Genomic DNA, 142,132 nt, shown 5'->3' with positions numbered 1-142,132 from the left:
TGTAATATATCCCCTTTTTGTCATCTTTTTTTCAAGCTGACGTCTTTTTAACCTCTCCTCACATGAAAGCTGTTCCAGATCCCAATAATTTTTGTTTCCCTTCTCTGTACTTTTTCCAGTTCTGATGTATCTTTTTTTGAGATGGGATGACTAGAACTGAACACAGTATTCAAGGTGTGGGCGTACCATGGATTTATATAGTGGCATTATAATAATTTCTGTCTTATCTATCCCTTTCCTACTAGTTCCTAGTTTTTGTTAGTTTTTTTTACTGCTGTTGCACACTGAGCAGATGCTTTCTGAGACTCCAAAGTCTCTTTCTTGAATGCTAAAAACTAATTTAGACCCCATCATTTTATATGTAGAGTTGGGATTAAGTCTTCCAGTGTGCGTTATTTTGCATTTATCAACACTGAATTTCATCTTTCATTTTGTTGCCCGGTCACCTGGTCTGTAACTCTTCACTGTCAGCTTTGGACTTAACAGTCTTGAATAATGTAGTACTGTCTACAAATTTTGCCACATCAGCTTTCACTCCCTTTTCCAGATCATTTATGAATATGTTGAATAGCACTGGTCCCAGTATAGATCCTTAGGGGACACCACTATTTACCACTTTCCATTGTGAAAACTGACCATTTATTCCCACCCTTTGTTTCCTATCTTTTACCCAGTTACTGATCTATGAGAGGACCTACCCTCTTATCCCATGGCAGCTTACTTTCCTTAATAGCCTTTGGTGAGGCACCCTTTCTGAAAGTCCAAGTACACTATATCTACTGACTTACCCTTGTCCACATGCTTGTTGACACCCTCAAAGAATTTCAATAGATTGGCGAGGCATGATTTTCCTTTACAAAAGTTGTGTTGACTCCCCCCAACTCATAGTGTTAATCTATGTGTCTGTTAATTCTTTTCTTTACTATAGTTTCAACCAATTTGCCTGGTACTCAGGTTAGACTTACCAGATTGTAATTTCCAGGATCACCTATGGAGCCATTTAAAAATAAATCAGTGTTACATTAGCCATCCTCTAGTTATCTGGTACAGAGTATGAAAAGTATACCACAGTTAGAAGTTCTGCAGTTTCATATTTGAGTTCCTTCAGAACTCTTGGGTGAATAGCATCTGGTCCTGGTAACTTATTGCTGTTTAATTTAGCAGTTTGTTCCAAAACCTCCTCTATTGACACCTCAATCTGGGACAGTTCCTCAGATTGTCACCTAAAGAGAATAGCTCAAGCGTGGGGGAATCTCTCACATCCTCTGCAGCAAAGAGCGATGCAAGATTGCAAGACCGATGCAAGGATTGTAAGAATGGAGGAAATATTAGCAAATTTAGAGGGGCTTTTTTTGGAGTTTTGTAGCAGGATGAATCCATTAAATAATTAGGAATCCATTTCATTGATCCCTACAGTTCTTGTAAATGGATAGTTGATTGTTTACATTGTAACATGTCTTTTCTTCTTGGTCTTCTCTCTCTCATGATTGTTTTGCATATAATTGGTTACATCTATTCCATCATTCTGAACTTGTTTAGCAACTTGCATTTGAGAATCTTAAGGTACTTTCCAAACATTAACGAATGAACCCTCACAACACTCTTTTGAGTCTAATTTATGGGAATTGTGGGTGACCAATATATCTGAAAAATTAAGCCATAAATGACTCACCCAAGGTCACACAGAGAAGGTCTTCACTGCAGTGTTAACTTGGGTGATCAGCACCAGGGTTAGCCTACTTTAGGTCTGATCCTCCACACTGCAAAGCCGCGCCCAAGTTACTGTGTCCTTATTGCTGCTGCACACACCAATGTGAGTCGCTAGGACTTATGGGCACACATCCCATGAGTCTTTGTTCTGCAGTAAGCTGAGCTGTTCTGATTCTTTCCCAGTGAATTGTGGGAAAACTCGTGGGTCCTTCACTCAGGTTTTAGCAGCCATCCCAGACAAGCCATCTAGCCCAGAATAAAAGCGCTACTAAACTCAGCTAAGAAAATTGCGTGTATTGGCAAGAGCAATAGTTAGCGGGAACACCACATAAGAGCCAGAGTTAACTCTGGAGTGAAGACAAACCCGCAGTGCTGGAAACAGAGCCCTAGACTCCTGATCCCCTTTGCTTTAATAGCTAGGTTATATTCCTTCTTGAAAACATTTAGCTTGTTAGAAAAATGGGTCCTTTCCTAGAAGTTGAACCTTTGTTTTTTCTCCACGGAGCTGTGAGTCTGTGTGGTGCTAGAATGCCACAGCATTCTTAGAAGGTGCTGACACTCCATGAGAGCCTTCAAAGGTGACAAACATTGTACAGAGCAGCTTTGAGTTGCCTTTTGGCTCACATAACTGGCACACTGCACAGCAATAAAGCAGATGATTTTTGATGCAATACTATTCTTTGTTCATCCACTGCAAAATTTCACTTACGAAAAACCCCCTAGGCTTTCACCAGGGTACAGGACGTGTTAACCAATGTGTTCTCCTGCTCATTGTACAATTTCCTGATGGGTTGCTCTCTCTGACACAGTTTCTCTTGTGCTTGTTCCTTTCCTTTTGCACTCTTCTCAAAGCAATAGAGGAGATTCCCTAGAAAATCTGGGGGGAGCAAACTACTTGGGCTAATCCTTGGATTAGGTAGCTTTTTTTCCCTAGTGTTTTGGTAATATTTTGGGCAGTGGCATAGTTGACTGTGAACGTGTCCAGGAATCAAATCTTAATTAGCTATTTGGACCCTTCACAGGTGTCATGGATCCACAGGATCTGTGCTACACCCCATTTTTTAAACAATCTCTTGGAGGAACCCCTTTAGTGTGCCAGACCGCCCCCACGGGTCTCAGTCTCCCTTCTGGGTTGGCTATGCAGCCTCACTGACTCCTAGACTGAACTACTGGGCTCCAGCACCTCCTGCTTCACTCCGAGTGCTCTACTTGGGGAGTCCAACTGAGAGAGACTCCTAGGAAAGACTTGACCGCTCTTCAGAGATGAATGCACCCCAGGCAGCATTTACAGTGACACCCCGAACAGTGTTTTCGGGTTTATTAGTCAAGTGGAACACTGCATTGGAAGTCTTTAGATTAGCACTGAGAAATAAAGGGTAAAGCACAGTCCTTTCTGGTCAAACCACAGTTCCCCAGCCAAGCTGTAGTGAGCTCCATTTTCAGGCCCTCTCTCTCTCTGACTTCATTCCTTAGGCCAGAGCTACACTACAGAGTTAGGTCGATGCAAGGCAGCTTATATTGCCCTAACTCTGTAAGCTTCTACACTAAAATGTTGCTCCCACCGATGTAACTCGCCACTACACCGACTTAATACCTCCACCTCTGCGAGAGGCGTAGCGCTTAGTTCGAAGGTGTTAGGTCGGCGTAGTGTCAGTGTGGACACTGTGTTACTTATTTCAGAGTAACAGCCGTGTTAGTCTGTATTCGCAAAAAGAAAAGGAACCCTACAGCTCACTTCACGAAAGCTCATGCTCAAATAAATTGGTTAGTCTCTAAGGTGCCACAAGTACTCCTTTTCTTTTTGCGTTACTTATGTTAACTGTAGTGGCCTCTAGGTGGTGTCCCACAATGCCTTATTTTGAACTCCACTGCCTGGCCAGGTACACAGGTTTACACCCCTCTCAAAACCCCATGAATTTTTGAAATTCCGTTTCCTGTTTGCTCAGCACGGAGAGCTCACTTCGCAACTGCCCAGCCGACCATGCCAGCTACATGCTGCAGAGGTGCTCCTGCCTGGAGTAAGCAGGAGGTGTTGGATTTCCTGGGTCTGTGTGGAGAAGAGGCTTAATTTTATACTGTAGATGATCCAGCATAGAAATGTCAATATCTACAAGCAGATCACTTGGGGCATGGAGGAAAAGGGCTGCAAGAGGGACCTGCAGCAGTGCTCCATGAAAGCCAAGGAGCTGCAGCAGGCATACCAGAAGGCCAGGGAACATAACAGTCATTCTGATGGGAGCTGCAGACATGCTGATTTTACAAAGAGCTGCATGCCATCCTCGGCATAGACCCCAGCACCATCCCAAGGGCCCTGTGGATACTTTGGGGGAGCAGGCGGTCACAGGCCCCAGCTGTTAACAGTGAAAAGGAGGAGTGTGGAGGACAGGTGACAAGGGTATCCTGTGGTGCAGCAAGCCAGGACCTGTTTTTGACTCCTGTATTTGCTTCCAGTGAAGGCTGCGTATATTTATTCTTTGTTTTTCTGTTGTATCAATTTCAATGCGTTTGTGCACTCTGAGCTATTTTGATAAGCACATTTAAAAAAGAACGAATAAAAATAGACTCATTGAAGTGAAAAGGATTTGGGAATCATTGTCATAGCATAGGGAAGCAATTAATTTTAATAAGGACAGCTAGTGTTTGTTAAGACACCTATGATAGTGCGTACCAGGTATTTGATGCTTCCTGCCAGAAGCCCCATCATATTGCCCATCATATTGGCACACTCCACCCTAAGAAAGTGTCCTCATGGCCCAGGGCAGCCTGGGGGGTTAGCAGGAGGCCTGGCATTGGCAGCAGCGAGCAACCCGGCCCCAGCCCACCCCTGCTCCGCCCCCTCCCCATCCCCATTCCACCCCTTCCCGCAAGCTCCTACCCCCGTCTTGCCTCTTTCCGGCTTCCGTCCCCTCCCCCGAATGATGCTGGGAGCCGGCAGGGCGGAGCAGGGTGGGATGGGGCTGGGTTGCTTGCTGCTGCTGGCACCAGACCCCCCAGACCGCCCTGGACCCCATGGCTCCCTGACGTGCAGGGCCCCCCAAAGTGTGGTAAGCCCACACATTGGTGGAGCTGGGCCCACTTTCCTAAATATTGGTGGAGCATGGGCACTACAGGCCCGTATAACTCAGCCTGAAACCACAGCCCTGAGAGGGTATAAAACTCTTTCGTTTATCTTAATTTTGAAACCTGCTGTTTTGGGAGACCCCAGTGAAGTGTTGCATGTATCAACCCTAACTGCTGCCACCCCATCACAGTGGTTAAAAGCCACCCACAGCTCCCACAACAAAGCCCTCTGCTTGGGTCGGTGAGGGCTGACTCTGGTGTGGATTCCTATCTGCCTAGCGCAGTAGTGCTCCACAGTGGGCCCTCCATCAGTCCACAGATAGCTCTTGTGGCAGGATCCCCTGCAAACTACCACAAACTACTACACTGTGCATTGGGCTCTAGATTATTTTAATCTGGACCTGGAGGCAAAGACAAACTGTGTTCAGCACCACGGTTCCTGAAACAGTGCTACACATGGCTTGTCTTGCTGTATTTAGTGCAGCTGCAACCATTGCTGATTCTGCACTTGTTAGCAATAGGTAAGTCTCATAATGAAGGCAAGGATTCGCTGCCTTGTTTTGGAGTCCACTAATAAATCAGTGGTAATTCAGGGAGAAAATTTGAAGTTAATGGGAATTTATGAGCTGAGAGCTTGCAGTCTTTTACCATGTAATATGGGGAGTTAAAGAAACAGGCCCAATATACCTAATTTCTTCTGTACTTTATAGTTCTGATACAGTCATTTAAAAAATTACTTTTGTATTGCCCCCCTCATCACTTTTATTGACACTTTTATAAAGATTGTAACAGCAATACATTCATGTCTTCTATATACCACTAAAATGTTCACATTTCACAGATTTTAAGGCCAGAAGGGACCAGTGTGGTGTTATAGTCTGGCCTGCTGCATAACACAGGCCATAGGACTTCCCAGTCCAATGGCTGTGGTTAATCTATAGCATATCTTTTAGATAATGATCCAGTCTTGAATCCACCACAGCCCTTAAGTTGTTCCAGTGGTTAATTACTCTCTCTCTAAGAATCTATGCTTTAATTCTCATTTGAGTTTGTCTAGCTTCAGCTTCCAACATGAGAGCTTTTTATACCTTTGTCTGATAGATTAAAAAGCCTACTATTAGCAAATTTTTGTTCCCCATGTAGGTAGTTATAGACTGATGAAGTCACCCTGTCTTGAGTATCTTACTGTAGTGCTTGTTTTTCAATCCTTTCATCATTCTTGTGGCTCTTCTTTGAACCCTCGCCAATTTATCAGGTTTTAGGGTGAAACCCCCTCCTTCATGAGGGACATTACAACTGCTCATGATACCCTGGGACCAAACCTGAATACTGTAGGCTATGGTGAAGGAGCTTCCAAATCAGCTCGTCCTCTTCTCACAGTACCTCTTCCACAGTTGCTCCTCTTAACCATGTCAGATCTGTCTGTGAGGTGGAGTGCTACCAGCCAGTTACTAGATGCATTCCCAATAAGCAACATACCCCTAACTGGCATAGTAGCTTTATCTTTACACTGTTTTAAAAAGGACACACATACAAAACACCAAATCAAGTTTTATCTTCTTCAGAAACAGCCTGAAAACAGGAGAAAGATTGTTAGCAGGTTAGCAAAATATATTAAGCAGTTGAAAGGTTCAAAAATATACTAAAGCAATTCTTACGCTACTTCCGACACCCTGATAAAACGACATGCTAAACTATTTACTCTATATGTATACATTCAACCTGCTCCCCACCCCATTTTAATCAGTAGCTGCCTCTTCTGTGGGATGGTGAAACTTGGCTCTTCAGGTTGATAGTTCCAGAATGGGTATGTGATGAGGATAATGCCCTGCCCACCAGGGTATGGTGTCACTCAGCGTTCTGCACAGTGCAGCAGTGTCCAGCCCCACTTTTTTTTCTTTTCTGTGCAAGCCCCAAATCTCCCCCTACATCAGAGACTCTGGTTCAAAAGATCATGAAATGTTGTTCCCCAGTAGGCTTGAGTGAAGGCAGAAGACCCACCTCTCAATCGGGTGAATGAACTGACCAAGTACTCACCTGCCCTGCCAAGGGTTGACTGAACAGGAGAGGGAAAAAAAGTCCTCCTCTGAGTTCCAGGCTCCTCTGTCTTCTGCGAGGTGGGGCCGCCATTGTGCGGGGCTATGCACAGCTCACACAGGTCTTTGCCTCAGGACTGTACCGGACCAGACAAACCTCCCTGCCTTCTGCATGGACTGCTGGGAACTCCCCCAGGCCAGTGCTAGTTACAGCTCCCTGCACAGCTGGTCTCAGGGCAGTATGTGGGGTGGGTTGTTATTGGGCTCTCACAGTTAATTCCCTCTCCCTGCTGGTTCTTTCACCTTTATTACAGTGGGGTTTCAGCTTTCCTCGCTGACCCTCCCCTTCACTCCGCTCTGTTCTAATTTTCATTGTGTCTTCCAGCAGCTCTCTCCCCCGACCCCCCAGCCTCTCACACTGTCTTTCTGCTCCTGAGTTCCCAGCACAACTCCCTCACACCCTGCCCACTGGTGCTTCTCTCTCTCTCTCCTACTCCCAGCACACATGGAGGTTGGGACCTGAGCTGGGGCATTCTGATTGGCCTCGCTGCCTGGTCAATCAGGCTGACTTGAAGTGCTGGCTACTGTTGACTGGCCCTGGTCTGGAGTGCTCTGATTGGCTGGAGGCCCTGTCAGCCCCAGGATCCTGACTCCTCTTTGGGCCTTCCCCTTTCTCCTCTTATGGGGAGAAGAAGGCCAACCAAAAAAATCCATGAAGTTTTAATAAGGGGGCAAAGAGCCCCCTTACACTAAGTTAATTTGACAACATTATTTTCCATAAACCCATGGTGACTGGCATTAATTATATTACGCTGCTTTAAGTCTTAATTTATCAACTTCTTTTCAGCTATTTCATTATTTTGCTTGGGGCAGCTGACAAGCCTATAATTACCTGGGTCATCTTGTTTACCCTCTTTAAAATACTGGGGTCATCTTGTTTACCCCCTTTAAAATACGGGCACATCATTAGGTTTCTTCCAGGCCTCTGTAACCTGCCCAGCATTTCAAAACTGCGTAAAAAATCAACATTAATGGTCCAAAGAGCTTCTCAGCCAGGTCTATTAAAACACTTTGATGAAAGTTACCCAGCCTGCTGATTTAAAAATGTCTAACTATAGTAGTGGCTGTTTAACATTAGCCTTAGTTACTCTTGGACTAGAAAGTATTTTAGCATCATCATATGATATGAATACATCATCTGGCTTTTCTCCAAATACAGAACAGAATTATTTATTGGACACTTCTGCTTCCTCTGCATTATTATTGACACTGCTACCATGTCCATCTAGTAATGGATTAATATCATTGTCAGGATTTCTTTTGTTCCAGATATATTAATAATAATCCTTTTCATTGTCCTTAACTCTGCTGACCATAGATTTCTCCTTGAGGACTTTTGTTTCCCTTATCAATGTTTTACAATTCCTATATTAATTTCCATCAAATATCCTTTTTTACTCATTTGTTATATAATTATTTTGTTAATTATTTTTACATTAATTCCCCCTCTTTAGCTAGGCTGTTTTTTAACAGGCATAGTCTTTCTTGATAGTATCTTCTTAGACATCTAGTAAACTGTTTTTAAACCGTTCTCAATTATCAGTCACATTTTTCTGTTTGGATTTTTCTTCCCAGTTGATTTGACTTATAATTGTTTTCAGCTTTGTAAAATTGACCCTTTAAAGCACCAAGTATATATTTATTATTATTTGGGGGTTCATTCTCTTTGCACCTAAAAAATATAATCAAGCCATGATTACTTATGTCTATAAAAACACTAATTTTTAGTTCTGTGATCAAGTCCTCTTTATCTGTCAGATGAGGTCTCATATAGAATTCACCTGTATTGGATCTAGCACTTTTTCAGTTAGGAAATTCTGATCTATAATTTTTAGAAATTCCAAGGATGTTTTAGTATTGGCTAAATAAGAACACCAGTATATATCACTCAGATTGAAATATCCCATGATAGCACAGTTTTTCTCCTACACATTATAGAAAAGTACTTAAGGAGCGGGTCATCCTGTTCCTTAGTGTGACTTGATGCTCTGTAGGAGACACCAATTGGTTTGCCGTGTGCTTTATAAGTTAGAACATTGATCCATAAACATTCAAGATCATTTGCTTCAAAGTTGTCAGTGACTTGGAAACAGGTAATGTCATTTTTATAAAGAGTCATTCCCTTTTCCCACTTGATCTTTAACAATCATGCAGATTTTCCCACCAGGTTTCAGTAGTACCAACTAGGTCAAATTTATTCTTATAAATAAGCAAACCCAGTTCTTCTTGCTTTTTAGGCTCCTAGCATTGGGGTATAGTCAATTAAAGTATTTATCTTCATGTCTCTTGATGCCCTAAGTAATTTTGTTCTAGACCTTTTGATTTTGTGCTAAATGAGTGCTCCATTGTTCCTCCTTTTTATTTTCCTCTGTTGCTATTTAAGGCTATCCTGACTACTCTAGCCAGACTGTTCCTTAGAAGATTGGTTCTCTTTCTACAGAGATGGAGGCTGTCCAAACTCAACAGCCCTCTTTCCCCATAGAAGGTAGATCAATATTCTGTAAAACCAAAATTTTATACCATTAAACTAGCTAGTGGTTAACATATAGAATCTTCTGCTTTTCATCTTCCTTGGCTTGTGGGACAGTAAAGATCTCTGAGAAGATCACTTGGACATTCCTTTCTTTCAGCACCCTTCCAATTTCTCTGAATAGTCTATAATCTCTCAGGTGTATATGAAGGAATGTTGGTGCTGATATGAACCTACTGACTTTAGAAGCCTATCTAATCTTGCATTCACATCTCATGTCTTGGCTATGGGAAAACAGCAAACCATCCTGTTACCCACCTGTCTCTTGCAGAACATTTTTCTGTTCTCTTAGCACTGAATGTCCAACTAGCTTTGTTGGCTGTTTGGACATCTCTTTGTGGACATTCTTGATAGTCTTGGTGGATTGGGCTGAACAGCCTTCCTCAGGTATGTCCCTTATAGCTCTTATTCCATTGCCAGCTGGAGCTTCAGGTATATTTTCTGTATGTTTCACACTGAGACCTGATAGTGACTGGATACTTCTAGCTGCTTGGCGTTCCCCATGGCCCTCTTCTCTCTGGGGGTCACAGCCTGTCCATCTTCATCTGCCTTCAGCTGTGCAGAATGCTGCCTCATACTCTTGTTTCTGGTGGTTATGAACTGCCAAGCCTCCTCTCTCATTTCCACGGTTTCCATTTTCTGGTTTCTTGGTCACCAATTCCTTTCTTTCTTGAATCTGGGGTGGTGATGTTTCCTGAATCTGATTGTCCAAATACTCTTCAGCCTCTCTAATGCTCTGTTAATGTCTGTACTTGCCCTTGAAAACCACAAATCTTTTCTTCCAAAATAGCTGCCAACTTGGACTTCATACAGAGGAAGTCTCTTCTGGCTTCAGGCAGGAATGAAAACATGTCACGTCGGTAGTAGGTCACAGCCACTGTTCCGTTGTTGGCCATCGCGGTATTGAGCATAGAACCTCACCTAGAAAGAGAGCCTCTCACACTCCCTCTTTAAAAATCCTTCAAAATTCCCCTGTGTGCTGCTCCTATTCACCTGCATCTTTACACAGAAATGTATATGACACAGATTAGAACTGAGACTTGAGTGTGTGTTTCTTTAAAGTCTATACTTTCATTTCATTAGTTTTCACTTGTCAAAAGGTACTCTAAAACGGTGATTCAGAACCTTCGAGTAGTTTGTATGAAATAAATACAGCTACCTACTGGGACTTGGCTAGTAATTTTTTCATCTCTATATTTGTAAAAATAAATTCACCTCATAAAATTGTGACTCACAAAAATAAAAAAATTAAGAGAAATGGAAAGATGTACAGCTTGTATTAAGTTGACTGAGCCTTTTCAAATTGTTGGTATTATCTTTATAATAGCATTTATATTTACAGTAACTGTAAACTATATTGCCTTAATTGTGCGGTATCCTCTTCTCATATTCTATATATCATACTCTGGCTGCTATTGCTTATGAAAATAACTAGTACTGTCAACAATTATATTTACCTTTAATTAAAAAATCAGTGACCAAAAGCTGGGTTTTTTTCCAGCTGTTCTTTCTTCAAAGCCTTTTGAAATACTTTGTTTTGTTTAAGCCATCTGCTAAAACTTGTTTATTTTCAAAAAATCAATTTTGTTATTATTGTTCCAATCCACGTAATTACATGCTCTCTACTTAATTTACTATCTCCCTGTAGTTTCAACTGGATATAGTATTCTTCCTTTCATGTATTGTGTTTGCTGTATGCTACAAAAGTACTGTTGTGTTTTAACACAAAGATGCTTGCATTTCAGTGATGGCTAAATAGAGTGACCATATTTCCCATAGGGAAAATGGGACATCGCATGGGGCTAGCCCAAGCCACTTGCCCAAGCCCTTCCCTCCCCTTTGCATGGGGCTGGCCAGAGCCCATCCCCCCATCCCTGCCTGGGGCTGGCATCGCTGGTCATCCGAGCCCAGTCTGCCCCCAGCACAGGACTGGGGCTGGTGTTGCTGCTCGCTTGAGCCCTGCCTCCCCCCCTCCCCACACAGGGCTGGCATCGTTGCTCACCCCCCACATGTTCCTCTGCACCCCACTTTTGCTTAAAAAAAAAGTCAGGATGGCTGGGGCAGTGCTTAAAATTGTTGACAATATAAGTTATTTTCATAAGCAGTAAAAGTCAGTGTACGATTTATGGAATATAAAAGGATACCACACAATTGAGGCAATATAGGTTATGAGTTACTGTAAATATAAATGCTATTACAAAGATAATACTGACTATTTATTTTTATCACATGGATCTCAGTGCAGTCATTCCTGAATTATTCAGCATTTCTTGAGAAAGCTGATTCAACTTAATACAGGCTGTCCATCTTATGGTTTTACCCACAGGGAAGTGGGGGAGGCAAATGCGAGAAATTGTTCAGTTTCCTTTCAAAATTTGGGAAGCACTCAAATACTGTGATGATGAGAGCCATACTAGTTGCTAAAAGTTAGATAAATAGTCTCTTTGGTTTAGCGCACAAGAACTGAGTTAACACTTTGCAGAGGTGAAAGTAAGCCGGTACGCCCCAGTACGGCGTATCGGTAAGAGCCGGTGCACCGTACCGGGACCGGCTTTCCCAGATGGCAATTTAAAGCCCTGGGGTAGTGGCGGTGGGGCTCTGGTGGGGATGTAAAGGGCCCCGGAGCTCCAGACCCTGCTACCACCCCGGGCCTTTAAATCCCCGCCTGAGCCCTGCTGCCCAAGCCCTGGGGTAGCGGCGGCAGGGCTCCGGAGTGGATTTAAAGGGCAGGGGTGGTAGTGGTGGCTGGAGCCCTGGGCCCTTTAAATTGCCCCCCAGCCCTGGGGTTCCCAGCCGCCTCTGCAGCTGGTAGCTAGGGGGTGATTTAAAGGGCCCTGGGGTCCGAGCCGCCACTACCGCAGCTGGAGCCCTGGCCCTTTAAATCTTGATTTAAAGGGCCTGGGGATTTAAGGCCCTGCCTCTTCTAGTTAAGGCCATGCCTCTTTCGCTTGAGGCCACGCCCCCTGCTCAGGACTCCGGCGTACCGGTAAGTCCTTTAACTTACTTTCACCCCGACACCTTGTCATCTTTACTACAAGACAATCTGGGCTTTATGTTGCACAAAGAAGAGCACAAAATGCCTAGCCCTAAATCACACTGGTCCACATTGCCACCCTATTTCTCAAATTCAGTGCTTTGGATTATCTTCTCCCTTAAAAACTAAAAACAACCACCACCAACCCTCTTTTTTATTCATTATTTCTTCATTGTATCAATCCAAGGCTGGATTGGAAAGGACATGGTCAGCTGCTAGCTGCATGGATGTAACACGGGAGGACAGAACACAGAACTGTCTACATCAAAACCACAAGCTTCTATCAGTGGAATTTACATAGGCAAACTAAGACCTGGTCTATACAAGGAAAATGATCCAATGCTTCTCGCTTGCCCCAAGTCCCTCAACTCATATTGAAAACAGAGTAAGGTTTAGTGTAGGTGGGACAACCCTATTTGTTACAAAAAGTGTGATAGACATCATGTCACTAAGGCCTTTCTATTTTAGCTAATTTTAGTAAAGTTTCCCACTAATTAGTTATATTGTTGGTCACTCTATGGCAGACAAAGTTCCTGTTTCTCTTTACTTCTACTGTGGTGGTTCTGTCTTAATAGCCGCAGGCCCTGGATTTTTGAACTGTTGCCTTTGCATCACTCAGTCTGGTGACTCTTGGGACTGGGATATTTTTCTTTTCCAGCTACTGTCAACTTAATCAACCTGGAGGACCTGAGCAATTGTTTTCACAGACCTATTCCTGAAACATGGAGTCTTATATAGAGGTGCTGATATGTACTGTGCCTATCCTGAAAAACTGTGGAAGATGGTGTCAGGGTTCCTTCCCCACTCTGGACTCTAGGGTACAGGTGTGGGGACCCACATGAAAGACCCTCTAAGCTTATTCTTACCAGCTTAGGTTAAAACTTCCCCAAGGTACAAACTTTGCCTTGTCCTTGAATAGTATGCTACCACCACCAAGCCTTTTAAACAAAGAACAAGGAAAGAGACCACTTGGAGACGTCTTCCCCCAAAATATCCCCCCAAGCCCTACACACCCCCTTTCCTCGGGAGGCTTGAGAATAATATCCCAACCAATTGGTTCCAAAATCATCAAAGACCCAAACCCCTGGATCTTGGAACAATGGAAAAATCTGTCAGGTTCTTAAAAGAAGGATTTTATTAAAAAAAAAAACAACAAAAAACAAAGGTAAAAATCATCTCTGCAAAATCAGGATGGAAAATACTTTACAGGGTATTCAGATTCAAAATCACAGAGGATCCCCCTCTGGGCAAAACCTTAAAGTTACAGAAAACAGGACTAAACCTCCCTCTTAACCCAGGGAAAATTTACATAAAACAAAAGATAAACTAATTCGTCTTGCCTGGCTTACCTATACTGGTTGCAATATTGGAGACTTGGATTAGGATGGGTTGGAGAAGATGGATTTCTGTCTGCCCTCTCTCAGGCCCAAGAGAGAACAACCCCGTAAACAAAGAGCACAAACAAAAACCTTCCCCCACGCCTAAGATTTGAAAGTATCTTGTCCCCTTTTTGGTCCTTTGGGTCAGGTGCCAGCTGGGTTATCTTAGCTTCTTAACCCTTTACAGATAACAGGATGTTGCCTCTGGCCAGGAGGGATTTCATAGCACTGTATACAGAAAGGTGGTTACCCTTCCCTTTATATTTATGACAGATGGTGACAAGGGTTTATATCAAAATTGGTATCTACTGCAGCAGATAGAAAAGGGAAAGTGGGATAATGTCATTCTTCTCTCCCCATAGCCACTCCAGAAGGAAAGAAGGGATAGGAGCGGAGAATGTAAAAGATTATTATGAAAGATGAGGGAAAGTCTGCATGCTGTGAGTTGTGAAACAGTTGTGTTGACTAAGATGTGACCATGTGTAGCCAGTTTCCAGCCAGCCAGCAGCTTTTTGACTCCCAGAGGAACAAAAGGGTAGTAGAACTTGGCTGATATGCACTTCTCTGTTCTGCACTGTGATGGGGTGTCCACTGCACACAAGAGTGACAGGGGTTAAGGTGTCCAGACAGGCTAATTAACTCCACAGGGCACACCTGGAAGAGGAGCCAGGGAGCAGGGAGTGAAAGCAGGCTCAGCTGGGCAGGAAGAGGCAGGGCCTATATAATGCAAGCTAGCTGGCAACAGAGGAGGGCAGCTGGAAAAGACTGTAGACAAATTGCAGTCACTACCTGAGTGGATAGAGTTTGTAGGCTAGCAAACCCAGAGAGGGGGGGAGCTAGATACATGGGAAGTGGTCCAGGGAATAGCAGCAACGGAGTTAAAGGAAGCAGGATGGTGCTGATATTTGCAGGTCCCTGGATTGGGATCTGGAGTAGTGGGCGGGCCTGGGTCCCCCTCACAGGCAGAATGGCCAAAGCCCTGGGAAGGGGCTTGAACTCAGTGAGAACTGAGCCCAGAAAGAGGGCTGAAGATAGGCCCTGTTGGACATTTTACCCCAGAAGGGGAAACACTGAGTGACCTAGCTGGAGGGCTGAGTCACGAAGGAGCCACTGAGGGTCTTGGGACAAGAAAAGCTGCAGACCAGATACAGAATGATGGTGTGCAAACTGCAGCCAGGGTTGTTGGCTTTGAGCTAATCCCCAGAGTGATCAGGAGGAGGTGCCATGCTATGGGTTGTGAACCAGCGGTGAGTGGTACACCCCATTACATGCACACTTTATAATTCACCCAGAAAAGGCAAAGATTTAAAGCAGCAATGTAGTGGTGCCACCCATTACTGAGCCATCACTACTTTAACAAAATATACTACACATCTTAACCAAGAACATCTCATCATTCATCTCCCTCTATTCATGATCACATGGAACAATGCTTCTCCCCAGTCAAGACCACACGCTATCTGTGGCAATTACAGCAACTGCTGAGGTTGCAAAGCAATACCAGGCAAGTATTTATGTATTTATAGCCTTCTTTAGTTCAATACATCTAATCACACTATCTACTTCTGCTTTTTATTTCATCTCTCCTTCCCATCTGTTCAGTTTCTGTTAGAGTTGATTAGCCTCTTTTCTCCCAGCCCTCTGTGGACCACTAGTGATGTAGTACTCCTCACTAATACACTGTAAATAATTAAAACTAAACTAGGGTTGCCAAAATCAATAAACAAAGAACATTTTGTGGTGCTTTGATTTACTTTGTGTGTATTTACTTAGTATCTTGCCAAATTCATTAATTCACAATGGCTTTCCCAGTCAAGGACATTCTGCTCTGTATTTGATCACATGAGGATGTCTCAGCAAAATGGATTGCATTTGACAGTTGAATGGTATAATACAAAGAAATGTCCATCTGAATGGAGTTGATTCATTCAGCACTAGTTTCCGAGCCAGTGGGGAAGCCATGGAACAGAGAGGCAGGAGAAATGGATTCAGTCTGTGACTGCCACTTAGTCAATAGTTGCTCAACCTCCCTGGTGCCGGCGCTTAAGTTTCTCCATCTGTAAACTGGGGATAGTGATACTTTTCCTACTTAGTAAGCACTTGAAGAGCCTCATACGTAAAGAACTGCACAAATGCTACATAGCACTCGATGCTTTTGTTGTTTCTTGGTTGATTGTGATGTTTTAGTGAAGGAAAAAAATCATTCTTAATGTAACTGTCATGGTGATTGAAAGAGGCATAACACTGCACACTGACTAGAGGGGGGAAAACAGAAATCTTTGCGGAGAAGTGAGGCGAGAGAGAGACATTGGGAATAAGTAAACCTTTATTCTTGTATCGGAACCAGAAATTGTACAGCTGTGTTCTGGCATAGAGCGAGGAGTAATGGTCTCAAATTGCAGGGGGAAGGTTTAGGTTGGATATTAGGCAAAACTTTTTCACTAGGAGGGTGGTGAAGCACTGGAATGCGTTACCTAGGGAAGTGGTGGAATCTCTTTCCTTAGAAGTTTTTAAGGTCAGGCTTGACAAAGCCCTGGCTGGGATGATTTAGTTGGGGATTGGTCCTGCTTTGAGCAGGAGGTTGGACGAGATGACCTCCTGAGGTCCCTTCCAACCCTGATATTCTATGATTCTATTCTATGATATTGGTTTCTGTGAAATACATTTCATATATAACCAAACCACAAAACTACACAAGCTTCCTTAAATATGGTCTATGAGTGTGAATCAGGATTGCATCAATTTCTCTTTTTAGAGGGTGGTATCGGTAACAGCTCATCACAAAATGGCATAGTTTTCAGAGCACCAGGCTGCCAAAACCATTGGTTTATCTTTCATTTCCTCCTGAGCTATATTAAACAGGACTTTTAGCCTTTATAGACATCATATTTGAACACAGTGCCTCATGATGAGAGCATGAGTTTTGTCAATCATTCTCCATTGACTTTTAGGGGAAAAAAAGAACGACGAAAGGAGGCAAAGAGTATTAGAGCATAGTCCACCTTTTGCCAGTGCACCACATAGGTTCTCTATCTAGGTGCTATTAAAATGATATAACAATTTTAGACTAGCTCCAAGTTTGGGTTTATATTTTATGACCATCTTCCCTCGCAAATACCAATGGTAAGAGTCTCTTCTTGGAATATTATAGGAGGATTTCACCCAGTTCAGAATGGGGCTGATTGAACCTGATGGTTTTCTTGAAAATGTATGAAAGTAGCATATACTTTTTGGGGTGCCCCCATTCCTTGGGCAGCAGTGTTCACTGAACAGAATGAATGTGTCTACGCCATTCGGCAGGCTTGCACCCTTACATTGAAAACCACTATCTTTTCCTATTGAGCTTGTTCTTTCAACACTTGGTGAAAACTGGGTAAAATCCTCCTATTGGATTTCAAGAAGAGACTCCAACCTGTATTGTTTGTGAGGGAAGATGGTCATATAATATAAACCCAAACTTTGACCTACATTAAAATTAGATCATTTTTAATAGCACTTAGATAGAGGACCTATGTGCTGCACTGGCAAAGGATGGACTATGATCTAATACTCTTCTCTTCCTTTCATAATTCTGTGATTTATGGGGTCAGATTCTCTGCTTTAAACAGTGGTGCAAAGGGGCCATAAAGCCAATGGATATGTCCCCCGAATGGATCAGGAAGCCTTTACTGGCTCCTTTGCCATGTTCAGGCTTAATAAATCTAGACAATAACCTACATTTTGTAGAGTGCCCTTTATGATTGTGTGGAGTGCTTTTAGTCATTTGTTTTTATTGTAAGTTGAATTAATGCTGGTGAGAGGTGTCTAGTTGTGAGGCCTGCAGACTTAAGTCCTCTCTCTATCCACAGAAGCAGTTTTCCCCAGTGATTAAAGCCAGCCAGTGGAGGAAAGATTTCACCAAGGATGTTTTTCCTACTCTGTTTACAAAATAGCAGGGTGACCATAATATCAGTCAAATGCCTAGTTCTTAAGCAATACTTTAAGGTTCTGCTTGTGAAAATGTACAATACACTGAGAACAGCTAAACAAAATGGTCACAGTTTATATTCAGGTTCAATTTATAACTGATTTATAAAGGGTTAATAAATGATTGTTGTCTTAAATAGTTAATTGTGATATGATTTTTATTCATTATTTGTCTTGTGGCATCCTAGGCACCCAACAGAACCTTATTGACAAGACCTGACCTATTTGGAGGGCCTAGAACAATATCAACATAGCTTATAATCCTCTATAACATCTGCTGCTGATATGCTTATTACATGTCTGGAACATGCTTATGAAATCCATTCATCATTTGTTAATCCTTTATATATCATTTATAAATAGAACTTTAGCATAAAGTGTGACAAACAAAATCCACTGTCAATGTTGTGGAATAAATAAGCAAAGAAAAAAAGACCCATTTTTGATTCACAAATTTCAAGCAGCACAAATAGCAGAAAAACTCAGAGCCTGAAGTAATGTCCATTAGGGTTCCGTAACAAAACTTATTGAAGATAAAGAAGCAAAGATCATCAACTCTTTGGTTGTTAAATACATTGTGTATTTTTGTGGTGAATTAGGAAGTAAAACTGTCAGCTGAACTCACCATCAACAGGACATAAGTAAATTATTGTTCGTCACAAAAAGGGAAACGTAGTAACATATTTAGCAGCAGTCATTTCCCCTGTTGGGAAATCTCCCCCCTTTTCCCCTGCCCCCTTTTCTCTCATTCTCACTCTTTGGAATGGGAAAGGTGCGTCCAAAAAAGTTGTTGGTTCTGACACACAGCTGATTGCACAATGTGAAAACATTTCCGTTGTGTGTTGAGTTGCATATAAAGCCATCTATTAGGACCCTTCCAATGCTACATGAAAGCCTTGCCTAGAGTTCCACAGGAGAAGCCACTGGGCAAAAGAATGCAGAATCAGAGGTAAGTAAATGGGAGGGAAATGTCATCTGGGAAAAATAAGTTGTCTACTGGTTTGTGGAGACTGCTGGTCAGCACAATAGAGGGAACTTAAATAGGTGAACAAAGCAGCAAAATATTTTCATCATGCAAATAATCAAAAGGACAGAGAGAGAGAACTTTGCTGTAGGATGTCATGTGTATCTTAGGAACTGTTAATTCAACAATTCCCTCGCCCCTTCCAAAAAAGCAGGGGAGATGTTAAGAGAAGTTTGCAATAATAGAGTATTTCTTAATGGAATTTTGTTTTGGTCAACCCTGTGAAGAAGGCAAATAGCCCTAACTTCAAAATGCACGGTTATAGTCAAACCAGCAGTCGTTAGCTAAACTGAGCTAGTAGAAAGGAGAAAGTCTGAATAAACAGATTGGTAACATAAGTAGAAGAAGCCTATTTATGTCTGTGTGTGAATATGATGTGTGTGCCAGGAAAAGTATGTCTTTTTTTTTTCTTTTGGAGAGAATTCAAGGTGATTCTCCTTGGTATCCGGGCACTAACACTGTTAGGTAACCTTAAGTGTATGTGTGTGTAACAGATATCTATGTATATAGCATGTGTGTGTCTGTGTAACACGTTTCTATTTAAACACAATGTGTGAATGGATGTGAATTGTATACTATATGTGTATTATGTGTCTGTTCTATATTGTGTGTGCACAGTGCTAATCAAGAAGAACCCTACTGAAATCAGTGGAGTTTAAAACTGGTGTGAGATAAGAAACACTCCTGTAGCATTAGCATATATGCACAGAGAGATACACCTTTCCCTTGCTAAGTCAGCATGTCTGGTGGCTAGTGAATGATTGGCAGTGGAGCATAGCCATTCTATTTTAAATTCCTTCTCCTATCTCTGCCTCAGATTTTAAAATAGTTTCTACTTGTGGGAGTGGAACTTTGTATGTGGGTTTTGCTCATAATTACTTGTATGTACCAATGATCATTTTCATGCTGAAAACCCATTGGCACACAAATTGAACACCTAATAACTTGGGTGTGCATGTGATTTGGCGGCCAAGATGTACACCCCAAATTAAGACTAGGATGAAGCCCCCTAAAAGTGTTGAGTCATCATTTTCATGCTTGCTGTTATGAGGGATTGTTCCACCAGAGCTGTAGGGGCTGCAGATTCTGTGGCAGGTTGTATGGGTCTTATGAAATGAAAAGAATGACAAAGCTGATGTATCTATGTGATATTTCATCCAGACTCTATCATGCCACAAGTCAGAAGAGGGAAGTAGTGAGGGCAAAAAAACTAACTTGTTTTAAGATTGAGCTTGATAAGTTTATGGAAGGGATGGTATGATGAGATTGCCTGCAATGGCATATGGCCCAAATATGCCTGCTGTGACTGCTATTAGCAAATCTCTCCAACAGCCAGAGATGGGACACTAGATATGGAGGGCTCTGAGTTACTACTGAGAATTTGTTCCCAGGTGTCTGTCTAGTGGGTCTTGCCCACATGCCTGAGGTGTAACTGATTATCATATTTGGGATCAGGAAGGCGTTTTCCTCCGGTCACATTGGCAAAGACCCTGAGGATTTTTCATCTTCCTCTGCAGTGAGGGGCATGGGTCACTTGCTGATTTGAACTAGAGTTAACTATTACAGGAGTTGGTGGGTGAGATTCTATGGCCTGCCATGTGCAGTAGGTCAAACTAGATGATCATGATGGTCCCTTCTGACCTTAAAGTCTGTGAGTCTAAGACCTGCTGTCACTGGACTATTGCTTGGGTGGACTCTCTGAAACGCTGGAAGGGATGGACTAAAGTGTGTCCTGGTTGGAGGGGCAAGTTGCAGGAAGAGAGACCACCGCAGAGATGGAGCCACTGTTGGCCACAAGGAGCTGCAGCTGCGGTGAGTGAACCCCTTCCTAGGTCCTGACACTGATAATAGTAGGTTGTATGGGAGCAATAACAAGTCAAGCAAGTCTGTATTTGCATGGATGTGGGGCGCAGGCTGCAGAACTCTGTTAGCATTGTAACAAAGCTCATTCACCATATGGGATTTCTCTGGTGACAAATGGGTCTAAGTGCGTGCACAATTTTCATATCAAGTGTGCTGGCCAACCAATTGGATTTGAAGCTTTACAGTCTGAATATTTGTCTCCTCAGACTTCCATTTGGCTGATTTTGTTTATCTACTGTAGTGACTGCTAGGGAGATGCAATTGTTTTCCACGTTCTTACAGTATATGCAGCATTTGACTTTTCCTGTTTCATAGTGAAGGGACAATTCAACTTTTTTTTTTTTTTAGTTGAACCAGTGCAGGTTAGATGTTTCTGTTTGCTAAGGGTGGACTGGATCAAAGCTAGCCAGGTCCCAGATGTACCAAAAGTTTAAGCACGCAGACCTTTCTTCTAATCTCTCAAGAAAGTCTGTTATTTATACTTCACTTTCCCCTAAGAGACTTTTCCTCTTTGCCTGTGTGGTAACACTAAACTTTTTCTAAATGTATTTTTGACAACTACTCCCTCCTGCCCTTTGTCTGGTGCCAGTGATATCCTTGATAATTCATGAGTTGTATGCACTCATGCAAGTTACGTGTGTAAATCATACATAGTTGCATGTCTTGCATTGGCCATGCTGCAGGTCTTCTATTGCAGGGTAGATTTACCCTAACACTCCCTCTTGAGAGGCCATTTTCATCTCTACAGTGTGTTGAGACCAGCTAGCACTTTTCTATGCAGAGAGGCTTCTTCCAAACAGTTAGACCTAGCAAATTAACAGGAGATGTTTTCCCATTCAAAAGATTTGGAATAGCTCTCTCCACTGGCATCCCAATAATCTCAATTCATGCAAAGTGGTTTGGTTTTTAGTGTTTACCCTCTCCTCTCTGCAGCAGTATTACTTTTAATCAGGATTTTTGTTTTGTCTTTCTTTCTGTTAACAATCTCTTATGAGAGTTTACAGTGATGGGAGTTATACAAGATAAACACAGCCATCATCCACCTGCACAACATGGTCCTGTCAACTCTCCCATTGGTGTTAATTATAGAATCATAGAAGCATAGGAGATTAGGGTTGGAAGAGACCTCAACACGGTCCTATCAACTCTCCCATTGGTGTTAATTATAGAATCATAGGAGATTAGGGTTGGAAGAGACCTCAGGAGGTCATCTAGTCCAACCCCCTGCTCAAAGCAGGACCAACCCCATCTAAATCATCCCAGCCAGGGCTTTGTCAAGCTGGGCCTTAAAAACTTCTAAGGATGGAGATTCCACCACCTCCCTAGGTAACCCATTCCCGTGCTGCACCACCCTCCTAGTGAAATAGTGTTTCACTAATATCCAACCTAGACCTCCCCCACTGCAACTTGAGACCATTGCTCCTTGTTCTGTCATCTGCCACCACTGAGAACTGCCTAGTTTCAGCCTCTTTGGAACCCCCCTTCAGGCAGTTGAAGGCTGCTATCAAATCCCTCCTCACTCTTCTCTTCTCCAGACTAAATAACCCCAGTTCCCTCAGCCTCTCCTCATAAGTTATGTGCACCAGCCCTCTAATCATTTTCCTTGCCCTCCGCTAGACTCTCTCCAATTTTTCCACATCCCTTCTGTAGTGGGGGGCCCAAAATTGGACACAGTACTCCAGATGTGGCCTCACCAGTGCCGAACAGAGGGGAATAATCACTTCCCCTGATCTGCTGGCAATGCTCCTACTAATGCAGCCGCATATGCTGTTAGCCTTGTTGGCAACAAGGGCACACTGTTGACTCATATCCAGCTTCTCATCCACTGTAATCCCCAAATCTTTTTCTGCAGAACTGCCACTTAGCCAGTTGGTCCCCAGCCTGTAGCAGTGCATTAGCTAGGAAGCCATGCATCATCGTCGTCCCCTTGCAGGGATGACAGAGGCTCACGAAGCATCAGTTCCTGCCAGTATTTGCTCAGATATCTCTTTCCCTACTTCGTCCCATGGGAGCCAATGAACTATATGTCAGTTTCAGAGTAACAGCCCTGTTAGTCTGTATTCGCAAAAAGAAAAGGAGTACTTGTGGCACCTTAGAGACTAACCAGTTTATTTGAGCATAAGCTTTCGTGAGCTACAGCTCACTTCATCGGATGCATACTGTGGAAACTGCAGAAGACATTATATACACAGAGACCATGAAACAATACCTCCTCCCACCTCACTCTCCTGCTGGTAATAGCCCATCCAAAGTGACCACTCTCTTTACAATGTGTATGATAATCAAGGTGGGCCATTTCCAGCACAAATCCAGGTTTTCTCACCCCCCCACCCCCCCACCCCAAACTCACTCTCCTGCTGGTAATAGCTCATCCAAACTGACCACTCTCCTCACAATGTGTATGATTATCAAGGTGGGCCATTTCCAGCATAAATCCAAGTTTAACCAGAATGTCTGGGGGGGGGGGGGTAGGAAAAAACAAGGGGAAATAGGCTACCTTGCATAATGACTTAGCCACTCCCAGTCTTTATTTAAGCCTGAATTAATAGTATCCAATTTGGAAATTAATTCCAATTCAGCAATTTCTCGCTGGAGTCTGGATTTGAAGTTTTTTTGTTGTAAGATAGCGACCTTCATGTCTGAAATTGCGTGACCAGAGAGATTGAAGTGTTCTCCGATTGGTTTATGAATGTTATAATTCTTGACATCTGATTTGTGTCCATTTATTCTTTTACGTAGAGGCTGTCCAGAAAGCTTATGCTCAAATAAATTGGTTAGTCTCTCAGGTGCCACAAATACTCCTTTCCTTTATATGTCAGTTGAGTCTCCTGAAGCTCATAGCTTAAAACAAGCTTATTTTGGAGCTTCTGCAGTTTCAGATGCTCTTCAGGATAGTTTGTGTAACTGGGATAGGGCCTTTATTTCTGCTCGTCAATTGATATAGCCAGAGATATTTGAGAACCAGTCTGAATCCATCCTGGAGGTCAGGATTCAACCCCAACTGAAGTGTACCCTGCTACTGGTCCAGATTCCAAAAGAAACTGAATACAAAGAAAAGCTGCTGAGTTGTTGCTCTCGTTAGTCCGCACAATCCAATGACCACTATCTTCAAAACTGTATTGGAACAGACTTTATGTAGGCTGGGCACTACAAGGGGGCAAAGAGTGATAGGGCAAGAGCAGTTAGCTGTTAAAATATATTATACGATGTGAGGTGATGCACATTATCTTATGTATCGTTATACATGTGATCTTCTCACCTGCAGGCTTCAAGACGCTGTTCCCCATTTTTCTCTTTCCTGTTTCCTCTGGAAGAAGATGGCTGGGCTCCTGTTTGTTATCTGTACATACATAGTGGATGCCTCTGCCTTCAGAATCCAGCATGTGGAAAGCACAGGTAACGGCAAAGCTCATATCAAGGATTTGAGCTACAGCATTTGTTTTCCTACCTTTATTTATTTATTTTTTTAAAAGTGAGACACTAACGAAACAATTTCTCTGGTTTACGTAGAAAATTGCCAGGGTCACACCACGTATTTCAAACGCTACTTTGCACTGAAAGGAGAACCTGTGATCCTGAAATGCCCTTCCTTCAAATACAAACACTTGGACTTTTCCAGCCATCTGTGTAATCTGACATGGTCTAAAAATGATTCAAAAATGATGACCTCAGGAGGAGATGAGGAACCAAGAATCTGGACACAAGATGATGCTCTTTGGTTTTTACCAGCATCGTTAGAGGACTCTGGACAATATGTCTGCACTCGAAGGTAGGCATTTAAATAAAAATCCAGTCCACTAAACTATTTGACTGTGCCTAAAAGATCTTATTGGCTTCATCCAAAGCTCAGTGAAGTCCATGAAAAACACCCACTCTCTTTGGATCCCTGTAGTAAAGTTCATGAAGTAAATATATATTTGTAATCTTGATTATACCATAGAGAGGGCTTCAGAATTATTTCCCCTATTTTTTTCTGCTCTGTTTTACATTTAAAAGAGTAAGTCTTGATCTTGATTTTGCAGGAAGACCCTTTATAGGACTGGACTGCTAGAGTAAAATAATTATGTCAAACTAGGCTGAAACTTGAACTGTGACTTTTCCAACCTTCAGGGAAGACCAAAGCACAAAGGGACTTGGGCAGCTAACTGCCTCTCCCCCGCCTCCGGTCTTCTCACAAGAGGCACCCTACCTCCAAGAAATGGATCCCACATGAGAATCCCAAGCAGAGATAGGTGCCTCCCTCCAGGCCAGATTTAGGCACTGAACTCCCTGAGAGGGGTGGAGCTTAGGATGCACACCTCTCCTTGGCATCTCCCATTGGCTATCTTTAGGCAGAGAGTTGCCTAGCATGCTGGTGTATTCTTGGGCACCTGTCTCCCTGCATTCATTGTACAGGAAGCCTGAGAGCTGAACTCAGGTTTTTGAATCCAAGTGATTTCTAGGCACCTAAAAGTTAGGGGTGGTGACACTGAATGTGCCAATGCCTAAATCCCTTTGTGAATCTAGCCGCTTGTCACAGTCACACTTGGAAGGTTTACAAATTTGAAAGAAACTTTCAGGTTCAAGGAAGGATCCAGAATCTGGTGGTGCTGCTTGAATGTCTGGAGCAGAGAAGAGGGATAATGACATCACAATAGGCTGAATCTTGATTCTTTCTGACTCTTAAAGGCTATACCTGCCACCATCCTGACCCAGTTCTCCTGTCTCCCTCCACTACAAAGCTAGCACTGAGATTTCTGAGATTTATAAAGTAAGAAACAGACAGAATTTAAAAATGTAAATATTTGAAGCTGCCTTTATAAAGGAGCACTAACGCACAAACAAGGAAATCTAATTTTCCTCTTGCAAATCACCGTTAAGGAATTTACCATACTTTTCAGTACACTGTGAAATGAGGGCATTGGCAAACTATTACAGTTCTCCACCTCCGCCTGATTAGCAATTATTTTACTACTGACTGGCAATTTCATACTGATTAGCAATGATTATGTGCAACACTATAATGACGTTATAACAATATTAACAGCAACAGACAGCAGTGGGTGAACGCAAGAGCCTGCACATTGCAAAAGAACAGGTCCCAGTCTTGCAAGCATATGCAGACCATTTTTATCAATGCATAAAGTTAAAGCAAATTCATTTAAATGTTTGCAGGATTGGGGTCTCAGAGGTAAACTTGTTGGGGTTGTGAACTTGCTTTGCAATACCTGACAGGTATTTTATGATGAAGCAATTCTGCTTAAAACAACAACAGGTAAATAGCTCTTTTGTTCAGTCTTCTGGGTTGGAAGCAAACCGCCACTATGCAATTATTACAGAGGATGTAAGACTGGGAACTAAAGTGAACAATTCCATCAGAGGATGGACAGAGAGAATCCCTATCAATCTATCCAGTAGATATAGTCTGTCTGGAAAATCCTGCTTTGAAACTTACATAAACAAAAGCCCTATTGGGTCAAATGGGAAGGAGATACTAAATATTGTAAACACATCAAAGCAGAGAAGGTGTCCTTTTTTCTAGGTTTTGTAAAGTGCTATGAACACCTGTCACTCTATAAATGCCTGTCAATAATAAAACAGCAGCAGCCATATTTTTAAGAAGTGCTCTGACTCAGCTTTCATATTCGTTGCTTAGATTGCCACTGACAGGCTCCAACACCTGCACTGTAGAATTAAGATCTTATTGAAGCGAATGGGTGCAGAAGCACACAGTTCACAACAGAGCTGCTGCTGTTCAGCAGGGTACATTCTTTCTTTTTTCCCTGAAAGGCCAGGCAAGCAGGAAAGATTTCCTCAGGGAATGCAACAAACTCAGTGTTCCAAAGGAAAAGCTTGAACTTTAAAATCAACAACCCACCACCAAAAAGTTTTCATTCTTCCAAAAATAACACGGGTGACTTCCCAGAATCCCTGCTCGTGACCTAGTATTGACTCACACTTGACTTACCAGAAACCGACTACTGAGAGAAAGCAAGGTACAAAGAGGTTAACTGACCCGTCCAAGGTCACCGGGTAGAGATTAGAACCTACCAGCCCCCTACTTTAAGCACTGACAATGCTGCCTTTGTGCTGACTGAGGTATTCCAGATATAATCTGAATCTGTTGATGGCAAGAAAGACATAAAATGTTCAGACTATCCCTGCAGTCACTGTGCCACCAAAATTTAATACAATCTGTCTGGCCACAGTGGAAAGGTGAAGTCTGACCTTGGAGTACCGGCTGAATGACTTCTGGTCATTATGAAGAGAAATGAGACTCTGCTCTATATTTTAACAGAATTATTTATAACATTAGCTGCCATGCTCCTTCAGTCTTTAGGACTAAAGTGGCCTCTCTCACCTCAGAATTGAGTCATGGCAGCAGGACAGTATGAGGAGGCTTGTACTGCTCATGCTGTGTTGGTTCGGTTGGTAAGCAGTGGACTTTGGTGTCTAGGGCTCTCAATCAAGCATCTTGCACAAGCATTAAATGCATGCCATCCCGCCCCTTTCTGTGTGGGTGCACACCTGTTAACATCTATCCTTCATATGCTTGCAGGAATTCCTCTTACTGTGCTATTGTCTCCATTCACCTAACAGTTATTGAGAAAACTGCTGTTCATGAGATTTCCTATCATCAAATTCTCTTCACGTTTACTTCTGGAAAACTTGTTTGCCCTGATCTGGGGGATTTCATACAAAAGGAAACAGACTTGGAGCTAAAATGGTACAAGGTAGAGCTTTCACCTCTTCTAAAGAATCAGAGTCATAGAGTTTAATGCCAAAAGGGATCACTCGATCATATAGTCTGGCCTGTGTGTCTCAGGCCACCACCGCCACCACTCGGCACCTGCACAATAAACCCAACAACTGAAATTAGACTAAAGTATTACAGGCCACAGGAGACTAGATGATAACGTGCCACAGGCAGAGAATAGGTGGGAACAAGGTGCACCCAATGCCCAAGACTCCTGCAGTGGCAGAGAATTGATCAAGTGAGAGAGATCTAGATAATCCGGCAAGTGACCCATGCCTTTTGCTGCTGAGGAAGGCAAAAAGCTCAAGGTCCCTACTAATCTGACCTGGGGAAAAATTTCTTCCTCGTTCAGCATAGGGTGATCAGGTAGACGCTGAGCATGTGAGCACGAACCAGTCAGCCAAGCACCCGAGAGACAGAATACTTGGTACCTCCTCAGAGCATCAATCCACCCTGTCCAGTGTGCCAGCTTTGGCCCCCTCTCAGGCTTCAGAAAAGGAGACAGAAAAAAATAATAATCCCAGAATACATGGCGGGGCGGGGGGATCCCTTTCTGACCCCTGCAGGTGACTGACTGAAGCCCTGAATGGTGAACTTTTAGGAACATCAAACATGAACTAGAAGCTGAGCTGTTTCAGAGTTTGCCTAACCCAGGCACTAACTCACCTTCTCTCTGTCTTCTTTTATGTGAGAAGTTCCTGTGACTTGCTCGTTGCATGTTGGGACTGTGCAAAATGCATTACTGATTTACCATGCTCTTGTTTGAATGTATCACAAATCAATAGCGATAATCATTTCGTCCAGAAGTCTCTTCTGTACAGTTTGAAATTCCACAGTACCTAGTTGTACAGCAAATAAAGAGCATAGGTCATTAGGCTGGTTTACAAGGCATCCTTTTTACTGGGGTTGAAATCATGCTAGCAAAGTTTCCCTGTTCAGCTTTCACCTGAGAAACATGCTGTAGTTTATTTGCCTAGGTAACATAAAGTTCAGCTCTACAGCTTGATTAATAACATGGCTGTCAGCAGGGCCGGCTCCAGCGTTTTTGCCGCCCCAAGTGGCAAAAAAAACAAACAAAAAAAGCCTTGCCACCGAACACGGAGGCGGAGTGATGGTGTGGCCGCCGAATTGATGCTGGCGACCGAAGAAGAGTCAAAGAATTCCCGCCACCGCTGAGGGCGGATTGCCGCCCCAGAGCCCGATGTCCTGCTGCCCCTTTACATTTGCCGCCCCAGGCACCTGCTTGGTTTGCTGGTGCCTGGAGCCAGCCCTGGCTGTCAGGAAAAAACAGGCCTGTCCACAGTGGGAAAGAACACACTTGTTGCTAGCAAAGCTCAACAGAGTATTGGTGATAACAGCTTGGCAACATGTCACATCTTGCGAGACTTGGCACGGGAAAATAATATGGTGCCATGGGAAGATATATGATTGCTAAGATGTTCTTGTATCTCATACAAGATCATTCCTATTCTGGAAAGAAGCTCATTATATATTCTCTTTAGCCAACATGCATAATTTAAGATGACAGCATTTGAAAATACATGTTAATAATAACAATGTATCACACTTCACATAGGGCCTCACATTGGTGGATTGCAAAGTGTTTTACAATTATTGATGAATTCAGCCTTGCAATGCTCACCCTTAAAGTAGCACAAGTGCTATTCTGTCTATTTTACAGGTAGGGAAATAAAGGTGCTTAGATACCGTAATCATAAATGTGATATAAAATCTTAGATAAGAGAATAAGTAATTTCCCCAAGGGTTACACAGAAAATCAAATCCAGGTCTCTTCACTCCCTGGCCTATTTTAACCATTTGGTGGTTGTTATTTCTTTAGGATTCTGTACCTTTGGATGAAGACAATAAAAAATTCAAAAGCTTGAAAGGCACACATTATCTCTACATCAGCTTTGTGTCATCAAAAGATTCTGGCTATTACACCTGTGAAATGTCTTTTACCTCTGGAGGCACACTGTATAACATCACCAGAACTATCCAGCTACAGACTTTGGGTAAATACTTCCCACTTGAGATGGTACAGTACTTAACAAACCATTTGGCCGGAATGGTCTTTGTCACTGCAATGTACAGACGGGAACTCACGTTAAGTCTCTCACTGTTGCTGCTGGTTAGCTGCCAGGGAAACTGGGATATTAGAACAGCATGCATGCTGCTTAATTTTAATAATGGTCCAAAACAGTTTCACAGAAAACCCCCAGGCACTGCTCAGCTCAGTGCTTTGTTTGGCTAACAGTTGAGCCAGCATTGACATTAAGCACCACATTTCTGGGCAATAGAACATATGTTGAAAGTGCCTGTAGTCATTAAACTGAATAATTTGTCACAAAAGTCAATGCAAATGTCTTCAGAGGGCTTAGGAAATATAATATTTAGTTTAACTAATAGGGAATGGTGGGAAAAGACATTCATTTCACTTTCTCTTTTGTAAAATGATACAAATTGCTTTGCCTGCTGCACTAAGAAACGCACATGATGGCTGTCTGTACACAACACAAACAACAGAGGGCAGGAGTGTTACATGTACGTTGTTCAGAATATGCGAAGATCTATAAACATGACTGTGTATTTATTCTATTGACCCTGCAAATGGCGCAAATCCTTCAACCCTTCCTTGCTTGAGTAGTGCCTGTCAGATTGCAGTCTGCAATTTAATCTCTCATACCAGACTGCAGAATGGTCTGGGTAATCTGCATAGAAGTAGTTATTCGATAAATGCCTTCTTATTGTAGTATTCAGCTAGCCTGTGGACAGAGACGATGCAGTGTGTGGTGCATATAACCACAATGTTAAAAGGGACAAGCAGAACAAGTTGTGCAGAAGAATCATAGAATCATAGAATATCAGGGTTGGAAGGGACCTCAGGAGCTCATCTAGTCCAACCCCCTGCTCAAAAGCAGGACCCACCCCCAATTAAATCATCCCAGCCAGGGCTTTCTCAAGCCTGACCTTAAAAACTTCTAAGGAAGGAGATTCCACCACCTCCCTAGGCAACGCATTCCAGTGTTTCACCACCCTCCTAGTGAAAAAGTTTTTCCTAATATCCAACCTAAACCTCCCCCACTGCAACTTGAGACCATTACTCCTTGTCCTGTCCTCTTCCACCACTGGTCTAGAATAGACCTAGAACCATCCTCTCTGGAACCACCTCTCAGGTAGTTGAAAGCCGCTATCAAATCTCCCTCATTCTTCTCTTCCGCAGACTAAACAATCCCAGTTCCCTCAGCCTCTCCTCAGAAGTCATGTGTTCCAGACCCCTACTCATTTTTGTTGCCCTTCGCTGGACTCTTTCCAATTTATCCACATCCTTCTTGTAGTGTGGGGCCCAAAACTGGACACAGTACTCCAGATGAGGCCTCACCAATGTCGAATAGAGGGGGACGATCACGTTCCTCGATCTGCTCGCTATGCCCCTACTTATACATCCCAAAATGCCATTGGCCTTCTTGGCAACAAGGGCACACTTCTGACTCATATCCAGCTTCTCGTCCACTGTCACCCCTAGGTCCATTTCCGCAGAGCTGCTGCCTAGTCATTGGTCCCTAGTCTGTAGCTGTGCATTGGGTTCTTCCGTCCTAAATGCAGGACCCTGCACTTATCCTTATTGAACGTCATCAGATTTCTTTTGGCCCAATCCTCCAATTTGTCTAGGTCCCTCTGTATCCTATCCCTGCCCTCCAGCGTATCTACCACTCCTCCCAGTTTAGTATCATCCGCAAATTTGCTGAGAGTGCAATCCACACCATCCTCCAGATCAAGAAACAGTGTATTAATGAAAATGGTGCCTCAGGGCTGCCAGAATACTACTACCTAATAGCAGGAGCAAAGTTTAAAAGAGAAGTATGCTGCTAAGGGTTTCATTTGGATGCAGGGGCTCATTCTTGACTTCTTGACTCCTCAAACACTTACATCCTCTGCTCACAACTCATGCATTTTTCACTCTGTGTTCTTCTGAGTTTGGGAGTAGATGTGCTGGGAACTTGAGACTTACTGCTCCATAGAAAGGACTGTATGTCTGGTGCCTAATCTTGCAGGTATTCCCCACTTGCTCACATCTACCTTTAAGCTCCCCACCGTGTGCCACTACTTTTGGGATCAAGACCTGAGTCTAAGCACATCTATAACAATGTTCCCTAACCTGTGTCCCTTCCCTTGAAACCACAATTCTGCTTGTGAAGGTATCACAAAATGCTTTACAGCAGAATAAAAGTAATAAAAATGGCAAACTTCTATTTGTGTTCTTGTAAGTCTATTAAATTGTCTATTGCACTCACCATGATTATTGTTCTCTCAATCCTGGCAGACCAAGAAAAGAGATTCAGTCCAGTGATTGTATATCCAGATCAGAAGACTACATTAGCTGCTCTTGGTAAGGCCAATAACTATTCACTTGTTTCCAAAAGCAAGAGAATATAGGGTGTATTCAGCTCCACTGACTTTGATTTATACCATCTGAGGATCTGCCCTGTGGTGATTTTCATTTGTTCTCTTTAAAAGTATCACAGATTGTTTTCCAGTAGCCATTACTAAAGAAAAATGACAGTATGTTTTAATAGTAAAGCAATTTCAGGATCCTTAGAGGTTTCAGAGTAGCAGCCGTGTTAGTCTGTATTCGCAAAAAGGATAGAGCGGGGGGGGCATATATCACATCAGCCACACTAACAGAGGCTAGTTCACCTGCACATCTACCAATGTGATTATGCCATCATGTGCCAGCAGTGCCTCTCTGCCAAGTACATTGGTCAAACTGGACAGTTTCTACGTAAAAGAATAAATGGACACAAATCAGACGTCAAGAACTATAACATTCAAAAACCAGTCGGAGAACACTTCAACATCTCTGGTCACTCGATGACAGACCGAAAAGTTGCAATTCTTCAACAAAAAAACTTCAAAAACAGACTCCAACGAGAGACTGCTGAATTGGAATTAATTTGCAAACTGGATACAATTAATTTAGGCTTGAATAGTGACTGGGAGTGGATGGGTCATTACACAAAGTAAAACTATTTCCCCATGTTTATTTCCCCACCCCCCAGTGTTCCTCAGACGTTCTTGTCAACTGCTGGAAATGGCCCACCTTGATTATCACTACAAAAGGTTTTCTCCCCCCCCCCCCGCTCTCCTGCTGGTAATAGCTCATCTTAAGTGACCACTCTCGTTACAGTGTGTATGGTAACACCCATTATTTCATGTTCTCTATGTATATAACTCTCCCCACTGTATTTTCCACTGAATGCATCCAATGAAGTGGGCTGTAGCCCATGAAAGTTTATGCTCAAATAAATTTCTTAGTCTCTAAAGTGCCACAAATCTTCCTTTTCTTTTTGAGGATCCTTAGAGTGGATTAGCTTATCCTTTGCATCAGTAACTTTCCCTGCTCTAAGAAAAGGAGTACTTGTGGCACCTTAAGGACTAACGAATTTATTTGAGCATAAGCTTTCATGAGCTACAGCTCACTTCATCAGATGCATTCAGTGCATTCTGTAAAAAGGATCTCGGGTATGTGGTAGTTTTGACGAGCCCACGTGGTTTTTTGGGGGGAAGAAATGATTTCCTTGCCCATGATGTTTGAACTGTAACTTCTCAGCCACTCTGGTCACTAATTACAGAGCAGATTGGTATGGTCTCAGTGTCATTTCCTCATAGATTATTTTATGACATAAACTTTAAGCCCCCTTTCCTCTTACCCCCCCCCCCACCAAATCCAGCATATATTTTAATAGGCTATTTTACTTTATATTGTACATGAAGTTGTGCTCTATGAGTTTGATTATTCACTGCCTTGCACCTTCTATTACCTAAAACTAATAGCAAATAGAAATTCTTCCCTTGTCTACCTCAGGGTTTGCATTTTACACTAACTTTGCACTCACTCCACACAAGTATAAATGATTAAACTAGGTGTTTTATTGGGCTCTTTATTTTTAATATAAAGTAGGTGCATCCTGGTGAAGATACATTGTGCTAAGTCCATATTACAATTATTCTTGCAAAGGTTCTAATTTTTGCACTGTGGTGTTTGCCTATTTTTGGAGGCCCCTTTTTGTATTTGAGGTCTGGTTTTAACAGGCTTGCCTTGAGCAGACAGTCCAGCTGTGAATGACATTACACTGCTGGCTAGTCAGGTTTTTCTTGAACTGTAAATTGTTCCCTTGACGCACAGTAACTGCAGTGTCTCAAAGCTTCATGCCAGTGGCATGTGGACTTATCTTCTGAGTAATGTGGTTAGAGCAAATGTTACCAACTAATGTTTGGAAAAAAATATATAATCAGTTAGTCTCTAAATAATGGGGATAGCTGCCGAGAAGCAGAGGATGGACAAAAATTCTCTACGTACAAGGTCAGAAGAGAAACCCATGCTCAGTGTATGTAGGGAGTTTACCAACTCTTTCAGTGGGAGTTTACAGTATGTGAAACAGTACTTGCTAATACATCTGTGAATGTTTTCTTTTTCTTATTTCTTTTTAAACAGGCTCCAGACTGATCCTTCCATGTAAAGTATTTATTGGATCGAGTAAACATTTTCACACGGTCGTGGGGTGGCTAGCAAATGACACTTACGTTGATATAACTTACAAACAGGGCAGAGTTACAGAGGGAGAGCGTCTGTAAGTATTAAGGAAATGTCACGCTCTTTGTTTCTTTGTTTGTCTCTCAGAAACATTACAGGGACATAACCATGCTACTGAACGTCAGGGAGTAAAGTGGGAAACGTTCTGCTGAAAATGGTAGAGCTGGAAGAAAAAAAAAAAAAGGAAACAAACAAGCAAATTAAACTGAACCAAAAACGCCCCAACTATTGGTTTCTGAATAAAATCAATGAGTTTATTTAATGTCATCATTTAAGCCCTGCTCTTACACAAGCAAGCGAGGACTCTTATGCCGCAAATAGTCCAATTGATTCCCAATGAAACTATTCACATCTATTGAATTATTCACCTGCACAAATGATCAGGCCTTTATAGCAATGGCCGTGCGACAGAAAATGCGCTGAGGGAGAGGTACAATTTCTATTGGCTTTAAAAGAAAATTGCAGCGATGGTGTCTCATTAATATTGTAGAAGTTTGAGATAATCACAGCGAGAAAAGGAGTCATTCTAACTGGGGGTGAAGTTCATTGCTGTGGCCAGGGCCAGCACAAGGCCTATACACCTCTTAAATCCTTCTCAAGGCCTCAGAATAGACACTGTAAGTGAGATTTTAGTGGTGAATTTCTGCACAGGGGTGAATTTCTTTGAGGGACGGGGTATATGCAGTCTGGCCTGGCAGTCACAGCTGGACTGGTGTTCACAAGTTGATAGCAAGTGGGGATCAGAGTAATTGCTAGAACTGAGATTGATAGGCAAGAGTTGGGGTCAGAGACAGAAGATCAGAGGTGGTTATCGGGCTGGAATCAGGTGGCAGGAATCAGGAAAGCAAGGTGTGGTCAGGAGTCACAGCAGGCCAGAAGTCTGTGTGTTTGCCCAGACAACTTCCCAGGGCACCCAGGGTTAAATAGGGAGCATGGGCCAACCAGAAGGCTGAAGGGAGCTGTCGCTCTGGTCCCTTGGGGCAGTACTTCCTGTGGCACCTAATCTCCACAGAGCTCCTTGGGTGGGGTTCTGCATGGCCTCCTGGTGGTGATGTGGGACTCTCAGCTGTCCTAGCCTCTACAGATTTGGGTTCTAGTCCCATGGATCCTATAATTTCCTTAGACAATCAAAATTCATACCAGAAGCCTCCAGCCCTGCAGAATGACTCCAGCTCTGCTGCACAGAGGGAAGGCACCAGTGGAGTGGGTGCAGCAGTAGGGCTATAACCCTCCAGTGCACAACCCATTTATGATTGTTTAATCATTTGCCATCAGCTCAAAAGTTCAAGCATAAAAAGAACCCTGAAGAAAATGTTTAATTCGAGATATTCCTTTCCCTCTCCATTTAAGCCATTATTAAAGCAGGCTGGAACTGTTTTGATAGTCTTTTCCACTCAGCTCTCAATATGGGCACAAGCCTAATCCCCTTACATGTGAGCAGTCCTTACTCGGGTGAGTGGTTTCAAACGGCATTCTAACTTGAGTAAGCATGAACAGGATTGGGCCCTCCTTGGTCATTATCCCAGGTGACATCAAGAACTAGTCTCAGAAAGGCTGTCTGTGATGTCAAATGAGAAGGTGACCCTGCAGAGGAAAATCAGTTGAGCATGTGTCTGTTTTGCTGCTTTTATGATGCACAAAGAAGATCTGAAAGGCTTTAAAAATAAATTCGGCTTGCATTTTGTTGAATAAGAAATTTGGATCTTGTCTACCCTGTTTTTCCTCGAAGACTATGAATGAAAAAATAGAGAACACTGAAAAATCAGGCCATTAAATAACTAGACTAATCAAAATGGATGCCATGAATGCACTGGGATGTGAACAGGGTGGTTTAGAATGTATCCCATAGTGATTTTGGAAATAAATCAATATTCAATAGATTTTAGTGTTAGAAACTGGTAACTGAACCGATCAAAATCACCAAAATTATTATAGTCTGGAAAAGTCAGGTATAAAAAAAATGACAAATGCATTGTTTTTGTTCCAGGGAAATTGTAGAAAATGACGAGAACTACATTGAGGTGCCACTGATTTTTGATCCAGTCGGAGAAATGGATTTTTATACAGATTTTAAGTGTGAAGCCCAGAATAATCATGGACGCCAAGTGCTGCCAACACGGGTCAGACAAGGAGGTATTTATCTTAACTGCATGCTAGTGGGAAAAGCACACTGTATTTGTTACTGGCCGTGAAATCCAGCTAAGCCACGTTTGAATAGCTAGGGCTGTGTTTGAATTATTGTTTGGCACATAATGGCTTCTTCATTTACCTGCCTACTCACTGTTCAGGACAGTACTTTGGGGTATTTCTAGCATGAAAGGCACTGTCCACTGTCTCTATAGAAACTGCCTGTATCTGACTTCAGTGACATTCTGCCCAGGTTTAAGGGCTTCATGTGAGGGATCCTGTTGCTGGAGGGGCCTAGGTTTTTAAAGGTAATGGGTGACATTTTGGCCTCAATGAAGTCAATGACAAACTCCCATTGACTTCAAAGAGCCAGGATTTCACCCAGCTCCTCAGGTGAGACCAACAAATAAGGGAAATGGTGAGAACAAGGATACCCTTAATGTCCCAGTTTGTCACACACGGGCGGGCTCCGAAATAGCAAAAGGTGAAAATTACAACTGGCTTAGATATTTTGGTTCACGTTTGTGTGGAGACTGGCCCTTAGTTTAGTGCAACTGTGTTATAATGTAAAAGACCACTGGACACATGGATTGAGAAACAGCTGTGAAAACAGTATGAAATAATACTGATTTTTCTTTGCATGATGTTGGTGAGTGACTAAAGCTTGCTCACTTGGCACTGGAAAGACACAGTAACATTTACTGCCTTCATCATAGTCACAATTCACTCATGTCAACTGTGTGATTTGGGCTGTTTTGTTATATTGCTCACAGCTTCCCTGAGTTGTTTAGGGAGCTAGATATTACTCAGGTGAAGGAAATGACATGGATGGAGGTGGATCTTCTGCTAGTTTTTGGTTCTGATGTGAAAGATAAAGCATAATCCAAAATGAGCTGCATTATACTTTTTCCACAGGAAAATATTTACTCTTGGAAATCAGTCCAATTTACTTTAATAAAAATTTCAGCTTTAGTTTGTTTTGTTCATAGTAATTTAAGGTTCTGATCCTGCAGTCTTCATTCTACACTATTCTTCTCACCCATGGGGTTAACCCCATTAAAACCAATGGGATTATTCATGTGAGAAAGGGCTGTAGGATCAGACACCGATTTTTCTGGGGAGGCTTTTCTGAATTTAGGTAATTGTCTTTTTAAAATATACATAATGTTTTTCTCTGGATTTTTACAGCATCCAGTTTGCTCTGGCATACTGCAGCAATTCCAGTAGCCCTGACCTGCCTGATTTTGGGGGGATTATGCATGCACAAATGCTGGAAGCGGAGAGCTGGTAACGGATATGCTATAGCCAAGTTGTAACTGGGAAAACCTGTGTTACTCTTCAGCCATCAACCGAAACGTTTTCATCCAGCCTATACTTTAAATGAAACAAGGCAAAATATCTCAGGCCAGCCACATTATTTTCTAGGAGGGTGGATATTAGATACTTTCTCTTATCTAAAGTTGTTTGACTGGGTTAATCTGTAAATACGGTGTTTTTTGTATAAACAACTATGTACAGAAAAAAGGTGGGCCATTATTCTGCAATTGGAGAGATTTTTGCAGTGTCATGAATGTGTCTGCGTATCTCTGGTGTGTCTCCTGGTTATGTGGCAGAGGAAAGGAGTTGTCCCTAGTCCTTGTAACTACTATAATCTTATCACTCAGAAAATAATTTTTAAAAGAGTGACTTAAGCATGCTCCTTCCCCGAAGAACAATTCCAGTGGGGGCAAAGGTATTGTTTGTTTGCACTGCCTATCCTTATCTTTTCTCAGACTGAAAAAGAACCAGGCTCCTTTCCACTGGCAAATAGAGTCATCATGACAAGAGGAATTATTTTCTTGCCTGCTTACTGTGCTTTTCCACAGAAATCTCAAGTTTTGTTGGATCGTGTTCTACTTAGGATATTATTCACTAACATATGCTTTCCAAAAGAAACAAACAGCTCTACATCAGTATAATACAGTAAATATAACGGAGAATTCCATTTTATTTAGTCAGCAGAAGCCTGGTAGTTAGAGATTCATAGGCAAATATAACATGGTTTTTACTTTTGCTATTAAAACAATCCGGAGGGACACTACTGTAGTCTTGGAACTGTAAATGCATTTTCCATAAATCATTTGACTAATCCTCGCTTTGGTTCCTGGAAGTGATTTGACAACCCACCAGTAAAAATACCATAAGCTTGTCTCAGAGCCTCTACTTATTTTACGTACCACTGTTACATATAGTGGGCCTGATTCATCAGTACAATTACTTCCCTAAAATCAATGAAATTACACAAGTATAAAACTGCTGTGAGATCAGAATCAGGCTCAATGTGTTGTACTTTAAAATTGAAATATACAAAGAGTCAAAACAAATACATAAGGAACAAATCACAGCCCCGTTGGACCAATTAGATTAATCTAATGCTACTCCATTGCTGACAAACATTGAATAAATATGCTATGTCTTGGACTGGTAGAATCTCGGTGATTAAAATGAACATAGTATCTAGATTATTCTTTCTCTTGCAAGCAATAATATATGTGAAAGTAGAGGAACAGTTACATGACATGCAGTGGCTATTATCTCCATGTGCATAGGAAAGGAGGAGAACTAAAGTTAAGGCTTCAGATTTGTATAGGTTCCCAAAATTAGCAGGCGTCACAATCCCCCATATAAAATTATATGTTCAGATATTTCAGCTGAGAGGAATTCTAAACTGGTTGGGACAGAGTCAAGACAAGCATTGATTCCACATAAAGGAATCATGATACACTGAGAAAGGCCAGGGAGTATAGTTCCATGCATTTCAAGAACATAGAAACTACACTGTTAACAATGATCCATTTACACTATAAACGTCCCTAGATATCTGGGACAAAACTTCAAACAAGCTACTTAATTTCTACAACCCATTGTAGGTAGCTCAGAGTTTAACCCAAAAAATGTATTGGGGTGTGACAGGGCAAAATCCCTCTACTATTCAGACACCTTCCCTTGTTAAACAGCTGTAGTTTATTTACATTGCTCTTCCCACCACCTTTTCTAATCAGAAACCATATTATTTATGCTATCAGTTCTTCCCGGGTCCTCCACCAAGGAGGGAGAAGATCTCTCTACCCAACAATCATCCTGACTCTGCAGTGAAGGAGCTGACCCTGAGGAGCCAAACAGCTTGGCTAACTTTTTTTCCCCCTATATAGCCTTACATTTCCTTGTTCCACTTGTGGCTGGAAACGAATGTGCCAAAACACCACAAGAGAGGCTGGTTTTGCAGTATTGCCTACTCTCCCCCACAAGAAGCAGTGTGAAATTTCCAGCTTAGTTTTGCAGATCAGATAAACATGTCCAGTGTTTCATGTGTATACTTTAACTGAGGCTTTGTATATTTTGCGGTTACCCACCATTAGTCTCAATGCACCCCAACCTTGAATTATGGGAAAAACTAAACTTTAGACTGCTTTATATTCAGACCTGAAGAGGAATAAACTACAAAGAGAGGCATTTTTACATCAGAGGCTCACATTTGAATGTTCTCCCTTCCACGCTCTTGCCACTTTCCAGACCATATGGTTGCTATGGAAGAGGGGTGGGCAACTTTTTGGCCCAAGGGCCACATTGGGGTTGTGAAACTGTATGGAGGGCCAGGTAGGGAAAGCTGTACCACCCCAAACAGCCTGGCCCCTGCCCCTCCCACTTTCCACCCCCTGACTGCCCCCCTCAGAACCCCTGACCCATCCAACCCCCCCTGCACCTTGTCCCCTGACCACCCCCTCCCAGGACCCCCCCATCCAACCCCCCTGTCCCCTGACTACCCTGACCCCTAGCCACACCCCTGACAGGCCCCCCAGGACTCCCAAACCATCTAACCCCCCACTCCTTGTCCCCTGACCACCCCCTCCTGGGACCCCAGTCCCTAACTGTCCCCTCCCAGGACCCCAGTCCCTATCCAACCCCTCCTTCTCCCTGTCCCCCCTTTCCCAGGACCCCCCACCACCCTGGGAACCCATCCCCTATCCAACCCCTCCTGCTCCCTGTCTCCTGACCGCTGCGCCCCCCCAAACCCCTGCCCCATCCAACTGCTCCCTGTCTCCTGACTGCCTCCTGGGACCTCCTGCCCCTTATCCAACCCCTCCTCCCCCCTCTCCCTTACCATGCTGCTCAGAGCGGCAGGACAGGCTTATTGGAAAGCCTGGGGGGTGGGCAGGTGCAAGCCGCACTACCCACTCGGTGGCATGGCTGTTGGGGAGGGGGAACAGCGGGGGAGTGGCCGCGGGCTAGCCTCCCCAGCCGGGAGCTCAGGGGCCGGGTAGGACAGTCCCGTGGGCTGGATCTGGCCCACCTCTGCTCTAGAACCATAACTTGGAATTTCTTTTATTTGGTCTGAGGAAGTGAGCTGTAGCTCATGAAAGCTTATGCTCTAATAAATTGGTTAGTCTCTAAGGTGCCACAAGTACTCCTTTTCTTTTTGTGAATACAGACTAACACGGCTGTTACTCTGAAACCTTTTATTTGTATGTATTCAGAAAGTAATGAAGAAAAAATGGCTCTACCTTATTGAAGAGATCTGCTGCTTCTGTGTCATCCTGTAGCACTGGGCCAACATAGTTCACCTATCTGTGACACTTCAGCTCACTGAGATGCAAAATAGTGATTTTACTTGTCTGGCATAACTCAGTGCTAAGTTTCCAAAACACTGAGTGTGAAGGACTCTGACTGGAGTGTGCTGCAGTTACAGGCCAAAGCAGTTTTAAGTCTGTGCTAAGCTGTGCCCTAGGGCAAACCAGCCCATGCAGCCCTTGGGATCTGAGAGTGTGGGTGGAAATGTGGCAGAAAGCCACTCCTTCCCCAGGTGTGCTGTTTCAGCACACCTGAAGATTTGGCTTGATATAGGTGTTGCACTCTTAAAAAAAAAAAAAAAAAAGCACACCTCTGCAAATATATCGGAGAAGGTCAGACTGTGACAGGCTATTGGCTTTTTAAAAATATTTAAATTGCTTTACTCTCTCCCACTCGGTTTAAGCTTTAATGACCATAGAATCTAAACACAATTCTATGCATTAATAAGTAACCTCCTTTGTAAACTGAACACCAAAGAACATAACTATCTCAAAAGTGAGAAGCACCCTTTTTATACACATGCAGAATAACTTACTGGGAAGCATTCCTTGAGCTTCACTTATAAATATGCTTTTAAATTTAATAGAAATGCAAGACTCAAGCTATGTAATTTGCAACTGATGTGCCTTTCTACTGTTTTTCTAGTCCATGGTACTTTCATCATATATAATGTTTCATTTAACCTGTGAGTGGGCCTATTCTGCCTTGGATAGAGTCCTCTGGCACTTACATTCAGCTGAGTTGGAGATGTGGTGATAGAGGAGTAACCCTGGTGGTTGGTTTGGCTTCTGCAGATTAGTTATATAGGTCTGCAATGCTGGGAATGGGTGACTGAGAGGGGGAAGAGCTGATATGTATTAATTTATGTGCAAAAAAAGTCTTAAATGACTTGGAACCCTCAAGCTGTGCAAATAGCTAACTGAAGCAATGGTGTGATTTACTGTGCCTCCACCCCATCTTTCCATTATGACTATTATTTTTATTATTTATTTGTGTTACTGTAGCCTGTAGGAGCCCTAGTCCTCGCCGGGGATCCCGTTGTGCTAGGTGCTGTACAAACACAGAGCAAAAAGACAGTTCTTGACCCAAAGAGCTGACAGTCTATGTTTATGTTTTGCCTTAACCTGTGGTAACTTGTCTTTAACTAGATTGGAAGCATTTTGGGAAAGCGGCTGCATTTTCCTACAGCTCCTAACACAATGGGGCCTCATCTTGCATGGAATCTTTGGGCGCTACAGCCATCTCTTTTAGTACGGTGTAACCCATTGCCAGTATATATTGTGATTATTTCCATTCAGAACCTTGGGCCAGAGCCTGAACTGGTGTCCATTGTCACAGCTCCATTGGCTTCAATCGAACTATGACAATTTACACCTGTTGAGGATCTGGCCCCCTGCTCTTTAGTGTATCTATAATACCATGATAACTTTCCTGTCACATAGCAGGTTATCTGTTCACTAATATCACATGCCCAATGAAGTACCGGATGCTCAGCTAAGGTTTGGCTTTCACAGGGCCAAATTGTACAAGCCTCTCTCAGCCGGCACACCAATTGATTGAATTGGGAAGTTGGTCTGAGTGAGAAGGGATAGCAGGGTCTGTTTCACACTCAGTAAACGTTGCCATTTCATTGATTTTACATGACAAATTGGAGGCAACTGTAAGTTTTATCCTCCCTTTTTTTAAACACAGTTTTGGCACATGAGGCTCAGTGTTCCCGGCTGCAGGCTGTTTTGTTAGACATACACTGAAAATGAGCTAGGCTGTTAAATGGTTGATGCGCTACAATGCGAGTACTACACTATGCCGCTGTGAATCAAATCTGGGTTGTAAACATTGTTAAGGAATTTATCATCATCCCTCTTTCCTCAGTTAAACTTCCAGTGTCCTTATTTTCAGCCCTTTCCTGAGCGAAGAGATTTGGCTGATCAAAAGATGTAAATATTGAACACAATTGCTGGCTATGCCTGCTAAGCTGCAAAGCTTTGTAATCCTGTCCCAAGCCCTAATGCATTCTAGCTGATGAACAGAGCTGCCAGTTGCCTCGACAATAGTCTGTATTGGAGTCTGGATCTTGCCCTGGGGTGTGTGTTCCAACTCTAATTACACTACATTGTAACAGACAAGTATCTGTCGTTATGACCCCAGTGTCTTATGTTAAGCAGGATGGAGGAGGATCTTCTCATACTGGTATTTCCTTTCCCACACTGCTTTATGAATACCACTCTTGCTTTGTTTGTTTAGTTGCTTAACACACTTTCCTATGTACAGAGGGCTAGAATTGTGGCTTCTAGCTGCAGTCCCAGACTGGGGGCATTGTGGAGCAATGCTGCCCCAGAAGGAGCACCAGTAGGCTTTGGGACTCAGGCAAGAAAAAGTCCTCTTGGAGACTAGAAGTGAGCAGAGGGAGTGTACACACTGCTACGCCCCAGAAAGAACATTCACCTGCCAGGCAGCTCAGTAGTGATGACGTGCTAAAAGCACAGCAGTGGTATGGCACAGTAGAGTCCAATGTACATCAGAAGAAAATTGTTATAGAACAACGATGGTGCCCAGTTGCTGAAACATAATCCATAGAGGTGTGCAGGCTGGGAACAGGCAGGGCAAACTCTTTGCAATGGCAGGCTGCGCTGATACCTGCCACTTGGCATGGGCCACATTCAACAAAAGTGGGTAAAACCGAAATAGATTGTGGCTTGGTCTACACTAGAGTTAGGTCAACATAAGGCAGCTTACGTTGACCTAATTATGTCAATGTGCACATTACAGTCTTGCTCCCACCAATGTAAGTGCCCTACAACACTGATGTCATAAAGCCATCTCCAGAAGAAGCATAGGGCTTATGTTGGTGTAGTTAGGGTGACACAGTGTCCCCACAGATGCTGGTTACTTACATGGGCTGCTAGCTGTCATTCTTGTCAATTTCACAGCTCTATGCTGGAGAAGTGAAATTGAGAAGAAAGCTTCCTGCTCCCAACCAGCTTGTGCCCACTCCACTCCCTGCAGGGAGCCCGGCTGCCCCTGGACTGCTCCCTGCTGCTGCCTGGGCTCCCCACGCCCTGCTCTAAGCCAGACTGTGCCCACCAGGCTCCCTGCTACCAGCTGGGCTGCTGCTTGGAGGCTTCCGGCTCCCTGCTCCATGCGGGGAGCCCTGGTGCTGCCCTGCTGCCCCCCAGGTTCTTGGCTCCCCACTATGGAAGCCAAGGTGCCTCCCAGGCTTTTGGCTCCCCACTACAATCGGGCACCCGACAGCAAGGAGGGAGCCCAAGGTGCAGCCTGGGTGGGATTGGGGAGCAGGGAGCCTGGTGGGCACAGCCTGGGTGGGATTGGGGAGCAGGGAGCCTGGTGGGCACAGCCTGGCTGCCTGGTAGCCTCCATCTCCTCACTCTCTCGGGGGAGCCCAGTGGCTGTACTGAGGCTTGCTGCTCCTTGCTGGGAGCCTGGAAGCTGTCCAGACTCACAGCTGGGGTTCCGGCTGCGGTGGGGAGCCGAGAGCTGGGAGGGGTGGGCAGCCGGGCTACCAGTGACGGGGAGCCAAGAGCCAGGGGAGGGGGCAGCTGGGCTCTTGGTGGAGAGCTGCATGTGGAGCTGAGAGCCCGGGCTCTCACCCCCACCCCTACTGCCCCTCTTAAGTCAGTGGAAGTGCTCCTGGTGAAGACGCACACCGTTGACAGAAGGAAGGTAGTGTGGACATGAATTACTGCGAATTACTTACCTTTCTAGCGTAGACATGCCCAAAGATAAACCAATTGGTAATATATTCATGCTTTGACTATTTGAAGTTTCCTTTCTTTGACTTGCCAGGTTGGGGTATCTATTCTCCAGCTGTAAGTAAGCATTTTTCAGTGCCATTTCCCCTCACCTGGACACGTAGTAGCTTATGCCTATCCACACCTCTAAAACTGACCAAGTAGTTCTATGCTTGTACATGAGGTTTTTCTGGATTGCTGCACCTGTGCCTGGACTCCAGGGGTGTGATCTGTAGCATGCACCAGTGTGTTGAGCTCGAACTCCACTGTATTGACTATACAGGGTGTGTTGCACTCTACAAATCTCACCTCTACTATGTAGACTCTGGGGTCATGCAGACAAGCCCAAAGGTTCTTGGGAAGTCCATGGGCCAGATGAAACTGTTGTGTGGGCTGTGTCCGGCCCATGGGTTTTACCTTTGACATCTCTGCATTTATAAAAACACTCTGCAAAATTATTGCTGCTCTGTAGAGCTGGCTTTCTACTTCAATTAGAAAAATAGAATGTTGATTTATGGGAATGAAAAGCTACTTTTTCCTAAACCACTGATCTAATCTTTCAGTCTTCCTGTTATTTAATAAAGGCAAGGTCCAGATATGTGGCAATCTGATGTTACGTGTGCGCATCAGTCAACAAATCTGTAACTTAATTTTCCTGTTGTGAGCATTTAACTTTGACATCGATTGTTTTTTCTACCAGATAAGAAAACACTGTTGTGAATTGGGTTAGGGTGAAACATTGTTATGGGTTGGGTTAATACACTGTTGAGGCTGCTAGTAGATTCACAACTCATAATCGTAAACGTAAGCCCCACCTAAGATAAACATGTGAGAATCTGCCCAGGAGCTTTTGGACTGCTTATTGTTTTGGGTAGGTGTGCGTGGGAGTGTGAGAGAACACACAGATCCTGAGGTCACAGACAGGAACAGAGAGAGAGAGAGGCAGACAGAGTAAGAGAGGCAAGAAAAGGCAAGCAGGGGGCCTATTAAGCACAGAGTGACGCTGGAAAAAGCTAGAGAGCGCGCTTTTGGGTCTGGTGTTGGCTAAAGAAGTTTGGGGCTGTAAGCTAAACACCTGCTCCATTTGTTCTTGGTTCCTTCTGCATTCAGAGACATAGGACTTTGTACCTTCTTTGTGAATAAACAAAACAGCTTCAAAGAAATATCTGATTTTCACCAATTTCTACTTCCCAATGGAACATTCCCAGAGCCTCAGACTTTGACTAGCTGCTTGGCTCAAAAGGGCAAAAATATATTTAATTCTCCTTGGGCAAAAATTAAAAACAAAACCAAAAAAGCTGATGGATTAGTTTTAGAGGAATTTTAATCTCCTTCACTCTCAAAAAAAGAAAGCAACGAAAGGAATGCAGTAACACTGTGATGAAGTGTTCATGTTGCATCTTGTTTGCACAGACAAAGTATAATTTACATAGAATAAGTTTGGTTCTAGTTCTTTCTGGGCAAATGTCCCAGACATTCAGTTTCAGCAGTTACATATCTGTGCCCTCTTAGCTTTCACCTGTAGTGTGTTTTTATAAAAGCATTCGCGAGGATGCAGAAATTGGACCGGATATGGAAGGGGGTTGCTGCAGAAGGTACTATATGTTCACTCCCTTCAGCCTTAGACCCTTGGGGAATGTTTAATGATAGTGGGATGAGTGGGAAGGACAAAATCGTGGTTCCATGTGAAAGGTAAGTAAGAAGGGCATGTTGTGTTTAATGGACGTACACATATAGGGTACATGGTGTCAGTCATGAGGGCCCACAGCTGTGCCGGCCCAGTCATCAGGCAGCCAATGAGTGCAACTGGGCCACAGCAGAACCATCTGATTGGCTAAGGCAAAGCAGCTCTTAAGCCCAGAAGCTGCAGAAGATCAGTGACTACTCAACACATATGTCTGTGGATACTTTGCTTTCCTGTACTTGCCTAATTCCGAGCCCTGCTCTTGCACTGCTCCACTCTAGATACTGCCCTGCACCCAGCCTTGCTCCAGCCTAGACCTTGTCCTACACTTGGCCTTGTTCCAGTCCTGTCCCAGCCTTGCTCCTGCCTCAGAATGAGCCCTGCTCCTGTATTCCCTGACTCCAGGTATTCTGCTTCTGACCCATGGTTATTTGAGTCCTGGCTCCAACTCTCTCTTGACCCTTGGCTTTAGCATTTGGACTCTGGCTTTGGTTCTGACCTTTGGCTCCCATCCTGGCTCTGACTGCTTTCACCTTGGTCATTAGCATTTGGTCTCAGACTACTAGGCCTGACTCCTGCTCTAACCATTAGGACCAACTGCCTATGACCCAGTCTCCTGGGACATGGATATTGGAGATTTTTGAGATCCTGAACACAATGAGGGGGAGATCCAGGCCTCCATGGCCCCTGTCCAGAGCTGGGTGGCATAACTGTGGAACAGTTATGATGGAGGGGCAGCCAGGTCAAATTTGAATGAGTAGCAGTATGACCTGGTGCTTGGGATTGGGGGGGAACTTTTCTGCAGTTCTTCTGGCACCCCTGATAGGGTAGGACAATTGCACCAACTTGTTTCCCTGGGTCTCTCAACCCTCCCCTTTACAGGGTGGATATACCTACCAGCCAACCTTTGCAAACAAAAACCAGGTAGTCTATTTTACATAAATTTGCATAAATTCAAACATGCTGCCCATTTGTCCTCATAATGCTCACATCAGACATCTCAACTAGCATTCATTCCACAACTGCTTTCGCTACATCCTATCTTCCACCCACACATTCATTTACACACACATTCCCAAGACACAACTTGCTCCACCATGTACCTCCATGTATTCCAGCCTCCCCTAACCACATATTCAATGCCCATCCTGAATCGAAATAGCCTCTCACCCTGTGCACCCAGTCACACACTCCACACCTACATGAGGAGGCAGAAGGCACTAGGTGGCCCGTGGTACATGGGTGGGGGCAGAGGGCACATAGGGATGATGGGGATGAATATGGGGATACTGGGGTGTGGGGGGGGGTGCTGAAGTCAGAGGTGCATGTGGGTGCAGGGCACATGAGCAGAGAGAGCAGGGAGCAGCTGCTCCCCAGTAGAGTCTGAGATCTAAGGGCTGAAGCTTCACTCCTCTCAGCTCTCTGTTTACACAGCTGGGGGAGGTGGGGCAATGCTCCGGCCTGCTACACAGGCTGATGGATTGATCTGTCCATCAGCCCGTATAGAAGCTCTGTTTGGCTCTCCTACTGAAGGAGATGGGTACATGGGAAAGCCAGTCAATCAGAAAGGAATTCTCTGTAGGCTAGGATTTTTCCCTCCTCATCTCTGCAAGGGTCTGAAAACATGTAGTCGACTGGGGAGAACCTGTAGAGTAGCAAGTCTGGATTCAACAATCCAGGTTTTTCCAGACCGAAAGAAGGGTGAATGCACCAGAGCCCATACTTCTGTTATCTTGTAGACCCTTCTGGGTAGGGTGCCTACATGAGCCTCTTCAGAGGTGAGATGATCAGTGTGGATTTCCTGACACTCAACCCTTTCCTTAAAACATTGTATTTGGCAGTGGGGACAGAGCATTAGAGAACAATGATTTTAAAACAGCAAAATATTTAGTCTCCTTTAGCCTTAAACTTCATTACAAGTTAGACAGGCTTCCAACTTAACTTACAGCAGAGCAGGGATGAACCAACTCACAGTTCCTTGGAAAGCAAAGATCGTCCTGTGACCCATCCTGATCACAGCTGACAACATGCCCTGATGTCTTCCCACTGGTCTCTGCATGAGAATCTGTCTCAGTCTTAAGTAGAAGAGAGGCTCTGCTGTTCTAGTGGTAATGCATTACCATATTGCTCAATAGTTGCCTTTGTTCCAGGTCTGGGCATGAACTCTCCTGGCGCCACAGACTGGTTTCTAGGTTGTTTTTCCCCCCCCTGGCAGGCTGGAGCATTCAAGTGATGTCTAGCCAGGAGTATACCCTAGTCTTGGCTGCACAATTGTTTGGGCAGTTGGACTCAGTCAGTCTTAATGGATTGTAATCAGTGGTTTGACGACTGTCTCCTTTGTGGGTGCGGGTATTGAAACTGTCTGAGCAGATAGGACCTTTTGTAAGTATGACACACACAAGCTTAGAAATCAAGGAGATACATAATATTTTGGATACAGGTAAAAATATACAATTATCACAGGGCTTAATTTGTTGACTCAGGTCTTATCCCCGGCACCTCTTCTGTCTGTTGTGCAAGGCGTGACCTCATGTTGTATCATGCATGCAAGATGTGGAAGATGACATTGCTTAGAACAAAATAGAGTCCTTCGTGTGGCATGACCTTGCATGTATGGTGTGTGCAAGGTCATGCTAGGTGGAGGATACCATTTTGAGCCTGGCATCTCTCTGTTTCCAGATTAAGCCCTGAGTTAACATAATCTTTGAGTTAACACAATCCGATGAAGTGAGCTGTAGCTCACGAAAGCTTATGCTCAAATAAATTGGTTAGTCTCTAAGGTGCCACAAGTCCTCCTTTTCTTTTTATAATCTATATCGTCACAATGTGTCATAAACGTAAGCACTCAGCCCATCCAAGACATCCAAAAATGTGTGGCACTAGCCTTTAAAATACGTGCCCGAGATCATAAATGATACACACAACAACAAAAACCTAGGAACCTTAAAAAATAAATAAATAAACAGGAAACTTAAAATGACACAGAGTAAATGCTTCTAATATGAAGTTATCTAGGACTGTACATTCAAGATCTTGCATTTCTGTGGTGCCAATAATTAATACTAATAAACAGTGAGACCACCAAGTTCATGGGGGCGAGAATTAAAGTTGTGTTAAAAAAAATTACCAACTTGATGAAGCACCGTATGTCCTCACGTCCTTACCAACAGAATTGCTGCTGTTTACACCAAGTCTGAATTTGATCACTTAAGACTGTATCAGTCTCAGCACAAGAGTTGTTTACATTTTAGTTGAAGGAAGCATTACTTTTTTTTAAAATCACCAAAATAATTTTCTGTTACATGTGGCTTTTTAAATGCAATTTAGAGATTTTTTTTTTACTTCCCTGCACACACACCAACTATAATTCAATCTGTTTAATGAAAAAAAAATCACTGATCTCTGCTTAAATGTCAATATCTGCACAGGGGAATTTTGCTAATTCCCAGTATCAGTGAAACATTCATTTTTAAATTCAAACCATCACGGTTAAAAGGAAGATGGTTGTGGAACTATTATCCTCTCAAATTGCCTTCAAGGTGATGGATGATACTCTTTTAGACTTTTTGGACACGTTTCTCAAAGGTCTTTAGGTGCCTCACCCCTAGCTTTGAGGATCGGGGCCTTTGTGATTTACTTGATATAGTCTAGCCCAAAAGTTTAACTCAACACTTAATGTTCAGTTAATTGTTTCAATTTTATGCAGTTCATACACATTCTATACAGCTGTCTATGCCTCCTGGACAGCTTTTTTTGTAGTTGTCAGCCCTTCCTACGATTTAAAACTAAGGTTTCAAACCCTGAGCTGTATCAAATAGTCTCTGTGTTCTGCTTTGAAGACGGGTTACTTTTAGTGAATTATTTTGGAAAAGACAAAGAAAAAAAACCTTAGAACAACTCTCCAGGTATTCAGAACCCATTATTTTTCACAGTAGTCATTATACTAACATAGGATATTAACAACTAGAGATCTGCTTGGTAATAAATACACCCAATTGTGTGCCACCAAAGGAGTTTCTATGTTACACAAAGATACTTTGGGTGAAATTCTGGTTTTGGTGAAGTAAATGGCAAAACTCTGGTTGGCTTACCTCCAGAGCGATCAGTCCAGTGGGGAGGGTCAATTTATCGCATCTAGTGTAGAAGTGATAAATTGACCGCCAAGCACTCTCCTGTTGACTCCAATACTCCACCGGAGCAAGAAGCGTATGCGGAGTCGACGGGGGAGTGGCAGCAGTCGACCTACCGCAATGAAGACACCGCGGTAAGCAGCTCTAAGTATGTTGACTTCAGTTACTCTATTTTCATAGCTGAAGTTGTGTAACTTAAACTGACTTAGCTTGGCCCCCCCGCCCAGTGTAGACCAGGCCTCAGAAATCTCGAGTCTCATTCCAGGTTCTGCAGAGGAGTGTGTTTTAGTGGCCTGTTCCTCTAAGCTTCACCCCTTCCGCTTCATCCCTGCCAACCTGTCCCTGTCCCTGTCCCAACCTGGTCTCTTCCCCACCCCAGCTCCTTGTCCCAGTCCTGTTCTCTTTGATTATCCACTCCCACTCCTCAGGTTCTCTCTGATACATTCTTATCTCTCTCCCCTGTTCTCAGGCTATTGATTGCCTGCAATTTGGCTAGAAAAATATTGTGTGAAATCATGTCATGCTCACACACAGCATCGTCGTGCTGCTTGCTTAGCTCTACTGAAGAAGAGAATGGTTTCCTTGAACTTCTGCCAACTGATGACAACCTAATCTGGAATCAAGCTTGTTGATTACAGTAAAAGCATCACATGATTTCCAGGATTTACAAACAGAGACATCGCCTCTCTACATTTTTCGAATGAACTAGTTTGCTAGAAAAGTGTAATTGAATTTCAAAGGTCAATCAGTTCCTAAAGTATTTTGCTCTGTAGTCATTAGGTGATAAACATATTGCATCTTAACTTACCTGATTCATTTTTGATATTCAGCGGCAAGATTCTGCCCCATGCGCAGCTCTCTTTCAGGAAACATTTGAGCCTCAGATATGTCTGTGTAATGAAGCTGCATCCTTTCCCCCTGCTATATAGTTTGGCTTCTTGAACTCTGAGACTGTAACACAGCTCCCAGTGGGCCAAACCAGTTTCCTCTCAGTGGGTGAAAACCTCTTTCTCTAAAAGTCTGAGACCAGTGAGTCATGACATTTTGTGACAACACCCTTGATTACAGTTCCTTGCTAACACCCAAAATAGGATCCGTTCCAATTCCTATTGAAGTGAATGAAATGGCTTCTGAAGAGAGAGAGACCCTCAGTAAATTTGTCATTTCATAGAAAAATGGAAAGGATTGTCCCAGTGGAAGGAGAAATGGGAGATGACTAGTAATGTGGGCTGGGTAGAGAACATGGTAACAGGGAGGAGGCAGGCGAGATGTGAGGAGATTGTTTTTTTTCTCCCTCACCTGTTGTTTCTGCAGTGGGTGAGAATAGACCAAGAGTCAAGGAAAATATAAGAAAAGCAAGAAGGGCTTCTGAGGTGACCTTAGAGATACATTCTTTGTAAGGTGCTACCCCCAAAATATGAACTTCCTATAGTAAATGCACATGGTCCCCAAAAGGTGAAATCTCTACTGGATGGGGAGGGCCTCAAGATACTTCAGTGTAAGTGGCTACATGGTCCATATGACTGCCAACTTATGTGTGAGTGTCCAGCGTGTATTGGGGAGGGTGGAGGCATATAAGTAGCCTTCATCTAGAGCTGAGAAAATAATTGATTTTTTAGTTCAGCCACTTCACCCTCCATAAGGCTTCTTTAAAATACAGCCAGCTCTCATGGACTCCTTGCCCCCTTATATTAGCCTCCTAAGGGAGCCTGCCCATCAGTTTCCTAAGGGAGTCTAAGTCTGCTTTTCTGAAGTCCAGGTCTGTATTTTGCTACTCTCCTTTCTTCCTTTTTTCAGGATCCTGAACTTAACCATCTCATGGTCACTGCTGCCTAGGTTGCCACCCACTTCTACTTCCCCTACCAATTCTTCCCTGTTTGTAAGTAGCAGGTCAAGAGGAGCAAGGGCCCTAGTCAGTTGTACCAGGAATTTGTCCCCAACACTCTCCAAAAACTTCCTGGATTGTCTATGCTCTGCTGTATTGCTCTCCCAGCAGAGGTCAGGGTGACTGAAGTCCCGCATTAGAACCAAGGCCTCTGATCTGGAGACTTCAGTTAGTTGTCCGAAGAAAGCTTCGTCTACCTCATCATTCTGATCTGGTGGTCTATAGCACATGCCCCCCACGACATCACCCTTGTTGCTCTCCCCTCTAAACTTACCCAAAGACTCTCAACAGGCTTTTCTCCAGTTTCAAACTGGAGCTCTGAGCCATCATACCACTCTCTTACATACAATGCAACTCCTCCACCTTTCCTCCCGTACCTGTCCTTCCTGAAGAGTTTATACCCATCTATGACAGTGCTCCAATCATATGAAGTGCCCCACCAAGTTTCTGTTATTCCAATCACATCATAGTTCCTTGATTGTGCCAGGACTTCCAATTCTTCCTGCTTGTTTCCCAGGCTTCTTGCGTTCGTGTATATGCACCTAAGATAACTAGCCGATTGCCCTACTTTCTCAGTATGAATCAGGAGGCTTCCTATCTTGTACCCTCCCCCTTGTGTTTCCTCTGGTATCCCAATCCCCCACTTACCTCTAGGCTTTGGTCACCATCCCCTGGTGAACCTAGTTTAAAGCCCTCCTCACTAGGTTAGCAAGCCTGCCTGCGAAGATGCTCTTCCCTCTCTTCATTAGGTGGATCCCATCTCTTCCTAGGAATCCTTCTTCCTGGAAGAACATCCCATGGTCAAAAAATCCAAAGCCCTCCTCCGACACCACCTGTGCAACCATGCATTCACCTCCACAATTCGACGGTCCCTACCTGGGCCTTTTCCTTCAACAGGAAGGATGGACAAGAACACGACATGCACCTCAAACTCCTTTATCCTTCTTCCCAGAGCCACGTAGTCTGCAGTAATCCACTCAAGGTCATTCTTGGCAGTGTCACTGGTGCCCACGTGGAGAAGTAGGAAGGGGTAGTGGTCCAAGGTCTTGATCAGCCTCGGCAAACACTCAGTCACATTTTGGATTCTAGCTCCAGGCAAGCAATTGTTTTCCTGTTCACAAATATGTGTCAGTTAGAGTAATATGTTCCACATGTTCTGCGAGTAATGCTTTCTACCATCTCTGGTTGCCTAGACAGATGATCGTGCCGGATGATGACCTTGCCTCACTTATTCACACTTGTGTCACCTCTCAGCTGGACTACAGCCATGCATACCGGGGTATGAAGCCTACGTATTTAGGAAACTCGAACTAGTACAGAATGCTGCAGCATGCCTTTTCAGCAACACAGGCCACTGTGAGCACATCAGACCTGTCCTCTGCTCTACACGCTGGACACCCACAGAGTTTTGAATCAAGTTCAAAGTCTCAGTCTTTATCTTCAAAACACTCTGTCAAGGTTCCTTCCCCACTCTGAACTCTAGGGTACAGATGTGGGGATGTGCATGAAAACCTCCTAAGCTTACTTTTACCAGCTTAGGTTAAAACTTCCCCAAGGTACAAATTAATTTTACCCTTTGCCCTTGGATTTCCACTGCCACCACCAAACTTTATCTGGGTTCCTGAAAAAACGGAGTTTGGACACGTCTTTCCCCCCAGAATCCTCCCAACCCTTGCACCCCACTTCCTGGGGAAGGTTTGGTAAAAATCCTCACCAATTTGCATAGATGACCACAGACCCAAACCCTTGGATTTTAGAACGATGAAAAATCATTCAGTTTTCTTACAAGAAGACTTTTAATAGAAGTAAAAAAAAATCATCTCTGTAAAATCAGGATGGTAAATACCTTACAGGATAATTAGATTCAAAACATAGAGAATCCCTCTAGGCAAAACCTTAAGTTACAGAGAAGACACACAGACAGAAATAGTCATTCTATTCAGCACAATTCTTTTCTCAGCCATTTAAAGAAATCGTAATCTAACACATACCTAGCTAGATTACTTACTAAGTTCTAAGACTCCATTCCTGTTCTGTCCCTGGCAAAAGCATCAAACAGACAGACACAGACCCTTTGGTTTTTCTCCGTCCTCCCAGCTTTTGAAAGTATCTTGTCTCCTCATTGGCCATTTTGGTCAGGTGCCAGCGAGGTTACCTTTAGCTTCTTAACCCTTTACAGGTGAGAGGATTTTTCCTCTGGCCAGGAGGGATTTTAAAGGGGTTTTATCCTTCCCTTTATTTTTATGACACACTCTCTGGCCTGGGTCCAGTATATCTAAAAGATCATCTAAAGCTCCAGGATACTGACTGTGGTCAACAGCTCCGCTCCTCAGGCATAATGAGATTCTCAGCAATAAGGGTCAAGCTTGTCTGAACAGGAAAGAGTACTTTCTCAGGGGCCAGTCCAGAATGAAATCCCACAGGAACTATGGACCATCCCAAACCTCACCACCTTCCTCTCCAAGTGCAAGGCCCGTTTCTTTAACCTTCCTTTTTCCAGAATAAAAACATAGCACTCTGTATATTAAACACAAACAAAACCCTTCCAAAATAATGTACACCACTGCACATGCTTCTCCTCCTGGGAAAAGGATGAGAGAAACAGAGACGTGACAGATGTTAGTCACATTGATTAATGCACTACTGGAAGGCAATCAGACCCTACAGGATGAGCATGGTATAAGAACCTGCATGGAAGAGGCTAGAATTGAAATTTTGTAAATTAGACTTGTAAGAAACAATATATCCCAATATTCTGTGTGTCCTGACACTGAATTTATTCTCAGACAATGTTTCTTGTTGTTTTTCTTATTTACATTGTAGAATTATTGGTTGTCATTTGATTAGTTATGTACATAATTAAGTAATTAATAATGACATTAATAATGTAATTAAGAGGAGATTTTTGTTCTTTACTCCTAGTATAGGGGAGTTTATGAACCATTCCTTTTCTCCAGGCTGCAGTACACCAATGCAGCCATTTAACTTTGGCATTTCCATAATTTTGGAACTTCTTTAGCAGAGTTTTTGTAAATCTTTGAAGGGTTCATCTTTTTTTTTTCTTGATCTTATTGAGGGAGGGGTTGGATTCTTTGCTAAAGCACCAACACCTTGTATTGACAACTGAGACTTCTTTTTTAAAGAAAAGTTTAAATGACAATCTGTAGGGAAGTCTTGAAGTACATTTTGGCAACCTGAACTTTCCCTTTAGCTTTAGGTAGGAAGTTATTCTTGACTTTGTGTACTGTTAGTGGTTCAGAATGGCTGGCTGCATTTCATTGTTGAATGAATGATCCGGACATGGTATGCCATCTGAAAAGTATTTTGGGATCCTTCAGAATGAGTGGTGTTATGTGCATGTAAAATTAATGCTTAAATCCATGGAGTTTGAAGCCCCTGTGTCATTTTTTGTCGCAGGCTATTAGGGCACACACAAACCTGTAGCTCTAGTGAGGTCATCGTAACTATGAGAGTAAACTCAAGTAAAGTAATCAGAACCTAAAGATCTTTTTTTGTATTTATTCATGGACTGCTAAAGATTTTAACCAGACCAAAACACTCTCTCGATATATTAATTCTCTTTTATTGCAGGTACACAGGTAAAATAATAATATGGTTACATAATAAAGCTGTCAGACAACACATTGAAAAAAATGGTATAAACTTTCCTTTTGTATTTTTGTCTTAAGTTTCCATCTGTCTTGTCTTCTGTAAGTTTCCATTATGAGTTGTTTGCTTTTACCAAGAAGACATTTCAAATGTTATTTGCCCTCAATGTTTGTTTTCAAGTGACTTACGCAATGGCTATTTTGGCAGCTGGGAATTGGACGTCAGAAGCAAGTCAGCAAATGGTTCACATGTTCACAACCCTATTGATTATAATGTTGCAAAAGTTGTTTGAGAATTTTCTTAAGCTGAACTTGGCTTCTGATTTGGCTCTGATAATTTTTTACCTGCAAATAATAGTGGCCTCAAACAGGTGCACTGATATTTTATTGCAATTACAAACATAACTGCCTGATTTGGGGGTGCTATAAAATGCACTAAGAACTATTTGCCTACATAAGGACATGGGTGCCAAATTGAAGGTTGCTACTGAGAAACAAATTGCAGAGATCATTCATGACTATATATTATTCATGACTATAACATCACAGACAACAGATTTAGCCTTCTGATGACGACAGCCATGAGAAGTAACTTTTTTTTAGAAGGGTGCAGGGATTTTTCCATAATTATTCCGTTTAAAACGAGAGAAGGAAAAACATGCTAAAGGTTGTTTCTCCCTTCCCCATTACATAAAGTACCTATTTACACCTGCAGCTGATTCACTGCACACTTAGATCCCAGCTCTACAACCCTCAAAATGTTTAAAGAAACTCAAAGTGTGGTGCTACTGTGGGTATATTGCATGCAATTACAGTACCTTGGCAGCAAGATGGCATAAATTATTATACAGCTGAACTACCTGAAAGGATATGTCAATGTTTTGGTGAGTTTCCCCATTACTAACAACTTTACAAATCTTGGGCTTGGTGTAAAAGGCTTCCTGTCAGCAACTATGCTTGAAGTGCATAGGAGGTTAGGACATAGGGTAGCTTCTAACCACTTTGTACTGGACAGCGTTGAAATGACGTCCTGGAGGAAGATCAGAGTTTGCATCAATCGGTACCTTAGAAAATTGAAACATGACATAACATGAAGTACAGCTTCAGCTCTGTGGTGCTGGAGAACCAATATACGACTACATATTCTTAGAGAGTCAGTATATAGTTACTTCAGTGGAGCATTGTATATTGTTTAGCCCCTTTGTCGTGCAGACAATAACATTAACTTTCAAAGTCTTGATCCTGCCATTCCTACTCTCATTGAATACAGTGGGAATTCTGCATGAGTAAGGATTGTTGGCCCCAAATGTGTACTGAGCTCTGATTTCTCATCTCAGACTGCTTGCATCTATTCCTATGAAGTGCAAGCAAATGCCCTTACAGTTCACCTCAGTCACAGGATGATACTAGCCCTTTAAGAGGGAGCCGGGTCATTGCACCTGTGCCTTATCAGCTGACCCACTTAAGCTTAAAAGAGGGCACCTGAGTGCTACAAGAGAGAGGAGTCAGGGTTGCCTTAGAGTACAATGGTGAAGATGGTTTCCCAGCCAAGATGCTGTAGGGGTTCCTACCAGGAAGAGTAGGGTTGCACTCCAGTTGGAAAGGCTGGGGTGGACCTCTTGGTAGAGGGACTGAAGACGATTGTTAGAGCCAGGTGTGGCATGTGGGGCATCATGTCATGGGTCTGTAAGGACAATGTAAGCTGGTGTGATATAGGGACTTTGCTGGGGATTTTTGTTATGGACTAGTTTGGGCTATGTTTTGATGATAACTGTCTCCAAGGTAGAGTATTACTGAGTCAAGAAAGCTCATGTGAAGTTACTGGGGACTCTGAAGGGGAAAACTGAGGTAGGTGAACCTGGCTTGCTGCAGGGTACTCTAGGAGGGGCAGCCTTATGAGAGCCACCTATTCCACTAATTACCCATGGCCAAAATGTGCTAGTCTCTAAGGCATTTGTGCTTCTTTCTAATGACTTCCCAGCAGCCCTCAGGGTTCAGGCTGCATAACTAGGGCGGGAGCTGAGATGTGGGATGACCATTTCCACAGCATTGTGAGTAGATCTGTATTTAATATTAAGATTGCTGTAGTGCCCCAAGCTGTGCTATGCACTTTCCAAACACAAATAAAAACACAGACTCTGTGCTCTTTGGGATAAATATTTTAAAAAGACACACAGGGAAAGGCTGGGGGGGGGGGTGTGTGTGGAAGGATTGTGACACATAAGTAGAGCAATGAGGGTGATGAGAGGTATGGGTCTTAATCGTCATACATTTGCTTGTTTCTATTTTTAAGATTCTCCCCTGTTCTCTCCATCGTACAACCCTCTTGTCTTCTCTTCACAGCAACTCCCCCACCCCCAGCTTCTGGTGTCCTCTCGCCCCTCCCTCCATAGTGATGAACAGCTCAGTCATGAGAGTTATCAGTTCAACAGCTAAGTAGATAGCTTAATTTCTTGTGTGCATCACAGAATAAGTGGAAGGGTTTAAATGAAGAAAATGGGGGAGTCCTTGTGGGCCAGCTCAGGAGTGGATTTACCATGAAACAAACCATGTGGTGGCACAGGGCCCCCAACGATGGGGCCCCCAAAATGCAGGAGAAATCTCATCTGACAACCTGTCCCTGAGTCCTGTCCAGCGGCGCAGCAGGGCTCAGGCAGGCTGCCTGCCTGTCTGCCATGGCCGGTGGCCCCACGCTGCTCCCAAAGTGACCGGCATGTCCCTGCAGCCCCTTGGGTGGGGGCGGGGGGGAGTGTCTCAGCGTGCTGCCCAACGGCTGACTCCACAGCTCCCATTGGCCTGGAACTGCAGCTAATGGGAGCTGCAGGGGCAGCGCCTGCAGGCAGCGGCACACAGAGACCGCCTCCCCCTCCCCCCCCCCCCGCCTAGGAGCCACTGCCAGAGGGTTGTGTGCCAGTGGCGTTAGGAGCTGCACTGCCTGAGGTAAGTGCTGCCCCCCGTCACCTTCTCCTGCATCCCAACCCCCTGCCCCAGTCCAGAGCTCTTACCTCCTCCCACATCCCAATTCCCTGTCCCAGCCCAGAGCCAGCACCCAAATTCCCTCCCAGAGGCTGACCGCCGCACTCCCTCCTGCACCCCAACCCCCTGCCCCAATCAAGGTATCTCACTTTATTTTCATTTACTTCCCATTACTTAAAATATAGAAGGAAGATGAAGAAAAAAAGAATGAAAAATCAGGGTGAGATAAGAGAGAATGCTCTTTTTCTTGGCTAAACGCTTCCCGCATAGGAGAGGTTTAAAGGCTTGTTTGAGTAGCTACCAGGAAACAAGTCAGTTCTATTGTGTGTGTCAGTCATTAGAATGAAAAATGGGTACACACATCATCATATTTACATGAAATCCTGATGCCTTAGTCACTTTACTGGATGTACATTGTCTTCAGTGGAGCAAGGATTTCATCCTGTACACCTCCCCTGAAAGACTTACATTTTGGGTAATATGAGAATTTGCATAGGGTATTTGGCATAAAAAAGGAGAGAGGCAAGCTTTCGCTCAAATTATCCTCAAATGATGTGGTTTTGGCAGCTTCCAAAGCTTTATTAGCAGGACTCAGAATAATTAACTGTTAAGTTTCCACCTCTTCAAGGCTTTAGTTAATAAAAAGAAGGAAAGATTTGGAAGATATGATGGGGTGTTCACCCCACACCAGGCTTGAGAGGGTTAATGAGACTGAGAAGGGGGCAATTAACTTGATCGGCTGCACCTGAGGGGAATTAAGCTAGATAAACAACCCCTGATTAGGAATTGAGCCCAGCTGAGAAGGAGATAAAGCCTCGAAGCAGAATGGAGCTGCAGTCACTCTCTCTCTCTAGCCTTAGAGAGGGAAAGGAGGAAAATGGGGGAAAATAGAAGCCCGGAGGTCCAGGTCCTGAGGGAAGGGCCAACCCGGAGAAAAAGTCTGACAGAGGTGAAGTAGGAGCAGCCCAGTGAAACAGTAGGAAGGTTTGGGACACTGCAGATGTTGGCTGCTGGTTGTTGGGTCCCTGGGATGGAACCTGGAATAGTACGTGGGCCCTGGTTCCCTACCAACCACTGGGGAGGTGGCACAGACCAGGCAGTGGAGCAGAAGACTGTCTAGGACAGTCATCCAGTGGGAGGACTATAGAGAGCTGGCTGGAGGGCCAAATTACAAAGAGAGCATCATGAGTTGCAGAAAGAGAGAGAGAGAGAAGCAGCAAGGTGCATGGACAAGTGACAGAGGGGACACGAGACATGACTGGAGCTAATTCCCAGAGCGGCCAGGAGAAGTCACCTCCTAGTGGTGAGTATACCCCATGACAGAAGGGTATATTCCCCTCTATCACACAAAATGTCCTAATTTCTTCACCGGGGTGCAATTCACTCCTGTGTGAGGTCAGCACAAGGCCCTCCAAACAGGGCTTAAGTGGGAGTCTTATGATTTGTTTCTAGCATTAAAAATCTTTCAAGTTTAAGTGTTAAAAGGGCTTATTTTTCCTAGGCTAACTTTCAGAATTAATAGCTGTTCTCCCACCCATATTCCTGAGCATATTTACTCCACAGTTATCTCTGGGAAAGAAAAAAGCCAATTTTTTCATTTTGTGGTGGTTATTAGGTTTTTTATTTTTAGGGTCAAAAAAGGAAAGTTGTGTTCTCAGACAGCTCCTGACTGCTGCAGCTTGCGTGTGGCCACTGTTGACAGGATTCCAGGACCAGTTTTATCTCTGGCTGCAGAGGGCACTCATGGCTGCATTAGGGCCTGATTATTAGCCTCAACAGGCAGTGTGTGAGGCCTTAACATAGAAACACGTCTTTCTGATTCCCCTCTGATTCAGCAGAGATGACTGGACAATGAAGTCTTTCCAGCACTTTTTGTCTTGTATCAATTTCATTCATCTTTAAACATACATATACCTCTTTCTCTACATGGTTCTATCAAATCAAATACATTTTGTTAAATAAAGTTTAAAGTCTTATGTATTTTTAATGGGCGTGGCAAGGCTGAAGTGAGTTCACATTTAGTGCAATGAGAGATTTGTACTATATACATGGTTTTGCAATAACTATATATTTGTTATTAAAATGCTAATGTCACATTGTTGCTACTGTTAGGCTCAAATGTAAGCAGCTGTGACTGCAGTTACCTTGGGGAAAAAAAGCTAGATGGTTTGACAGAGATGCTGGCAAATTTCCTTTAACAATATAGACTTTCTAAAAGCTTTGATCTTTATGAGCTCATTGATCTGCTATGCAGAATGTTTACACATTTAGGTCTGATTTTTTTAATCTCACTTACCCCGTGTACATTTGGGATAACTTTATTTGAAGTACTTGTGTGTAAAATCGGTGGGAGATGAGATCAGACTTTGTGTGTGCATTCATGAAAAACACCAAAGGAGATGGTGTGACAGATGAGGAAATGAAGAGGTTTATAGTACAGAATGAAAAACAGTACCATGGGTTTTGTTACTGAAATTGATGCTTCCATTCAGTTCAGCGGCTTTTCACAGAATTTTTGAGTGAAGGGAATGGTTAAAAGAGAACCATTTAGTGGTTCATGTGAGTTGACTAAAGCTTGTGTTTTGCAACTTTCTGGCATCTTTCTGACACTTCTTGACAATATGCCCAGCTCATAGTTTCCTGTTCAGACTTCCTGAAAGTGCCGTTCCTAGAGGATTCAAAAACTAACTGATTCAGCGTAACAAAAGTATAAGACAAGAACTTTCCCTTTTGTTGTCGCTCTTTCGCAAACAGCGGTAATTAATAGCAAGATAAAAACATACTAGCAACTGTCCTGTATGTATATTTTAATATAGTGTAAAAACTGGGTATAAAAGCTTTGGGGGAGGAAAAAGATGGAGAACTGAAGTGCTGCTTGTTGAAAGTGTTTTCTTAATTTTCTTCATATACAGGTTTTTAAAAGGCCAGCTACAGCTCAGCATTCTTCCTTTGGAGGATCACCTATAAGACAGAAGTGGAGGTGCCGTTCCCAATTTACATGTGAAGTAAGATAGTTAAAGTCAAATGTTTATTGGACTATGTGATCTTTTCTCTGGATTTAATGTTGTCATTAGCTTTTCTATGTTGTGCAGTAAAATGACTAAATTTTATGAGAAGTTCTGACTGGCTTTAAGGGCTAAACCAAAGCCCACTGAGATTTCAATGGTGTCCTAGACTTTAGATCAGGCCCTCAAAGGGTATGTATCTGCCACTGATTTCTCATTACTTCCAGGCATTGTAACAAATGTTTACAGTTGTTTGTGAGTATAAATTAAGCTAATGCATGCATTGCATTTCAGGAAAGTTTGAATAAAGATAATCTATACCCTGCGTATCTATAGTTTATTAATAGTTACGAAAATTGAGAACTGTAGAACACTAAGTCCTCCCTGAGCACTCAGTAACTGCAGTCTGTAGGAAGCTGTGGACAATGACTCCCCTAGTCAGGGAAAAGGTCAGCCTGTGGTGGTATGCCAAAAAAGTCCCTGCGTCATAGGGAATTGCAACACTCCGAGATGAGAGGAATGCTCACACAAATGAGCTCCAGACCTCCCACTCTGTCTTGAGTCTTATTTTAGATCGGTCACAGTTTTCTTTCCTGTACAACTGTGGCCAAGCAATCCATAAGAGTTTCTAAGGCTGTTGTACAAGAACAGGTCATGAGCAATTTGGCAAAATGGCTATTGGAGGCATTCTAATCAGTCTTCTAATCAGAAGACAAAGGTAGCTGGGGTTGAAACCAGTCCATTGAACGAGGCCTCCTCATCAGCCAGCTTATATAGCTCAGCAATTTTTTGATGCTAGTGTTGCTTTCAAGCCCACTCAGTTATAAATATTAATATGTATGTATAGTGATTTGACCTGAGTTAGAGACAGGTATGAAGGCATTTTATGGAATTCGTATGAGTCTGTTTATGGAACACACAAGAATATATATATTTTTTGGTTTAATACATTCACAAAATAGGTCTTCCTCTCACATGCATGTACACGAACCATCTGTCTAAGCTACTTATGGCCCCATCATGGTAGTATCTGAGCACCTAACCATCTTTAATGGATTTATCCTCACAACTGCCCCGTGAGGTAGGGAGCTGCTGCTATCCCTACTTTACAGATGGGGAACTGAGGAACACTGAAACTAAGGGACAGAATTTAAAATTCTGAATTTAAATGGTATTTAGGCACCTACTGGAATTTTCAAAAGCACCATCGTGTCTAACTTCAGTTGCAAGCCCAGACTAACACCCTAGCTACTGGACCACGCTTCCTCTCCGAGGAAGTGATTAAGATGATTGAGTGGGTTTTACATTCCCATAAAATATATTTTAGAATCTAAGAGGTAGGTAGACCAAAACATAAGCTTGAATTAATGCTGTGGGAAAAGACTTTATTTAGTTCTTTAAGTCTGTCTGTCTTAGAAATTCTACGACAAGTGCTTCTGCCTATTATGAAATGTTGTTCCTGTTTCAATCGTATGAAATAACTCTGAAATGACAAAAGACAATTGTATAAACCAGCGCACAAGTAAGGGGCCAAAGCTGACTTACTCCAGTTACAACAGTGTCACACTAGGGTGAACTTGTGTATTTTCATGAGCTGAAAAAGAGTCTGACACTAGAGAGACAAGTTGGGTGGGTAATCTGTTTTTATTCTGTTGGTGAGAGAGACAGAAGTTGGTCCAATAAAAGACATTACCTCACCTACCTTCTCAATCTCTCTCTCCCATCTTGGGACCTACATAGCTACAATAATACTGCATCTTACACTAGATTCAGTTTCAGAAGTGTTTTCATTTTTCCAGCTCTGTTTTTAAACCTGTGTTGGCATCCTTTCGTCTGCAAGAGACGGTGGGAATTGCAGCTTATGATGTAGATGGTTTGCAATGTCTCATGTGACTGAATGGGCCAATCCGAGGCTTGCACTATCTTTGGCAGTTATGCAAATGTCTGTATCTTGATTGGGAACTGCTTGCTTCCTACGGGCTCTTCTCTCTTCAAGCTGTAGGAGCCAGCTCCTGTCATGGACTTTGATACGCTGATGAAGACGATGGCACCACTTGTTATGATCACTTGCCAAGATTTCCCATTGATCAGGATCAATTCCAAATTCCTTTTGCTAGGGGATGTGGTCCAGGCCAATTCACCCTGAAGTCATTTTGACTTTAACAGGAGTTGGATTGGGCCTAGGTCACAAACTGACTATTTAAAGTTGCCCAGAACCTGATTTTTGTTGTTGTTTGTTTGTAGTGGCAGTTGATCATTTCAGGAAACCTGGACCTTGAGATGTCAGAATTGTGTATTTTGCTTCATGGATCAGGAGGACATTTGGGGCCAATGTATTTGTGCATATTTAAGCAATGCATATACTTGATCTGTGGGAGTCTGGAAGAAAGAGCATAAACCTCTCTGCACAACTTTTGTTTTCCCACTTGCTTCTGCCCTACATCAACTATTTGGACTGAGCAGGGATGGCAATACTTTAAACAAGCTTTACTTCACAAAGGGTTCATGAGTGTAGCAAACTCAGGTGGCCCTTAGGGTCTGAGATGCTGCCTTTTTCTAAGTTCAGAATCTTTCTTTTAAAAAAAAAAAAGAAATGTAAACAATAAGAGGTTGAAGTCATCTAGGGACATGGGCCCAAATCATCAAAGGTGAGTAGGCACCTAATTCCATTGATTTTACTGGGAGGTGGGTGCCTAAATACCATTTGAGGATCTGGGCCAGGATGACTAACACTGTTGTAACAAACAGGGTTAATTAAAGGTTCTGAAAAAAACTTAGGTAATTTGCTCACTTCCTACAGAATCCTTTTTTATATTCTTACAACCTGTCATTGTGATGGTCACTCACATACTTGCTCCGGGTTATTCACCTAAACTAAGTGTGAGTTGTTCACTTCTTTGGAAATGGACCAACAGATAAGCAGATAGTGGAGGCTATGTAGCTATATTGGGAAGCAAAGCTGGAGATCCAAGATGATACTGGACTATGGACCAAATACTGCTGGCCCTACTTATCAATAGGACTGTTCACAGGAGCAAGGCAAACAAGATTTGGTCCTACATCTGCAGTTCCTTCCTAGGCTAGTAAAAGGCTGAGCATTGTAAACTCACTGAGACTGATTGTCTTTTCATTTATACTGTTGGAAATTGGCAGTAATTCTACTGAAGTCAGTTAATTAACCTAGTGTATAAAAGAGAGGGAGGAATCAAGACTACTATATCTGACAGTGCAGAGGTGAAATGTGAGGTCTATTACTTATCAACATGTCCTTGATAAAATAGAGTTTAATCAAAAGGAGGAGGAGGCTGAATCTATTTCCCAGGGTAGTTGTTACAGAACCAATGTGGAGACTGGGAAATAAAATGGAAAAATTCCAAGTATGAATAAGGAATGAACTTCAAGTGCATGCTGTATAACAGGAAATTCCCAATCTGAAGACTAAATTTAAGAGCTTTTATTATTTTCCCATCTCTATCAGCCCTCAGCTAAGAAGGGATGAAAAGTTAGGAAAACTTGCTTAAATGTTAGCAAAATGAGGGAGAGGAGCTGAATTTAAACAGCATCATCCCTTCTTTCCCTCTGGTTCTTCTGAAACTTCTCTGGACAAATGCTACAAATTTGGGTTCTTGTTTAGTGGGCATCATTGAGCAATGAAGGCCATGGCTGGGGGAGATCCACTCTACATTGAATTATGCCCCAGCAAATATCTACAGGACTTAATGCTAAACCTTTGGGGAAGTAAGGACAGAAGTGGAAGGGGCCAGATGAGGTGGAGCTATGCTGCTAGAGGAGAGGGAGAAGATGAAGTTTGGCCACCTGCATGGACATTCTATGCTTCCGTGGTGCTCTGTGATATCTGGCCTCCTGCCCACAAAATGGGAAGGTAAATCCAGCTCCCCTGCCTGCATGAGACCTGAAAACTCTGCACATGGAAACTCATATGATTTTTTTTTAATAGCTTTGGCCCTTTTAGTTTTTCTGTGTGGGGAGAAGGCAATGAGGCACTATCTGGCGTCGATTCCAGATGAATGTTTGTTGTTTGTTTGTTTTTTGGGTACAGATGCATGGTCAGTGGCTAGGCAGATTCACTGGCCAAAACCACCTGGGTTGGGATGTTCAGTGGCCTCAACCCCTGCCCATGGCTGTAATGCCTGCTGTGAAGCATCAGCATGAGCACTCCAAGGCAGCAAAGGCAAGAGTCAATCAGTCCTGGGGGAACACCCATTAGTATTAGTTGAACTTTGCATGGATTGAGAGGATTTGGTCCCAAGAATGTTAAGGTGGTAAAGAATAGTAATAAATAAGCAAATGTACAGTTAAAACTGACCTATATTAGCAAGATGCAGTACGTCTAATTAAACAAGTGTTTTATCTAGAGAGACACCCAGATATTGGAGGTGAGACTTAAACTGAGTCTTTAGTTAGCTTGGATTGTAAAATAATCTCTCAACCTGTTCTATTGTTAATCATTTCCTTTATATTAAGTAACTTTAAAAAAAAATCCAGTTTTGTAACAATATACTGTAGTTACACAACGGTTTACACAATTCATTTAAAAAGTTTGGTAACTGTATAATGTCATTTCTATGATTATATTGCATCTTTCTATAAAGTCATCTTGTACTGTTATCGAATGCATCCGATGAAGTGAGCTGTAGCTCACGAAAGCTTATGCTCAAATAAATTGGTTAGTCTCTAAGGTGCCACAAGTTCTCCTTTTGCTTTTTGAGAATACAGACTAACACGGCTGCTACTCTGAAACCTTAGTTACTTTAATACATTTAATCTCCTGATTAAAAAGCAGCTACATATAGTGTTGAAAGATGATGGGTCCCTGTGGAATTCTAATGGGTGTTTATAAAACAATAAGGCCTGATTTTGATCTCGTTTGCACCACTGCAACCCCACTGATTTCTATGGAGTTGCTCCTGATTTACTGAAAGTGAGAGGAGACTCAGGCTGGATATGTTTTGAAGTGTCCTTTGCTCGTCCTGTATTATGAATTCTTGCAACTTATACAGCCAGTCAGAGGAAAGCAGTACTTTTCCAGAGCCTCTTATCTTTGTTCTGCACCTGTTCAATATTAAGTCCAGAGTTACTGGCATTTAAGGCCTGATCCAAAGCCACTGTAGTAAAATGGAGTCTGTCCATCGGGTTCAGTGGTTTTTAGTTTTTTATCAAGGAATTGCCGTAATAAACCCTGGTAATGCTCCAAACTGAATAGATGAAGTTTGTGGAAAAGTAGTCGCTACAAACCTATCAGCGTTGTTTGGACCACTGTCTGGAAAGCACTAGCTATTGATCCAATTTAGAAATGTCCTATAGATACTTTTATTTTGCTCCAATTTTGAAATTATCCGGTGCACTATTATTAAAAGTATTTGGAAAATGTCTGTCTATGCACTTCGAAGAGTTCATCCCTACGTAGTTCTATCCTCAGGAAAACTATATATTTTTTTTTGGCCTAGTCTTGAAAACTCTGACTTCAATCATTTGAATAAATGAGACCACTTGCATTAGTTAGAGTTTGAGATTTAAGACTGGGACTTCTGGCAACTGGGTGCATAACTTCTGTAGGTTCTTTGAAAATGTGAGAGGCCAAAGCTCTTGGTTAGAGACAAGATTGGAAGCAAGGAGATCTGGTTTTCATTTCTGGCTCCTCCACAGACTTTCTTAAGTAATTTAAGCTTCCTGTGTCTCTGTTAAAGACACAGCGGTAAAGTTTAAGTCATTCATGCTTTTAAAGCATTTTGAGATCCTCTGGTGGAAGGCACCAAGAAAGTGCAAAATATTGCTTGTTATAGACAGTGGGTACATTTCATTTTTAAAGTACAACTTTTGATTTAGGAGTTCAATTCTGCAAGGTCTGGATGCATTCCTCAAACTATTAATAACTTCAATACTACTTCCATGTACTTAGGGATGCAGGATACAGATTTTAGAAAGTAATATTCAATGTACCAGCATTGCTCTTCTAGAGTGAAATTCATCCCTGTGCAGAGTATATTTATTTATTTGTATTACCATCTAGGAGCCCTAGTGATGGACCAGGACCCCATTGTGCTAGGTGACAAAAGAATGTCCCTGCTCCAAATTGCTTACCCTCTTGGGGGGAAATCCTACTGAAGCCCAGTAGAATTAAAAAATGTAAAATACAATATAAGTAGTCTTAGAAGGGTTAGGTTTTAATGAGGAAGGCCCCAATCCTGGAAAGATTTATACATAGGATTAACTTTACTCATCATGAACAGTCCCACGGAAGTCAGTATAATTCTAGCCCCATTGAAGTCAATGGCAAAATTCCCGTTGACTTCAGTGGGGCAAGGATTTCACCCAGTGTGACTACTCACAATATAAAGTTAAGCACATTTGTAAATCTGTAGGATTTGGGCTTATATGGTGGCATTCATCTAGTTTTTTGCTCCACTTACTTCTCCAAAACTAATTTTACAGATACAGAAAGAAAAAGTTGTTATATAGTGCACTTGTAATATGTGCAGTCGGTTTGAACTGGCAATCCATATACAATATTATGACATTTTATTTCTGTACCTGTTATAAACTGACTTGTATGTTTATAAAATTAAAGTAAATAATTAGTGTCTTAGCTTTATTACATTTCCTGGTACTGCAATAACTTTCATTGATTAAAACCAAAGCAAATATTGTTTGTCAAGTTTTATAAACAATAAAAATTAAATCTTTCCAAGTCTAAGAATAAATAAATAAAAATAAAATCTGATATCTAAATATTTCAGGGCTGCAGTTTAAAGCAGAATTTATGACAGTGAGCCAGATGGAGAAAACATTATCCTAATCCAGTCACATTAGCATGGTCGTTAGATAAATAATGTTGTTGTTCCTGGCTAGGAAATCCTGTGCATTAAGTCTTTTAATGAGTTAAGGAACACATGGAAAAACCTCTCAATTTATTATGTGTGTCATTCCTTCCAAGCAGCCTTTCAATTAAGATGACTCAAAGTTCTCCCGCTTTCATTTATCTTACTTAGCTCAGATGGTAAAAACAAGTCAGCATAATTATCTCATATAGCTAGAGCAGGATCTGCTTTCCTCCTTGTTGCTAGGACTGGGGAAATTAAGGTCAATTAAAGTACAATGCCTTGTACCAATCCACTTCTTTATTATTAAGACATATACATGTTAGAAATTCTTGTTTTCATTTTGTGTGTGCACCAGCTTAGGTCCTGATCCTACAAAAAGACCTGCCTGCATAGAGTTCAAATCTATTGGAATGGCAGGGTTTTGTGCAGAGTAAGATGGTTATGGTGTCTGTCAGGGGGCAGGGACCAGAACAGCAAGGTTCCCCTCTCCTTCCCAGAGAGAGAAAAAGATGTCTGTCACAGTTTCATCGTAACAAGGAGGTCAGACCACTAAGAAATGGACTGACACCACCATTGTAACCATATTTGCTAAATATATCTGAGGCATTGTTTGGAATTGAGCAGTTATGCACTATTTTTTCTAAATTAGTCACCTTAAAGGTGATCTGAAAATGGAAAATTATCCCTGTGCCCTTTTTGCTTGTACATGATGTGCAAGCAAAAGCTCTTGAATGGAAAGTCAGGGCCTCTCTATCTCTCCTTGACATTTTCAAGGAATAGCAGATGACTCATCCCTGCTTTCCCAGTTGTTCACTGGACCACGGTGACCTGCCCCTACCCTGGCTTCTTTGCCATATTGTAAGGATCAGATAAGTATTTAGGAGTTGGTTTAAAACCATTCTTAGCTGTTACTTTCTTTTCTAGCCCAGCATTCACAGTAATTATAGTTTGTGGTTGTGACACCAACGGTTAGGTCTCACTTTTTCTGCATTACCAACCCCCCACCTCCAAAAAACTTCAACATTTATTAAACATCAAAAAGCAGGAAAAACCACTTTGCTAAATTAAGGTTTACTGAACTTAAAATTAATCTCCCTTTATACCCTTTCCCTTTAAAAAAAAACAAAAAAAACTCCATATAAAAGAAAGAAAGTCCTTGCTTGAAAGACTTTCTGATGGCTTGCAAATTCTCTTGTTCAGAGGGTAAATTTAAGGTGGTAGCTCTTAGGTTTTGGGGTTAAAGTCTAGCTCTTAAGACAAAAGGAGACAAACATAATGGGGAGAAAAAAAGTATAGCAAAACCTAAGGAGCCACATTCAACACTAAATTAGTCAAGATTTACAGTGGTGTAATTCCACATCTCTACTGGTTATATCAGCATAAGACTGGTGTAACACAATTGCCAGTTCACATCTGTCTTTAATGCTGGTCGTTCTCTTGCTGAAAGATATCCGCATACAGACATGCAAACTTTTACCAGAGTTGTGCTGTAAGGCAGTGGGTGAGATTCTGTGTAGAGGCCCTGGGAAAACGGAAACTATGGAGGCTTTGAGCTATCTCTGCATTCTCCAAATCCCGGTCTGGGGGCGGGAGAGATTATTCACAAATTAAGGTCACATTGGCTACTTTTCAGTAGCCTGATGCTCACCACCAATTTGTATGTGTAAGTGGGGGAATGGTCCCAGTATTGTGGGGGACTTTCCTGGCTTATACACTATGCTGGTGGAATTGGCTAGCGAAAGAATCTCCGTCCTCACTCCCACTCTACCCAGAGGTCTGCCTAACCTCGAGGACTCCCCTTCCACTCTCCTCTGTGGTAGAGTCCTTGTAACCCAGACCAGGCTGGACCCAGGATTCAGGGGCGGGGCTCGACCCACAGTCTTGTTGTAGTCACTTGGGACAAGGGCTATTCTGGAGTACTCGCTCAGCTCTGGATGCTTCCCTGACCCACTGATCATATAGTTCAGGCAAATACAATTTATTAAACAACAACTAATAGAGAAAAATGGGCCTGGAAGGTCGATTGGAAAAGCATCAAATGGCCATTGAAGGATGGATAAGATTGCTATGGGACTGAGCTGGTAGGTGTTATACTGCCGATGCAGCATCTGTGTTTCCATCCATGATTTCATTGCATCCGTGTGCAGTAACTCCATGCAGGTGGAGGCTTTCCCATACCTTGCTCCAAGGTGGTGCACTTACTGGGATACTGGTAACGCTCTGCTGGGTTAGAACTTTCATCGAGAGATTCCCTAGGCTTGAGGTTTTCAAAGCCCTGTTGGTCTTGGATGCCCGCTGCTCAATTCCCAACAGGGAATGGGTGTCCAAAACCTGTAGGTGGCTTTGAACATCTTAGCCAGTGTTTTACAGCCAGCCCAGGCACCTGAACCATTGCTGACAGACTATTAAATAATTGCATGTGGGGCTTTAGACTATCGGATGTTAAACCATTTTTTGGCCTCTGATCTTTTTGTTCTCAGCATCCTGTCTTTGTGGAAGTAGAGATGCAATTAAAGTCTTTTGTCCTTCCTATTAATTGGTCAGGCTGTTAAAGACTAACACAAAACATTGTGGATAATTTCTTTTGGACTAGCTAAGAATATATTCTAGTAAGGTTTGTTGCAATTCTACTCTGAAGTTCAAGAAAATCATAGACTAAAATGGCCACCGTAGTTTGTATTTTCATTATGTGACACTTATGTAATCTCAGATGGGATTAAAGGAAGGGCTTTTGAAGCATTTTGTGACTTTCCCCCCTCTCCCTAACAAAGGGACAGAATCTGCTGCCCTTCTTCACTTTAAGTTGTGCCTTATGCTCCAGTAAAATCAAAATGAGAAAAACCTCAGCTGAGCTACTCACAATATTGTCCTACTCCAGGTGAATAAGGATGCCAGCATCTGGTCCAGAAACATAGGCGCCAGCTTCCTCCGGTCCCCGGGGATGCTCAACCCCCAACTCCGCCCCAGGCGCTGCCTCCACCTGACCGCTTCCCCCAAGGGCCACCCCACCTCTTCCCCCCCGGCATCCCTTCCCCCAAGTCCTCACCCTACCACTTCCCCGCCTCTTTCCCACCTCCCCCCAGTATGCCCCATCCCCATGCCAGTGGGTGCTGAACACCCACTAATTTTTGTCCATGGATGCTCCAGCCCTGGAGCACCCACGGAGTCTGTGCCTATGCCCAGAAGTATTAAAGACCTCTAAAGAAGATTTATATTTAAAAAGCAGTTCATTACTTCTATTAAAGGCTTTGTAAAAGAAAATTATTATTATTTTGCATAAAAGCTAGTTTTCCAAGTATTTATCTGAAATTCTGTATCAGAAAAATATACTATAAAGATATCTTCAATTAAAAAAGTACCAAAACAAAGCACAAATGCACTCTCAAACTTTCCATTAGTAACTAGAACAGATACAAAAGCCATTCTATGAAGCGTACAAAGCATTGATTTCTTAAAAAAAGCTTAGGGTTTCTTTAAAAAAAACAAACAAAAACCAATCCCTCTCCCCCCAAAAACACCTCCCTATTCAATTAAAACAGGTTATTTCCTGCCACCAACAGTTGATATTTCCTGCCTTCAACAATTAGGTCACCTAGCCACAATCACCTGCTTCTATTTGCATTTAACTATGCTCTTTGATGTCTTCTAAGAAAAATAAAGTGTGTATTTCATTGTGATACTTTGGCATCAAACCTTCCATAACTTCGTTTCAAAAACTGAATTTACTTGGTCTGCCTTCCATCTCTCTCTCTCATATTTGTTTGCTTTAGTGTAACCTTTCCTTGGGTTTTTTGTTTTGTTTTTTGGTCTCATACCTTCATCTATTTTCCCATAATTTTTAAATGTTCTGGGGTGTTTTTTTGTTTGTTTTTTTTTCTTCACTCGAACAGTCTCTTCAGGACACTTTTTGGATTCTGTCTTTTTAGCTTTTTATTTCTGTCTCTCTTTTTCTCTTCAGGTTTCAGAGTAACAGCCGTGTTAGTCTGTATTCGCAAAAAGAAAAGGAGTACTTGTGGCACCTTAGAGACTAACCAATTTATTTGAGCATGAGCCTTCGTGAGCTACAGAGCTGTAGCTCACGAAAGCTCATGCTCAAATAAATTGGTTAGTCTCTAAGGTGCCACAAGTACTCCTTTTCTTTTTTCTCTTCAGTTTTCTTTGTCTGTTTGGTAAAATTATATGGCTATTTCATTGACTTAACCCTTTCCTTTATCAAACATATTTATCCTCCTCACATATCTTCTTTCTCATCCGTTTCTGTCTCCTGTTCCTCCACCTCCCTTCTTTCACTGTCCAATCCAGCCACATTTGTTTTGGTCACAGTGGAAACTTGCTATTGTTGAACTCAGGAGATCATAAAAATGTTCACCGTTGACAGCTTGTTTCCTAAATGTATGTGGGGAAATACTGTAGGACAATGGAATATGTCCAGCCATTGCTTTTATATACAAACATGGGAATAGCGCTCCCCCACAGCTATTTGTACAACTTGGACTTCAGACTCATGGAAGCAGATGATGATGTGTGGAGTTGTTTTGATTCGTATGACACGTATCTGTGTGTTCCTTTGTCTGGCAACATCACATATTATAGGTGGGACTGGTAGCATCACCTTCTATTCAAATTGCCCTATTAAGAGGGTGGGAGAAAAGCCCTGTTTTCTGTTCCTTATAATGTTGCCAAATATTAATTGTTCAGGCTGTAATTTTCCATGCTCATTTTGTCTCCGGCTGAATTTTTCGGAACCTTTCAGCCAAAATGGTTCACATGTTTCCAAGAATGAGGCTAAAGAAAAACATTTTTACCCATGTTAAAAATATTCTGGTGATTTTCTCCCCCCGCCCCCTTTTTTCTAGCACCTTCTTGCTTTGGAGCAGGGACTTGAAATTTGGCAGGGAGGTGGCCTTCTTGGCAGGGATGTGCATTTTGCCATTCCCATGAAAATCCATTCTAACTTAGCCAAGTTACAAGCCTTAAAAAAAAAAATTGCAAGTGTCACGTGCTCAGTAGAGATTTCAATTTTAGCAGCTGAAACATGTGAAGGTTCCATCCTCACTGAGCATGCCTGAGCCTCTCACCGCTCCTAGTGCTGACCAGACTGTACATGTTGCATGTCCACAGAGGTACTGAGTGTGCTCCAGCCTAGGGCTTCACTGTCATGGCTGCTCCAGGCAAGGGCGGGGTTGTGTACTGGAATTTAAGAGCAGAAAGCCTGTCTCTCCTGTGTGCTTAATGACACCCCTCTCCCCTCTGGCACCCAGGCAGTACAGCGGAGGAAGCCGTCTGATTCAAATGAATAGGGGAGAAAAGCAGACAAGGGAGAGAAAAAGGATTAGACTGGGACGAGGAGAGTGCTAGACTGGAACTGTATGGGGGAGAGAAACTGTAACTGGGAGTTTGTGGGGGAGAGTGATAATAAGTGGGCAAGAAGACTGGGCCTGGGAGCTGAGGGGAGGAGCGGCTGGGACTGGTTGGGAGAGGAGACTGGGAGCTGGGGCAGGGAGAGGAGTGAGAGGAGAGGAGGCTGGCACTGTTTGGACAGAGAAAGAGGGACTAGGAGCCAGTGAGGGAAATGGAGGTGAACTGGGAGCCAGTTGGTGGAACATTGTATTTGGGGGATTGTGAGAAACTAGATTAGTTGGATTAGGAGATGGGGGATTAGGAACCAATATTGGTGGGGGGTCCACTGAGTGGACAAGGAGCTCCAGTGCAGGGGTGAGAACTGGGATTACATGGGCAAACAGCCTGGAACAAGGAGCCAAGGAAGGGTAACACTGCGACAAAGAGCCATGCAGGGGGTGGGGAAAATACTGAGATTGGATGAGGAGCCTGGGGAGGGAGAATAAGATCCAGTGGGGAGGTGGAGCACAGAGACAGATTGGATGAGGAGCTGGGAGAAGGGAACTGGAAGTGGCTGGCAAGGAAATTGGGGACAAGGAATGGGGACAGAAATGGAGGAATTGGGACTGGCTGGGCAGGGAGACTGGGACTACAATGAGAAGCCTGAGACTGGGTAGGCAAAGAGAATGTGACTGTGACAAAGAACCAGGGTGAGTAAGAAACAAAACTGGAACAAGTTGGTAGGAGTGGATGTAGGAGAAGGGGGCAGATTTGAGGGGAATGGGCAGAAGAATGTCTGCCCACTAGAGAACACTCTCTTTTCCAGAGCCTGGAATGGAACCCAAGGTCCCGGGTCTCACCTTTCCTCTGTTGTCAGCAAATAGCTATGAGGTGTACTGGCAAAGTGTGTATCGTCCCTCTATAGTGCTGGTCCACATAGACAATGGTAATGTACTACTGCTCTCATTAGCTCTAGTGGCAGAAGCCTGTGTAATGAGCAAAACTGTAGCCTTTAGATCCATGACCCAGGTAGGTATCAATATGATGCCACATGATGGAATGTCTATTTTTTGGGTGTTTTGTTTTCTGTTTGCTATTTTAGAGAGAGAGAGAGGTCACTATATATATATGTGCTATAAGGTCACAATCAGGAAAATTTAAGCAATTAAATATGCAAGTTTGTATGTTGACAATTAATTTTCCACATTTACATAAGAAATGACTGAAATATGGATGACTCTTACTGTGATCAGCACTACCTAGCTGGTAGTGTCTCCCTGAGCTGCCTCCAGACCCTGGGTAACTCCCTATTGCTATTGGCTGGCTCAGTGGAACCCCTTCTCCTAGGGGCAGCAATGTGGTGGGGGTACAGCTGGACTTTGGGGTCCCTCCAGCAGTGCCAAAAGATTTGTGCTTGCTATCACAGTACCCTCATCTCTAAAATATTGTAAATGGCAGTTTCAGTGATATTCCTGGGGCAGGTGTCTGATTTAATTGGTACATTTTTATACTACTTTACTCTGCTTAGACTTGATGATCTTACAGTGCAATTTTGAAGTATGGCTTTGGTTCATGTATATTTTAGGCTGATCCTGCACAGCAATAGCAGTTCTCCAGCTGCTGATGGTAAATCAGCAGACGGGTACATGACACATTTGACTGCACTGCTCTTACAAATTACTATCACGTCAGTTTTAAGATTCTTTATTCCTTTTGTATCTCATGTTGCTTCTTATGGTGAATAGCCAGCTGATGATGACTAGAAGGGCGGAAGGGAGGGAATAGTGACATCATTAATGTCCCTTATTTGTTTTTTGTTTTTTAAATAAAAACAAACCTGCAAATTGTGCAAATAGCCAATCTACAGTTTTTGTTGTTACCATATCATCTGGGAGTACTAGTTATGGACCGTTTTTCAAGGCACTGTACAAACACACACACAAGATGGTCCCTACTCCAAAGAGTTTACAGTCTAATAACTCTTTCCTGTCACTACCTCCTTGTCCTCCTTCCCCATCTCCCTACAGTTCATTTTTACACCAACTCTTTCATCTTGTTTTAAGCTATGTTGTAAGCTCTTTCTAAACTGAGAGAAATGTGAGTTTGGTTGTTGCCTCCTACTGAGGAAGACAAAGAAGCTGCTCTTTGGTGAGATAGAAAGGAAAGCAAAAGAGCTAGAAATAAGGGTAAGGAACTGGTTAAATGGCAAACTATAATGGTTCGTACTTTGAAAGGTGAACTGTCAGGCTGGAGGGAGGTTACTAGTGGAGTTTCTCACAGATCGGTCTTGGGACCAATCTTATTTAACATTTGTATTAATGACCGTGGCACAAAAAGTGGGAGTCAGCTAACAAAATTTGCAGATGACACAAAGTTGGGAGGTATAGCTGAGGAGGACCAGAATATCGTACAAGAAGATCTGGATGACCTTGAAAATTGGACTAATAGAAATGGGACGAAATTTAATAGTGCAGAGTGCACGGTCATGCACTTAAGGACTAACAACAAGAATTTTTGCTATAAGCTGGGGACTTATCAGTTGGAAGTGGCAGGAGAGCAGAAAGACCTGGGTGTACTGGTTGATCACAGGATGACTATGAGCTGCCAGTGTGAACCGGCTGTGCAAAAGAGTAATGCAGTGTAGGTATTTCCAGTAGAGACAGGGAAGTGTTAGTACCATTAAACAAGGTACTTCAGTACCTTGATGAGACTTCATCTGGAATATTGTGTGCCATTTTGGTTTCCCATGTTTAAGAAAGATTAATTCAAACTGGAACAGGTGCAGAGAAGGGTAATATGGGTGATCCGAGGAATGAAGAATCTACCTTATGAAAGGAGACTCAAAGAGCTTGACTTGTTTAGCCAAACTAAAAGAAGGCTGTGAGGAGATATGATTGCTTTCTATGAATATGTCTGAGGGATAAATACTAGGGAGTGAGAGGAGTTATTTAAATTAATTGCCAGTGTGGACACAAGAACAAATAGATATAAACTGGCCATCAACAAGTTTAGGCTTGAAATTAAACAAAGGTTTCTAGCCATCAGAGGAGTTAAGTTCTCAAACAGTTTCCCAAGGGCAACAGTGGGGGCCAAAAACCTAACTGGCTTCAGGACTGAGCTTGATAAGTTTATGGAAGGGATGGTATGATGAGACTGCCTACACTGGCATGTAGGCAATCTGCAACAGCTAGCAGCAAATATCTCCAATGGCCGATGATGGGATATTAGGTGGGCAGCGCTCTGTTTTACTACAGAGAATTCTTTCCTAGGTTTCTGACTGGTGACTCTTGTCCACATGCTTAGGGTCTAGCTGATCATTGTATTTGGAGTCAGGAAAGAATTTTCCTCTGGGTTAGATTGGCAGAGACCCTGGGGTTTTTTGCCTTCCTCTGCAGCATATGGCACAGGTCACTTGCAGGTTTACACTAGTGTAAATGGTGGATTGTCTGTAACTTGAAGTCTATAAATCAAGATTTGAGGACTTCCATAACTCAGCCAGAGGTTGTCTATTACCGCAGTAGGTGGGTGAGGTTCTGTGGCCTGCAATATGCAGGAGGTCAGACTGATGATCATGACGGTTCCTACTGGTCCTAAGAGTCTATGAGAAAAGGTTCAGAGGAACTTTCAGGAACAGCCTCACACCATCATCATCCAGTAGGTCTAACATCTTGTATTTCATCAGCAACATCCAGAGTTGCACCCAATTCTGGGACATATCAAATTGAGACATTTCCATGCAGCATTTGCAGTCAGTGTGAGATCTGTCTCTGAGCCTTGTATAGGAATTTGGACCTTCCTAGGTTTGTTTATGCAGTATACGTTGACTTTTGATGTGGGGAATAAAGAACTGTGAAGAGGTAAAATAATGGTATTTTAATAGGAAAGGTCTACTTAGAGTTAGCCTTAGTAGGTATCACCAGTTCACAATGCATTAAATATTCTTTAGTTCTTCTATAGTTAAGAGCATATTCTCATCAAACATTAAATCTTCAAAAATAAATCTGTGCACTTTCCTTATTTTATTTGTTCTCTACTTCAAGGGAATCTTAGTAATGATTTAAGTAACCTCTGTCTGTGATTCACTGGGATGAAAACCTGATGCTAACAATGCACCCCTCTTCTGGGTCAGGAAGGCCTTGTAAGCACTGTGATCTTTCACAAACCAAAGTGCTCAGAAAGAAAAATCAAAAGTAAAACCCTCAGCAAACCATAGAAAAAGCAATCACCAGCTCACGTCCATTTTTCCCTCCCTGTGAAATCATGGTTCTCTCAGAATTTGCTTCCAGAAGCAAAATAATTTATCATTTTATGCTTCCTCTATAAAACATTGCCAGTAGACACCTATTAAATCTCTGATTTTACTTTTGCCAAACAATGCCTTGTCTACACCAGAGACTAAATATAATTGAATTGGTTTAAGCACAACTACTATAGCTTCCATGCGCTTGCCAAGCTGAATTGGTTTCAGTTTTCTTCTATTTCCAGGCTAGTACTGTCCCAAACTGTTTTAGTTGCAATGCCCTCTAGGTACCTATTTCATAGTTCCCTGCTCAACTCCTAGAAACGGTCAATTCTGGGAGATTTTCCAAGGCCACCAATCCACTGTGGGACAGTACTGAGAAGAGTAGTCGAACTATTTCAGATCCACAATGGTAAAAAAAAAAATTTACACTGAAGCGGTTAAGCTTTAATTGGTTATTAAGCCTGTTGAAAGTAAGTTTCTTCTAAATGATTATTAGGACATTTGTAAACCATTTGGAGGAAGCATATAGACAAAAATGTTCTTCAGATTTTTCTAAATGTAGGGGCTTTATAATCAGTTTTATTTCTTTAGTGTAGAGCAGGCAAAAATTCTTATAGTTGTCTCTTTGCATGGTTTCCTATCATCCCCAGTACAGCAGGTAGCAAAAAATAGTTGTAGTAAAATGTCTGCCTTCCTTTCTCATGGGGGGAGAGAAGTCCTATGAAATCTAAAGAACAGCCCTAGGGCAGAAGGGGTGCACTGGAAAACCCAGAGAAAAGAAGCATTTAGTCTGGTGTGGGTTTTTTTGTTTTTGTTTGTAAAATATTATTAGTGACTCACTTGAAAACCTCATTCTGTTTGGGACAAAGCAACCTTTCTGCCTTCTGCCATGTCATTCTTAGTGGGTATGATGGTGGTGCTGGATGCCAGACCAGAGCCAAAATACAGTTTATAGCCAGCTAGTCCTACGAGTGTGACAATATTTTCTGTAACTCCACCATCAAGGGCAGGCTGCCACTGCAGTTAAACTGGGGCCATGGGAGTTGAAGACATTGCTGTAGGTGTAAAAGTGTATATATGGTGTGATATTCTTTTCCCCCCATACTCAAAAAGCAAGTGTAGTGGTTTGGGTAATGCCCCCTTAATGGGAGAAGAGATGGAATGTTGGAATCAGAATGTTGCATGGCTGTTGAAAATGACAGCTGATATTCATTCTTCCATATCCAGAAAGCAAACATGTACTTTCAGTCGAGGTGACTTTTATACTAAGAAAAATAACGTATAAAGAAAGAACAAATCCTTCCAAGAGAGAAAGCATAATGGGAGTGCTGCATTATGTATGACTCTAATCCAGTATTGCTTAACTCTATTGTCTGCCCCTAGCAAACTCCTTATATTTAAAGGTGCAGTGTGCAGAAAACCAAACCACGAGCTCTCCTTGCATAGCAGTGTATGTCACAGTTAGATTTGGTCTCTCCTGGCTGATAAGAAGAGCAGCTGTCCAGGTAATGGAAACATTTCACTTGTGGAACAAAAAAATTACTGTTAAACATGAAAGTAGTAAGAAATTGCTAATCCTAGTCTGCATGTGGTGTAACCAGTGGTGGGAGTTACAGAATCATAGAACGGGAAGGGAGCTCGAGAGGTCATCTAGTCCAGTCCCCTGCACACATGGCAGGACTAATTATCTAGACCATTCCTGACAGGTGTTTGTCTAACCTGCTTCTAAAAATCTCCAGTGATAGAGATTCCACAACCTCCCTAGGCAATTTATTCAAGTGCTTACCTACCCTGACAGTTTAGAAGTTTTTCCTGATGTCCAACCTAAACCTCCCTTGCTGCAATTTAAGCCCATTGCTATCCTCAGAGGTTAAGAAAAACAATTTTTCTTCCTCCTCCTTTTAACAACCTTTTACGTACTTGAAAACTGTTATCCTGTCCCCTCTGTCTTCTCTTTTCCAGACTAAACAAACCCAATCTTCCCTCATAGGTCATGTTTTCTAGACCTTTAATTATTTTTGTTGCTCTTCTCTGGACTCTCTCCAATTTGTCCACATCCTTCCTGAAATGTGGCGCTCAGAACGGGACACAATGCTCCAGTTGAGGCCTAATCAGTGCAGAGTAGAGCGGAAGAATTACTTCTCGTGTCTTGCTTACAACACACCTGCTAATACATCCCAGAATGATGTTCACTTTTTTTGCAACAGCGTTACACTGTTGACTCAAATTTAGCTTGTAGTCCACTATGACCCCCAGATCCCTTTCTGCAGTACTCCTTCCTAAGCAGTCATTTCCCATTTTGTATGTGTGCAACTGGTTGCTCCTTCGTAAATGGAGTACTTTGTGTTTGTCCTTATTGAATTTCATCCTATTTACTTTTCCAGTTTGTCAAGATCATTTTGAATTTTAATCCTCTGCTCCAAAACACTTGCAACCCCTTCCAGCTTGGTATCGTCCACAAACTATAAGTGTACTCTATATGTCCTTATCTAAATCATTGATGAAGATATTAAACAGAACTGGACCCAGAACTGATCCTTGCAGGACCCCACTCGTTATGCCCTTCCATCATGACCGTGAACCACTGATAACTGCTCTCTGGGAATGGTTTTCCAACCAGATTTGCACCCACCTTATAGTTGTTCCATCTAGGTTGCATTTTAGGTGATTTTTGATTGTATCTAGAAACCACAATACAATTGTATCTCATATTCAAAGGCAATCCATTTCTCAGAGAAAGAAAATTAATTTTTATTTAAAGATCATGTTATGGCTCTGGACAACTTGTGTCAAAAGCTATATTCTGGCACAAGTCTTTATTATATTGCAGCAGTGCACCATCTCCTTCTCAATGACATGTATATGCATGTATCTCTATTTCCATTATGTAAATCCATTTCTATATCCATTATCCCTCCCCTGAGCAGCTCTCTTTTGTCCCCTGTGTATCTCTTCCTTTTTTTCTGGGAAAATTTTAATCCTTTTTAGAATGCTGAATAAGGGTTGTAAAATCAGTTCCTCATTTACCCTGGTTCAGTTATGGTAAACTATTTGTATTTGAGAAAGATCAGCATGATCAAAACTGCATTGTAATGCATGTGTACAAGCAGGCAGAGATAAACTGCAATCTCAGCTAAACTGCCTGGGTGCTCTGTTAGTGCACAGTAAGGGTATGTCTATGCTGCAATTAGACATCCATATCTGTCCCATACCAGCTGACTCAGGTTTGCAGGGCTTGGGCTAAGGGGCTATTTAATTGCCGCATAAAATTTAGGCTTGAGCTGAAGCCCAATCTCTGGGACCCTCCCACTCCACAGGGTTCTAGAGCCCAGGGTCCAGGCCAAGCTCAAATGTCCACACAGCAATTAAACAGCCCTTAGTCAGAGCCCCGGGAGACTGACTCAGTTGGCATGGGCCAGCTGCGGGTTTTTAATTGCAGTGGAGACATACCCTAGGGGTGTCAACACTGGGAGTTAGTACTATTTGAAGCACTGGGTGGATGAGCAGGTGTAGAACTACCAAAAACTAAAGGTCTCCCTTTTAAGGGGAAGAAATCACTGGACCAAAGCATCAATTGATTATGGGGGACAACAAATGGAAAAAAAACCAGGAATGGGGGTGAGTTCAGAGATAAAGAATCGGGGATCCAGAGGGGGACACTGAGCAGAGAATCCTTGGCAGTATCCACTGCTCCTCAAAAGTGTACAGGGAGTCAGTGAACACTGCTCAGAGGAACTCTGCCTGGAGGTGTGATCAGATAAGGGACCAGAAATAGGCCCCACGGTTGCAGAGTACCCCCCCACCCCATCCAGCTTCCTCCTCCTGGTGTGATGGATGGGCTGTACTGGCCAGCATCAGGAGGAGGCTGACAAGGAAGTCCCATGACTTTGTGGGGCCATGAATGGTGTGTGCCTGGATCAGGAGGTGCAGGGAGAAGTGCAGCCAGAACCTCAGGAAGAGGTTCTGGAAAAGCCAGAAAAGGGGCTGCAATCTGACACACTCCACAAAGATGTGTGCCAGGGTCTCTCTCTCACTGCAGAAGGCACAGGTGTCAGGGGAGTTTGTGAACTATGCCAGGTACATGCCCATGCTCATGGCTCTGAAGGAGCCGCTAACTAATATCCCTAGCAGGCCATGGAACCAGACTGGAGTACAGAGTGGCCCAATGGGGTTCCTCACCCTCCTCAGGTGGCAGCACATCCCATTACCTGGTGTCGGGGCAGGACATGGGGGTGAGGAAGGGGATGGTATGAAGCACAAGCATGTACAGATGCTCTTTGGGCACAGTTTGGAGGTGGACCAGCTGGATACCATGCAACTGGTTCAGGTGATATCGGGGGTGGCTGGGGAGGCTCTGAGGCAGGGGCCTGATGACTAGGTCCGGAGAGCCAGGGTGAGAGGTGGGTGGGGAGTATCTGCCCACAGGACCCACACAAGAAAAGCAAGAGAAGCAGAAGTCAAGGCTGCCCTCTCCTCTTGGAGCACATGACAAGGGATGCGCAGGGTGGGCAGCTCCATGTGCTGACCGAGCATAGCAGGGTCCACCCAGTTTCTAGTCCAGGTGGTCTCCACTTCTGGTGGTACCAACCTCTGCCGGACCAAGGGGGACTCCACCACCTGCACACGGAGATGGGCACTGTGTAGCAGGGATTCTGCTAGGAGGTCCTCCCCTTTGGCGGCCACTATGGATCTGGTCACTGGAACTAGCTTCCACGGGGTGGGAGGAGGTATTGTTTCATATTCTCTGTGTGTATATAAAGTCTGCTGCAGTTTCCACGGTATGCATCCGATGAAGTGAGCTGTAGCTCACGAAAGCTCACGCTCAAATAAATTGGTTAGTCTCTAAGGTGCCACAAGTACTCCTTTTCTTTTTGCGAATAAAGACTAACACGGCTGTTACTCTGAAACCTGGTTATTACCAGTGATTCAAGCACTGACAGCTTACCTATACAGCACAGTGATAGAGCCAAGAAAGCAAATATTTTGGATCAGTTCAATCATGTTGCAAAAAGGAAGGCTATAAAATTCCTAGGTGCTGGAGCTCATGTTCCGGATCTATCCATTTAGTTCAGACAAAACCCTGACAGCTGAAAATACTGGAGTCAGGAGATAAGCAGAACAGTCCTATAAATGTCAGAACTGGAGAGCTGAAAATAAAAGTGGGTGTGATGTTATCTGATTAGAGTATGACCGTGCAAATCATCGTTGCTACCACTGTTATATAATTGCAACGAATCTTATACAGTATAAAGAAAAGGAGTACTTGTGGCACCTTAGAGACTAACCAATTTATTAGAGCATAAGCTTTCGTGAGCTACAGCTCACTTCATCAGATGAGCTGTAGCTCACGAAAGCTTATGCTCTAATAAATTGGTTAGTCTCTAAGGTGCCACAAGTCCTCCTTTTCTTTTTGCGAATACAGACTAACACGGCTGTTACTCTGAAACTTATACAGTATGTGACGCATGGCCAGAAAGGGTTAAGTGGCTCGCAGGCTAAATACCCCAGAGTCAACCTTTAGAGACATGTTATAAAAGTATATAAATGGTAATTAGGGCTATTCCATCTTAGATGGGCTAGAACTTTGAAGTGCAAACCTGTATTGTTAGAGAATTAGAGGTGACACTAATTGTATGTGTGTACTTACTCTTGTTAGATGTTAGCCATCTAAACTGACAGTTCCTGTCTGTCACTATAGCTATTGATTTAGAGATCAAAAGGGAATATTAACATTTAAATGAATCTTGGGTGAAATAATGTCATTGTTTATATGTCTCTTTAAAGTTTGTGATAAACTGCCTAGTGGATAAAATGCCTTATGTTAATCTGTGTAGGTAATTACCGATGATGCTTAGGAAATAGGTAGTCTTCAAAGTTTCCATGATTGCCTATTGTTCGCCTAAGGCTGGGGTTCTCAAACTGGGGGTCAGGATGTGAGGTAATTACATGGGGGGGGGGTCGCGAGTTGTCAGCCTCCACCACAAACCCCGCTTTGCCTTCAGCATTTATAATGGTGTTTAAATATATTAAAAAGTGTTTTTAATTTTTAAGGGGGTCACACTCAGAGGCTTGCTACGTGAAAGGGGTCACTAGTACAAAAGTTTGAGAATTACTGGCCTAAGGACTCTGACCTGTCAAGAGAGATCCTGGAACTGTATAAAAACCCCTTGGATTCTGATCCTTTTTATTTCAGATCTGCTTGATACTTCATACAGGGGAAGCTTAAGTTCTAAAATTGAGATCCCCAGTCTTAATCCGGATCACCCTGAATATGAACATTGAACTATAACCTATGGACTAATTCTGAAAGAACTCTTTGCAAATACAAAGCTCACCATCTCTACTATGAATCTGATCTCAGAACTGTACTCATGTCTGTACTCTCTCTTTTTTCTTTAATAAATTCTAGTTTAGTTAATAAGGATTGTCTGTAAGTGTGTATTTGGGTAAAATCTGAAATATTCATTAATGTGGGAGGTAATGTCTGATCTTTTGGGATTGGTAGAACTTTCTTGTATGATTAGATTTTCACTAATCCCCATCATATTTGATGTGAGTGTCTGGATGGAGGCCTGAGGCTGGGTTGCTTTAAGGGAACTGTGTTGGCTTCTGGGTAACCAGTGAGGTATTATAAAAGCTGTTTTGTGCTGGTTTGGTAAATCTAAGTATTGGAATATCCACCAGCTTTGGGGATTGTCTGCCCCATTCTTTGCAGTTAGTGACCTCAGTGCTGATCCCCTGGCACCCTGCTCACAGTGGAAAACAAAGCAACCTGAAAAGGAACAAGATAATGAACACAAGCGTCTGGAACTGAGGCGGGGCATGTTAATAAAAGTGATCTTATGTCCAGGCTCCCAGAAACTTCTTTTGAGGTATCTAAAATATCCTGGTTTTTCCTTTAATCAATCAACCCATTTAAAAAAACACTACAAAACATCTGTTCAACCTGTATTGCTACGCAGTGTAGAATCTGCTCTGTACTTATTGTGACAGTGGGATATGTCTTAGTCTACGAGTGGAAATAATGGACACTGCTACTGCTGAAGCATGGGCCTGGTCAATGATAACTATTGTACTGCATTCCAGACAACCACCCTGTCTGGGAAAGATGCTTGACACCTTTGTTGAAGGACTAACAACTAAGAACCTTCAACACTGCAATCTGGGGCAATGGCTCTGGTTGTCTCTCAACAGCTGGCCTGGTCCCCTTGTACAATGAGTTTTCTATACCAGGACCTACAGTGGGGAAGGGGAAAGCATGAGTGGTGGGTCTGTAGCTTCAGTCTGAGCACATGGCTTAGCACTGTAGGCCCTATTTAAGACTGGGGTTCTGCTCTGAGTAGGAGGCCTACCATCACCCCACATAAAAAGGACTTGCAGGAGAGAGAGTATCGGAGGTACTCGGCCCACCCTGAAATGCTGACAAACCTGAGATTCACAAAAGGGGTCAACACAGACATGCAGGTCAAGTCTTTTGTTATTTTCAAAGGTCTGTAACTCTTGACTGTTGGAAGAGTAATGTTTCTGTGGTTAAGAAAATTCTTTTGCTAAGCCTGTGCTCCTTGCTTTTCCACCATGTTGTCCCTGAAGGGATTAAACTAGAAGTCCAGTGTCCACATTCTAGGTAGGGTTTGAGGAAGCAGTTGTAAGTGACTGGGGGAGGGGGGCGGCTTGAGGTCTCAAACACTGGTTGAGGGATCTAGGGCAGATGGACGGTGACATCCTGAGGAAGGGTGTCAAAAAAGAGGTCAGAGAGAGTGTGTGCCCTGGATCCCCAAGACTAGAAACAGTGACTAGAATCTGCCCTGTTGACTTGGAAGCATGTGGGACATAGCAACTGGGTCCATTTGCAACAGATTGATGACACATAGTAGGGTATTGGGCCAGGTTGTAACACCATAGGGGAAAAAACAGGCATAAAGGGAACAGACAAGTTGAACGAGAGCAGACACTAAAATTGTTCTTGAGTTTCATGAGTTTATTTAGAACACTCTTACCAAGAAAAATCCTTCACCAGGAGAAATGTGCAAATATCACTGAGTCACAAGCTAGCAGTGATGACGGCACACTTCTGTTTTGTATAGTGTACTTTTGATTTTAGTATGACTTTTGTTTCGTGACTCTAAAAAGAAATGCCAAACAAGTGATCCAGATTTTTATTTTGAAAATAGGGTCACTTGAATATCGACTGATCCTTAGTGTGAAGTTATTGACAATAATAGTGGAGGTGTATTATAATATGAGTCCACTCTGCCACGGACAAATGATGCAGCGAGGGTGGAAATCACTTTCCAATCACTGTCTTACACTACTGAGGAAATTTCTTAGAATTGTTGGAGATATTTTTTGGCAGTCAGTCCTCTGCATGCATGTGTCCAAATGATGCAGAAAGTTCTGTGTTCTTACAACCTAACTTGCCATTAGTTAATTGTAAGTATCTAGTTCTAATGGACAGGGCGTTTTTGAGTCTTTGAAGCAAGCTGAGCACTTTAATGTCTGTTTAATAAGCATTCGCCACTGTGTGTCATCTTTAGGCTTGATGGAATTCAATTTTATTTTTTATTTCAATTAATATCAATGTTTATTTTAAAGCATTTTAAAAGATTTTTATGTACTTTTCCATAGTTGTGGGAAACTATTGGGGGAGGGTCAGACAATTATTTAATGAAAATAAGTGTTAAGATTCAAAAAGATAAAGCTTTATAACTGTTAAAACACGAACTGTCAACATCACATGTCAAACCATACAACGTAGGGGCATGTCTATACTGTGGGAGCTACACTTGTACCACTGTAGTGTAGAGGTTTCCTAGGGAGGGATAGCTCAGTGGTTTGAGCATTGGCCTGCTAAACCCAGGGTTGTGAGTTCAATCCTTGAGGGGGCAATTTAGGCGTCTGGGGCAAAAATTGGGGATTGGTCCTGCTTCAAGCTGGGGGTTGGACTAGATGACCTCCTGAGGTCCCTTCCAACCCTAACCTTCTATGATCTATGTTACCTGAGTGTGGGTAATCACCTGCCTGAGCAGCAGTAGATCGGATGACTGACAGAAGAATTGTTTTTTTCTGTGAATTTTTCCCACCCATCCCTGAAGCAATGTACCTAGGTTGACCTACATTTTAAAAGTAGACTAAAGCTAAATATCCTTAAATCAAACCAATAATCACCCAAGAAGCATCTTTCTTTCTTTGCCATCTGTCAAGTTGGATTATTATAGACAAATATTTTTTTCCTCAGTTTGTGTGCGTACAGTGAAAAGTTGGTGCAACTGATCTACCTCCCCACCTTGTCTCTCTAATATCCTGGGAGCAACAGGGCTACACCTCCACCGCCTACAGTGAAACTGACATTTATCGATAAAATCAAATCTGGCGACCCCTCGTCATGTTTTATTAATATAACATCATAAGGGGAGCAGATACCCCTCCTATGCTTTGAACTGAACCAGTAGGAGTTTCCCCTGCTCTGCCTTCCACTTATAACGCACCCCAGGGAAGGGTAGAGCTCCGGGGGAGGGGTGGATGGGACTGGGCTGCATCGGATGCAGGGGGACAGCCCGTGGGGTGAGGGAGAAGCGGTTTGGGGCGGGAAGGAAGGAAGGGGAAGCAGACGCAGCAGCCCAGGGTAGGAAGCAAATCTCCCCCTTTCTAGCCTGTGGGAGCTCCAGCTTTTCCCTGCCCCTCTGAGCCTGGGCTGCCCTTAAACTCGGCTCTAGCTCGTGAAGGGCTGGGAGTCGGGCCTAATTCAGGGCCCTCAGCCTGCACTGGAGCGAGGTCCCTGAGTGCGGGGCGCAGGCCCACGGACGGGCTGGGCCCTCCACGCAGCCGGGCCCCCCACTCTGGGGTGCTCCGGGCACGGCTGCCGGGCGGGGCCCGTGCTGCGGACCTAGAGCGCAGCCCGCGGGGCGCTCGCTCCGGGCTGGGGCGGGGCCGGGCTCCTTGCTCAGTGGGGGCGGAGCGCGCCGCCTGCCGGCCCGCCCGCCGAGCGCCCCGGGCCGCAGCGAGCCGCGCTGGTGCTGCTGGCGGCGCCCGGACGGAGCTGGCGGAGGTGAGAGGGCGGCGGGGCCGGGAGCTCCCCGCTGCCGGCCTTTGGCGGCCTCTGCTCTGGGGCCGGGCGGCGGCAGAGGGAGCAGCCGCTTCTCTGCAGCCCCGGCCCTGGAGCGCCGGGGGAGCCGCCCGGGATTTGGGGCGGGGGCGTCTCTGCCGAGCCCCGGGTGCGGGTGAGCCAGAGCCGGGCTGGCCCCAGCCTTGCTCTGCCCCGCGGCTCCTCTCCCTTGAACACCCGCCTCCAAGCGAAGCCCCCGGGAAGTGCCTGGGCTCCCGGGAAGCAGCAGGAGCTCTTAGAGGAGCCTCTGTAGGAACTGTTGTGATCTAGCTGAAAGCAGGCTGGCTGAGAAAGGCCTCTGGATGCCCGAAGCCAGCATAGGTGCTGGAACTAGGGGTGGCCTGCACCCCCTGGCCTGAAGTGGTTTCCATCATAGATAGGGCGGGTTTACAGGTTTGGATCAATGGCTCTCCACACCCCCACTATACAAATTGTTCCAGCAGCCCTGGAAGCCAGTGGCTTTCTACATTTTTTCATTTGCAGAGCCCTAAAAAATTTCAGATGGAGGTGTGGACCCATCTGGAAATCACAGACATAGTTTGCAGACTCTTAGGGGTCCTTGGACCACAGGCTGAAAATCAGTGCCATAACCTACAGCCCTGTGGGTTGTTACCCTGGAGCTTCACAGCCAGGAACTGTGCATCTGTCAGCTTATCCTTGTGTGCAGGGTTTAATTAATTTACTGCATGCTTACATTACTTTGCCTGTCAAATTGGTGGCAAGTGAAATTAGGGAGGGTAGGGTGCATCACCAACAGAAGGATGCATTAACTGATTTGATTAGGGACTGGCCCTTATGAATAATTTCACAAAAAACGGTGCCATTTCTTGAGCTTTTTTGAACTTGTCATCAATACAGGGCCATATGGAGGTGGGATGACAGGAGTTAGCGTCTCTGTTTTATTTTGGAATAGATGCCATTAAATCGGTTGAAGTTTAGATTCTTTCTGAAACCAGGCTTTTTCGTGTTCATATTTCAGTATTTGATGTTAGTTTCTAGACCAATTTCTTACCGTTGTCCCCAAATGCTACTTACCAATCAAACTGTATTTATCTAATGGTAAAGAATATAATGTAAAAAGATGTTTAGGGAAACAGTGGATATGTGCAAACAGATACTTACATTGTCAAGTTTTCAAAGTTGTGTATTTTGTCATTTTGTGAATTGCTACTTTGATTTACAGAGAGCAGCTCTCTTTCTGCACTGACTTCAGTATGGTATGTCTCAATTGTTAATAGCAACTACGACATTTCTTATCTGGAGCCACAAATTTGGATACATTGTTTGCTGTTGTAAAGAGCAGAATAAAGAGTTGTAAAGAGTAGTATTCACAAATTTGGATACACTGCGTGCTCTTGTAAAGGGTTTTGAGTTTGAAAACTCAGTGTCTAGTACGGCTGTGGGAAAAACTGATTTTTTTGGTTCACAGACAGTTCCAAAAAAACAGAAATTTGGCTTGACTAAAACCATTTGGAATTTTGTTGTGAATTGAAAAAGGAATGCAATGTTGAATTGAATATTTTATTTTGTTTTGGGGGCATATTTAACCTTTGGCTTTTTTAAAATAAAAGCAAAGGAAATGAAGGGCTAGATTAATAAAACTGGTGATGTCAGGTCTGCCTTTGTACTAAAAGGCTAGTGGTTAAGGCACTCACCTGGGATGTGAGAAACCCAGACTTGAATTCCTGCTCAGGAGCAGAGACTGGAGCTGGGGGCCTTCCCCCTCTTAAGTGAGTGCCCTAACCTTGGGCAACAGAGACATCCTCACTCTTTCTGTGAATCTAGCCCACCCATTTTTTTTTTCAAATTTGCAACTAGTTTTGGTGACCTGAAACTATATTTTTTCAGTGAATAAACTATTCAGCCAAAAATTTGGATCTATCTCAAGTGTCTGGGTTAAATTTAGTTGTATTTTAGTTGAATTTATTATTTGATTTGGATTTGATTTGTATGTTTGCATGACTAGAATGTCTTTGTTTACATTTCTTGGTTATACTGCTTATAAAGCATTAGATTCCTTGCTAGTCAGTGATTTTTATTTTAGGTTTGCATTGTCTACCTACAAATACTGTATCACTGTGCTCAAACACAGGTAGGAAATCATATTTAGAAAGTAAAATTGTAGCAGTACTGCACTCTTTCCATGTAATGTTTGGAAGTATTTGTAACAGGAAATGGGATAAATTTTGGAATTAACCTTTGAAATCCCCTAAAAATTACCAAAAACCATATATTTGAAATTACTAATAAGGAGACTTAATTTTGGTTAACGGACAGTGACCCAGGATCTGAAGTTGTCCTTAATACTTTACTGCTTTCTTTGCTATGTTGTCCAGTGTAAGCAAATAAGTCCAGAATGCTGAATCTGTAACAAGATAGATTGGAATGATACATAGTTAGAATGGCTTTTTTTCAAATAACCTACACATAATTTATGCTGTCACTTTGAAGTTGACTATATAATGATTGATGCAAGGAGTGGTGGAAGTAAGGGAGTCCCTGCTACAGGAGACAACCACCCCCAAAAAAGTGAGTAGCTCCAGTTTGACTTTGACTCTGCGTCTACTCGTAGCTGTCCCAGAAAAGTCAGTAGTGTGAAACTGAATTGACTTTTAACAATCACACTGAATACTGGCAATTAAATCTATCAGTTGTGTTAATTTTCCGCTTCTGCTTGGCAAAGCACTGAGCATAGTCAGTGCAAACTCAGGAGACAACAATGTCTTGGTTTACATTTGTAAGGTTATTTTTAACCATAAGAGCTAGAAATTTAATATTTTAAATGAATGCTGAAATTTTTCAAAGAAGTATAGCATTGGCCCTTACACTCACTAGAGACAGCATCATAGTTGCCACTTTCAAGGGGATTTTGTCAATATCCAGTATCAAGTATTGATTAGAGTGAGGTATTGGTGGGGTAAGAGATTGTCAGGTTTCCATTTGCAAATCTGCTAGTGCACATCAAATTTGACAAGCAACCCTGTTATTCCAGTCTTGGATCTCTGTTCTAAAAATGGCTTGTGGTAATAAGATATTAGCTAAAAGCCAGACTGAGCCCATAAAATTAGTGTCATTTGCAGTCATGGCCATCTATGGGAATCTATCCCAAATGTGTAGGATTTCATCAGGGACTTTAGCAAAAATATGAGTCTCTTTCCCCCCCATCCTCCTTCATTACTTGGTTTTTGCACATTTGGCCACATTTCTATATTAGTCTCAGAAGAGGGTGTTTCTAAAGCAAGTTAAGACTGGAGAGTGATGATGTGCTTACCTATCATATCAATTGCAAAATCAAAACATTTAAAAGCAGGGAAGTTAACCGGACTCTCCAAATCTTAAGTGGCCAGCATAGTAAAACCACCATTTACCACAGAAAATAAAGTTAATTTAATCCTTAATTCAGACCCATGGATATTTTAAAGTATCTTTGTTATCTAAATTTTTTCTCTTAAGAGATAGTGTTAAGTGAGAAATACTGCTATGCTGTAAAATTTTTTGAGTAAATTATTTGTAATGGCTGTTCCTTGAGAAGAATACAAGTAGTTTAATAGGTTAGGGATACTCTTCCAAGCTCTGCCCACTTGATGCCAAAATGAGGCACTGCATGTCTTAAAGTTTGGCAATGCACAGGAGGTTATTGAGGGCTTTGCATAGATGGGGTTTCCAACTGTGGGTATTGAAGGGACACACATTCCTATTCTATGCCAACCACATCACCCCAAAATCTTTTGATAAGTCTGCATTGCAACTGGGAGGTGTGATTGCAGCATGTGTAGACATACCTTTAGCTAGATCAAAAGTGGCTCAAATAACAATAGTAGTGAAGCTGTGGCAGCATAACCTGGGAACATAATAAAGTTTAAGCTACTTTAGACCTAGCTAGATCAAAGCTAGTTCAGGTATGTCTACGTATGCTGCAATCACACCTCCCAGTTGCAGTATAGAAAGACTATTGATCAACAGGAAGGGGTATCTCTCCATGGTGCTGCAAGGCCTGATTGATCACCTATAGTACCAGAAGATTCACCTGCAGTACCAGAACTTTAGCTGAGACTAGTGCTGTATTTGTTTACATGGGGAAAGCTTCCAAACATTTCAAAAAGGAATTAATCACAAACAAAATTTTTTTTCCTTCCGAGTAATTGGCAGGGATCCTACACAATTGCTTTTTAAGGTATACCAAGGCCCTTGTGCCTTTGTGACCTTGAAAGAGTATTTCTTTTTCCTGGTGTAAGATTGTCTTCAGCGCAAAAAAGACAAGACTGTCAATATTCACGAATATCTTCCCTCATAGCGATCCACCATCCTAGAGGGACAACTGTTGGAGTGTCTTTTCAGTTCCCTCATGTCCTCCCACGCGGGAATCATGAACCAAACGAATGAGCTCTCTTCTTAGAGCCGTAGGCATCACTCACATCTTTGATGTACATTCCAATCCCATCAATTATTTCAACATTTCCTTCAAAAGATTTGTAAGGTGAATTCTCAGGCAGAGCATTATTCCCAATCCAACCTGCACCTACAACTCCTTGGGTCATTAACCCAGGCATTTATTAAATAGTCTGACTGAAAACCTGATCCAGCTATGTCAAGGTTCAGGATGTTATTCCAAATCTAAGAGAATTTATTGAATTCTCTTAGGTTTGGAATAACATCCTGAATCTTTTCCTTTTAGGAGGCCACAGGTGCTAGATTAAGGATGTGTTTTACTAGAATTGATTAGTTTCAGAGAAGCAGCCATGTTAGTCTGTATTCGTAAAAAGAAAAGGAGTACTTGTGGCACCTTAGAGACTAACCAATTTATTTAAGCATAAGCTTTCGTGAGCTACAGCTCACTTCATCGGATGCATGCAGTGGAAAATACAGTGGGAAGATTTGTACACAAAGAGAGCATGAAACAGTGGGTGTTACCCTACACGCTGTAAGGAGAGTGATCACTTAAGGTGAGCTATTAGCAGCAGGAGAGCGGGGGGGAAAAACCTTTTGTAGTGATAATCAAGGTGGGCCATTTCCCGCAGTTGACAAGAATGTCTGAGGAACAGTGGGGTGGGGGGAATAAACATGGGGAAATAGTTTTACTTTGTGTAATGACCCATCCACTCCCAGTCTCTATTCAAGCCTAAGTTAATTGTGTCCAGTTTGCAAATTAATTTCAATTCAGCAGTCTCTTGTTGGAGTCTGTTTTTGAAGTTTTTTTGTTGAAGAATTGCAACTTTTAGATCTGTAATCGAGTGGCTCAAGAGATTGAAGTGTTCTCCAACTGGTTTTTGAATGTTATAATTCTTGACATCTGATTTGTGTCCATTTATTTTTTTACGTAGAGACTGTCCAGTGTGACCAATGTACATGGCAGAGGGGCATTGCTGGCACATGATGGCATATATCACATTGGTAGATGTGCAGGTGAACAAGCCTATGATAGTGTGATTGATGTGGTTAGGCCCTATGATGGTGTCCCCTGAATAGATATGTGGACACAGTTGGCAATGGGCTTTGTTGCAAAGATTGGTTCCTGGGTTAGTGGTTCTGTTGTGTGGTGTGTGGTTGCTGGTGAGTATTTGCTTCAGGTTGGGGGGCTGTCTGTAACCAAGGACTGGCCTGTCTCCCAAGATCTGTGAGAGTGATGGGACGTCCTTCAGAATAGGTTGTAGATCCTTGATGATGCGTTTGAGAGGTTTTAGTTGGGGGCTGAAGGTGATGGCTAGTGACGTTCTGTTATTTTCTTTGTTGGGCCTGTCCTGTAGTAGGTGACTTCTGGATACTCTTCTGGCTCTGCAAGTCTGTTTCTTCACTTCAGCAGGTGGGTATTGAAGTTGTAAGAATGCTTGATAGAGATCTTGTAGATGTTTGTCTCTGTCTGAGGGGTTGGAGCAAATGCGGTTGTATCGTAGAGCTTGGCTGTAGACAATGGATCGTGTGCCCATCGCTTATTAGCAATGTAGTGTCCAGGAAGTGGATCTCTTGTGTGGACTGGTCCAGTCTGAGGTTGATGGTGGGATGAAAATTGTTGAAATCATGGTGGAATTCCTCAAGGGTTTCTTTTCCACGGGTCCAGATGATGAGGATGTCATCAATGTAGTGCAAGTAGAGTAGGGGCATTAGGGGACGAGAACTGAGGAAGCGTTGTTCTAAGTCAGCCATAAAAATGTTGACATACTGTGGGCCATGCGGGTACCCATTGCAGTGCCGCTGATTTGATACATTGTCCCCAAATGTGAAATAGTTATGGGTGAGGACAAAGTCACAAAGTTCAGCCACCAGGTTTGCCATGACGTTATCGGGGATACTGTTTCTGATGGCTTGTTGTCCATCTTTGTGTGGAATGTTGGTGTAGAGGTCTTCTGCATCCATAGTGGCCAGGATGGTGTGTTCAGGAAGATCGCCGTTGGATTGTAGTTTCCTCAGGAAGTCAGTGGTGTCTCGAAGATAGCTGGGAGTGCTGGTTGCGTAGGGCCTGAGGAGGGAGTCTACATAGCCAGACAATCCTGCTGTCAGGGTGCCAATGCCTGAGATGATGGGGCGCCCAGGACTTCCAGGTTTATGGATCTTGCGTAGCAGATAGAATACCCCAGGTCGGGGTTCCAGGAGTGTATCTAGGCCCGTTGCCAACTGTGTCCACATATCTATTCAGGGGACACCATCATAGGGCCTAACCACATCAACCACACTATCAGAGGCTCGTTCACCTACACATCTAGAAGTGTGATATATGCCATCATGTGCCAGCAATGCCCCTCTGCCATGTACATTGGTCAAACTGGACAGTCTCTACGTAAAAAAATAAATGGACACAAATCAGACGTTAAGAATTATAACATTCAAAAACCAGTTGGAGAGCACTTCAGTCTCTTGAGCCACTCGATTACAGATCTAAAAGTTGCAATTCTTCAACAAAAAAACTTCAAAACAGACTCCAACAAGAGACTGCTGAATTGAAATTAATTTGCAAACTGGATACAATTAACTTAGGCTTGAATAGAGACTGGGAGTTGATGGGTCATTACACAAAGTAAAACTATTTCCCCTTGTTTATTCCCCACCCTCCACCCCCACCCCACTGTTCCTCAGACGTTCTTGTGAACTGCTAGAAATGGTTCACCTTGATTATCACTACAAAAGGTTCCCCCCCATCCCTGCTCTCCTGCTGCTAATAGCTCACCTTAAGTGATCACTCTCCTTACAGTGTGTATGGTAACACCCATTGTTTCATGTTCTCTATGTATATAAATCTCCCCACTGTATTTTCCACTGAATGCATCCGATGAAGTGAGCTGTAGCTCACGAAAGCTTATGCTCAAATAAATTGGTTAGTCTCTAAGGTGCCACAAGTACTCCTTTTCTGTTTATAATTGATTACACACTGACAAATCTTTTCCTGCTGCTCCTTACTTAGCCAGCCAGTCTGGTTTCTGTTTTTGGATGGCTCATGGATCAGTTTTACTGTGAGCCTTAACCTTTTCAATCAAAGGGGGCTTATGTAAACAAAAGACTAACTCAACCATATTAGACACTAAAATAGGGTATTTTATCATGGAGCCATCAGTAGAGGTAAAACCACTTCTAAGCCAGAAAAGTAAAAATTCTGTTAAGGAGTTGTACACCCAAACAGTGTCTGAATACGGTATAACTGCATAATTTTCCAGCTATGCATATCTCTTTGGGACATGGCTCATGTAATTCTGGAATCACATGGGGTTCTTTCCCCAAATCTTTTACCACTGTTTGACAAATCAGCTTGTTAGTCAGATCTAAAATTAACCTGTGCTTCAGCAGAAAATCTGCTCCTAACAGGCTGTGTGGTTTTGGTAACTTTGCCAGAGAAAACACACCTCCTGCATAAAACTCCTATGTGGGCTATCAGTGGGTGTGGTAGGCTGTTTCATAAAGGTTTCAAAAGGCATGACTCCTCTTCCTGCCAGTGGTGACATGGCTGAGTGAGGATCATTTAATACAGATCTATTTGCATCTGGTATCAACAATAAACATTATCTTGTGACCCCTTATGAGAGCTGACAGTTAGTCTCCCTGCTCTGTCTGTACCTAAGGAGGACATCATACGACATGATGGAGTCTGGTGGCATGGTTGTGAATGTGTATACTCTCCCTCTCCCCCTCACCTTACTTGGCTTCTGGAGCCACAGGCCTGATGAACTGGTCCAGAAAACCAGGTGTCCCATTCCAGTAGACAGGAGGAAGCGGCTGGATTTCTGATTACTCTTCCTCATTAGGGTCCAGTTGCTTGTGTTAACCACTTCAGTCCCTTCACTTGAGCTACAAAGGCAACATTCGTATGGCGAATACCTGCCACTGTTTCATCTCACTGATTCAGTGAATCAGATGGGGCAGGGGCCCACAGGCTCCACTGATCCCCCCCCCCCCCCAAAAAATGACTTAGGAGTTTTTGAATCTTGATTTAGTGAAGGATTAGGGTTTTAGCAGGTCATAGTACTGATTAGGTTCATAAGAGTTTCTGTGCTCTAAGCTTCTGGTTTTTAAACCTTAGCAGACGCCTATGTTGGGGCTGACTGGGAGCTTTTCTTTAGTCTGAGAAGCCTCAAACCTCCACTCTGTTGGTCAAGACTTGGTTGCAGGAGCATGGCTGGATGCTTCAACCCATTCACGTCCTGCTGCAGCTACAGGAAACTTTCTGTTTTTACCCCTCGTTGGTTGCACAGTCTCTTCAATGACTATCTCAGCAGCTTTGGTCATCGGCTCCAACATTAGGGTCAGTGCTGATTCCTTGTTCATATGCGAATCTTCTTTCTTTTTAATAGCAGGCAAAACATTATTAATTAATAAATCTACTTATTCAGGAAAATCCCCTTGCATGTTAGTGCTATCCCAAGCTCCAGCTGTCTTTTCATGATAGGCACGAGGAAACATCTTTCTTTTAATATTTACTAACTGTGCCATCCCGCCTATACTGGATATAAAATCTCTTCCAATTTATCCAGCATTTCAGCAAAATCCTTAGCTCCTGACTGAAAATGTGGTGGGAGAACATACCATAAAGAAGGCTCCCCTGACATTTGTAAAACCTTAAATCAATACCTATTATCCGATTGAAACATTTGACTGTTACACACAGTTCTCCTAGTGTGCAGGGCAATTAGATCACCATTTTTAAACAGACCAACATTTTTAGTTACCAAATCCAATGTTTTAACATCCACTACTGCCACAGGACGATGTCCCTCGTTTGATCTCTCTGGATCTTCCCTTTCCACTTTTGAGGTACTACTGTTTAATACCCTATCTGGGGAAGATAGGCTGGGGGTTTGAAAATGAGACACTTGTGCTGTACCAGATTCTGCATACAAAGGGTTACAAAATCCACTCCCATTTCACCTATCTAGTAGTGCTCTTGCGGTTTCATAACAGTAGTAGATTGCAGGATGCTTTGTTCAGCAGTGGTTTTTTTTTTTTAAAAAAATCTTATAATTTGAAGGGACGGAACATTTGGTGCTGCTCACACTTCACCCACAGGATCAAGGAAAAGGTAATCTGTTCTAAAATCTGGAACAGAACCCCCCCCCCCCTGGTTGCTCCAGCAATGAAATTACAGGTCTTATCACAATCCAAACTGTCCTCCCTTGAGCTGCTCTCTGAGTCAGAATCTGTTTGATTTCTCAGTCTTTGAGTTGTGGACCTGGTCAACACTATACTATACTTCTGTTCCGGTTCCTCCTCTGTCTTATGTCCCTGGGAAATCAGAGTGCCAGGTTTAATCTCTGACAAGTCTTCACTAAAAAAACTGAGTATCTTCCTTCATTTCCAAAAATATCCAATCATCTTCTAAAATAGGATTATGCATTATGTACTCCTGGCATACATTTTTGGATTCTCTTTGGGCTGGAATCAATGCAGGTAGAGGGAAGGTGCGCAATCACTAGTGGATGTTTCCCAGTGGTCCTTTGGATTTTTTAGGAATCAAAGGGTAGGTGCTCAATCCCCACCCAGTACCTAATTTAGGGTCTTCAGTCACCCTGCACTGGAATCAAATTTTTTTTCCGATGAAGGGAAAAAGTGCCTCAACTTCCTGAACACCCATTTGTGCACCATAATGCTGGTAACCTATCATCTTTTAAATACCCCTCTTAGAGTCTCCAGACTGGAATCAATACAGGTGGGGGTAGAGACATGATCATTTTCTACACACCCTCTTCAGTCTTGGGACATATAAGCGGAAGGAAGAAACACGGTCAACTTTCTAAGCACCTCTTTGGCAGCCAGATAAGATGCCCTTGTGGAGGTCTTCGGCCTCTTTGTGGATTGGATTTTTAAGTAAGTGATAAATTACCTTATTAGGGGTCTTTGGCTTTTCTGTGAGCCAGAATTAAGAAGGGGGTAGGAAACGTGGTCAACCCTGCCCCCCGTTTGGCACCAGAATCAAAGGCTAGTGTGCTGTCACCAGCCTTGGAAGTCTCAGAGGAAAACTCTCTCTGGCCAGTCCCTATAGCCTGTTTAAATTTGTGGGGGATTCAAGACCCAAGCTTAACTGATTGTCGGTATCTGGCTGTTCTTGGGTGGTCTCGGATCTATGTCCTTGAGCCACTACTGGGCTTCTATAACTTTTAATACCACCAAAAATCAAATCGTATATTTAAAAATCAGTTCTTTTGTATAATGCGAAAAATATTTTAGTTGCAGTTGTTAACAAGAGACAAAAACAATTCCACAGTCTTTCAAAACAATCTTGCAGCTGTTTTACAAAACTTAAGGATTCTAAGTTAAGTGAGAAGCAAGAACTGCTCTTTTAAAGCCTTCCTGACTTTCCTACTTCCCAACAAACCCCCAAATCACTCAGTCATAAACTTCACAGTCCTGGGTTTTGGCTGTAACTGTAACCTTAGATTTATATGTTCCCAATTAATATTTTAAAAATAAGGAATAAAACCAAACTAAGTGATCTCTATAATCATCCTGGAGGCTCGAACCTTAAAAAAAAATTGACTGCAATTTTACTGGAGGACTGTGAGTGATCAAATTAAAAAAACTTAGCTTAACCGACTTATGTATAAAATAAACAGGCATTGCAATATAACCATACGCTGCACTGATACTCCCATTTTAAGATGTAATGATGCATTTAGGGGTGATTACTCCCTAAATGAGGAGAACGGGTATAATCTTTTCTCTAATGATATCTTGACGGTGGATGGGTGCGCCTAATCTGAAATCAGCATATTTCTGTTTTTATAATCAAATATAATAACACCCCTTAATTAATTAGCACTAAATCCACCTACATATATTTATATGGTAAATTAATTTACCATATCTGTATTTCCGCTACCATAATTAAATATTTTCTGCTTTCTCACTGGCTATTCCACACTAAATGTCATCCTAATTAACCTCCCATAAATGCCATAGAAATAACTGTCAATATAGATAATATTTTGGAAAATGCTAACATTTTATTTAAAACACTTGTAAAAACCAGCAAGGACTAAAACTTGTTTACATGTTTGGTTATGTCCTAACTTATCTTCAGCTTGCCTTCAAATTGTCTCACTTCACTTTACTCCTATTTTCCCAGGCCTTGCTTGACTATTGTCAAGCCTACTTTTAAGAAATAGATTTTTTTGGGCCTACTTACATTTCTGTATAAACATAAACAAGCATCATCTCTATTGGCTACATGGAAGAGAAACTTGATCGTCTGCAGGTTATCTGCTCCTGAAAACTCCAGTTCAAAGACCTCCAAACTATAGAAGGGAGGGACTGAACTTTTCATGCGGGTGTTAGTTCTCAGCTAAGGCTGTTTTGAACTTGTGACAACAAAAGAGACCTCTCTGTGGGGTGTGTGCCAGAGCTCATATTGAAGACAGTTGGGGTGATTTCTGGGAAGCTTATTAGCATATGTGCAGATTCTTTTATTGATTTTAATATGTTTTCTTTGTAGTGTTTATGCCCTAAGTATAAATATGCTTGCTTAGGAAGTGCTGTGTGGTAACTTGTAATTGTGGCATTGCACTATTAACAGTTTCTGAAGAGAAAGCAAGCACGCCTGTCTTTTGCTGGAAATAACACAGTGAAGCCAGGGAACTTTTCTTCAGCCTGGAAATAACCTGGTCAGGAAGGGGAGAGATGCATGTCTCCACCCAATAAAGGCAATGGTTAGGGAGCTGGAACCCTGAGAGTGGGGGCCCTTGCTGAACTCTATGTCTACACTGCAATTAAAACCCCCTGGCTGGCCTGTGCCAGCTGACTCGGGCTAAGGGGCTATTTAATTGCAGTGTAGACATTCAGACTTGGGCTGGAGCCTGAGGCCAATGTTTACACCACAATATGCTCCTGTGATAAACTCAAATATTAATAAACTTATTGTTGCTATTGAACTACCTAATAGAACAAGGTTTAGATGGAAGACCTTTAGTACAGTCAGATTAGGTTATTGAGTTATTGGCATATCTAAATCTTGCTGTTTTTGTGGAATGCTATTTCTAGTACGTTTTGTGTTTTGTTTTATGTTATGCTCTTATGATTACAGCAGAATATAATCTTGTTTAGTTACATACATTGGGTCATTTCATTGAATTTAAGATCTCTAGGCACTGTGAGTTGTTGCAGGAGTGTGGGAGCTGCAGGAACTAGGGGTTTCCTTCCTCCTTCCTGGATCTTCTAAACCTTCTAAGCTTCTTTTCCTGATTCCAGCAGCGTCTGCAGCACTTTGAACTTCAAGAAAGTTACTTTCCCTCTATCTGTTATAGTCACAAACAGAATTAGCTGTTTTCACTGTAAAAATACATTTCTGCAGTATTTCATTGTTAACTGTATCAGAAATGCAGCTTATCCTACTATGACTGGATCTATCCATCATATTTCAACAAGTCTGGTATTTAAATTAACAATTTGTTGAAGTGAAGGGGGAAAACAGATACTTCCTTAGTAGTAACATTGCTGTCTGATTGCAAACAAAACTGCATCAGTTCACATTTAAGGTATCTTTGTACCTGGAAAACATTTTTTTTTTTTTAAAATGGGAAGCTTTGGTGCTGGTGTACCTAATTTTCCAAGAGTTTATGGATCCACTGGACTTTCAGATTCTTTCTCTCTCTCCTCCGTGCCCCCATCCATGGATATATATATATATATATATATTTACTGTTCTTGATGCTTCTTTTGACCTAAGTATCTAGGTGTGAAAGCTTAAAGTGCTCAGGGCTTGCCTAAACACACAAACTGCATGAGTATATATAAAATCCCTTTTTAAAACTGATTTTTGTTAAATCTGTGCAAGCCCCTATGTGAACAAACTTAAATCAGTTTGCTCCTGGTTTATATTGATTTAGCTTAATTTGGTAACTGAGCTAAATTATTTTCATAGATTAAGACCATAAGGAACAACTATGATCTCATTTGACCTCCTGCAAAACATAAGACAAAGAATCTTGCCCAATAACTTCTACATCAAGCCCCTAATTTCTGCTTGACCTATAGCATGTCTTTCGGGAAGACATCCTGTCTTGATTTAAATATGTCAAGTTAACCTGGTGCAGTTTTTATGTATAGATCCCACTGGATTGTCTAGTTCTTCATCCTCCAGGGTGGGGAAGGGTGGCTTTCTCAGACAGTATGCTTTCACAGTCAGGTTCCTTATCTGTTGTTTTTTCCCCTTCCCCATCCTACTTTTGGTTGGCATTAACTCTGACACTTGTATAATGCCACCTTTTTGCTAAATTGTATCTCAGTAGTCATATTTAAAAATGAAGAATGGAGGTAGAGATGGCGTTCTTTGACGTCTATACATAAACACCTGGTCCAGTTTTATCCACAGGTCTGTAAATGAAAAAGTATCTTGCTCTATAGTACTGAAGATATTTCTTTGATGACTTACTTAGGATGACCCTGGAAATTTGCCTTTGGAAATTTGTTATGCTCTTGTTTGCATGATGCATTTGACACTTTTGTAAGATTTATGTTTCTCTTTTCAGGTAAACCTAAATTTCAAAGATGGTGACCAACCCCTTGCCATATGTCAGGAAAAATACATATTAGAGAGCTAAATAAAGACTAAGGTATGAATGTTTTCTCAAGCAACAAATCCGAAAGGAGGACGCATTTGGAAGTTGTTAAATTCTGTAATAGAGCCCTCAAGTTCTCTTGAATGAATCCTAGAATCATAGAAATGCAGGGCTGAAAGGGATCTCAAGAGGTCATCAAGTCCAGCACTCTGCATTGAGGCAGGGTCAGGTAGACTATCCCTGACAGTTGTTTAACTTGTTTTTAAAAGCCTCCAATGATGGGAGGATTCTACAACCTCTCTAGGAAGCCTATTCCAGTGGTTAATTGTCCTTCTAGTTAGACAGTTTTTCTTCATATCTAGCCTCAATCTCCATTGCTGCAGATTAAACCAATTTTTTCTTGTCCTACCTTCAGAATCTATGCATTATTTCCCATTGCTCAGAAATTGTTATTTTTTCCCCCAAAACTTATTTGTGTGACAGTCACTAGAAAAGCTCAGCTCAGATCCAGCAGTTGGCTGTTTGGTTTTGATTACATATTAAGATTTTACAAACATTTCTTTAAAAAAAAATACTGTGGAGTCCAAAAATGAACATAAAACCTCCCTAACTGAGCAGAGAGTGAACTTGGGGGTGGATGAATTCTGCTGCTTCTTCTACAGTGACCTAGGCAAGTGGAAAACTGGCAGAACACATAGTGCTGTTTGTTTCCCTCTGACAGAAACAGAATGGTTAGGGAGGAGGTTACAGTAAAATAAATGTGATTAATTTAGCTAAAATGATGCAATATTTCCTTATTACTTGGAAGGGAGGAGGTTGTCATAATGGGAAGGAGCAAGGCACTTGGAAGCTGGTTAACAGCAGATGGGTTGGGAGAGGGCTTGACACTGGGTTGGAAGAGGGCTTTGGGGTGAAGAGAGTAATTCTAGAGAAAACAGGCCTAGGAGTTGTGGGAAAAGAGGAAGATTTAGGCCTTCAGAGCTGTGGGATCTGCTGTTCAGCATTGTTTTTTGTCAGAGAAACTTACAGAGGAAGCTCCTTCTATTAGCTGAGCTTGGTTATGCACACTAATGCATGCACAAACTGTGGTATTCATCTTCTCCAGCATTTAACTGGAGCATGCATGTTAAGAACAGCTAATTCTTCCCAGTGCACTGTAGAACTTTATATATGAGCTGTTTGAAGTTTGAACTGACATGTTTAATATATTCCAAGTATGTCTGGAGCTTTTTGCTTTTTCATATATGTATCCTTTGCTACTTTTTTTATTTCTGTTATCTACCCTGTAAAATACCCCCATACATTGTATAACAAAATTACATAATTTTAAAATCAGCTTCCATATAAGGATTGCATAACTAATTACAAGACTGGCAATAGCCAGAAACCTTTGAAGATTGCCGATGAGACTTGACATGCAAAAAAGGCGTAGAACATGCCAGGTTGTTAATAGAAACCTGCAACACTGAACAGTGAAAGTCTACCTATCTTTCCTTTGGAAATCCAGACATGCAAATTACACAACCAAAACACAGACAAGATTAGTCCCTAAAATAACTTGTCTGCCAGCTCTTGAATATATAGTCCTGAGTACTTAATAATGAGATACAAATGTCACAACAAGCGCCTTCATCTCAGATTTGCACTGGAGTCCTCCTCCAACAGAAAATTCTAGACTTGTCCACACTTAAAAGTTCTGCTACTTGAACTACACTGGTGTAGTTAAAAGACCAAAAAAGCTCTACTGTAGAGGCAGTTATACTCGTATAAAAAGGAACTGAAATAAGCTATACTGGTACAGTAACTCCTCACTTAACATCATAGTTCTGTTCCTGAAAAATGCGACTTTAAGTGAAATGATGTTAAGTGAATCTAATTTCCCCAAAAGAATGAATGTAAATGGGGGGGTTAGGTACCAGGGAAATTTTTTTGCCATACAGTACAGTAGTGTAGTTGGGAGATGCCCCCGCCACAGCCCACTGGCACTGGAGACAATGAGGCAGGCAAGGAGGCTGAAGGTGCCGTAGGCTAGGAGAAGCACGGTGCGCAGCAGCAACAGCAGCTTTCCCTACTCTGCAAGCTCAACCCTCGGCCCGCCCACTCCACCCCTTCCTCCAAGCCCCCTCTCTTAACCTGGCTCTTCTTCCCCCCGCCCCCTCCCCCTTTACTCCGCATGCTGTATCCTCACTCCTCCCCCCTCCCTTTCCTGCCTGCGGCAATCAGCTGGCTTGCGGCATTCAGGAGGGAGCGGGGAGGAGTGAGGACATGGCGTGCAGGCTCTCCCTTCCTCCCCTGCTTCCTGAACACCGCAAGCCAGCTGATTGCTGCGGGCAGGAGGCAGAGGAGGGAGAGGGAAGGCGCACTGCATCCTCGCTCCTCCCCCCTCCCTCCTGCCTGTGGCAGTCAGCTGGCTTGTGATGTTCAGGAGGCAGGAGGGAGGACTCAGCGCGCAGCCTTCCCCCTCCCTCCTCTGCCTCCTGCCCATGGCTATTAGCTGGTTTGCGATGTTCAGGAGGCAGGGGAGGGAGGGGGAGCCTGCGCGCCAAGTCCTCACTCCTCCCCCCCTCCTTCCTGCCCCCTGAACGTCACAAGCCAGTTGGTTGCCGTGGGGAGGAGGGGGAAGGCGTTGATCCGCGGGGTCTGCTGGCGGGCAGGAGGTGCTGGGGGGGCATCGGGGTGGTGATGGGGGGGCTGCCAGCTGTGGACAAAGCAGGCAGCCAAACGATGTTATAGCGAAGCATTGCACAACTTTAAATGGAGCATGTTCTGTAATTGAGCAGGAACGTAAGATCGAAAGAACGTTAAGTGAGAGGACATTAAGTGGGGAGTTACTGTATAAGACTGTTTTATACCAGTATAACTGTGTCTACGCTTGAGCTTTCACTAGTATAACTGTCAGATGAATCACACCCCTTACTGATATAGGTACATGGGTAAAACGTGTAAACCACCCCTGTGTGTGGACCTGTTAATGCTGTGATTTAAAACTTCCAGAGGAAGGTGCTAGGTCAGCACACTTGCTTCTCCTCCCAAAAGGGATGAATACTCTTTTTCTTAGTGCCTTTGCATTTGTTCTAGGATCAGTGGGTATAGTACAGAATAAAATTTACAGTGCACTTTGAACACTTCTAGCATGTTAATGAAATATCTTTTTTTCCTCTGTAGCAAAACATGATATCTCCATTGTGGTTCCTTTGCTGTATAATTCCTTTTGTTTCTTCATTCAATGCTGGTAAGTCAAACATGTTTATTAATAATTGAATTATTTCTAAAATGAGTTATTTTCAGTATATACATGAGTTAAGTAATAGCACAGCAGAGAAGGCTGTCTTGCACTCTGCCATAGCAGAGGTGTGGGTGTATTGATTGGATGCCTTTTTTAGGATGCGTGGACAGACAGACTTGTAAATGTATCAAAAAGTAAACTGTACAAATATAGAGGGAAACTTTTTTTAAAAATAGCTGTCTTAATTTTTCTTAAAAATACTTAGTTCTAGAGTTAAAATGGCCTTTTTATAACAGCATTGTTTATGATCTAGCATCTGCACACCTGAGGTGTGCAATATCTCAGCACACCAGTGGTAGATATCATCCATATAGGTGATAGTGCTTTTGAGCTTACTCAGAATGTCCTGGACAGTGATCGTTGCGAATCTATTAGCGGGCAATTTCTGGCTCCAGTCATAGGTAGAGTTTTGCTTTTTGGGTTTAGGATTGCAGGGTTGAAGACTGAATTTGTAATCCTATCCCTATATTCACTTGGAAGTCACAACTCTCCTTAACTTCTGTCACAGTGAAGAATGTCTCTCATTGGCCATGGAGCTGTAAAGACATAGGATAGAAATCCTGTTTAGCATCTCTTTGTAGCAGAGTGGAGCATGAACTATGTTACTGAAGAGAGTTTTCTTTGTCTGTTATAGCATCTATAATGTCCCAGTAAGTAGAACTATTGTGCTTAGTGAATAGCAAGGCTCATCTTTCTTTGAGAGATTAAATGACTTAGTTCACAGTCTCCTCCAATAACATTCTCATGCTTCTTATTAATTCACATATATTTATCCAAAACACTCAAAAATTCCAGAAGGAGCTAATATGCAAAGTCAAGTACGCACAGTATCTCAGTAAAATAAGCCAAAAAAAAAAAAAAAAGTATACTTCTATTCCTGAAAAACAAACTGTTTTTGCAAACGATTGAAATTGAAAATTCGCAGTGCGGATATAATTCTAACTATTTGTTCTGTCTATGAAATTCTAAATTCATGATAGTATAATGCAGTGACCAGATCTTACTTTTTGTGTCTTTATTGCTAAGGTGGTTACATGTTGTACAAAGTCCCCTAATGACTAGTGTTATGGTTCTCGGCCAAGAGTGGCCAAACTTACTGACCCTCCGAGCCGCATTCGACAACCTTCAGAAGTTCGAGAGCTAGGGCGCACCTGCTGGGGCTCGGGGCTTCAGTGCCATGGGAGGTATCTGATGGGAGTTGGGGCTTCAGCAGGAATGGGGCTGAAGCCCCAAACCCTGGAATGTATGCCCCAAGGGACAGAAGTCCCGAGACTCCCACTCCCCACTGGGCAGAAGTCCCTGCCTCGCCACTCTGCTGAAAGGCAGAGGTCCCAAGGTCCCCATCCCCCAGTCTTGTAGGTGGAGAATGGGGTCGGGGGTGCATGGAGGGGGCACTCTGTGAGCTACACTTTAATGGTAAAAGGCGCATATGGCTCGTGAGCCACATTTTGACCACCCCTGCTCTAGGTTTTTCAGGAAAGCTATAGATAAATAATAATAATAAAATCTTTTCAATCCTATGTAAACTGTAACATTTAAAGTGCTGGCAGCCTTAGACAGCATAATGTTAGTCTGGTACTGAAACTGTGTATGTAACTCCCAGTTTACTTGTGTACTGATTTAAAATTCTTTATATTTAAGTCCCTTAATAGAAATTAGGATTGCACAGAGCAATAACATTCTTCTCCCCTCTTAACAAGAGCAATCTTGAACAAATCCAAATTGATTTGTACTCCATAGAAAACTAGCGAATATATTTTAAATTATTTGGCAAACTGCATGGAAGCGTGGGGGGGAAAAAGGAGGACTAAACTGGTAAGTGGAAAATTTTAATTTTAAGGTTCTATGGAGTAAAATATGGCTGTGGGTTTCCTCTTTAAAAATTCAACTCTGGATTTGTACAGCAATTCAGTATATCATGGATTTAGAAGTTTTTCAGTAAGGCTCAATTTTTATCAAGTATTTTGGACACTCCGTGTTACAAAAGTAAGAAAAAATGCAAAACCGGTTCTGTGGCCAACTGACCTGCTCTGTTTATATGGCTGTGGTTAAACTGACCCCTTAAAAATGTTAGGTATGCAGATCTGTGTTCTGTCTTCCATTGCGGGCTGAGTGCTTGCAGTCCCTGCCCTTTTGTTTAAATACTTCTTCTTGTCTTGTCTTAACTTGTTACACAGTCATAATTATTGAAGTCCTACTTATGCTTGGCATGTCATATAGTGTAATGCTCAAGCAACGTTTGCCAAATTAAATTAAAATCTGGAAGTGTGGGGGAGAGATGGCAACTTTCAGGATTGGTCACAGGATGTATGTTAAAACCAAAGACTACATGGTCTGAATTGTTGACTTGCTACTGACCTCACCTGGTCATGTTACATGCTGCAGATTCAGATCTTCATCAAGTTTCTTGCCTATCATGTTCTCCAGTGCCAGAAACCAGCACTGAAATGTCCTCTCCAGCCTGGATTTGTCCCACCAGGCCAGAATTGAGTCACATTGTCCAGAGCACTGTGGGGGAAACTTGCATGGCCATTGCCTGTGCTGTACTTGTGACAATTTCTATATTGCCAACCTAGTATCTTGTATGAGTAATAAAATTCACTGCTTGTCTTTAAATAGTAAGAACAGGAAAATTACATCCTGAAGATCACGAAGGTCAATGAATTTGACATATCTTTATATACCACTCTTTATATTGAAGCTACTGGAGTTAAATATATCTGTTGTTTGACCACCTATTTAAAGAGTACTGTGTGACTTAAAGCTTGTAAATGTTTTGAAGTCCTCAAATGGAAGGTGCTAAACAAATGCAAACAATAATATAAATAGTTATTCGTCAGTCTTGTATCTTTGTAACTGAATAATTTAAGTTACCTCTGCCAGTAAAATTAAGGAAAAAGTAACTAAAAAAGCAAACAATTTTGATAATTTCTATTTTTTTTTTTTAAAGAACAAAGCAAACTGTCTAGTCATTTCGTACTTGTAGGAGAGCCTATTGCTATCCGTTGTCAAATAGCTAGAAGTCCAGCATTTCACTCTGACTACAATTTGACTTGGTATAGAAATGGTAGTGATACACCAATAACTACAGAGACACATTCCAGAATCCATCAGCGAGATAACTTGCTTTGGTTTATTCCTGCAACTTTAGAAGATTCAGGACTTTATGAATGTAACGAAAGGTAAGGGCCTATATTTTTAGAAATGTTTTTAGATGCAAAATTGTTCTACAAAAGGGAAAAAAGATCTCACACAAAGTACAAAAATGTATTTTTGGTGTTAATCTATTGTATAGAGACTTTTTTCTTTTACATATTTGTATGGAAGCAGTTAGACAGCTTTTCAGCTCTGTGTTTGATACTTATACTGATATATCTGAGTTTCTTCCATGCTTGTAGAACTTGGCTTAAAATTATACTTTATGCTTGTATAAGGGTTTTTTATCAAAGTCCTTTAGAACTATTAACTAATTGAATTTTTTTGGAAGTGTATATTTGTAAGAATGCTTTTTAACTCTATTGGAGTTAACGAATCACTTCATATTTAATTTTATAGTCCATTTCTGACAGACAGGAAAACGGTTTTACTTTCTTGGTTTGATTCAGTTAATCAGGAAACTGAGAAATGTGGGCATGAGGTGAATTTAGCCCAGTCACGTTTTAAAAATAATACTTATCTATGATAGCTTTACATGTCTCGCTAAACACGATTTTAAAGTATGAATTAAAATACTAACAGTAAAAGAAGTACAACTTACTGAAAATCAAGGCACCATGTTATGCAGACTGCTTTGCCAAATACTCTTGAGGCTTTTCGGTTTTTTTAAGAGGCCAGATAGATGATGATAATGATTGGAATATCTTTCATGCTAAACGAGAGAGCCAGGACTGTAGAGGCAAAGAAGGAAGTAAAGCAATTCTTTTCATCTTCTTTTAAAAATCCCACTTCTCCTTACTTCATAGGGTGACAGAAGCTCAGTTTTGTTCACAGGGCTCTGCCTACATTAGGATTTTATATATTCGAAATAAAGCCTAAATTCATTCTGCACCAACAGGATTTTTTTCCAAAAAGCACAGCAGTGTGTGGGCAGAAATTCTCCTTTTCACCCTGATGTTTTCATTGCACACTGGCTATCATCAACATAAGCTTTTCAAGTAGCCCAATCCAGAGTGCACTGCAGTAATATAACATCTGTGTCACAAGGATGTGAATTAGGGTCACCAGGTTTGAATTGCGAATGGAATGACATAGTCTGGAGGCATTACTTACAGGGGTAAATAGCACTGAGCATGCTCAGAGCTTGAACTTCTGATTTATGCCCCTGACCTAGGCTATATATCCCATTAACCTTTGAAGTTGCAACTTGTCAAAAATTGGCAAGCATTGGGGTGAGAGGGAGTGCAACGCTTACACATCCTGTCAAGCAATCCAGCATAATTTTAACTCAATTAGGAGTCGGGCTTGCCCAGTTCCTAAATACTCAATTTTGAGTTTTGGCAATAGTCTGTTAGGCACCTCTTATTTTCCCCCATTCTGTGGGAAGAAAAATATATAGATGGGTCCTGATTGCATAGCAGTGATATAACCCAAACCTTATCTTGAACATTTTTTTTTAAAGTGTATTTTTCCTGTTGGTAGGGCCCTACCAAATTTCCGGTCGATTTTGGTCAATTTCACAGTCATAGAATTTTAAAAATCATAAATTTCATTATTTCAGCTATTTGAATCTGAAATTTCAGAGTGTTGTAAGTGTAGGTGTTATACCAATAAAATAAAAACCAGCAGGATCTTATTAAAGGGAAAAAGGCAAAATACCACATTTATTGTGAATATAGAAAGAATCATAGTAAGCAGTTAGTTATAGCTATAACATTCCATTCAATCTCATATTTATTCACACATTCATTCCTACACACACGGAGGTTCTGCAAGGGTGTTATCATAGTAAGCAGTTAGTTATAGCTATAACATTCCATTCAATCTCATATTTATTCACACACACGTACGTACGTACGTACGTTCTGCAAGGCTGTTATCATAGTTACCAGCCTTAGAGTTGCTCATGCCAAGCCACTGGCCAGGTGGCCTGGACATGAGGAGGGAGCAGGGCCTTGTCAGATGCTCATCTGATGCTCCTGGAAGTTGGTTTGCAGAATCAGACCCCAAAGTTCTCACTTTCTGGAGTCCATTTTTATAGGAATTTCTTCCTGTGCCAGTCTATGGGAATTGCTTCATCATGCTGTTGCTGAATCAATCAACAGATGTCATATTCCTGACGGCTCCGTGCTGCCAGATGTTATCTTGTTCTTTGGTTCTCCCATTCTTGAGACTGTTGGGTGGATTCCAGTCTGCTCTCCTAGGGTCCTCTGGTTATTTCCACTTGACGCCTTCTTCAGCCGATGGACACTGCATTCTTAGGCTGGCACCTCCCTGAACATTCAGTTGTTATCCACACCGTGCATCCATCCACATTCATCCTCTATCTCTATTTTAATCACAATTGTTAACAAAGCGAGATGAATACAACAAAAGGGCAGGGAGTCTCTGGGTGCTGTTTCTGTTGTTACAGAGTATTGCTTTGAGTCTCTCTCTGTGTGAGTAGTTGTTGTTACGAAGAATTGCTTTGAGAACAGACTCTGTCTTAGAATGTACTAACACAATTAGCAGCTTGCAAGTTTCACACATAGAGGGAGAGAAACAGTACCAAAAACCAAGAGACCTCTTAATTAGTAATACCCTGGAATTTAAACTATGGGGAATCAAACTCATTTGTGATTTTAATACAGAACTTCTTTAATATGATCCAACATAGGGTCGTGACCCAAAAAGGAGTTGTGTGTGGGGTTGAGGGTTGCAAGGTTATTGTATGGGGGGATTGCAGTTACTTCTGCTCAGCTGCTCGTGGTGGCGCTGCCTTGAGAGCTGAGCAACTGGAGAGTGCTGGCTGCTGGCCAGGAGCCCATCTCTGAAGGCAGAACTGCTGCCAGCAGCAGCAGCAGTGCAGAAATAAGGATGACATGGCAGGGTATTGCCACCCTTACTTCTGCACTGCTGCTTGCAGAGCTGGGCCCTCAGTCAGTAGCCGCCATTCTCTGGCTGCCTAGTTCTGAAGGCAGCAGTAAAGAAGTAAGGGAGGCATGGTATGGTATTGCTACCCTTACTTCTGCACTGCTGCCGGCAGGGTGCTGCCTTCAGAGCTGGGCACCCGGCCAACAGCTGCTGCTCTCCGCCTGCCCAGCTCTGAAGTCAGTGCAGAAGTAAGGGTGGCAATACCATGACACCCCTAAAATAACCTTGTGACCCCCCCTGAAACTCCCTTTTGGATCAGGACCCCCAATCTGAGAACACTGGTTTCCCCCATGAAATCTGTGTAGTATAGGGTAAAAGCACATAAAAGACCAGCTTTGACAGTGGGAGACCAGCCGCCTGTGTGACACGTTTTCCATGGCTGTGAATTTGGTAGGGCCCCACCTATTGGGCATCAGACATATTTCTGAAGCCTCTGTTTTAAACCTGTCCAACTTTCAACACATTGAATTTGCAAACAAAAGGAGAGTGATATAACTTTTTTAAAACTTACAACCCCTTCCTTTTGAGAGATCCTCTAGAACTTTAACTCTGACAAGCATAGAGTCTAGAAACTAAGAGCCAACAAGCATCAAACAACACTGATCTTCCACTTGTTTAGATGTGTGATCTGCAGTAGTCATCTTACATCTCCCTCGGGGCTCCACCCAAGTTGGTGATATCTGTATCAGTATCTTCACGACTCCCTAATTTAAAATTGCTTCACCTTGAGATCCATACTTTAAGCATGTAACTTAACTGGATTCAGAAGCAGTTTCTCTCTTCTGCTGAGAATTAAACAGTCCACTGTTCATGAAGTGTAAATTTAAGGATTTTTAGCTCTGAGATTACTAACCACCCACTTGAGTTGAAATAGTTTTTATTTTTACTCTTTAAGTGACCCAGCCTTCGCAATGACCAAGTTTAACCTCTTTCCTTCCAATTTCACTTTGTTTCAAACTCATGGAAATACAAAAAAGTAAAATATAAAAAAAGAAATTTTAGCCTGATAATGTAAAAATTGTCTTTGATCATGTTTCTCTCCTTTGAATTATTTTTCAGACTATTTAGTGACTCTAGATGAGTTGGGGAAAGGGATCAGTCACTTCACAAAACCTTTAACACTGATCAGCAATGGTGTAGACTCTGGCCAAGATTTTCAGAAATGGATACCTTTTTAGATCTGGATTTAGGAGCCCAGCTTTACTCATTTTTGAAAATCTTGACCTCTGGTTGGAGTCTCATTTCTGCCTTTCCAGTCAGGGATCTAGAGCCTGACTTGCATTATTGTGGACATGGGAAGTACTAGTAATGGTCCAGTTTGTTGCTGTTCTCATTACAGGAATTCTGACAGCCCTGACAAAGAATATATACATCTAAATATTTTCAAGAACAATGATGGCTTATGTTTTAATGGAGAAACTATATATAAACAAAAAGTGTTTACATCAATTGGTGGAAAGATTACATGTCCTGATCTGGAATATTTTAATGATGAAAATAATACTGCACCTGAAATACAGTGGTATAAGGTACTGTGTATATGTATTTTTACTGTAACATTCCCTATCATATAATTTAACGCTTCTAGTAAACTAACTGTGCATGGTAATGGAGAAAGACAAGATTTTTTTTCTGTGTAATGTGAATGGGTACCTAACTTGCCAAATCTATTGGAATATTATAGGAAACACAATAAGAATGTGCTTACATTTACATTTAAAAAACCCAACCCCTCTATTTTTCCAAAGCATATTCTAAAAGATTCTGATCTATACTTAAATTGTAAGATAGTCCATAATATTTCAGCATCAAAAATGTGAGAGTGATCTTGCTATATGTTACTTTGATGTGTAATTGGTTAAAAATATTAAGTAGATGAACACATTACACTTTTAATCATGCAATTGGATCACTTTTCTTTTGTAGCTTACAGTTCTTAAAAACCTGTTGGATGTGCTTTGTCTCCTAAAGATTAAATAAATCTGGCACTTTACATTGCTAGTGCAGCTTCAGCTTCAAAGAAAATAAAGCTCATCAAAGCTGTTAAATCTTCTGCTCCAGTAACAGGAAAGTATCTGCCACACGGGCCTGAAAGGGTGTAGATTCTGGTCCCAAAGCAAGCTAAATTATCTAGGGGAACAGCTGGCCTTCTGTGTAAAGGTCAAAACCCAGAAGCCCAAGTGCTTGTGTGTCCGATGGAGCCTAGGATGAGAGCAAACTGGCTGAAACTCAATCTAGGCAAGATGGAGGTGGTGATGATTTCCTGAGGAAGCATCTAGAGAAGTGGCATCTTCGTGTATGAATGACTTGGGGAGGGGTGGAAGGAGGGATTCAGCCTCATTGATGATAGGTGGGCATACCGTGTTAGGAGTGCTTTTGTAGTTTTAGACATTAGTGGCCAAACTTTTTTTTTCATATGCATATTAGCACACTGTTTGTGGTGACATACAACTCCAATATAGATCACCAGTGATCTATGCATTTGTCACCAAACTGGATTGTAATAATGTGCTATACAAGAGATTTACTCGTGAAAATCAACTAGAAGCTACAGCTGTCACAATGCGGTAGTCCACTTATTTAGTGAGATTGGCTTTAAGGAGCGTGCTATATTGGGGCTTCATCAGAGGTGAAAGTAAGCCGGTACGGTGTACCGGCAAGAGCTGGTGCACCGTACTGGGGCAGCGCAGCTTCCCCAGGGGGCAATTTAAAGAGCCTGGGGCTCCCCTGCTTCTACTGCCCCAGCCCTTTAAATAGCTGCCGGAGCCCCGCCGCCGCTACTCCAGGACTCTCTGGGGGCTGTTTAAAGGACCGGGGCTATAGAAGCAGGGGAGCCGCAGGCCCTTTAAATAGCTCCCAGAGCCCTTGGGTAGCGGGGGCTCCGGGGGCTATTTAAAGGCCCAGGGCTCCAGCTGTCTCTGCTGCCCCAGTCCTTTAAATAGCCGCTGGAGCCCCGCCGCTTCCTCGGGGCAGTAGAAGCCGGGGAGCCCTGGGCCCTTTAAATTGCCCCCGGAGCCCCAGGCTGCTGCTGCGACCCCGGTTGGTGGGGGGGGAAGGAGGAGAAGGGAGGACCCTTACCTTACAGGGTGGGCTGGGGCTGGCTCTGACCCCCGCCTCCGCCCCACCCCTTCTGGGGGTCAGAGCTGGCCCCAGCATTCCAGGAAGTCACTCAACTTACTTTCGCCCTGGGCTTCATAAACTGCACTGACTTTCTATTCGCTTCTAGGTACAATTCAAATTGTTGATCTTCAAAGTCTTAAATGGTTTTGGGGGGTCTAGTTAATGGAGAAATTGCATCTTTCTGCATGCACCATGATTAGGTTGTGGGGGGGGAATACCTACAGTGCTTTAAAAATTGGAGTTTAAATTAATACTCCTAGAAACACCTCCTTGCTGCACTCTGTAGGAAATTAAAGTAATCCATCACTTAAAGAATATACAGTACGTTTAATATCAAGACCAAAATGATGATTCAGCCATGCAATTTGCCTCCTGATTAAGTCTCCCTCTTACCCATTTCCCTAGAGTACCATGCGAGACTATTCTTAGAAGTTTCATTGGAAAACTTCTAAAACGGTGTCTTAATCAGAAGAGAACATAATGCAAAATCTGTTTAGATGCTTGAAAACATAATCTCTTCCAGAATAAAAACAAAAAATAAAATCCATTAAGTCAAGGGCCTTGTTATTCACTGCCATGAAGAAGAAATGAGTTCTAGTCGTGGTCTCTTATTGTAGGAAGAAAGCACTTAGCTCCTGCAGTTTAGTTAAATGACTATGCCATCCAGCTAAGAAACAGCACCAATATATGTTGTAAAGGTTAAATATCTGGATAGATGTCCCAACTAGAGCTGGCTAAAAAATTTTGGACTAACATTTTTTTGAAAAACACATGGGTCAACTGAAACATTTTTGTGTTGAGTTCACTGAATTGTCAGCTGGGGAAAAACCTTGCATTTTGACTTTTTCAGAATGAAATGTCTTGACTTTTTTCAATTCAAAATTACTTCTGTTTTTTGAATATTACTCCCATTTTATTTATTTTAAAAAAACCCAACAAATCCTCTAACAAAACATTTCACTTTCGGTCTTGATAGTGTCTCTTAAAATAGACTGACATATTGTTAGTGTTTCAGTACCAAAGCTCTGTACCTTAAATTGGCAGTTATTAAAAATTCATATTAAACTTGACAACTACCTTCCCATATTCAGAAAATATTTGGTAGTATATACACCTTGGGCAGGGAGCTGTATCTTACATGGTTCAAATAACACTTTTTGTGTGCAAATGCTTTAATAATCAATATTTTATTAGTACTCCTAAATCACAGCTATTTTTGCTTTATTTAGGAATGTAAGCCTGGATTACTGCAGGACAACAGGTTTCTCTCTCGAAAGGGTGACATCTATCTTACGATTAATAATGTAACTATGCATGACAAAGGAAACTACACGTGCCAGACAACATATACTTATATGGGAATACAACATAATGTTTCACGAACCATTTATGCAGATGTTGAAGGTAATATGTTCTGATTTTTATTTTTTTTATCTGTGGCTCTCCTGTGTTAAAGTTTAGCATTAATAGAGCTAGTTTTTGGCATGCCACAGTACTTCTAATCTTTCACCTTCAAAAAGTGCAGCTGGTTTGTAAAATTTAAAAGCATTGAAACTTTTCTAAATTGTTCTTCCCCAGAATGTTAGAAATAAACTACAATAGAATTTTGTGTTGGAACAATTACTCTTTACCCTACTTGTATTTTGGATCAAATTAAGGCTTGCAATCCCCTTGTGGAAAAAGGTCTACCACCCGCAGTTGAAAAAACCCTGGCCTTGAGATCTGTTTCTTTGTGAGGAAAGGGTGAGAGACCATGTGACACTAGTTTCCGCTAAGCTATTGATGAAATTTAAACTACCAGAATCCAAACTCTCAATGTACTTGGCATAACAGAGCAAATGATATCCAGGGCTTAAAGTGCATGACTTGTTACTCTTGCCAGTATGCTTCCAAAATAATTTTGTTGGTACTGCAGTATTTTATTTTACTGAAGGCCAATGCTACCTAATTGTGCATGTGTTTCAGTGTCTCAATACACAGCTGTGAAAGAGGTGACCTGTAATGATGATGTTAGTACAGGGAACTGTCACTTGTTATTACCACTGTGTAAGTAGTTGAGGAAAAAAGATGATCAATATTTGGCAAGAATAGGCCACTATCTGCATAGTATTTTTACACTTCAAGAATTCACTTGGGTCCATTGGCCTCTTTAGAGGGCCGTATAAAACAGATTCACTGCCCCAGTGAGAGCACAGGAGAGTCCTGACTGCAAACAATAAGAGGAAATTGCCTTTGGCAAGATTATCAATCAACAGTTCTGCTTAAAACGAAAAATCAAGAGTGAGTGTGTGCAGCGCTGGAAACAATTTAGGGCATTTTGTCTTTTTGGCTGTGACAGCCTGTATTATTGCAAAGTGCTCACTCGAAAAGACACAAAAACCAAAAGTAATCCATAATCAGGAGGGGGAATTCTAGTTTAAAGTTGCACAAAACCTGTATTTGCTGAACTAGGAACGCTTCTGGGTCAGCAACTACTTCTAGAATCTTGAATGAAGTTGGTGGCCAACAGCACCTCTTTCCACTGCATCTGGCTCATCATTTTTGTTCTCCTCTTTCAAAGCCAGTCCTTATTGCAGTAATCTATGCCTTTTCGATTTATGGACCACAGTGTGGCTTGTTTGGGACCACACAAGACCCACTTGAAGATTACGGCAGGCACAAAACATGTTTTCCTGCCTGCGTTGGTGGTGGTAGGCAATAGGAATACGTTGTACTACAGCGGTGGCCAACCTGAGCTGGAGAAGGAGCCAGAATTTACCAATGTACGTTACCAAAGAGGCACAGTAATACGTCAGCAGCCCCACATTAGCTCTCCCGCACTCCCTGCTCTCAGTGCGTCCCAATTAGCGCCTCCCTCTCCCTTCCCGCACCTCCTGATCAGCTGTTTCATGGCATGCAGGAGACTCTGGGTGAAGAGGGGGAGGGGCGAGGGCATAACAGGCTCGGGGAGGGGGCAGGAAGGGGTGGAGTGGGGGCAGGGTCTGTGGCAGAGCCAGGGGTTGAGCAGTGAGCACCCCCCAGCACATTGGAAAGTTGGCACCTGTAGCTCCAGCCCTGGAGTCGGTGCCTAAACAAGGAGCCGCATATTAACTTCTGAAGAGCCGCATGTGGCTCTGGAGCCACAGGTTGGCCACCCCTGGGCTAGCAGTTCTTTAACAATTCACTTGTTCCCTATTTGCTTTTGGGTACTTGGTATCAGGGATACTCCTATCCCTGTGGTTTGCCACAGCATTTGAAGTCAGTTTAGCATTCAACCAAACTCCTAGCTTAATTTGGGATACTTCCATTGGAGTATTATTGACTCTAGGATTAGCTCCTTCAGCTGATCAGACAGAGCCTGGGTTTTGTTGACCTTTAGGGCAGAATACTGGGCTTTGTATATCTCTGAGAAGAGACACATTTGTATGTATGTGAATTTACAGGCCTCCTGAGACATGTGAAAGGAAGTATTGTACATTTAAAATATAATGTATAAATCTCAATGTAACTCCTAAAACGTTTGAGACCTTATCTCTGTCTTGCACTAGGAGCACAAGTGGTTTCTTGTAGTGGCTTCCAAACTTTCTGGTTTATGTGGGCAGGGAGATAGGAAAAGGGACAGAATATTGACTCAGAAGGACTTGGATGGGAAATACAGCGGCAGAGATGTGGGAGAGATAGGCAAGATGGGTTTAGGACTTTTTTTTTTTTTTGATTTGCAGAGAGAAGGATCTGGCACCTAGAGCTGGGCAGGAAACAGTTCTCCCACCTGGCAAATACTCTAGGGGTTCAAAAGTTTTGCCTGATTTTTTTTTTTGTTACCTTGAAAATCTCCAATAATTGTGAACCAAAAAACCCTGAATTTTCTTTTGTTTGGGTCAATCAAAACTTTTTTTTCCATTTCAACCTTTTCACCTTAACCTTCTAGTCTAATTAGCTTAAAATTTGAAACCAAGTAGTTTTGAACTAAAAAAAACTGGAAGTTTTCATTTTAAAAATGTATAAACAAAACACTCTTTGGCAACTTTTTGAATTTGTTTTTCAAGTCAGGAAATTCTAAAGTGACCATTTCACAAACCGTTTCAGTTTTGATAAATCAGCATTTTTTTGATTCAGAAACATTTTGTCAAAAAACTTCTGACCAGCTCTAGTGCTTGCCTGCAGGATTCAGGGCTCAGTGGGCCGTTCGGAAACATAGTTGTTTGGGAAGCAGATCTGCCCATCATCTAGCTTTTGGCTAGAGGTGTTCTGGCGTTCCAGCCCCATCTTGCAGCTTCCTGCTGACATCTTTGGCATTTGACAGGTTCCCAATAGGTAGTGGGAGCAGATTTGACTTGAGAACATCATCTTACCCTGCTAATCTCTTGCTCACTCTAATTTAGTTCCTCCCCTCTCCCTCTGTGAGGCTGTTGGAGAAAAGGAGGGAATCTCAGCCACTGTGAGCAGCAGCACCAGCTGTTGCTGAGAAGGAGAGCATGACATGTAAAGAAGAATTGATAAGGGGAAAGGAAATTAAGTGTCTGGGTGTAAGGGATTAAAAATTGATGGGTTTGGGGGAAACTGGTGGTTATTATGCAGAGTCTTGTGTAGTGGAATGCCCACAAAGGAGTTTTATGCATAAAACCACACACACACACACACACACACACACACACACACACACACACACACACACACACACACACACACACACACACACACACACACACACACACACACACACACAAAATCAGGCTGTGTTTTTTGTGTGTGTGAGGGTGAGAGAAGACCATGAAAGCAAACCTGCTGGGAAACTAATCCTTATGGCTTGGGTGATCAGCTTGCTCTCAGGAATCGGCTAGAACCACTACTGGTGGAGAGGGAGATGTGGCTGGGGCATAAAATAGCTGACTACAACAAAATCACTGCCAGCTACTTTAGTCCTTTTGCAATAAAAAATTAGTTTCAAACCTTGAGCCTCCAGCAAACCTAAAATACTAAAATGGGGAAACTGCCTTAGAATCAGCACTAGCTTTGGTATCGTCAGACGTGCTTGTGTGCATCTAAGGGAAAGTCAGGCTTGCTGCCTGACCATCCTGAGACCCGAATTCACCTCTAGTTTCATGGCTGCTGCATATGTGTATATAATGTTGTGGTGTCAAATGCTGACTGACACTACAAGAACCACCATGAAAATAACCATTCTTCCAAAAAAAGGCTGCTTGAGATGAAACTTCCACCTTCAAGATTTTTGATTTAGTGACCTACTTGATTTAGATCAGGGGTAGGCAACCTATGGCACGTGGGCCAAAGGTGGCATGTGAGCAGATTTTCAGTGGCACTCACACTGCCCAGGTCCTGGCCATCGGTCTGGGGAGCTCTGCATTTTAATTTAATTTTAAATGAAGCTTCTTAAACATTTTAAAAGCCTTATTTACTTTAATACAACAATAGTTTAGTGTTATAATGTAGACTTCAAGAAAGAGACCTTCTAAAAACGTTAAAATGTATTACTGGCATGCGAAACCTTAAATTAGAGTGAATAAATGTTCTGAAAGGTTGCCGACCCCTGGTTTATATACTTGCATAACATTGGTTGGTATTCTATAAGAGCCTAAATAGAATAGGATTTTACCTGTGGTGAGAGGACAGCTATTACTTGCTGAAGACTGACCGTGATTGATAAAGCATACAAAACAATACAATTCCTGATTACTATGCACTCGAAGCTCCGGTCCAGACATTATTTTACTGAATAGATAAAACATACATGAAACATAGGTTTGTGGTGAACATCCAAGAGGTCAATGAAATATCCTCTCCTTCCCCCTTTTTCTTCCCACCATTGTATGTATCATGAGAATTTGTTTTGGTATTAGGCTTCCTATAGCTTTATTCCTATAAATCTGAAAATTTTTGCATATTTACAGATAAGGTGAAACTTATGCTTTGTTTGATCCTAGAGTGAAATCCTTTAACTAAATAACAAGAAATCTGTTATTACAGATATTGGAAAGTTTGAAATGACCTTTATGTGCATTAATATTCAGTACTTGGTGACTTCATTGTCAACTAACCATAAAACAGAACCATTGTAAAACCAATAGTGTAGCAGTTGTTGTAGTAAGGGTAATGACCATTGGTTGTTAACATCTTTTTTTTTAATTTTTTAGAGGGCCCAAAGAAGACACCACCAGAGTTTATTTATCCAAAAAACCATTCGATTGAAGTAGAACTTGGTAAGTAATTGTCTTCTAACAAATCACTAATCATAGAATTGTAGGACTGGAAGGGACCTCGATAGGACAACTAGTCCCGGTGCTGAGGCAAGACTAAGTATTATCTAGATCATCCCCTGACAGACGTTTGTCTAACCTGTTCTTAAATATCTCCAGTGATAGAGATTCCACAACCTCTCTAGGTATCTTGTTCCAGTGCTTAACTACCTTTACAGTTAGGAAGTTTGTCCTAATGCCTATCCTAAATCTCCCTTGCAATTTAAGGAGGTTTACTACTTGTCTTGTCCATAGTGGATAAGGAGAACAATTTATCATTCTCCTGTTTTTTATAACAACTTTTTATGTACTTGAAGTTTATTATCGTGTCTCTCCTCCATCTCTTCTCCAAACTAAACAAACCTAACTTTTTCAGTCTTTCCTCAGAGGTTTTCTAGACCTTTAATCGTTTTTCTTCTCTGGACTTTCTCCAATTTGCCCACATCTTTCCCGAAGTGTAGTGCCCAGAACTGGACACAGTACTCCAGTTAAGGCTGTATCAGTGCTGAGTAGAGTAGAAGAATTTCTTCTCATGTCTTACTTACAAAACTCCTGCTAATACATCCCAGAATGATGTTTGCTTTTTTTTTTTTTTTTTGCAACAGTAGTACATTGCTGACTCTCATTTAGTTTGTGATCCTTCATAATCCCCAGATCCTTTTCTGAGTATCCTTTCTATGCAATAATTTCCCATTTTGTATTTGTGTAACTGATTTATTCCTTCCTAAGTGTAGTACTTTGCATGTCGTCACTAAATTTCATCCTATTTATTTCAGACTGTTTGTCCAGTTTGTCAAGATAATTTTGAATTCTAATCCTGTCCTCCAAAGTAGTTGTAACCCCTGCCAGATCATAATAGCAGCCTGGCAAAACCAGCCTGGAATCCTGGCTCTATTGAAGTAAATGGAAAACTCTAATTGATTTCAGTAGGGCCAGGATCTTACCGAGGAGTTGAGGTTTTTTAAAAGTCAGATGACAATTCTGCTTTGACTGCTTTCCCATATGTATTTTGCTCTTGGGGCACATTTGCACCTCATGCTCAGGATCAGTGTCTTTTGGCCAGCAATGCCCATTGGGAGGAAGTGTATGTACATTTAGGGTATGTCCACATAGCAGCTAGACACCTGCAGCTGGCCTGTGCCAGCTGGCTCGGGCTGCGGAGCTTGGACTGTGTGGCTGTTTCACCGCCTTGTAGACGCTTGTGCTGGAGCCCGGGATCTGGGATCCTGCAAGGTGGGAGGGTCCCAGAGCTCAGGCTTCATCCCAAGCCTGGAAATCTATACAGCAGTGAAACAGCCCCACAGCCCAAGCCCCGCAAGCCTGCGTTGGCTGGCACAGGCCAGTTGCGGGTTTTTCTTTCCTGGGTAGACATACTCTTAGTGTTCTTGTGTTTACTGTACTGAGGTCATAGAGGGTGGACTGGGCCCAACCTCCACTCAGTTCCTTCTCCCCATCTGTGGCTGGGAGATGGAGCTCCTCAGTGTCTACATCTTGAAGCATCTTTTTTCGTAATTGCTACAGTTAATTGTATGTAGATTAGTGTTGGTTAGGGTGGTTGCCTGCTGGCAAACTTTAGATCAGTGGCTCTCAACCTTTCCAGACTACTGTACCCCTTTCAGATGTCTGGTTTGTCTTGCGTGCTCCCAAATTCATAGAATCATAGAATATCAGGGTTGGAAGGGACCTCAGGAGGTCATCTAGTCCAACCCCCTGCTCAAAGCAGTTCCACCTCACTTAAAAACTACTTGCTTAAAAAATCAGACATAAAAATACAAAAGTGTCACAGCACACTATTAGTGATAAATTGTGTACTTTCTCATTTTTACCATATAATAAAAAAATCGGAATATAAATATTGCGCTTACATTCCAGTGCACAGCATATAGAGCAGTACAAATGAGTCATTGTCTACATGATATTTTAATTTCTACTGATCTCGCTAGTGCTTTTTGTGTAGCCTGTTGTAAAACTAGGCAAATATCTAGATGACTTGAGGTACCCCCGGAAGACCTCTGCGTAGCCCCAAAGGTACATGTATCTCTGGTTGAGAACCACCACTTTAGATATTTTTTATTGGTATTTGGAAGTTTTTCCTTCCATATTTTGTTTTTTCTCAGATTGGGATTTTATTCTTGGCCCCAGGATTTAGTGGTTCTCACCCCACAAAATCACTCAGTGTTGGAATCTATGTGAATCTGTTGCCCCTCCTGTAAGACAGCAATTGCAATTGATGACAAGCATACCAGATACCTCATCTCTTCTATATGGGAAAGCCCGTATCCCTGACACGTGCTTGGTGTGCAAGGTCTTTTCTAAAAGGACTTTAAAGGTTTGGGGAGACGTGTCTTGAAATATTTGTTGAGGCTGGCTGCATGGAGCAGTCTCAGTCTGGGCAGGGCAGACCTCCTCTCCCTTTTCCCCTCCTCCCCCCGGCATTCCAGAAGTGCTCCTGTGAGTTTGGATCCTCTAACTCCCAGGCTCCATCTTCTAAGACCATTCAGGCTTTGCATTCCGTTAGGACTTTAAGCAAAGTCATCAGACAAAAAGGAGCATCACTTCTGTGGGGAAAGTAGACCCGATCCCCCAATGGGCATCCTCAGTAAGAAGCCTTAAGTCACCTCACTTTTCCCATTCTAAAGAGACTCCATTGCCCAATCTGGGTACCACAGCATCTCTAAGGCAGCGTGGCACTATGGCTCTGGCACGATCTTGGGAATCAAAGTTAACTGCCTCCAGGACAGAGGCCACAGCATTGGGAGTTACCTCAACACTGAGTGCTTCGATGCTGTCTGTGATGGTATCCGCCTCATTGGTACTGCTCTTCTTGATGCTACTCTCTTCAGCATCAAGTGTGTCAGTACTGGGCATGTCCTTACCATCAACCCTGATGCTCTCTTCTCTTGCACTCAGTTTTGTAACACCGTCCGTGTCGATACTAAGAAAATATGTAGTACTGAGGGACCTCCAGCTTTTAGAGGAATCAAAGTCTCCTCTGCTCTCCACTGGTCATGGTACTGATGCTCAAGGCCTCATTGGCCCAGATTATCTCCCCAGTGCTGATGGCCTCTAGAATTACTGTGGAAATTTTAGCATTCTGACTCCAGGAATGCTCCCCTCTACCTTCCCCTGCTACACGCCCCCCGCAACCAAAAAAATAATCTGGAGTGCTTGTTTTCATCTTTTGACTCTCAACACGTTTCCATACTTGTTCTCCAAGGGTCCCTTCTGGTGGTATTGTGACTCTGAGAAGGAATTAAGGAGGTTTTAGTTATGTGAAGGTCTCAAATGTGTTGTGGAGTAGGCATATGTCCTGGTACCCTTCTTTGTGCTCCCCTGCCCCATTTCCATACAGTGTTCCAACATGGTTCTATTCGAACCCTTGGGGTATTCACCTCCCAAGACATCACACCTCTGTGCCACCTGCTAGAATGAGAACCTCCTCCCCTATATGTTCTCAGGAACCTAGGCTTGCAACCCATGAATTTGAGCCCCGTGAGGAGTTTTCTGAGGAGGATCACCGTCAAGCTGAGGATCAGCCAATTTCTGAGGCTATACTCTCCTGACCTTGGATGAGGTGGTAGTCCCCTCTAGACCATCTCATCTGTATGTCAACAAGAGTTTTCAAGATCTGTCCACACATATAGCTGATTCTCCCAAGAAACTTGTGGAAGAGGTACAAAATCTCCCAAATGTTTGGAGATTCTTTATGCCTGGTCAGTTGGCACTTCCCATTAATGATGCTCTCCTGGAATCTGGTAAACATATATGGCAGACACCAGAGGGATAAATTTTCACTTAAACCCCATCCCAAGTTCTTTCCGAAAGGATTTATGGGCTTTCCTTTAAACCAACTGATTAATATGCCAATGTTCATTTAGAAATGACATACTAATCCAGGGGAGGCTAGGCTGCATGCCTTAGAGGTATGCAGGACCCTTTTACTTAGAACCAAATCCTTCAGGATTTCCCCATGACTATTTATTCTTTACATTTCTGTATTTTCTGAGAGAAAAGTTCTATCAGCCCAGAGGCTTTCCAAGTGGGTTTTGTGATGCAGTAAGAACTGTTATGAATTAGCTAGTTGAGATCCCCAACTCAGATTAGAGCTTGCTCCACTTGAACAGCTTCTGCGGCTTCTGTGCTAAGCGTATCCATTTCAGCTACTTGGAGTTCAAGCCATACTTTTACCAAACAATATTTCTTGGTAGAAGCATTGAGATCTGATGCTGCTTTTGGCAGAGCTGTACTGCAGTCTTCGTTTAAGCAGACTCTGAGCACCTACCTGTTTCCATCAGGTTACTTACTGCTTGTGAGTCACCAACGGGGAATACTTATGGACAAGCACTCAAAAAAGAATTGCTTACCTTATAATTGGAGTTCTTTGAGATGCATTGTCCATATGTATTCCATGACCTGCCCTCTTTCCTGCTACTGTGTAGTTCGGTAACATCTGGATTCTGCAGTGGCAAAGGAATTGAGTGACAGTTGGCCCCACACCCCCTTTTATGCCCTCAGTAGAGGAGCACTAGGCCACTCAGAATGTATGCGCAGCCCCAATGGACATTGCTGGCCAAAAGACTCTGGTCTCAAGCAGCTAGGAGTGTGTGCACCAAAAGTGCAACACACGTGAACAACACACCTCTAAGAACCACAGTTGCTGTAATCTAAGTAACTGTCCTTTCCCAAACTATTTACATAATCATATGAGCCTGCTTGCTTATGGTACACGATTTTTAATTGTCACATTTAAATGTTTTGTAGGATCTCATGTCCTGATGGACTGTAATATATCCAGTAGCATAAGTACTTTGAATCCATACTGGCAAGTCAATGGTACGGATGTTAATATCTTTGATGATACCTACAAAGAACAATTCTATGAGTAAGTATTCTTACAAATCAAATTGCATGTGGATTGAATGCTAAAATATTTTAAAATCATTTGGTGTGAATCATCCATAAAAGTAACTGTTGGACAAAATAATGTCTAATCGTAGAACTGGAAGGGACCTCAAGAGGTCATCTAGTCCAGTCTGCTGTACTCATGGCAGGACTAAGTATTATCTTCTAGACCATCCCTGTTAAGTGTTTGTCTAACCTGCTCTTAAAAATCTCCAATGATGTAGATTCCACAACCTCCCTAGGCAATTTATTCAAGTGCTTAACTACCCTGACAATTCAGAAGTTTTTCCTAATGTCCAACCTAAGCCTCCCTTGCTGCAATTTAAGCCCATTGCTTCTTGTCCTCTCCTCAGAGGTTAATGAGAACAATTTTTCTCCTTCCTCATTGTAACAACCTTTTATATATTTGAAAACTGTTATGTCCCCTCTCAGTCTTCTCTTCTCCAGACTAAACAAACCCACTTTTTTCAGTCTTCCCTAATGAATGCCAACAGACCACTGAAAGTACTTCATGTTCAACAAATTTGCCATGCATTTAATAATTACCTGTTTTTTCTGTAAGTAATTTATTGAGGCCAGCTTATCTAGATTTTGGAAATTCATAATAGCATGATAATATTTAGCACTTTTCATCCATAGATTAAAGGCTGCTCTCAACCAGCCCCAGTGGAAAACCAGCCCCAGTTTGCCAGTATGGGAACAATTCATTATACATAAAATAGGTGTTTCCTTGAGTTCTTTTAAGATTGGCTGCTCTGCCTGCATGTATGCGGTGGCCAGGTTCACAAATTACATAACATCTGCCACTGAATCAAGTTGAAGCTTCATAAAACATTTTCTTGTTTAGAGAAGATTGACACATTCACCTTTTTTGTTTCATTTATTTATTTATTTCACTTTATTTTTGAGAATATTAAATGCCAACCCGCTCCTCAGGAAAATTCTTTAATTTTAGTTTTACTTTCTTCCTTTAGATTTATAGGGTGAATTATTTTTGTTGTATTATAGTCTCACAGGCTACAAAAATAACTAACATTCCCTGCTTACCTCTAAACCTTAGTGTCCCACATAACTGAGGCACCAGGAGTAAGTTAATTATTGTTAGTTTTGACCTAAGCAAAACTTTTCAGCTTGGGTGCCTAAAAATATAGATCCTCGGTAACCTAATTTTCAGAGGTGTTGAATACATGCAGCTGCCCTTGAAGTCAGCTGGAGCTGTTGGATACCTGGGAATCTCCAAAAAACACTTTAGGTATCTAATTTTAGGCACTACAGTGTGAAAATTTTCGCCTGATTCTTTCTCTGCTATTTCTTGTCCTAATCCTGTCTTACCTGTTTCTCTTTATTGCTTCCTCCTTACACCCTTTTGAAGGATGAGCTCCTGATAGGCACTTGGGGCTGAGCTCAAGTACAGATGTACTTTTCTGCTGCACATATAACACTGTGCCTCTGGAGGAGGTGATAACTGGGATTGAAACAGAGACCTCTGTGATCTACAAGTATAAGCTTTACCCCTTGAACTGAAGAGCCAGTTTCCATAGTTCAACAGCAGCAGCAAATTCAGAAATCTCTGTACATGGGCTAATCACTAGAGGACAGAGCCACACTGTTAGCATGGGCTATATTAGCTGATTTTTTTTTGTTTCTATAAACAGACTCTGTAGTCAGCTTTGTGTAAGCTTGAATGATTTGCCAACTGTTGCTGGTCCTGTTAATTAGTAGGAGTCTTCCCAACATGCCTCCCAGCTACCCATCAGGAGCATGACAGAATGCTTATCCACTGAGAAGCCAAAAATGCTGGATGAACCACGTAGAATGATTTATGGGGAGGGTAGAAGCTGGTATTCTTTTTCAAGTGATTGTTCACATGGATCCTACTCTTGGTGTGCAGGCACACAAAATTGGATTCATTTGGCCAAATCAAATTCAGTTGGGACTGTGCTTGTTCCCTAGGTATCCTCATGCTCCCTTACCTCACTCGTGGGAGGGGACCAACCATCCCTCGATTCCTTTTTGCCATCGATGGTAGCAAGATGGAACCCGGGCAGAGTCAGGCTGCTTCTCTGCAACTCTATTGTAGTTAGTGTTAGTGATTAGTTAATATAGTTGTTAAGCTAGTTCTTTTAATGTCCCTGTTGGCTTAATAAAATCCTTTTCTGCAGGTAGGTGCAGAACCCCGCCCTCTCCCTTTGATACCAGGACTTGAGCCACTATGGCAGAAACTAAATCTCCAGGGTTTGACATACTTCTCCTGTGATGCTTCTACGCCATTCAATGATGGGCCCTCTTAGATGCCATTTTGATTTAGGTGAAGGTCATATACCTTATTGGTGCTCCATCTGCTGCTCTATTTCCAAACAGACTCCAAAGGGTAGGTGTGACAGGATCCTCAGGGTTCAGTCTAGGACTGTGGGACCACTGTGCCCCCTTAACTCTGCAGCCTGGGCAGTCTCTGACAATTCTTTGCTAGTGACAAGCAGCAAACCCTTCCAGGCGCTGTTATCACTCAGCACAACTGCACGTGGAGCCACATACCCAGCTAGATTGCATGAATGTTCCCAGAGCCACTCATGAATCACACAGAGAAAGGCACCAGCCAATTCCGCCCCCCCCATCTTCCAGCCTTGTACCTTAGGAATATACTGTCTTGCACTTCTCAAGACCGTTTCTTGAGAAATGCAAGTTTATTAATTGGTTCACCACTTCATCAATAGAAAGTGGATATACATATACCAGCCTTTGTAAACCTGATTAGATTTATCAAGTGCTTCAGGCAAACTCACTTGTAAAGATAAACAGTAAAACAAGTTTATTGAGTACAAAAGACAGATTTTAAGTGATTAGGCAAAAAGTCAGAGTGGTTACCAAAATAAAATATAAGCATGCAGTCTACACTCTCAACCCTATTAGACTGGGCAACATCTAGATTAAGCAGTTTTTCTCATGCTACTGGATATTGCAGTTCATAGTGCACAGGTTTCACCCTTGAAACCTGGGCTAGTCTCCTCTGTAGGAGTCTTCAATCTTCTGAGTGTCCTTGTTGCTTGCAGCATAGGTGGGGAGGAGAAAAGGCCAAGCATGGGTTCTGTTTTATACCCTTAGTCCATGTGCTTGGAGAACACAAGTCCAGGCATGTCTGGTGGGCATTGCTGAGTCCCCAGGCAAGATTGAGCAATTCCCCTGGTGTGGCCTTGTGCAAGTTAGTCATTGAATTGTAACTCCCTAGCAGGACAATGGCTGTTAATGGTTTTTGACTCATACATACATGCATCCCCCCCCCCAGCACTTTGGAAAGTGGAGGGAGTGGTGCGCTCCAGTGGGATAGCGTGGGTTCATCACTCCTTTCAGTTTCCAGTGTTTGCAGCCACTGCCATGCTGTGTCTCCTCCCTCCATTTGTGCTGCCTTGTAGAGTGAGAGGCTACATTAACAACGTGTTAACCCTTGAGGGCTCAGCCGAATGCTAGTTCATCATTTAGCAGTAAGGCATTCCCTGGGAAATGTCCCACCCTCTGACTCAACCACCTCAACCAAGCTTAACAATCATCATTGCTGTGTACAGTATTAAACTGTTTGTTTAAAACTTATAGAGTGAGTGTGTGTGTATGTGTATTTATGTTCCCTGGAACTTAACCTCCCACCCCCATGTACATTAATTCTTTTGGGGAAATTGGATTCACTTAACATCATTTTGCTTAAAGTAGCATTTTTCAGGAACATAACTACAATGTTTAGCAAGGAGCTACTGTACATATTTACAAAAAGAAAAGGAGTACTTGTGGCACCTTAGAGACTAACAAATTTATTTGAGCATAAGCTTTCGTGAGCTACAGCTCACTTCATCGGATGTATGTTTAGATGCAACAGTGGGTTTCAGCAGATCATAATCTTTCCCACGATACCTCACATGGCATGCTTTATATGAAATGTCACAAATATATACCAACAATGAATATGTGGCTTCAAAGGTGTTCCCCAGGGGTATAGAGTGTCACACTAGGGTTGGCCACCTAAAGTTTTTTGTCTTCTAGAGTACTCCATAAAAGCCATCTCAGATATGGAGAAGGAGGAAGTAGTTAAGGCTCAGTCCTCCCTCCAGTCCTCCTTAGCTAGTGCACCCCATCAGCCATGATTCCAACTCCAAGCTGCAATGCTGAGATGTCCCAGTTGTCTACTTAGATCCACATGTTGATTTCCTTGAGAAAGGAACATCACTCCAGAAATGAGACATTGTTTCCCTCTCAAGACTCTTGGAACTGAGACAAAAGAGTTAATGTTAGATTTGTCTCAAGCTTGGCAGCCAGTGGCCCAAGGACTTGTCTACATGGCAAATTACTGTGTCACAAACCAAGGTGTGAACCATCAGCACATTAGCTTACAGCACACTGTGTGGACACTGCTGCAGTGCAGTGAAAGGCTTGGAGTGTGGTTTAGCATTACTAATAAACTTCACACACTTTATGCAGTAAGAACGTTCTATTTGCTGAACAGGACAAAACCATTTAGGAACACCCAGACCGTTCATGTCCTTCGTGGATATGTTTAGGAATCAGGCAGTAACCTCACAGAAGTTATCAAAATGGCTTTCTAGCTATGCAAGAGTACCTTAATGAGTTAGCCTAGCCAGCTTAAAGCCACATAGGCACAGCTGAGCTCATTCCACTAGAACTCAGGTGGTCTATTTCTGAAATTTATAGGGCAGTTACGTAGTTTGGTACACACTTTACTAAAGCTATGTCTTGTAAGAAGCTTCATTTTGGTAAGGCTGTCCTACAATCTTTTAAATAAGGCTCCTAGCACCCACCATGTGGACACAAACTTGGAATGAATGGTTATTTTCTTACAGTACTGTGGTTCGAGATGTTTTGTCCACAAGAATCCCATGACCTGCCCTCCTTCCCTATTATGGAATCCTACTCCCCTGGGATTCTGTATTGGTGAAGGCACTGAGGCCCTGCTCCGCACTTTACGCTCTTGGGTGAGGGAGTTAAGAGGATGCTTAGGGGACCGGCATGGCCCCATTGGACACTGCTGGTCAAAAGAACCTGATCTTTCATGTATGGGGTACATGAACACCAAGTGTGGAATCCATATGGACAGAACATCTCGAAGACCCCTGGCTACTGTAAAGTATGTAACTGTTCTTATGGGATGCCAATACAACTAAATCAGTTTGCAACCTGTCCTCATCTATCTTTTAAATTATAAAGCCATAATGTCAGCTAAATCAGTTTTAACCAAAGCTCAGTCGGTATGGAAAGGAGCTATTTTTTAAAGTGGCCAGCAACAGTATCAGAACTGAAAATATGGAGGCACAGTACCTGACAGCAATTCCCACAGAAGTTTAAATGTTCTAATGTGGGCAGTAATTCAACCTGTATAATATCATTGTTCCATCTGTGTAGTTTCAAACCCTTGGCTCTGGTACATTATTTTGCTGACACTAGGCTTTGTACTATAAAGTCCTGACTCCTAATATCAATGTTTGCTCACAAATGACCTGAATTCTACTTGCTTAATACACTCTTGAGGGTAAAAGTGAACTTTCTTGTATTTGCAGTTAAGTCTGCCTAGTCCATATTGAAATTCTAATATATAATTTCTCTATCCATGGGTGGGGTTTTTTTTTGTGATGATAGAAAACCTTCCCAGGGAGGTGGTTTTATAATTGGAGCAAGATTCAACATTTCAGAAGTGAAAAGTAAGGATTATTCTCACAAGTTTTTCTGTCATGTTTTGCATCCCTATGGCGAAGCTGTAGCATACGTTATACTAAAACACCCAGGTAAGATATAAAATAATTTTATAACTACAATTCTAACCTGATCATGTAATGAGAAATTAATGAAAAGGGAACAGTTCAATAAAGATTCAGCTAGTATCAACCATAATTGGCTATAACTGTGTAAAGCAGCTCTGTATTAAACAGAAATGACTGGGATGTTACAATTGTATACTAATGTTAAAGTATTCTACATTCTTTCTATTACCACATTTAAATAAACTATCAGTTTTAATAAACTTTGGATTCTGTATTTCAATTCAACAGCCTTTCAGAAAATATCAATGAAATATTTTTCAGTAAAAAAATAAGTGGAAACAAATTTATAATTAGCTTATTCCAGACATGGTAGATTACTACTACTACTGTTTTGTTGAGGTGTGGAGGAGGACAAGAGAATATATATGGCAGTGGCTGCTGCTGCTTCTTTGATTCCCTCTATCCTCATCACTCCATAACAGATAGGCAGGAATTCCATGCACACACCACTCCCCCGTTGTACACTCTGTTTTTTGTCCCAGAGTGTAGATTTTGCTTTGTTTAATGTGGAATGTGTGAAACATTTAAAAAGTCCCTATTGCCAAATTCATTGTGACTCAGCACATAATCAGCAGTTTACTGTACCCCACTGTACCCCTTTCAGAAGTCTGATTTGTCTTGTGTACCCAAGTCTCTTAAAAACTACTTGCTTACAAAATCAGACATAAAAACACACAAGTGTCACAGCACACTATTATTGAAAAATTGCTTATACTTTCTCATTTTTACCGTATAATTATAAAATAAATCATGATTAACAGGTTGAGGCACACTGATGTAGTATACAGAGCAGTATAAACAAGTCATTGAATGAAATTTAATTTGTACTGACTTCACTCGTGTTTTTCATGTAGCCTGTTGTGAAAGTAGACAATATCTAGATGAGTTGACATACCCCCTGGGAGATCTCTGTGTACCCCTGGTTGAGAACCACTGGCTTAGTGTGCCATAAAGGAGAGTGGAAGAGGGAGCTAGAGTTCATAAAGGCATAGCAGAGTGGGGAGGCTTATAAGACTTAAAAATACTACTTTAAAGCAAAGCCCAAAGCTGTTTTTGAGTACAAAAAGCAAACTTGCATTCCACAATGGATGCAACTTCATTCATGAGAATGGACCCTACAGAGATATTGCATCTCTTTGGGACTTTTTCTGACTGTGGATCTTAATCCTCCATTAATGCAACTACAGAGCACAGATTGCACTAAAGTGAGACAATACAATACTCCTGTAATGTAGTTCGTACTACAAAATTACTACTTTTGGCTGGTCTCATTCTGTTAATATCCCAAATTATCAAAGTTTGGGTGCCTAAAGTTGTGCTCTTAAAACCATATTTAGTCACTTAAATAAACATTGGCTATTTTCTGCAGTGCTGAGTGCTAACAACTCCCACTCAGGTAATTGGGAATTTTCCGTTGTTGCTGCTTACACAGCATTAGCACTTAGAAACCTCTACCATATTGGTCACCCACTGTGCTAGACACAGGACAGTCATTTAATAAATGATCGTTCCTGTTCCAGTTCCAGAGAGCATATGATGTAACAAGAGAACACATTTATGTGTTCACTTTTCTTTGTCGTCTTGTGGGATTGTCTTACTACTTACTTTTTTTTCTACAACCACGTGCCAATTTTTTAACAAAGGCTTGCTTACATAAAGATTTAGTTCACTGCAAGTTAGGCTGTGAATCTACCTCTCTTAGCCTGCCATGGATTAACTGTCGGTGTGCACCCTCCTGATGCACATTCACAGTTTGTTAGAGGAATATTGAACTAGTTCTGTTTCAAAGAGAACTACACAGTGTGGGGTAGATTCACACCCCAGCTTGCTGCAAATTGAATATTTGTGTAGACAAGTCCTAACTCAAACTTGTCTGAGAATTCTGAGTCAGTTGTCTTGTCAGCATAAACATCAGCATTTCTTTTCTGGTTGGAAAATACAATTTCTTTGCATTTGTATGGTAACATTTTTGACTGAAAGATGTCCTCTGTTGAGACAAGACGGCGTGCATTCTGGGTTAACTAGCAGGATGGCCAATAACAGTTTTATGTTGAAACCATACAGGAAGAATCTTTAGTCTTTTCTTGTTTGCTGGTTGCATGGTTTGAATCCTTACACAAGTAGCTGGTTTTAAGAGACCAAATTGTTGGATTGTAGAAAATGTTTTGAATGTTTCATTTGACACATGCTGCAGTTCCAATGTATCTTTTTTCCCCCCTTTGCTAATGCAGCTCCAAACATTCAGGGTTACTTGATTGGAGGACTTGTTTCACTGGTATTTGTATTAGTTGTTGCTGTGTTTGTCTACAAGCTACTCAAGATTGACATTGTGCTTTGGTATCGGAACTCCTGCCATCCTTTTCTGAGTAAAGAAGGTATGTGTTTTCTTAAGAAAAAAGATTACAGTATTTAAAATCTAATTGGGAATGCGTTCAAGAAATGATCCTGGAGTGAGAGTGATCCCATTTGGAGTTTCTCTCAAAGTGGGTGCATTTACATTTTTGAGATGTATGATGAAAACTATTTGCAGATTTTCTGACTTAGATTATTTAAAATGCTTCAGATTTCTAAAATGGCAGTGATTGGCTTGTATATTTGATAGCAGTGTGCTGACTTGTTGATGTACTGTATTGCTGTTTGCCTTAAAATGGCTGGCTGAAGTATTCTCCACTTGTAATATGTTCTCAAGCTACCTTCCCTTTAATTACTGTTTGGAAGAGTACTAATAAATCATATGAAAGTGCATTTTTGTAAAAGAGTGCAGAGAAAAATCCTAAGCATCTACATGTTTTTTAAAGACAATTTCTCTCAGACCCATATTTTGGACTGATATTCGGCTTTCTCTGTGTTCCTGGAATTTGCATTAGCAATGGGAATGCCATACACAAGAGAGCAGAATACTGGAATTTAGATCAATCGTGAGGATCTAAGAGAGGAAATGTACCATGAGAGAAGTAAAATGTATTTAATAACTGCACTGAGGTAATTACTTCAGTTGTACAAAGTTTATTAAATCGGGCCTTACTGGAAATTTTGTTCCAGATACATCAGAACACTCCTGATCGTTCTGAATAGTGTTTGTTTTGTTTGTTTTAACTTCAGGTCATAAGCAGTAAACACCAGTTATGAGTAACTTGGAACTTAAATAACATGCTGTACTTGAACCAGATAGTTTGGTGATAATGCTTTTTTTATTTAGTGTAGAGCAAGACTGTTCAAAGGTAATCAATTTTACACCTTTGCATATTAAAGTTTAATGGTCTACGTGTACAAACTATTACCTACATAAGTATAATTACTCACACTACAGTAACTTTAATTAAAGGATTTGTGCCCATGGCAGTGTTGTGTGGGGAAAACTATAGTTTACTTTCTTATTAAATACACTTTTTGGTCTTAATCATTTTGCTTACCTTGTTTAGTTTCAGATGGGAAGATCTATGATGCATATGTGCTGTATCCAAAAAACAGAGTAAGCTGCCTCTCCTCACCAGATATCTTTGTGCTAAAGATATTACCTGAGGTTTTAGAGAGACAGTGTGGATACAATCTCTTTATACTTGGAAGGGATGATTTACCAGGACAAGGTAAGATTTTTTTTTAAAAAATTGGAATTTCTATGTTTTCTCTCACCAGTCTCAAAGGTGAGCTGCAAGTAACCTCGAAATGGAGATAAGCAAACTTGTGTGCCCCAGGCAGCCTGATTAGCGTAGGCAGTCTCTTATCCCTTTTCCTCCCTCCTCTGTAATCCCATGGGTAATGTGGAAGTACTGTGCTTGGTGCTTCCATAAAGCCCTGACTGCTTTTCCTCTGATCAGCTCCTATTTCTTCCTTTAATATGTAGCTAGCCTAAGCAGCTGGTACTGGTGTGCTGATTGGAGGGAGAGGACTGGCAACAGCCTTCATTATCCACAGGGTCAGGGACAATGGCAGAGCAGCACTTGCAAAGGAAGGGAAGTGCTACTGGCATGTCATTTCACCTCCGGCAAATGTACCTCTTTACTTTTCCACTCTGACCGAAGCCCATGAAGAGCAAATAAAATGTGAATGACTCATCTGGCAATGAGAGGGGAGAGGGCACTTAAGTGTGGCAAAATGATTCAACTTAACATAAAAATTATTACAAAGCAACTCTTTTGTGTCCGGTAACAGAAAAGATCAGTAAGAGATGAGAAAATGCATGACTCTAATCCAAATATGAGCAAAACAATGTGTTCTCCAAGTGCTTTTAAAAAGGGAATGTTTCTTTTGCCATATTTTGCTGAAATTAAGATTCTAACATTTGGCACTGAAATTGAGGAAAGATAGTTCACTGATTGCTTTCCTGAGGAGAAGGAGGGGATAACACTGAGTTATTCATGTACCGTCTTGTATACACTTTCAGCTGTACTTATGCACTATAAAATAATTAAAACCAAGCTTAAAAGTTGGTCTGTTTTTTCCAAATTGTTTAACCAAATAAGTTTCTATTGGAAGTTTGTCAAAGTAAGCAATATGTGCTTAGTTCTGGAAAAGCAAGCTTTTCCATATGAACACTGACAGACCCTGGTCATTGGTGGGTAGGATCGAACCTGGGATCTCTGGAGCTTAGTGCGTGAGCCTCTAATGCATGAGCTAAAAGCCATATGCCTCTTAGCTAAGGCTGTAGAGCAGACTCATTAATCTCTTTCTCTTTCTCTCGGTGGTGTTGATGCCACAAGAGGGGACAGAACACCACACCCAGGTGGTGTGTGGGTTTCACATGCTTTTGTCTTAAGATATAATTTTAGCAGAAGGCATTCGTATTTCTGAATAAATCCTTAGTAATGCAGATAACTTATTTTTATTAAAACGAATATTTACACTGCTTGCCCTACACTAGGTGTCTGTGGCTGATGCCTTATCTACACTACAAAATTGACGTATATTAGGTTGCCGTAATAATTACAGTGGTGTTTCGTGTCCACGCTACGCTCTTCCAGCTGGTGTTGTGCATCCTCATCAGGAGTGCTTGCACTGACTTAAGTAGGGCAGTGTGGGGGATGTCAGGCCCCAACTGTGAGCCCCGCGTGGGGTTGACCGCCAACAGTCGATGTAAGTAACACAGTGTCTACACAAAAACACCGAGTCCGGTGGCACCTTAAAGACTAACAGATTTATTTGGGCATAAACTTTCATGGGTAAAAAACCACTTAAAGCTTATCCCCAAATAAATCTGTTCGTCTTTAAGGTGCCACCGGACTCCTTGATGTTTTTGTGGATGCAGACTAACATGGCTACCCCCTGATATTCAGTGTCTACACAGACATTGTGTCACTCTAACTACATCAACCTAAGTGCTATGCCTCTCACGAAGGTGGAGTTATTACGTCAGTATAGCGTGCGACTTACATCAGTGGGAGCAACGTTGTAGTGTAGACCCTTACAAAGTCAGGTCGACATAAGCTGCCATACATTAACCTAACTCTGTAGTGTAGGACAGGCCTCAGATTGGCTGGTATGCTTTTGCTGTCATTTTCTAGAACTTTCTAGTCATGTTAGCAGGCCTTCTCATGGGTGGGGGTCCTCTTGTTTGAAATTTACTTCCTTGAGCCGTCTGCAGGGCACGATTTAAGGCGGAGTATTTTTGCTTTAGTTTTCGTAGGAATTTGAGTTTTTTCACACTGATACTTATTCCTTATGATCTAGTTGCAACATACTTAGTGTACCAGGGCCAGCTGCCACCCAACCACCCTCTCGTGGCCAATGGGTGCCTCTGCAGTGGCCTGCCCCGGTTTTCCTCTTCTTCAGGACTCTTTCAACAAACTCCATGCCGTCTCGTTCAATCACAGCCCTTCTTGGGTCTGGGCCTTTTTATTAAATTATCAGAGTTCTAGAACAATCATAATAACACGGCGCCCCTGCCCCCAGCTTAAGCTGGGCACAGCCTGTCTTCCCTTAGGAACTGTGCCTTCCTCAGGGACCACTGCAGGAGACCTCCCCCCCCCCACACACAGCTTTACTCTGCAGGAGCCGCTTCCCTGCAGCTTTCCTGATGCCTTTTACCCTGGGATCATTTGATTCAATTCAGGTGTGGCTTGTCCTGTAATCAGGGCTGGCTTAGCCCCAGGCTCTAAAGCACAGGGGCAAGCAATCCTTTTACATGTATTAATATACTAATGACATTTGGTAGCTTTATCTAAAGATATGTATGGAATCAATATATTTTTTTTTAAACAATGCCAACTTTTTACAGTTACAGGTTTAATATCAATGAATAATATGGAGTAAGGAGACAAGTAAGACATCTTCGTTTCTGAAAACTAAACAGCCACAATATGAAAGTAACAAACATTGTATAAGCTTTTACAGGAGTAAAAAAACCTTTCTTTTCTTTGTTTACAGCTGTGGTCAATGTCGCTGATGAAAAAATTAACCAAAGTAGAAGAGTGATAATTGTGTTAGTACCAGAATCATCCTGTTATAGTGTGTTAGACGATACTTCTGAACAGCAACTGGCCGTGTACAACGCTCTTATCCGTGATGGAATTAAAGTTATTCTAATTGAACTGGATAAAATAAAGGATTACACAAACATGCCAGAATCCATCAAATATATTAAGCAAAAGCATGGGGCCATCAGATGGAAAGGGGACTTCACAGAGAGATCTCATTCGGCAAGTACAAAATTCTGGAAAAATGTACGATACCAAATGCCACCCAGACAAACTCTGTCTCCCTCAGAACTACAGTTACTACCACTGGCCTTTAATTCTCCACATACAATAACATTACAAAGATGACACCCAAGTTCAATTTTAACAGCTGTGAGCAGCTCACTTCAATTGCTTTTTAAATGGTTGGTTGTAGGGTACCCATATGTGTTATACACTGGCCATCTCATTTGGAGGTTTACAGGATTAAAGCCTCTACAACATCATTGACAGATTTGAAAAGCTGATTCAGGGTTCCATTCCCCTGAGCAGATCAAAAGAACACTCTGAAGCATTGTTTCAATATTGCAGTGGCCTGTAGCAAGAACTGCAGGACTTCTTGAAGAAATACATTTTTTGTAAGGAAAACGAAAAGCATTTTTTGCACTTTTAAAGACATGTTTTTTTCCAAATAGCAAAAGGATGAAAATGAAGGAAATAGTGTGGTTATATCCTTACTTTTATATGATGGGTTTAGGTCTGGAAACCTGTAGTTTTGAATGAAACAAAACTCTAGTTCATTCATGTGTTGCAATCTATTAATTGTGGACTTATTCAATCTACTAAAAGATGAATCCTTGTATTACATCATGTGGTATCGTCCAAGGGGAGAGGTGAGAGGGAGACATAAGACAAGAAGGGGACCTTGTACTAGCCTGTCAAAGAATGGAACCTTTTTTCAGCGTTACTTTCTAGAGCAACTCTTGCAGTAGCTGATTCTGTGAGGCTAGAAACATTTTTATTATAAACCAATGTTTTCAATCTTAAAAAAACCCTTTTGGGGCTGAAGCTTAGTGTTTGATCTTTGCCTTTTTTAATGTTTAAGGAAAATCTGTTCAGATGATTGAGTTAACTGATAAGTGTATTTGTACATTATCCCACTCCGAACAAAAATCAGTTTTTTTGCACAGGGTCAACTCAATTGGCTAAATATTAGTGTCATTTGTAGCTGGCCCACAGTGAGTAACAGTTGCTGTGTATAACAGTTTGGAAAATAAATAGCTAATGAAGTTATTTTTAAAAGTATGTACTGTGCATGCCTGAACTTGGCTGTTTTTAATTCATCATGTACACAACGTAATTGCTGAACTATTGTGCTACGTTTGAGTTTTGGTATGTAGATAGTAGTGTAGTTTGAAATCTGTGGAGCTGTACAAATGTCCTAGTACACATTCCAAAGTGGACCAGCTAGGATTTCCTCTCTTCTTTGTTTTTGAGGGGAACCTTCCTGCCCTCCAGAAACCTGTTAACAAAGCATTAAGGTTGTAATTTTAAAGAATAAGGAGATACAGAAGTTTCCCATTGCAATATTAAAATGCCCACATTTTACATATTGTATATTTAGATATACATTTTAAGTCATTAGATTTAATGTTGTGTGCAATTTTGGAGTCTTGTTGCTTGACTACTAAAAATGGACTGTGTACACAGTGTCAGACAGGTGTTTTGAAAACCCCTGATTTCTGAATTTTCTTGAATTGATGCTCAAATATTTCCATGAAAATCTATAAATTACTCAGGCTTGAGTTAAATATTTTCATATACTGATTACAGTATGATCATTCTGACATTCCTTGCTTCAAAACTGTCCATTAATTATATTTTGTTGAGGATCAGGATACCAATTCTGTAGAAGATGCCCAGCTTTATTGTTGACGTACTTTAGAAAAAATGGATAATCTTGCACCTCTTGAAGGGTTAATTTCTGTACAAATATTAACCCTTCATTTTGACTAATATGATGATGATGAATTAAGTAATTGCAAGAGGTGATATGGGTAACACTTGTTTTTCTGGGTTCTATTTCCAGTTCTGTCACTGGCATAGTGTGTGAACATGGGCAAGTCACTTCGCCTCTCTGTACCTCAGTTTTCCAAAGAGTCAAATGGCAATAATACTTGCTTCTTTTATAAAGTGCTTGGAGATCTACTGATGAAAAGTGCGGGATAAGCTAGGTAGATTAAATTTGAATGTGTATGGTATCATAAAAGATACATCAGAAACTCCAGTGGTATATTTTGTCCCTATTAAAGTTATATTGAATTTATTTTGCTTTGTACTGTCCACTAGATTTTAACATATAACTTCCAGTTTTGAAAAGCTTTCAAAATTTGGTAAAAATACATGACAACGCAGAAGATTGAACTTGTTGGCAGAAGTCAAGGGTAGCATTTGCTTCTCCCAATAGTGAACTGAATCGATGGTGTATAAATATAATCATGTAGATGACATAGGAACCTTCATGATTGCATTTCCTATTTTTGTGTTTAAACTGACAACCTAAGCAATACATTTATTTGGTCTTGCACTTAGTTTTTATTGCTATGCAGTGTCTTGCGTGTCTTCACACAATCATTCTTTCTGTCTGTACTACATTCCTTCAACTCCTGGCTTACTGTGTCTTTGGTCTCCTCCCACTCAAATTCCAGTGATTTTCAGCACCACATGCTATTCTTGGAACAGTGTCCTTGTTAGCCTGTCAGACTGCCTCATTTTCCAATCCCTTCTGTAAGGCAGCTACTACAATGATATCTGGGTAGGAACTTTCATTCAATCGCTCTGGGAAGGGGTGTGTGTGTCTAGCTTTGCAATCTGAAAAGCAAGCAGAAGTCCAGTCTGACTCCTAAACCCTCTCTGTTTCTTTGAAGGCTACTAGCTTTATTTTGTCCCAGTGTCTTTTCTGTAGCATCTTTTGTTTCCTTCATGATTCACAGAGATTTACAAGGCCTTTCCCCATGTCTGTGGCTGGCTATCCTACCAAAGTAAACATCACTGCCCTGGGTACCATCCTACAGTAGAATTGTCCACTTACCACAGACTGGTCTGACTACTTTTTACTGTGTCCTCTGAAGGACTTGTGATAAAACCAGTAGGAAACATGTCCAATGTAAAACTCACCTAAGGCTACGTCTAACCTGCACTTTCGTTGGTAAAACTTTCGTTGGTCAGGGTGTGAAAAAACCACACTCCTGACCGACAACAGTTTTACTGACAAAAAGCGCTCTCTGGTTGGGGTGGTTTTATTTTGTTAGTAGGAGAGGGGCACTGTGCCATTGTAAGGTGTGCAGTGTAGACATAGCTTTATTTCCTGACTAAGGATCACAGACTTTTTTTCTGCAGGCCTGTGTCAAAATCCAAGACCACCTTTTTGGCTCAGACAGAGAGAAGAGAGATTCACTCTGCTTTCTCTCTGGCTGGCTCTGCTTGCTTCCTCTTCCAGTTCTAAGTATGTACAGGCAGTCCTCGGACTTATGACACAATTGGTTCCTGAAAATGGCATCATAAGTCAAAACATAACTCGGAACCACAATCCACTCCATTGCGGGACCAAGCGTCACAGTCGAAAGAAACATTGTAAGTCGAATGTTAAAGGGTGTCAATTCAGAAACGTAAGTGCTGTTCATCGTAAGTAGAACGCCATAAAGTCAAGGACTGCCTGTATTCTGAGCCCAGGTAGAAACACTCCCTCTGAGTGGCAGGGCAGGTAGCGCCTTTGTACTTCCTTTGACATTAACTAACACCTTCCGAACAAAACAACAAACAAAACCTTCATACTTTAAAATTAAGGTCATACTCAAATATTGTGGGGATGAGTTATAAATGTTTAAATAAATGTGGGTAACTATCTCTTATTCTAGTTACTTTCCTGTTCATTCACTGTTGGACAAAAGACAAGCTTAAGACAGTAAGAACCCTGAGCCAGGGACACTTTTGGGTGTAAAATGCTACGCTTATGTTAAAAGAAAAGGAGGATTTGTGGCACCTTAGAG

At 42.2% G+C, this 142,132-nt stretch overlaps 2 protein-coding genes across 10 annotated transcripts; both read left to right on the top strand.

Moving 5' to 3' along the window:
- The first annotated feature begins 18,534 nt into the window (after window positions 1-18,534).
- On the top strand, window positions 18,535-39,691 carry IL1R2 (interleukin 1 receptor type 2). Of its 2 annotated transcripts, none has more exons than XM_073351729.1 (9): window positions 18,535-18,724; window positions 23,928-24,058; window positions 24,173-24,431; window positions 27,201-27,375; window positions 29,239-29,413; window positions 31,723-31,788; window positions 33,895-34,030; window positions 35,981-36,126; window positions 37,309-39,690. In XM_073351729.1, the coding sequence occupies exons 1-9, from the start codon at window positions 18,663-18,665 to the stop codon at window positions 37,434-37,436; spliced, it is 1,278 nt and encodes a 425-aa protein (XP_073207830.1). In that variant the 5' UTR covers window positions 18,535-18,662; the 3' UTR covers window positions 37,437-39,690. The 2 variants fall into 2 exon arrangements, with proteins under 2 accessions (XP_073207830.1, XP_073207840.1); XM_073351739.1 differs by lacking the exon at window positions 18,535-18,724 and adding an exon at window positions 20,510-20,611 and having other exon boundaries at window positions 37,309-39,691.
- A 21,732-nt stretch (window positions 39,692-61,423) lies between these two features.
- On the top strand, window positions 61,424-140,409 carry LOC140914253 (interleukin-1 receptor type 1-like). Of its 8 annotated transcripts, none has more exons than XM_073351669.1 (13): window positions 61,424-61,516; window positions 61,673-61,765; window positions 102,233-102,316; window positions 105,428-105,494; window positions 108,499-108,730; window positions 112,957-113,146; window positions 115,967-116,141; window positions 120,869-120,934; window positions 125,732-125,852; window positions 131,510-131,655; window positions 133,923-134,066; window positions 135,114-135,278; window positions 138,055-140,409. In XM_073351669.1, exons 4-13 carry the CDS (start codon window positions 105,434-105,436, stop codon window positions 138,450-138,452), a joined length of 1,698 nt encoding a protein of 565 aa, XP_073207770.1. In that variant the 5' UTR covers window positions 61,424-61,516; window positions 61,673-61,765; window positions 102,233-102,316; window positions 105,428-105,433; the 3' UTR covers window positions 138,453-140,409. The 8 variants fall into 8 exon arrangements, with proteins under 8 accessions (XP_073207770.1, XP_073207751.1, XP_073207817.1 ...); XM_073351650.1 differs by having other exon boundaries at window positions 61,424-61,556; XM_073351696.1 differs by lacking the exons at window positions 61,424-61,516; window positions 61,673-61,765 and adding exons at window positions 88,183-88,235; window positions 98,394-98,576.
- The last annotated feature ends 1,723 nt before the right edge of the window (window positions 140,410-142,132 follow it).

This window comes from Lepidochelys kempii, chromosome 1 (assembly GCF_965140265.1).
Source record: "Lepidochelys kempii isolate rLepKem1 chromosome 1, rLepKem1.hap2, whole genome shotgun sequence".
In the NCBI taxonomy this organism is placed as follows: domain Eukaryota; kingdom Metazoa; phylum Chordata; order Testudines; family Cheloniidae; genus Lepidochelys; species Lepidochelys kempii.
Note: the sequence above shows the minus strand (reverse complement) of the source record. Positions and strands in the feature narration are given on the sequence as shown.

What these genes read in the sequence shown, in the direction of transcription:
- IL1R2 (XM_073351729.1), top strand. Translation starts at nt 18,663, where the DNA reads ATGAAAGCCTTGCCTAGAGTTCCACAGGAGAAGCCACTGGGCAAAAGA. An exon ending in CCAGCATGTGGAAAGCACAG is followed by an intron (nt 24,059 to 24,172) that starts GTAACGGCAAAG and finishes TGGTTTACGTAG; the next exon opens with AAAATTGCCAGGGTCACACC. An exon ending in GACTACATTAGCTGCTCTTG is followed by an intron (nt 31,789 to 33,894) that starts GTAAGGCCAATA and finishes CTTTTTAAACAG; the next exon opens with GCTCCAGACTGATCCTTCCA.
- LOC140914253 (XM_073351669.1), top strand. Translation starts at nt 105,434, where the DNA reads ATGATATCTCCATTGTGGTTCCTTTGCTGTATAATTCCTTTTGTTTCT. An exon ending in TGTTTCTTCATTCAATGCTG is followed by an intron (nt 105,495 to 108,498) that starts GTAAGTCAAACA and finishes TTTTTTTTAAAG; the next exon opens with AACAAAGCAAACTGTCTAGT. An exon ending in CGTTATACTAAAACACCCAG is followed by an intron (nt 131,656 to 133,922) that starts GTAAGATATAAA and finishes TTGCTAATGCAG; the next exon opens with CTCCAAACATTCAGGGTTAC.